Genomic DNA, 121,557 nt, shown 5'->3' with positions numbered 1-121,557 from the left:
CCCCCCCCTCCCCCTTTTCTTCCCCCCCACCCTTTCTGCAAAGAGGGATCACACAGAGGTCCCTTCTCTGCTATTTGATTTGAATCAGTGAGCTTAGTCCCTCCACAGAATGAACAAAATAAGCTTCCAGCTTTGGAAAATAATACCTACCTACCAAAGGAAAGCTGATCCTTTCCCTTCAGGTGTAACTGAAGGGATTTAGTAGCAAGGAGATTATTCCAGACAGAACACACAAATTCCACAGTAGTTCTAAAGGGTAATTATTTTATTATCATCATTCTCTTGTTACTTATTTTTTTATTACGTGTTTATGCAAAATATCACTACAATTAACCAATAGGTCTTCAAATATACTCATATCTACTTGCCAGGCAAACATTTAAAATGTCGCAATGATAATTCCTATCAACCTCATTTCTTTTTTCTTTTCCTAGATGCCGGAAAGAGCTATTTTATGATAAGAAGAAACGGCAGCAAAATGTATGCTGCAATTCTAGTGCAGTCAGCTGCTGGTATACTGAATTGTTCCCCTCAATCTAGTTAAAGAAAGGAAACATTATCTGCAAATTATTCCTGGACTCATTCTCGTCTGTTCATTAAGCCATCTCTAGCTCAATCTCTGCAAGTTTGACACTGAAGCACATACGAATCTCCAGTAATGGCTGCTGTTTTTGCAGTTATTGTGTAACACACCTCTGAGAAATAAATCAATGGTGTTAAAAATGGTAACTCTAATATATTGCTATTATTCAGCAGTGAGTGCTCAATGCTGAATTTTTTTGCTTTGCCCAAAGACATGCAAAAGAAAACTGTCAGGGAAATGATTAGGACTATGTCAGTGACAACTGAGATTACATTTTTATAGGAGAGGCAAGTTAACAGCTATTTTCACTATTTTCAGAAGATAAAAAGATCTTCCACAAATCTTCTTGATTTGTAGACTGATCTCCTCGGGTGAGGACTGTACATGAAAGATCCCCTGCTTGACACAGAAGCTGGTAGGGAAGCTTTTGAAGACAGTTTTACTGTTAGCAGATGTGAAATCCACACAGAAGTGATGGGGAACAGCAGCGGCAATCCTCCCTGGTTAAAAGCTTTCACAGCAGCAGCATGGGGCTCAAGGCAATGCCAGAGACCATACAGAGTAGAGTTTTGATAAATATGCAGAGTGCAGTCTCTTGTGTGTAAGTGATCAGGATCTTCCTGTGGAACGGTTGGGTGCAATCTGGAAAGGAGCAATAGAGGTGAAACAAAGGGACAAGAGAGAGGATGAACACGGAGGAGGATATGGCAGAAAAGAGAGAAGAATGAGGTCAGCTGGAGGTGAAGAAGGAAGGCATGACAGGAAGAAGAAGTGTGACTATACATTTTGAGAAGACCACATATAAAGTACTAGCAAACATGGACTTAGTACCATGTAACAAGGACGAGTTTCCATCTGGAACTGGGACTCTGAGGGAGGCACTGACATCATCACTTTATGAGAAAGATTTGGGAAACTGGCTTCTTGCACGTTTTTCTACTGAAGCAGCACATCCCAGGACTGACATAGATTTCAGCAGTGTGCAAGGGGGGGAACAGGAAAGACCGCAACTGATAGACTCTCCTTTAAGAAAGCAAATCCTCTCATGCTGGCATTGCTCTGTGCCACACACCCCATTCTATACAAACAGTTTTGTTTTGAAGTTTTATTTCTGATCTGAGACACAAGATCTCATAGCTGATAATTGAACACTTCTCTGTGAGAAGGTGGAAAAAACATGCTATTTCATGTCCTTCACAGTTACTTGACTAGCTACAGCTTATCACCTATCATTTTAACCTTTTTTCATCACACAAATTCAAAGGGAAATATAAATAAATAAATAAATTAATGTTAAACAGATGAATGGTAGTTAACACAGTTAGGCTAAGCAGTGGAATGCTAACGAATACCCTTGGAAGCCAATTTTAAGAGGAGCAAGGTCTTTGAAAGATAGTGATAGAATCCCCACTAACACAACAGGAGAGCCAAATTCCACAGAATAAACCAAACAAGAAACAGATGATTATAAGAACAACTTTGCTTGAGATGAGCCTAACAACTCACTAAACAGTTTATCCCAGATTTTCCTAACATATGGATATAATGAGTAGCTTCGTATTTTCAAGAGAACAATCAAGGACTGGAAACACATTTTCATGGGGAATCCCAATTAAAAACATCTTTTTTTTTTTTTTTTTTTTTTTTGTGCAAGGGTCCATTACTCAGGATCCTTACACTCAGACTTAAAAATAACTAATTTAGAATCCTTAACAATGTTTCAGAATTCTCAAATTTTACTTTAGAAAATGACTGCTTCAAAACAGCTTTGTTGAAAAGTAACAGTATTCCCAACATATTATTTCCAACCCTATTGTAGATTCAGATATTTCTGGGACTGCTGCATGGAAAAATGTCCACAGAAAGGTACTGAAAAAATGCTGATGCAAAATGCAGTCCAGAAATCTGCCTGCAGTACAACAGACTGTTAAAAGGAGTCTCACACAGGTATACTTCTCTTTCTTCTTCTCATTGTCTAAACACCAGTTACTGTCTATGCCTGGAAAAGTGGTAATGATTATGAGACTTTTTGGCTTACATTGTGTTTTTGTCTGAGATTTTGTATGTCATCTTTTGCTCTAGAAAAATGTAAAAAGGAAAGCCTGTCAACAATATTCATTAAAAGCTATGACTGATGATTTGAAAACAAAACAGTATTTCGGGATTATGCTAGCTCACATTAACTCATCATTAATTTGCTAGTAATTAAAATATGGATAATATGTGCTTATAATATGTTCTAGTTTTACTGATACCATGAACAGTCAGAGCAATTAGGTTGACTTTTATGAGGAAACTGAGTGAGGGGAGAAGTTTTCAGCCTATCTATCTCTGCCCAGGGGTGGAGGTGCTGCAGGGGTAGCCCAAGTCCTGCAGGTGGGAGTTGGCTGGGCAGCCTGACCTGGCCTCTTTCTCAGAGAGACCATGGCTGTTCTGAGGTCATCAACCATGGTTGTATCAATATAACTTAAAAAAAACCAAATGAAAATAGAGAAGTATACATGGCATTTTATCTAATCTGCTCCTCTTGATTCTGGAGGAGAGGAGAGCACCTTACCTTAGATGTTGGTAAATTTTTATTGCAAGCAGTGTGCAAATGAGACACATGCCTTTGTGTAATGTGGTGTGCTGAGGGTCATCTTCTCACTGCACCACTCTTTGAACTCGGCTTCTGGGCTGGTCTTGCCTACTTAGATTCCCTTAAACCTTGATTGTCTCCACCACTTCTCTGGGCAACCTGTTCCAGTGTCTCACTATCTTTATTGCAAAAAAACTTTTTCCTTACACCCAATCTAAACCAAACTTCTTTTAGTTTGAAACCATTTCCCCTTGTCCTGTCACAACAGACCCTGCTAAAGAGTCCCTTTTCTTATATCCCCCTATTAGATACTGAAAGGCTGCTATCAGGTCTCCCTGGAGATGGCAGATGCAGTGTCATCCAAATGAAAAGAGATTGAGGTTGCTGTGGGCAGGAAAGAAAAGAATGTATTTTATGGATTTCTATGTTTCTAAATTCCCTGAACTATACTGCCACAAGGCATTCCATGGATCTTCTTTCACACTGGATCCATAACTCAGAGCCCCTTTGCAAAGAAGAGCTCCTGTTGTTTTTTGTTTGTTTGTTTGCTTGTTTGTTTTTGGAAAAAAACTCTTTGCTTCAGTCTGTTTTAACCTCTGATCATTTTCAGTGGGTCATCTTCAGCTTACTTCTCAAATCAGACTCTCTCCACTCCATATCCTGTTTATGAACTCCTTGCTTTTCTTTCCACGTGTCAGAGTATTCCTCTGAAGACATCCATTCTTCCTACAATTGAAATTACATGCCAAGTCCCTTTCTTACTAAAACAGTACTCTCAAAGCACAAGTGAGCCAGGCTGAAGTAAGCAGAGGTTTCAGAAGTGTACAGTCTTCCCAAATCAGATGATGATCTAGTAATAATTTTTGTATTTTATTTTTCAAAACACAGTTGAGAACTGTAAAAAGCTTTTTGCCTCAAAGCAGACTTCTCTGTAATCACTTACTCTAATGCAAAAAGGCATTTCCCTCATCCTGTGAAGGATCAGGGGGCACCTCAGGCTCCTTTGTTTATGATATGTGACAAAATGATTAGCACAGCAATTAAGGCATTGCTCTTGCTTTGAGTGCTAATAGCATCTACTGATGGCATTGCTGCAGTCTCATGGCATTTCACCCAGTGCACGGCTGGGGCCTCAACTTCTCTACTCTGGTGATGCCAAAGATGTTCAGCTATGATCTATCACAGTTTTTTAGCACTGTGAACACCTCCTTAATCACAGGCCATATTCTTCATCCCCCTCTCATCATATCCTACTGACTTGTCTAGAAAGCAAGAAAAGCCTATAGATTGATGTGAAATTAATTCAGTGCCACATGATGATAGTAACTGTACACAGAGTTGTACTCCACAACAACTAGCTGTAGCATTTGCTGTTAATATAGCTGTAATGACACTGTGTTTGTATTAGTAGTTCATGCTTAAACAAAACACATGAGGAAAAGAGATAACAAAATTCATGGCTGGCAGTAAAACCTGACTATTATTGCTGTCACTCAGAAGGCATTTTTCATACCTCACAAAGGAAACAGCTCAGTGTCGGTAACATGGGGTTCAGCTTCACATACTGTAGATATAATGCGTTGTAAATATTAATTCAAGGAAGAAATAATTCAGCTGAATAGAAACCATTTGGGAGAATGAGGAGGGTGGTTGAGATTGCATGATAATGTACAGGTATACAAAGCCCATGACATTATATATTGATAATGACAGTTCCACATCTGGCAAGCAACTGCACTGCTCTGGCTCCAGGCCCACAGATCTGCTTCACATGGAGGAGACGGGACAACTGGATGGGGCTTTAAGGTCATCTGCTTATAAAAATAACTTAATAGCTATTCCACAAAATGTTTCCAAAGAAGCTGAGCACAATGTATTAGCATGCAGCACTCCAAACTTTCACTGGACTCTAAGAGGTGAGTAGGGACAGTTTCAAACATCTGAGCATCTCCCCCCAAGCTTCTGGCATTTTCAAAGTAAACAAGCTGCCAATATCACTTTCAATTTTTCTTTCTTGTAGTATTAATTCATCTCAAAATTAACACAAACATCAGAACTTCCTTTTTCTTGAGCAGTCACTGTATGAAAAGTAGATAAAGATAGGGAGATTTATAGTACGTCAAATTAGAACCAAGGAAAGGTTTGCCTCCTATCTTTAGTGGGACCTAAGGTTTCATGAATATGAGCACATAAGCTCACTGTTCCATATACGCATGTAATATAATATGGGAATACTCTCATGTCAGTATAGCCTGCAACAGGAAAAAACTCAGAGTTCCTTACAGGTGCCCAAGTATACCAAACCTATATAGAAGCACAGAAAGGAAAGGCATTGTTGTGATGCTTAAACTGCAGATTCTATTCAACCATAATAAACAAGCTTTTTTTCATCCTAAATCAGGAAATATGAATAGGATATTGAGAAGGAAATTTGTCATATGGAAAGCTTCTTGCTGTGAAAGCATAGGAGACCTGGGTTCAGTCCTATCTCTGTTGCAGAATTCCAGAGTGGTTTTAAGGAGGTAATTTAACTGATTTATGTCTTCCTCTGTAAAATTAAAACATATTTTTTTTTGCCTTTTATTGCTTCTGGCTTTTGTGTTAAGGTTTAATCTCTGGGAAAGATGGTCTCAAGATAGAAAGCTGAATGCAGGTGCCTCATTTAATTTGGCTTTGTGGTGTAAGCGTAATTGAATTAATTAATATAAGAAATATGAACCCAGAACAGGTTATGGCTGGTATAAATATACAATTCCATGGAAGACTTCTAACATACACACTGCTGACAACCACCCTGGCTCTGTTACACTGTGCATCTGCTTCTTCTCCCAAAGGAAGGCGTTCACTACTTGCTCAGACCATTGCAGTCATGTTCCTGTTCAGGAGCACTTCTCACATAGACAGCTTGGATTTCACCTTGACCAAATTCTCATGGCACAAAGAATCTTCCCTGTTCTGCCTCTAAAGTATGGCTAAAAGCAGTAGGATTCTTAACTGTAATAGTCTGAACCGTTGGTGTGTGTAAGTCATGTTCCCAATAGGTTTATGAGTTGTACGGGCTTTGCAGACACATCTCCAGCAGCTGCTGTTATGTTGTACACCAAAAGAATCACTGGAGCATCACCCTGGCTTGTTACAGCTACCACTGAGCCCCACGCAGTGTCTGCACAGAGGGACAGAGGCTGCCCGGGGTAACTGCAAGACCTGCGGCAAGGAGGGAGCACTCCCCCGGGGCACTCCCTGCAGAAGCGCGGTTCGGAAAGGCCAGCTGCCCGGGGGAAGGCGGTGCCGCGCCAGCCCCGACCCGGGGCATTCGAGGGCAGCTTCGTCCCGTTCGGCCCCGCCGCCCCCGGGAGGTGGCACTGTTCCTCCACGGAATCCGAACACCCGACCCGGACTCCACCGGAGCCCGTTTCATCTCTCTGCCACCCGCTTGCCGCCGGTTTACGGTTATGAGATTCCTCGTGCGTGAAAGACACATTTGTGAGGGACCTGCGGGTGACAATGCCGCTCACTGCTGCAGCGCAGCTGGGAGCCTGGGGAGCTGCCAGGATCCCCATGCGTACGGGTGGATGTATATACAAGTACACAGACCCAGATGTATACGAGCATAAAACACGCACATCAACACTCGAGGTAAAGATCTATAAATCCAGGTAGAGAGAGAAACATTGAGCTGAGATGCCGTTTATATTTTGCTTTTGTGTTGGCACAGGTTTGGGGACAGATGCGCGCTGAGTGCTGTGCGTATACCCGCACACGCGGTGGCTGCGGTCCCCTTCTACCCTCCCTCAGCAGCGGACAGCTGCGAGTGTCGGGCCCCACGGTCGGAGCGCTGACGGGTGCTGCAGCCCTAGGGGCACGTAGAGTATCTCCGACGGGGCGCTCGGCCCCGCCGCGTTTTCCCTCCACGATCTCTCGCTCCGACGCTTTCTCAAAGCCTCTTCTACTCATCCACCCCGCACCCAGGAGGCAGGAATCCCTCGCATCGCACCGCTCCGCGGAGCCTCCGCAGCCTAACCCCGCCGCCGCCGGAACGCCGTTCCGCAGCCCGACGGCGGCACTCACCTGATGATGACGTACATGACCAAGAAGTTGCCGAAAAGCCCCACGACGCACACTACAGAGTACAGGGCCATGATGGCGATAGCCGTGACCACAGAGGGGCCGCCGCCGCCCGCGGGAGCGCATGGCCCGCCGCCCGCGCTGCCGTTGGCACCGCTGCAAGGCTCGGAGCGGTTCCAGCCCGCCGTACCGTTACCCCATGTGCCCGGAGGCGCGGCCGCGCAAGGAGGCACGGCGGGGCGGCAGGCGGCAGCGGAGGCGTTGGCTCCGAAGGGGACCTCCAGGGCGCCGGCGAAGAGCGGCGCAGAGCCGTTTCCCAAAAGGTAAGCGACGGCCATGGTACGAGGCGGCGTCAGAGCGGCCACCGGTTCCCCGTGCCCGAATGCGAGAGATGCGCGGCGCGGGCGGTGCTAGGGAGGCGGCGGCTCCCGCCCGCCCCGACGGCGCGCCCCACCGCTGGCTGCGGGCACATGTGTGTGACGGGCGGGCCGGGAGGAGGAGCTGCGACGACGGGGAAGATGCGGAACGGGGGGGAGGTGGCGCTTCACTCCCCTGTGAGGTCTTCGTGAGGCGTCAAGCGAAGCGCTTTTTGGGGTTAAGAGTGTGCTGCTGTAATAGAGTCTGCCCTGCTGTGCATATGAGGATGGGGAGCCCTTAAAGCGTTCCCTTCCCCTGGGTAAGCAGCTGGAAGAAATGTCTGGCGATGCTGCCCGAGCTGAGCAGGGGTCAGCGTGCAGCTGATTAATGCAGTGAATCAAGAATATCGACCAGACTGTGCCCTCCCTGATTCTGTGGCTTGGAGAAAGAGTAGCTGACACTGGAAGTAAAACGTGGGGAGCTGTGTGGTACCACACTGGACAGAAATGTGCTTTGGAAATTATTAGGAACTCCTATATTCACATAGTTTTTGGAGATATTTCCACTCTAGACCTGTAAGAGCCATCTCCCCTAGAAATTGGTTTCATTGTTGTCAGATGTGATAACATTCAAAAGAAAAGATATGGAGACCGTTCTCTTTACTGGAAGGCAATGTCCATACACTGAAACAGGTGTTTGACTTGGCCACTGCTTATTTGCACATTTCTGTGTACAGACAGACATTGCCAGCAGTGCCAGCAGGGTGGCTGATTGCTAATTACCAGGACCTGTTTCTTTTACTGCTTCATCAATGAAATCAGAAGGGTTCCTTGGTAAAGCAGAAGAAATACTGGTGATCAGGAAGCAGATGGAGTGGCAGTGATTGCCCCTGCTGCCTCATCACAGACTTGTCCTCAGTGTCTGTGCTTACCACAGGCAAAGCATGTCCTGCTGTTTCAGGAGTGATAATGGCAGAAGAAGAAGAGATGAGTTGCAGCCTGCCAGAAAGATGCAAAAATATAGGCAATTTAGATCAATGATTTCCTGAGCTTTTGTGTCAGAAGTAATGGCAGCTACTGCTGGTTAGGGTGGGTAGCAGTAGAAGACCACACACTCTTCTAAAGTATCTCTGACCTTTAGCAGTGAGGAGGAAAAACAGTGAAAACTAAAATGGAGTGTTACTGGACTTTGAGAGGGATACAGATATGAGTAATAGATACCCATTTTTTTTTAAAGTGATATAGTTTCAAATCTCACTAAGATACAACAGAGTGGAGGAAGAAAATCGAGCAGGCTGTTAACAGGTTCTTTGTGTAGATAGCACTTATTACCCAGTGGCCAGAGAGAGTATTTTCAGCATTTATTGATGAGAGAGCCATTTAGCATCATATTCAGAATAAGAAGAAAGGTTCAGAATTGAAAACATTTGTGGACATGCAGTAATGAAAGTAAATACTCAGAGACTTCTCATGGTGAAATTCACTGCTTCTTGAAGTGCAGCATATTTAGTTGTACACAGAACAGGAGGAGCAGGGCTTTAAAACTGAGCTGTTCCCAAAGACTTTTATCTCTGTGCATAGTGCACTATGTGCATAGCGTAGGAGCCTCTCTCACTGCTTCCCCTTTGTTCCACCAACTCCATCAAAATAGTTTAATGCAAGCCTAGGCAGTCAGTGTTTGGCCTTTTGGATACACCTCTGTATAGCTGTGAAAGGAGTAGGGCAGATGGGAAACAAAAATCAAGGCTGCTACAGCTTTTTTGTTGTTGTTGTATTCTGTGTTAAAGTCAGCTTTGTATCATTCTAGCTATCAGAAGGACCTTTGATGGATTAAAAATGAGTGTCTTCCAAAAGTTTTAAAAATGGATGCCCAGGTAAATCTGGTGTTATATACAAGGCTTTATTGTTAAAGACAGAAGAATTGTTATTCCTATTAAATCAACCTTCTGGCAGGTACAGATGAAAACGCAGACCTCAGAGAGAATTGGCAATAAGCCTTGGGAATTGTGCCTATTTAAGATAGGCCTCATTAAGCGATGTTTCAAAGGTAAGGGGATGATAGTAAATGCACCTCTTTGCAATGCTATTACAGATGTTATTGCTCAAGGACAAAGGCAGCACGCAATAAATCTTTGCAATGATGCTTTCAGATGGTGAAGGACATTTTAAGTATAATAATGTATAATACTTTTCTACAAATAACTTCAGATCATGGAGGGCTGCATAGTTAAGATTCTGCTGAAAATACATTTGTATAGTTCCAGATCAGTAATCCTGTGGGTAGCAGTATGGTGCAGGTAGAAAGGGAAAATGCAGAGCTTTAAGACATGTACGTCTTCAATAGTTGCCTCAACATCAGGTTGGGGTCAGAATCACAGCTTCCAACACAGAACAGATTTTTGTATGTCTCTTTTCTGCCATAGCACTAGGATAAATAAATTCCCAAGGCTGTAACTAAAAATTGATGGGCTCAAGCTTTGAGAAAATCTCAAGAATTGAATTTTAGAGTGAAAACAGTATATCAAAAACAGTCCTAGGAGTAGCAATCAGAGAGATCACTCTGATGCAATTATAGATACATCCACAGCAAAACCAGAGTTTTCATGGAGCGAGGTCACTTCTGCAGTAACTCTGTGGGTCCTAAACTAAATGGAAACAATGTTCCTTGCTTACAATCCAGTTAGCAAACAGAATGGAGAGAATGGCTCTGCCCTTTATAAAGATAGCCTGTATACTGGTAGCATAGCAGTGGGACTTGTTTCTTACAGGATCAGGGCAAGAAGAGGTCTGGAAGTAGGCTGTGCTCTTCTTCAGCCTTGCTAGTGGAAGTATTCTCTCTCCTTGCAGAATGTTAGTCAAGAGCCTGTGCTCATCCATACATCTCAGCCAGATAAGAAGAAGTAGTAGTCAGTTGATCTCTCAGAATGATAGTCTTCATCTGGCTGTGAACTGCATTAAAGATAGATCCTCCTGTCGCCTGGTAAGGACATTCTCTAGGTGATGTAGTCATAGTGTTTTGGTAGCAGTTCTGTGAAGACTGTTTTAAATCATTGTACCATACTAACAGGCTGTGTGACCTGCCTTCAGGTTTGGCTGGTGTTTGAGCAGAGCCTGCTTATGTGTAGAACAGACTAAACGTGGTCCTTATCTCTTAGTTCCTTATTTAAATCACTTTGAACTGAAAAGTATGTGTTGGAATTCTACCATGTGCAAATAATGGCATAATGTGATGGACAAAAGGGAGCCGAGCTCTTACATCTCCTTGCTGTGTCAGACTAGTCAACTCTACTCATCATGTAATGCAAGGAATGTGTAGCATGGAAAATGCAATTTAAAATTTATGGGTAAGCCTGTTAATTAATCTTAGTATTTCAATGGCCTGAAGGGGCTACTACATTAGACATGATTTTATCTAACATAGCTCAGATAACTTGTCTGTGTCTTTCTGGTTCTTTTAAGCTATTTACCCAAAGTCATACTAATTGAGATCAGCATGTCTCCATCTCCTTAGTTTCAGTTGCAATGTTTTGTACAAAACCTTTTTTCTGCCCTGAAGAAATTCAAGCCTCCACTGCTCAGTTCATAAGGATTTTATGTATGATGTTTATATCGATACTGCATATACACTGTAAATACACGATTTAGAATCGCACATTTCAACACTTTTTAATATATCTTAAGGATCTGTAAAAATGTTTTAACAATGGCCTATATTCTCTTGAAAATGCTGCTTCTTATCTTTATAGACAAGAAAAATAAAAAATAAAAAAATAGTTAAATGGATCTTGGCAGCAGGCCCACAAGAGCTATCCAGCAGAAGAGATGAGGACAAATGTAAGGAGGTGATGAGGGCTAAAGCGGGGAGGTGGTAAAGAAGGAAATATCCAGGACATAAGAGACTGGGGTAGGACTGTCATGTGTGTTATTAAAGGCAAGATGAGCTGGCGCTAATGGAGTGAAAGAAAAAAAACAACTTGTTTTAAGTGTTTAGTACAAGCGAATGTCAGAGATGTAAGATGTGAGGTATATCAGTAGTCTGACATAGCAGGACTTTTCCTTTATGCACTGGGGAGATGAGCCTTTGGTGGGCTGGCCTCCTCTTATGGCCATGGGAGTAGCCAGAGCAGGGTATTATTTAGGATCACTCAGCTTCTGTTGTTACTCTGTGCTTCTTGTGAATGTGCAGATGAGCTTTTATCATATAACATAAGAGTTGTTTTTTATAATCTAAATACTAAATATTGCTCTGACATGTAAGAAGGACAGCATTAAGTATGTGTTGAAACAGTAGATTTTTGGTAAAGAAGGAGATTCAGATAGTTTTTAAAGAGTAATACAATTTTAGGAAATCCTCAGAATAGGATAGTAAAGTACTTGTTGTGGGACTCATAGGTTCCACTAAGATTTATGAATTAACCAGAAGACTCTTAAGAACCATAATAAATTGTTCTGTAACATATACAACTCCTGAATCACAGTTCAGTGCCATTTTGGTAGCACTGAAAGTTGAGGTTGTTGTAATACTTAGCAATATCTATGCATTATTTATTTAATGAAATTAAATAATCCCTTACTGTAGAATAAGGAGGTGAATTTGATTATTGATGTGGAAGAACACTAGTGAAATTGCTGTGGAATGGGCATAATGATACCTATATATATATATATATATATATATATATATATAAATTTTTTTTTAAATCACTTTATTTTCAGAAATTAATTTTAGAAATAAAGCAAAGGGAGAGCATTGACTATATATAGACATGCACATATATATATTTGTATGCTTTCACATGTTTGTTAATTTTTAAAACAGTTAAAAGCTACAGAATTCAAAATCTTGCAAACTCTGCTCATTTTCAGATAAGAAAATGGTCTGAACTTGGTCCTGTGTGAAGTGAGCTTATAATTCCATCCGTAAAACCTATTTCTGGTATTTTCTTGCCTGAAATACCAGTCCTATAAATCTTAACATTTAATTGCCTCTACCTGCTTACATTTCTGAAACTTTTTGCCTGAGCAGCCTTTGTGGATCATTTTCAGGACTGCATGACCTATTCCATCCTTCAAGTTCCTGTTCTGTACTCTTTGAAATCCTCTGTTTCTCGTTTATTTGCAGCACTTTAAGAAGTTCTAAGAAAGAGTACATTTAATCTACCATGGGGAGATCTTGTGTTCAGTGTAACTACTGATCAAATTGCTATAATTCCCTTTTCCAATGGGAATAATCTTTATTTAATACTAGTAATAGTAAGGTAGTAATGGTAAGGTAGCTTAAATAAATTTATATCATTTTATTCCTAATAATTCTTTCCTATTAAAAAATATCAGATGTTCCTTGGCTGAAAACAGCTGTCCAAGCACAGTTTAATCCCCATATTTTGTGATTATGGGAGCCTTGTTGCACCAACAGTTCAGACCTGACTGCAGTGTTGATTGGAGGAACATGCAGCTCTGTACTGAATCCCAGAATTGTGATTCTACTATTTCCTTTGCATCCTCCTCTCTGGATCTTGAACTCCAGCATCTCACGGTCACTGCAATCAGTGCAGCCCTCTGCCTTCATATCCTTGACCTGTTCTTGGTTTGTTGGCATGAGGTTCAGTAGACTGCCTGTCTTCACGGAATCCTTGAACACTTCCATAAAGAAATCCTTATGAATTTACTCTAGAAATCTAGGTTTACGGTTACAGATATATATGCACATAAATATATTATAAATTATATATATCACAAAGCATATATTATGTATTATAAAGGTATAAATGTATAATGTATATTGTGTATTATACAATGTATAACATTATTAATTATTATTTTTTAGGAAAAATTACCTGCATAGAAGGATTTAAAACAAGCTATTATAAGGAATACTGAATAAGCTTTTCTAAGTGCCATAGTTTGATCTTAATCTAATAAGAGTGATTTTAAAGTGAAGTCAGTAGAATTTTATTTACCTACAATAGTCTTTGTGTGTGTGTGGGATTCCAGTAAGTATTCACACTTCTATGTGAATGTTTTGTTAATGACCCATTATGCTCAACATGCTGCTGTAATCAACAGGGGACTTTTCGCCTGACCAAATCTTGGTGTGTGGTATGAAATGAGCTCTCTCTAGATTCTGTGGATAAAATCTCCATTGATTATAATGGGGGCTTAGGCAAAGTGCGCATGTAGATAGCTAAGTATGAAAGTCTTAATCTGAATCTGAATTTCCCTTAGTGAGGCTTAAGAACTGCCTAAAGAACTGCAGGTTGAAATTGTGGGTTATTTTTAAATTGTACAGGGGCATTTTTATGTGTGGGAGCAGATGTGCTAGATGGTTATCCACGTTGTTGCTGGAGTTTTGCCCCTCCACAAAACATTTTGCTCCGGTGCTGTATTGAGATAGATGGGACAAATTTCTATGTCAGGTTTACTGTTCTCTTTTGCTTTAGCGTGAAATCTTATGATGTACGGGATCCTCTTTTGCTTTTTTTCTGAGATGCATTCTATGGCTATTGTTTACCTTGAAGAAAGCTTGTTTTATGAACCTCAGGTTTGTGTCTGTAAAGCTCAGTGTACCTAATTTCAGAGGATATGCAGAGGAGCATGTCTTAAATAAGCATTACCAGAAAGCAATGCAGAAAACAATGATCATTTTCCTTCCTTTATAGAGCTTCTTTCTTGTCTGAATCTTGTGGTGCAGGGAACAAAACAATACACCTGAGAACAATATAGTGTGAACTGCATCTACTTGTGTCTCTAAAATTTCTCAACTTAGATGAAGCAAAATAGGATGCCATAAAGGTAATTTCAGATATGAATCTCAGTTTTTTTGAATCTTAGGTATGGCAGATTGGTAGCTTAATCTTGATGCAACTGTCTTCAGCTCTTGGGAAACCCAGTGGTAAGCTTCTAAGGTTGGAAAACTGGAAATATTTGATTCTTGGCTACTGAAGCGATGCAGACAGAAGAAGATAAAAGATTTGATATAATCAGACAATTAACTTACTCTAGGGCAGCTCCCTTTGTATCACTGAGCGCATTTATCTTTGTTGACACCTCTTTTAGTGGGATTTATTCAGATTCTCAGTCTTCTCCTTTGAAATGCACCAGTGAAGTGAAGGGGGTGAAAAGCCCAAAAAGCACAAGCAGTAAGCAATTCAGTCAGTTATTCATACATCTTTCATAGAGGATTTTCAATTTCTACTTCTCAGAATGGGTCCTGCATAATTACTCCTCCCTCCGCTGGCCAAGATTTGTGTATCTGTTACTCTGATCTTAAGTTTATGCAACTGGAGAAAATATATATATATTATAATGCTTTAAAAGCCCCATGGTAAAAGCAGTTTCATTACATAAGCTGGAAAGATCATATTAAAATTCAGTTGGCAAGTTCCCTCTGGTTATCAAAAGTATTATTTTTAGTTTTTGATGAGAGGAACTGTTACCCCTCAAGAGCAATAATTTTTTGAAAGATCCTTTTGCCAAACTTTCTTTCCACTTTTGATACTTCCATCCTGGTGTTAAATATAGGAAAAGTCATACTGCACTAAAAAGGAATGCTGCTTTTTTTTCTGTTATCATGTTTCTACTTTATTGCCTTTTTGCTGCTGTTTACTCACAAGGGGTGAATACTCTGAAACAAGATGAAAGTGCTGAAACAAGTACGCTGCTGAAGCTGACAGATGACGGTGCAGTGTCAGCAGCTTGCCTGCGTCAAAGATGTACAGTTTTTCAGATGAGGCTCATTTGCAAATAAGACAGGCTTTAAGATTAAGTTTGATTTCAGTGTAAGGTGCTCTGATATTTTAGCTGGTTCAGCATCCTACTGGATGATCCTTACAAAAGTGGATCCACTGTTCTTAAATGCTGTAAGACTTCAGTTTTTCTGTAAGAAACTCTGGATGTCTTTTGTGAGCTTAACTGAGGCTAGTGAGTTCAGTCTTTCTTGTTTTCAGTCCCTTTAGGTACTCCTTCAGTTTCAATACATTTAATTTAGGAGTTGTAATTTATCTTAAATAAAAAGCAACGGTATCATGCCATGAACAAAACCTACAAATACCATGAAGATCTCTATCAATGGGATGACAGCATACTTCAAGCTCTAAAGTTCAAAATTATGAACCTAACAGCTACTACTTAATTCTGGAGAAATCTAAGACTGAGGGATACACAGATTTTCACCTTCAATATTGTTCAGAAACCTGTTGCTTGTACTAAGTCACACCTCATTCTGAGAGAGGATTCTTTGGCAAGAGTATTTGCTCTCAGGAGATTTCTGTGCTGTGAGTCCTGCTGCAGAGACTGTTTATGCATTTTGTACAAATTAACAAGTTCCTAGAACACATTTCTTTTTAAGGAGAGGTTTTTCTCTATGATCCGATTATTAGTTTATACTCTTAGGTGCCTACTTTCCTCTTCCTCTGCTGAGACTTCCAATTTTATTCTACAGATCTGAGAATCTTCAAGTAAATAGAAGGCTGCTTTCCATTATTTCACATACTTTGGTGTAATGTTGGGATTAATCCCACAGAGTAAAGGAAAAATTTGTACCCTTGTCTGTTGTCATCCTGAACTGTTATCTGTTGTCTAAAATAAATACCTTCTGCTTTTTTTTAAAGACAAAGCTTATCTTTTCTCAACAGAGATCAGGAGAAGGATTGGTGGAAAGAGATACCTTTTGTTATCTCAGAGGCACTGAGAAGGGCACAGTGTCATATTCACCATCATCTTCACCTTTTCATGTTAGTTAATTTAAGGGGTCATGTTCATGGCAGGTTAGAATTTGGTGGATCTCACTTAGAAGAGCCTAAATCAGCTTATTTGCTGCAGTGGGAACCAAGAGTCCTGGACTCTGTGTTCATGCTTCAACAACTATACCAGGTGGTTAACTTAATACCAGTTAAGTCAGTCTTTTGGAGTTTTATTTACATTTGAATCTTGCCTCTAAAACAGCCTTTTGGATTTGAATAATTAGTAGAGAGAATGTTTTAAATTTAAACCTTACGATCTCTTCTTCTTCGCATTTATAGAAAAGTTTGGAACAAGTTTTCTTTTCAGGTCAAGTTGAATAAAATACATTAAATGGGAATAAAGAGAGAGAACATTTGATGTACCCTTCAAATGCTTATATTGGGAATGTTAAGCACAAGACAGAACCGAGAATCAAAAATTCAGGACACTTCCTCATGACTTTATCTCTCTACCCTTCAGCATACAGAGAGGCACACTTCTCCACCATATTTACAGTGATTTATGGGAGAAAATTTTAGAGACTCAAATCAGTATCCTCAACAGTTCTTGCATAAGAAACCAGTGACGATGATTGCTGAGATAATTCCCTGCGAGCTTTTCACAGTAACTGATATTGTAAGGTGAATTAATCTCTCCAATGTCTTCCAGTAAGCATTAATTGGTGCAAATAGAAGTCAACTGTTTGCCAGTTCAAGACAGTAACTGCTGCTTCCTGCCCAGTTTGTCCTCTATGGTGATGAATACTCAAAATGGTCCTTGAAACATTTGTGTGCTTACTGCAGGAAATATGCCTTGATTCTTTTGAAATTTGCTTGGAAGACTGCCTGTTTTCTGTACTGAAGGACTACGTTTTAAAGCTTGCACTTAAGTGCTATAAACTGAAAGACAGAAGCAGGACTAATAGCTTAGCAAAAATATAAACAACAGAAAAGGGAGACACACACTGGAAAATAAGCTGTCTAGTTTCAGGATTTGGCTTCTTATACACACCAGATGTAGTCATAGGAACCCTAGAGTACTGGAAATGCTAAATCATGGCCTGAAACAGTGATTGAGCACCTGGTGGGAAGGCAGGGCCAACCCAGTGGAACTCAGGGGCAGTCAATGCAATTGGGAGACAAGAAAGGGCGGAGCCAGGATCCATCCCTTCCCAGATCTCATTTAAGGGTTGGCAGTGGTAGGAAGAGTATTTTGCTGGAGATCCCTGCTTATGGGGAGGTCTTCCCAAGGTAAAGAGCTCTTTTCTTTCATTTCTGCATCTATGGCAACTCCTTATGGGCTTGTTTTCATTTGCTGCAGCCAAGGACTTTACTACCTTGTTATTATTGCAGTACTTTCTATCACACTATAGTGTTATACTGTGTTTTGCTGGATACTGAACCTTGGTTTAGGTTACTGGTTGGTGGACACTGGGACCAATTGCCTTGAGTTGTAACTCGGCTCAACTTGAGTCAATAAAGGTCATGTTATCAGTTCAGTCATGACAAGTGTTCTTGGTTTTGAGGATCTGGTAAGGATGTATGAGGGAAGAAGTACTATGCCAGTCAACTGTGGTTTATGAAGTGACATGGAGATAAGCACCATCATAGCTGTGGTTTCAATCTGGAGAGTGATATCTTCCAGAAGTGCAGGGTAAGGAAACTTCTGTCCTGAGCAGAACTGCTGATTTTGGTGCTTGAATTTCCTTTAATTTTTTTTTCTTTTTCTTTTTTTTTTTTCTTCTCCAAATGCTTGCTAAAAGGAAATTTCTGTATTTGAATTCAAACCAGCCAGTTATCTATAGATGAGTGTTGCCAGGTAGTATCACTGTCTAAAGAGAGTACTTTAAGAAGAAGGCTGATATAGTCTCCTGAGCATCAGTTTAGATTTATGACAGAAAACATAACACTTCTGAGCTTACTTACACGTGTTTGTCCTTGACATACCTTTGTTAAAATTTCAGTGTTACAACTTAGAAGGATTGTGTCTGTACACACACACACAAAAGAAAGGTACTTAAGCTTCTTAACTCTTTTATTTGTTGCCTCATAAAGCAGAGTTATTTTAGGATGATTCTTCTTTTAAAAATGGCTTTCCAGCTTATGGGCTGAGGAAAGAGGTTAAGAGTTGTAGCCTTGTTGCCTCACCACTCTGTTTTGAATGACAAACTTAGTGAAATGTTGCTGGAGGATGTCAGAATTTTCCTATTTGTTAGGAAATAGTGGAGAGGCTTTCCTTCTCAACTTCTTTCTTTGAAGGAAGTGCAAGAGAAGAATTATGGACATGTAGTAATCTTTCTTGATGCCATGTGGCTTAGGATTTCAGAGGAACATGAAGATATATTATTGCATTCAGGATTCCATTAGATGGTTGTGTAGTAAATGCACACAAATATGCATAGACTCTGTTCAATGAATTATTAAGCCTCTTTATCAAAGGCATTACAGAGTCAGCTACACAACTTGTCTGAGTCATAGTTTTCAAATTTCTATAAGATAGATAATAGTGCTACTTACAGCAGAATGAAAGGCTGTGTGTCCTGCATTCATGTCTTCTTAAAGTGCCATAAAAACTAAAATTTAAAATAAACATTTATTTTTGATTTTTTTTTCATTCTTTCTTTCTTTTCTATTTCCTGTTAATTTATAAGTAGCCTGCAATTACTAAAAAGAAAGCATAGGAGATGATTCATTTCCAAAACAACACAATAGCTTCAAGTGAGGCTTTCGCACTTGGCTGTTTAATAAGCAATTGTAATTTCTCATCAATTAGTGATTGCTGGAGTGATTTGAAGTAGGAGATGGCATATAGAAAGATGGCCATTAAATTGTCATAAAGATTCTGGATGCTAGCAGCCACTGGCAATAGGAAAGTGAGCTGCTGAGGCAGGTTGGCACTTACAGTGAAAGAAAAAAATACCTTCTTTTTTTGTCCTGAGTGGTAAAAATAATAAGAACTATAGGAAGTACTGTAATTGTTTTAGAAAATGTTTTGATTTCTTTCTCCTATATAACAGCTGTAGTGTATTAAGTTGAGATGTTTTGTGACTTCTTAAGTGTGGCTTTGACATTTTCTTTGCCTGGAATAGTTGAGAGTGAAGAAATGCATGCATTTCTGCCTGAGGTAATGGGAGCACACATGGGGAATGCAATGAAAATTTGCACGACAGATAATTTAAGAACAAACAAGGGAAACTAGAGCAGTTCTTAATTATTTCTCTTGTTTGATGGGCTTAAAATGATAGCATATAATAATATGTGCTACCCTATTCTTGCCTGTTTTAGGTATGCTAATCTTTGCATTGCATTCAGACAGTAAAACTTCCTTTTGTGGATGCTTTTATCTTTATGTAGTATAAATCAGAAAGGAAACTGTGAGTCTGATTTGGCTGTGATATTGCTAGAATAAGAATTCTGCTGGAAACAATGGAGCTGCACTGAGCAACAGAAAATAGAGGAAGGAGTTGTTGTCAACCACCTTTATCAGGGAGGACATACTCTGCCTGGTACAAGCATTTACTCATGCTTCAAGTTTTAGGGCAAAATATCTTTCTTTTGCTGATGACTGTGTGGAGCCACAAGGGCAAAGGGTTGTGGCAAAGTAGGTCACCAGAGCTGTGGTCCCATGGACCTTGGGGCTGTCAGGGAGAAAGGAGGACAGCAACAGAAAGCCCCCCAGCATTGTGTGATGCATGGGGCCACATTGCCTTCTGCTGTGGCTGTATCAGGGCTCACAAATTTGGAAGGTCATACGGGAGCTGTACTTGATAGTATAGGTACCATACGGTGACATCAAGTGCTGCAGGAAGTTGAGGTACTTCAAAAGGATCCTGTGGGCACTTTTGACACCTAAATATCAATTGTCTCAATGTGAGAGGAAAGGGTAGTTTCTAATTTTGTGCTCATTTGTGATTCATTGGATCTAGATGCAAGATAACACCTTAGAATTCCAGATTAAACTTTTCCTGAATCTCTTTTATTTCATTTCATTGCTATGTGCTGCCATTCCTCACTTCTATTTCAGGTGTTTATACACTATCAGATAATGTCTAGGTTCTCTCTCTTGGAAGCTATTGCGTTTTAGTGAGGAGCTGAAGTATCCATTACATCTTTTATGTATCTCAGAAGGGTATTATAAAGTTCAATAGACATTTGAGAAATGTTCTGCAATCTTCAGATGACATGTACAGTGAAAGCACACAAATGGTTATTACCCATTGAATGCATAATTTTTCATGAGTGTATGTCTTTCATCAAGTTACTCTTGGATGAAAGTTTTTTTTTTTTTTTTTGATAAAAGATCACTTGAACTTTTAACTAGTGGTTAAATACAGCTAGTGGTTAAATACAGCTTTAGTATGTGTGATGTTTTTTACTTATTAGAGTAATTCATAATTAAAGGGTAAGTGATACATAGTTGCTCAAGATTGTGTCTATATGAAAATCTTATGAATTCTCAATCCTACAACTCCTAAGAAGCAGGAAGGAAAAAAGTCTAACAAGGCAAGAACTTTGATTCTACTGTTGTGAGCATTTCATCCATCATGTATGACTGTCTTTGCAGCCCATTTACTGTTTCCGAGATCAAGTAGGATAGGCACTGTAATTAGATGAACTTAGTGTTCTGATCATCACTGTAAATTTGTCCGTTGATATGGCACATTGTGAAAGGATAGACTGCCAATACCTTGAAGTTTCATTAGTTCTGGAATTAATAGTTTGAAGAGAAAGGCTGGAGTCAGGCTGCTCTCTTTAAATAAATGCTTTTTAGATATATTTGTGACAAAGTTGGTTTCAGAGCACCCAGTGATCTGTGCTTTTCAATAGCCCACTTGATCAATCTGGTGGCTTTTCTGATTGAGCTCTCAAAACACAAGCACCCAGTACAGCATTGTACCATCAGAAGTGATTTAGGGTTACATCACAAGAGCAAAATTAAAGTAAAGGCATACAGTCTTTCAACTGGAATACAGGAGAGTTAATAGCAGCTGAGGATCTGGCTGTAATAAATAACTCATCAAGCTAGTGAACTTGTTTTTTCCCTTCTAGATCTTGCTACGAAAGTGTTATTTTGGGGTTTGAATATTATAAGAGTGCAGCAATTTATGGAGTTACTTCTCTGTTTGTACCTGCTTTTATCCTAGCCCAGTCACAATGGCACTGAAGAAAATGTCCAAACCCTGCAGAATGAATTCAAAGGACAAAACAAAGCTAAGTGAGGAGAAATGATGGCTAGTGGTGGAGTGGGAAGTATATTGCATTGTGTGCTAGAGGAATTTCTCCCTCTGGCGGAATCTTTTGTCACTCTGTTGACTGTGTCTAAGGTGGACTACACTAGACGTTGAAATCCCTAGCACAAATGCCTCCTGTTACATGCCTAAATGTATGTAAAATGAAAGCAGACTTTGATTTCATTAATTTTTGTGTGACAGAATTGAGTCTGGCCAAGGATATTAGGGGTAACAAGGAAAGCTTCTACAAGTACTTCAATGACAAAAAGGTCTAGGTGAAAAGTGTGCCCTCTCCTGAAGGAAAACAGGAGGCTTGGTTACCTGGAACAGTGAAAAGACAGTACTACTGGCTGACTTCTGTCTCAGTCTTGACCACAAAACTTACCATCAGGAAAATGTTAAAAGCTAAAAGACAATTTGGTTTTAAATTGCCCAGTAGTGCAAATTTCAGTGGTGTACTTCAACTTGCTACTCTTCCTGTCTACTGAAATAACTTGTTCCTGTGTAAATTTTCTAAGCCTGTGCAGAACCCCTTTGAAACACACAACAGAAATTCCTTCTTTTGCAGGAGTTATAAGAATGATTCCTAACAGTGTTGGGAATGCTGAGATTTCTTATTCCTCAAACCATATTTCTTTTCTAGGTGTAAGGGTTATTATTATAAATATGGTAATAATGAACGGTAATAATCCATGAGGAATTGTTATTGGGCCTTCCCTGGCTCGCATTTGTAACTTTACATTTTTTTCCAATGTAACTAAGTATGCTATGTGGTAATGATATTTTCTGCTGTCTGAAACAGCCTACACCCTATTTATTCTTACATATTCATCAGAAATATTTTGTCAGCTGTAAATAACAGAATTGGATTGTGGTCATTTTGTATTTAGCTGTCTCCTATCTGAAACACATTAACACCAGTCTGTATTTAATGCAATATTTCCAGATGTCAATGTCTTTTCTTCTACAAATGCATCACAATTACTAGTCGGCAATGTAATTAAGAATGGAGTTACATGATTTTCAAATATATAATGTTATAATACTGGGTCTGAAGACATTTTCTGAAATTAAAATATCTTTTAATATGTAGCTTTTCTTTTTTTTTTAGGCCAGCTTGCCATCCACTGTATATGCATTCTTAACAGTGACTTGCTGGCCTGTAATTTGTTTTCTGCTTAATCTGATGTCATGCCACTGTCAAATTTGAACTTAATTTATTGACTTTGGAAAGATGCCAGTGTTTGGATTTTCTGGTTTGTGTGTCTTTTCAAGTTTGTAGCAGTTAAGAAGTAGAATAATCCAGCATTTCAAGGCAGCACTACAGGGCATTTGTATTGTAATGAATGAAACAGTGAAGAACCATTCCTTATTCACAGTTTTCAGTGCCAGTTATGAAGTGAGAAACACTGCAGGTGAGAATTAGATGAGAATGCCTATTTCCTTAGGTAGTTTTGGCTTTGAAAATGCTCAGACTAGACTGCTGAGGCTGGAAGATTCTTGCACCATTCAGACTGACTCTCAGGTCTCAGGCTGGAGTGTTTCAGGTGATGTTTGTAGGATGGAGGAGTTTCCTGAGAGATGGTGCACAACCAAACAGCACACCCATCCAATTGGATGCAATTCCTTTGCATACTTTACACAGGCAGCTAGTACGATCATTGTAAAGAGTTCCTGAAGTGGAAATGTGTTTCTCTTGTTCATAATTTATACAGTCAGAGATTTTTGTTATCTTTGTTGCTAAAGCTGTACCAAGTCTTTGCTCGGCATTGTCTTTTGCTATGTCAAACCCGGATGAACTTGATGGTTGTGTGCTTTTCCATTAAGCAAACTAACAAGACAAGGCATGGAGAGGCAATGAGTTTAAGGGCTGTAAAAAAATAATTATTATTATTATTATTATATATATATTATGTAGCCAATGTTCAGACAGGAAAGGCAAGGTCAGTTTTTCTTTGCCCCTCTGTCACAGCTTGAGGGAAGCTGGTTTAGAACTGCAAGTTTTACCTCACTGGGTTTATCCTCAGGAAGAGTGTTGAACAGAAAAGGCAGTGATGGATTAATTTTTAATGTTATTTGAATTGCTCCCATGTTGGAAGAAATAAAATCAAACCTCAAGACATGCTTTATGAAGGTTATGAAAGCTGTGATCTTACTACATGAATTCCTGACTTGTGTTTCAGCCAGAAAATTATCCATGCATTCACTTCCTATTTAAACTACACGATTCAGGTTAATTAAAATCAGGACTAGGTCTAAAAATAAACAAGACACTGTGTTATTTATGCACTTAAAACAATCTTCTACCAGGTTTAACAGTAGCAGCTATTGTCAGATAATATAGGAAATAATATGTACATTTTAACCACTAGGGCATATATAGATGAGCAGCATATATGAGCAACCGTTTCAAGTGGTTTATATCAATGTAGCTTTACTGATGCTGAAAATTAAATGACTGAGAAGCTGTGAGGTGTGAGGAAAAACAAGTGAGTCATGGATTTCTATCAAGAAAAATGTCAGTAGGACTATCTTCTTTGTAAAAGATGCAATAGACACACTTCTAGGTTATTTCGCTTTACACAGATTAAGATGACTTACTTTACATTAGAGATTTAGATTACAAAAGAATAGTCCTCTGGCAAAGTGGTGCTCCTCTAGTAATTGTGTGCATGCTGAGTTTCCCACATATTCCAGAAACCACCTTGAAACTTTCCCCTGATCTTAGGCAATATGTTCTACCTTAAGAAGTTAACTTTAAATATGACTGACTTCTAAATTTAAGCAAAAATAAAGGTAAAAAACAGACTTCAGTTGTTATGTACACACTTACTTACTGGCGTTCATCAGTGGGTGATAAGATGTTGCTTTCTAGTGGGGCACTGATCAGTGAGCACTTTTATTGTTAGAGAGTGACAGGTGGCAAATAATTGCATTGTGATATATACAAGTGTAACTGTATATATAGTTATGATTGGATTTTTATTTCTACTTTCCTGTTCTGTCTTTAGTAAATAACCCAACCCTAAAGCCTCTCAACCCTCAAGTTCTGTTTGGTTTCTAGTTCTCTCTCTCATCATGCTGGGAAGGGTGGAGTGAGTGAACAGCTGTGCAGCACTTAGCTGCCTGCTGTGTTAAACCACAACAAGAGGAAAGGAACACTTTGGTAATTTACCTCTATCACTCAGTCACTTAAGTAGCCTAATCATCAGTATAATTGATATCAATTTATTGCATTCGGTATGGTGAGATTCATGTTTCAGTCTTGCCTAATCTGTAGGCTTGAGTCAAACACAGGGTGCAAAGGTCAAGGGAGAAAAGGTCCAATCTCATATCTGATGGATCTGTGTTATACTGTTATAGCTGATCTCTTTTTAGAGTGCATACTGTATCAAAGTGTAAAGCTGATCTTTGAGGCATACCCTGGAGCAGAAGCAATGTCTGGACCAATACTCTAGCACTGATGTGCAGCAACCCCCTTTCCTAGGGAACTCAGGGGCTCTTCAGTTAGAAGGCAACCCACCATAATTGATCAACAACTAATCCTGATTAGGGAGGCATATATTAGAAGAGCTTCCATTTTTATGGTTGTTTTTGGTTAAATCTTTTTTTCCTCTCCCCTATTCAGTCATTTTGAGGCCTGTTTTCCACAATTTATGGTTTATTGTTGCTCAGAAACAGAGATAAACATAGGGTACATTAAAAGATTTTGCCTTAAACTTCTGATTTTCACATGTAGTGCCTAAAGATTTTGTTATATGAAATACAACATATATCCCCCTTTTTCTTCATCTCATATGTTCCCTGTGTTATAGAACATGGTGGAGCTGAATCTCTACTGCAATTTTCAAGGTTCAGAAGTCATCACCTTGTCTCCTTCCTGAGCTTGATGTTCTCAGTATTCGTCAGCAGTGAGCACTGGGTGGCTCTGCTGTGTGTAGCTACTTCACTGTATTGTCAAGGGAGTTATTTCTTCCTTTGATCTAGCTCAAAAACAGACTGATTAGTAAACCTATTACTTAGAACCAGGTTTAGCCCAAAGAAATGTTGCTTTCTAAACCTATTACTTGGAACCAGATTTGAATCTATCCTTCACCCCGGTAATTAGCTGATGGCAGTGGGTAACATCTAACTAGCAGTATCACTCTCTGCAGAACTTTTGTTCATGGTAATATGGTGCATTTATTATTTCTAGAGAAACACAAAGCCTCAGGCAGTATTGTGGACTTGTCTCAGCTGATTTAAAAGAACTACTTTCCACATACCATCTAAAGTTAATAGGTTTCCTTGGTTTTCTAAGGGAATTAGACTTCATATTTCTTCAGTTGTAGTAATTCATGAACTTGTGAGCCAGGCTGTGCAGAGGGGAAGAGCTCTCAAAGGCATTCTACTGGATGATAAACAGAGACAAACACAAATTTTAGTACTGTAAAGAATGCAGCTTAAATCCGTTATATTAATAAATAGAGAACAGTAGAGATGGATGGGAGATATAATGAAATTAGGATGTTAAGTTTTGTAAATAATTCTTTCATACCTAAAATATTTTTAACAGGGTAGAAATTGAGCTGTTCTGTTTCCCCAAGAATGGCTAAAAGGCTTATTTGTTCATCGCACATTAATTTTATTTACTTTGTATTTCCATAACCTTCCAATCTTTTTCAGGCATATATATATATATATATATATATATATATACCATAGAGAGAGAGCTATAGAAATTGACTTAGTTTTGCCGAATGTTATAAGCAGCTGTACAAGGCACCAGCCATTTCTGAGATGTTCCATATGTCACAAAGAATAAATGTTTTAATAAATTCCTTATAGCTTTTATAAAAATTTTGCCAAATTAGGTCTTTGGTGTGTGTGACAACAAAGGCTAAAGAGTCCTTCTAATGCATCTTCATAAGTAAGATGTGCATTGCTACCCCATTGCATCTAAACCACAAGGAAATATCAAAAGAAAACTGTAAGATGTGCTGTAAAATTTACTCTGTGCACAAAAAAAAAAAAAAAGGCTAGATAAATAATACTGCATACTCATTGCAAGAGAAATTTCTGCGTTTAAAAAAAAAACTGATAACCTTGTAAACTATTTATTTGTCTACATGTCAAACTGCTTAAAATATGTTTTTGTTTTTAAGCTCCTATGATTTTATTCCTAAGTGCGCATAGTTATCTGAAATTGATATTTTTCTACCTTAAGATAAAAACTTACTAGCTTGTTTTAGCTGAGATATTTGTTGGTTTTTTTTATATTTTAATATCAGAGAAAGCTGATGTTTTTGACAGGTAGGAGTGTTCAATGTTTACAGTCTGTTTAATGTAGCAGAAACTAAAAAGGAAAATAATGTTATTTGATTTTTGTAAAACATCTGTAAACTCAGTTTTCTTTGTGGTTGTGACATAATGAAAGTGGGAAAAAGAAGACTTGCTGACCACTATAACTAGGTGTTGTGCTTGATTCAGAGATTATATTGTATGTAGGTATACATATTGCAGTAATGCTAGGTTGCCGTAAGATCTGCAAAAGATTATAGATGTCTAAATCAAGAATTGAGGTTGAGCTTTGAGCTTTGCCACTTACTGGAAATTCCTTGCAGCCACCCCTGCTGACAGCAACCAGAGAACAGTGAATAAAACAACAGGCATCCTACTGCTACTCCTGCTTTAATCTCAGCTGAGGTGTTGCTACGGGCAGGGTGAAATTTCTACTTCACTGTAAAGGAAGTCCATATGAGATGTCATTGTAAGCATTCCTTTACCTGTCTAGACTGAGAGGTCTGATTGTTGTGAGCAATTTCAGAGCATACTGCCTGGGTTGCAGGCAAGTTGCAGTGACCGCTGCTCACTCTCTAAGCAGTTCTTTCGCTGAGTGAGAGCTCCATGGTTACAACACGTATGTGGAGTTCCGCATCACCTGCCATCACTCTTCCTTTTTAAAACAGGCATCAATGCTTTCCTTGTCCAGTGATTCTGCTCTTGTCTTAGGAAAATACTGCCAGGCTCCCAGTTATGGAGCCACTCATAAAAGAGCAGAGGGAACTAGTAAAGGTGAAAGGAATTATCTGATCTTTAGCCACACATTTAGGATGTTTACCTGGGAGATAAAAAGCTTGGAACTCCTGTTTCAGCAGATGCTTGGGTATTTTAAATCAAATACGCACAATTGGTCTCTAAACCAGTGAAGTGAACCTAGGGCTCCTTGCTTTGATCTGAGTACTCAAATTACCAAGCCACGTTCTTGCTAATATTCTATCTTAGATTCTAATTCATCTTTAATATTCTTTTTTCAGAGGTTAAATTCAGTGAGCAATTTACAAACAAATCAGATAAAAAGGCAAGAGCTGATTTCTGCCCTAATAACAGAATGCGGAGTAGAAAAAGCCAGACTTGCCAATAGTATCTAGAGAAGATCTCTTTCAAAGCAAGAACTTATATCATACAATAAGGCTTTTTATTAAACTGCTATGGGAAACATAATTATTATCTGAGTCACTGTAGATAAACTGATATCTGTGACTGATTAAGGTGCATCAAAACTCTAGACTCCCTGAAACAGTATAGTATTGTATGGTGGTTTATGAAAACGCTATTTATCTTCATCTATATTAACTGTACGTTATCTGTAGAAAGTGTATCAGTTATACTGGAGCTGATGAAATGGGGCTTAAGAGCCTTAGATAGATCTGCATGTAAAATACTTTACCAACAATAGGTAAACAAGTTTTGTTGATCATTAGAACTTACAGGTAAATATGATGATAAAGACACGGGTGGAATGAAAATGAGAATACAGAGGATTAGGTTTATTCCACAGATGTTTGAGTCTGGAAGGAACCTTGGGAACATACTAAGTTCAACATCAGACTCCAGACAGAGCTAAACGTACAGAATTCACTTCTGACAGTTTGTTTCTCCTTTTCTGAAATCTCCAGTGATGTCTTGTCTTGCCTGAGGTCACATAGAAGGTCAGTAGTAGAGTGGTGGGTAGACTGAGATGTTTCTGCTATTCAAGTCATCAAGCGAATCTTATTTTTCCAAATGAACAGTACTGTATTTTTAAATAGCTCTACAGAATGGAAGAACTGTTTATAATTTCCATAATCGGCTATTCTGCACTAGCAGCAGAAGAAACACAGAATAAGATTAATTCCAACCTTCTCTAGTTCCAGAGAAGATAAACCGAATCACTATAATTTATCTTACAGAACTTCATTTTGAGTAAGGGCAAATAGTACCTGAGAAGTGGAAGGCTACTGAAAGTATAGGGCTGTGCTTAGCATGGAAACAAAGAGAAAGCACAATTTCATACAGAGGATTTTAGATGAGCCTGAAGAGTATAGTGCTAGAAATACGATGAAATCTAATTATATAAAATTCAGTGTCATGAATATTGGAAATAATAAAAAGAGTTGCTATGACAGGCTTGGAATTCATCACATGGGAATTACAGAGAAAGACCCAGTTATAGCATTTGGTTACAGGGTGACAATGAATTGAAAATGTCCCACAAAGTATGACTGTTCTGTAAAATCTCATATTAAATATTATCAGTAAAGATGGAAAACGTTCTGTCCTTTTAAAAGGCATTGTAGAGTTGTTCTAGAATGATGCATTCTGAAAAGGCCTCATGCAGGGGATGAAAGGGACCGCTATGGTGAGGAGTAGGGTAAGAGAAAACACTTTATGAGAAGGCATGAAAAAACTTGGCTTGGGTAGACAGGAAAAATGAATGCTGTGAGAGAAAATGAAAAATGCATGGAGGGTAGAGAATAGGGAGAAGGCCAAGATAGGGGCAGCTGAACTGCTTCTTTGGAGAGTATGTTCCAATTTGTCCAATTCTTCTCTCCCAGAAGCCATCCTGGCTTTACAGGGCCGCCAACAAGCTTCCTAAGCCTGTCTCTTCTCCACAGGCCATACTTCGTCCTCATGGAACACAGTCACTTCTCAAATGCTGCCAAAATAATGTTAAGTGATGGGGTTGAGTCTCTGAGAATTAATGCCCTTTTCTTCACCTTCATCATTAAGTAGCTTTCAAATGTGAGGAAGTGGCTCTGACACGGCAGGAATCTTCCATTCAGCATATATTTAACCATGTTATGTGCTGGTTCTCACTCAATTTAAAATTCAGTCTAGATTCTCTGATATTCCAAACCTCCAATTTAGGTATAGCTTTACGGTTCTCATGAGTGTAATAAAGATGTTTCATGAATAGAGCTGTCAAAGAAAACAAGCTTTATTAGCAGCAACAAAACTGAAAAGTGAACTGTCTTGTGTGTAAGCAAGACATAAATATCCATAGATACAGGTAAAATGATTTTTTAGGCAGTGGAAGTCCTGGATGAGGAAATGAAACAGGTAAGTGGTAAATGTACAGAAAACAAAGAAATGCACATCAGGTTGCTTGGCAGTAAAGCAACATTAAATTTATCTTCCACAAACTAGCTTGACTGCAGGAAGTAAAACATTCAAGAAGGGCAAATTAATGTTGAAAATAATGTAGAATGGAAACTTATTCTGTGTAGATTTACTTTGTATTCTTCTTTTTCTTATTTTTGTTTTTATTCGGGCCTATCTTCATTCATGTCAATGACATTATTCCATCTCAAAATAAGAATGCTTTGAATAGCTTCAAGCTTTTTTTTGACATCCACAGACAAAAACTTAATTTAAGTGGAACTGAAATTGATAAACATACCTCAGTGGTTTAAGTTAAAATATGTTTAAAAATATATAAAGGCTGATGCAATTAATTAGTCCCAAATCATGAGTAAGAAATTAAGGGAATTTTTTAGTTAGCTGCATGAATCTGAACATTAGACAGAATAGGAACATGAGCAGGGGGATGCTAGTATTCCCTTTTGAAACCTTTCCAAATTTTTGCTTGGTTTGAAGATTTAATCCTGTTCACTATTTAGATTTCAAGTAGTTCAGAGACTGTCTCCACTTTTTCTTCATTCAACACTGAAATTACTACTAGCAGAAATCTTGATTTTATTCATAGTGATACTATGCAAATTCTACAAGATTGTACTTAGGTAATTTTAATGTTTATTGATCTAAATTCATTTGGACTACTAATTTTTAAATCTCATACTGTTTTGACCTCTCTCTCTGTTGATACTGTTTTAAAAGGATAAGAAAACATGTTGGCAGGGATCTGGGTAGCCAAAGGGCTAATATTGTGTTTGCACCTCCAGCCTATTTTGTGAACACCTTCTGCCAGCTCACAAAGAGATATTTTAGCACTGTGTTCCAGATGTGAAAGATGAGAACTGCAAGTTGGAATGGAAAGTCATAGTGTTCTTAAGCCCTGTTGTGGAGTGGCAGCTGAAAGCACTCATCATGTTTGCTTGAAACTAGTTTGCTTGTGATCTGGAGCAGCACTGCAGCTGTGGGAACAGCATAGTGTAACTGCTTTTCTATTCACTTGTTATCTTTTGCATAGGAGGACAACTTTGGGTTCTCCCAACCGTTTTCCTAGTAGTGTTCTTGTGCTCATTTGGGAAGTTTGTTCCAGACCCAGAGGGGCTTTCACATTGTTGATTTATTGTGGAGTGATGTACCTGAAAATCACTGGCACTGACAGAAAGGTAGGAGATCTGAGAGACAAATTGATGCTTTTGCATTTGAATTTCATGTGTAGCTAGTGCTAAGTCACTGAATATAAGCCTTTGCTTTATTCCTTTCATAAAATTAGTGCTTAGTTGCTGCTTCTTCCTGCCTACAATACTGCTAATACTATTATAAAGAGAATTCCAAAGATCATCAAAGTCCATTGCAGGATTCCCAATGACTAGTCTGGATTTTAGACCAGATTCCAGCCCATAAACTTTATTTGCACTACAAATGGTCACCTGTGAGCATAATTTACATAATATCTTAAACTGACCCACTTTTTATTCTGATCAGATTGGCTGAAAGCATATAAATGAAAAAATTTTACTAAGTTACTGAAAAGGTCTAAATGCGTTTGATATTTTAATGCATTTAGTACCACTAAGGGTGATTCTGAGAGTGTTCTGCTTTTATCTTGAATCCTTGCTTCCAGATTTTTAGCAACCTGATTATGCCTGATGTGCTACCTAACCATCATATAACTTATCTCACCAACATTTTCTTCATTGTGAACTGTCTGATACGCAGTGTTAGATTACCAGATCTAACATAAATCTGAATTCTCAGGAGACACTTGTTATAAAAGACAGCCTTTTGCCAACTGTAAAGGAAGTGCCTATGGAAATTGATAAATGTAGCCAAGTAGCCAGGTAGGATCAGCATTGCTGTTACTGGTAACAGAACGCACCTGTGCTAACTTTGAAACTTGGGCAACAGTACTTTCAGGGTTATAAACACTTGAAATGAGAACATGGGTCTGAATTTGATCTACTCTTAATGCATTGGCCTCTTGAGATGAACCACTGAAAAACACTCCAACTTCCAGCGTGGCACTAGAAAACATCTTCAGTGCAACGGCAGATTTATCAAAGTGAGAAAAGCCAGTGGTTATCAGGAGGTAAATTTATTAGCACTGAGGATTCTGGTGAGAGCTCAGACCATGTGTCTCTGACTGGGAGTGTCTGCTGAGCAGAAGTGACTGCAGAAAGCAAGGCAGCAGCTAAACTCTCAACATCAGTAACAGGCCATTAAAATTTTAACAATGTTGTCTCATAAATATGTATTTTTGTTGTTTTTGTGATAAACTCTGTGCCTAAGGTGGCTGTCTAGAAAATGGAGTTATTTAAAGACAAACATCTCATAATCAAGGAGAGCTGTCAGAAGCCACTGGGCAAACAAAGTACTCAGTGCCAGTAATATTTATATGTGATTCCACAGAATAAACAGAAACAATAAATAAAAAACTCACCTATAAACAAACAGAAAACACCATCAACAAATGAAAATGAAACAATCAGTGTATTTAATGATCTAGCACAATTTTTAACACAGCTATTCTGAGACTGAAGGTATGGGATGTAGCTTATTCCTATTTGTGTGGGGTGGGCTGGGGGGGACTCATGTCAGCTTTTACCTTCGTCTTCCTTCTGGTTTTACTCTTCAGCTAAAAAATGTTCAAAATTGAACCCAGGGTGACTAGTTGGACAAGATGGAGATAATGACTGAGCATCTGGATGGGCTGGACTGCAAGTCTCCCAGAAGGAACATCAGGGCAGCTCAGCCAGAAATTTTGTTGGTTATGAGTTCAGGGTTTAGATCTAGCTTACAGTGCTGCCTGCTGCTTCCAGTGTGCTTAAGACACTCACCAGCAAGCCAGGAAGGGTTACTTATGTTTCCCCTTTGTTTCATCTGTTGATGACAGAGCAAGAGGAGAACTAGAAGTGAGGGCCTTCTCCCCTTTGTCTCCGTTGCTGCAAGACTTTCAGTGAACGAGTTTCTTTCTGATTTTTTTCTTTTTCCTCCTTTAAAAAATAGAGAGAAGAAGGAACTGCTCATCTTTTGTCACCTACTACTGATACAATGTTTGTTTGAGTAGCTTGTCAAACAAAAAGTGGCACCTGCCAACCAAACTGAAGCATGAGCTACTCTGAATGCTGGATAAGTGAATGCCCCAGGTGGTTCCTCCCCACCCAGAGAGGAAGCATGCTTGCTGGTGATGCAGAGGGGAGGGATGCTGTGGGGGCAGTCAGCCAGAGCAAAATTGAGCAGGAAAACAGTCAGCTCTGAAACTTTCTGAAAGAAAGTAAGCATGGAAAGTTGCATGGAGGTTTTAATACAGAATCTGTTCAGCCAGTCTGGGGCACCAGCTGCCTTGTGCCTTTTCCTGTCCTGGGTCTGAAATGTAGCGATATAGATCACCCATATTTTTAATAATATTTAACACGTATATTGTTTTATAATAATTATGGTAGCAGTTATTGCCCCCTGCAGACCAGGAGGACACAGATGAATGCATGTGCTCTTGCACTGCTTGGATCTGTGCCGCTCTCCAGGCTCCAGTCCTGCTGCCAGCCCTGCAATTGCAATACCAGACCCAACAGGTGGCAATCACAGCCTGGCCTCTGCCTCAGTGGAGCACCTGCACAAGAGCTTCTGCCTCCGAAACTATTCCAGACCCAGCAAAGCTGGCAGAAGGAGAGTGCCAGCACTTAACATGCTGCTCCATTTCAGCTTTCAGGCCCTTTTCTGAGTGTGATGCAGTGCTCTGCTCCATGCCAGGAATCTGAAATAGAACAAAGCAGTCTCAAACTATGTCTGAGACCATAATCAGTGATATTGTGGGAAGTCAGAAGGAAGTCCTTTGGCTATCCTAGGATTTGGCCATCTTGTTCTGTTTTCAATTCCATATTGGCTCCAGAAGTAAGAAAAATAAACAGGAAGGAGAGAGAATGGGAGGGTGTAACAATGCTGTTAGTGAAGCTGAAGAGTTCACTTATTTCCATGGAAACATTCACATCCTAGCAACAGCATATTGATAACAAGATGACAAGGAAAGACAAGAGCTGATGCCTTTGGCTCATGGGAAAATAAGCCTGGATTTCCAATTTTTTACCTTTTCAAAAATGGATAAGTGTTTAACAAATATCTCCAGTCCATTTTTTTTTTTGTTCTTAATTGCTTGCACTTTTGTGTTGACACATTACCTATTATGGAAAATTGATAGTGTTGAGGTATTATTGGCATTGTCTGTCGGGCCACATAAATCGTTAATCGGCAACAAAGAAACCCAGAGGTATTGAACATCTTTTGTCTATTTATTTATTTATTTCACCATTTATTTAATTATTTCGTCATTTCTTTTGTTGCGCCTTGAGGCATTTAGCAAGATATTTTTGGATTAGTTGAAAACAGGTAGAAGCCAATACAACATTTTGCGCCCATCTTCTAACTTTCCAGCATGTGGATGGTACAACATTGATCGCTGGTGTATTGTTCAATGGAATTTGTGGTAGGTTGAGTTGTGGTATTGTTTGCACTCCATGTGATGTCCAGGGAGTGTGTGTGTGTGCATGTGCTGGGCAGCAAAACAAAGCTTTCTGTCTTTGTGTGGCTTTGGATTAGGGCTGGCTGAGCTGCCCTCACATGTGCTTGCTGAGAAAATTCATTTCATAACCTTTCCTGATGTATGATGGTACAAGAAGTTCCTCCTACATGAAGGCAGGGTACAGCTGTCAGGGTGTGTGAAAGGAGATATCTTTGAGTGAGAGTGAGGCTCAGACCATTGTTAGTATTACTATTATTATTGGTAATAATTGCTGTAGCATTGTACAGCTCCTCTCTTATGTGACTTGTTCTATACAGATACAGGAGTGCAGAATAAAAGCACAATCAATTTGTTTGCCAATATGATTTTTCATCATCAGGAAAAGAAAAACAGTAATTTCTCTCCAGCCCCCTCGCTGTTTTTTTTGTTTTAGTAATGCATATTTTTTTCTTGGAAATGTTCTTGTTTAAGTGGATATTTCAATAATCACTTCAGAAATATATGAAATATATGTTGTTGTTTTGTACATAGCATCACCACAGTGTAAATATTTGTTCAAGAGCTTTGTTGAACTGGATCCACTTAAAGGACTGTCCGTGCATTATTTTTACTGTGAAAAGAGCATTGAATCACTGTATTTCCATAAGTAATAGAAACCACTATAGAAATGTGACCCTTTATCTCTACTTGAATTAAAAACTGAGCTAATCAAATATCCCAAGAGTAATCAGTGATGTTTACAGAGTTAATGAACTCTCCCTATTTACCTGCCTTTTGATAACAAAAATAGTTCATATTATCTGAATTTTTTGTTCCATTAGCATAATTTTTGCCCTTGGAGATGAGGACTGCTTGGTTGATAAGCAAGCCAGGTTGATGTTCTCATACTGCACTTTCATTAGGTTTACAATAAATTAACTAACTTTGGAGTCATTGAAGGAGCAGTTAGAAATGTCTAGTGGAGGGGAAGACTACCACAAGGAAAACATCAAAATAACTGGAGATTTCTTTTCATGCTGCTCAGATGGAAGATTTCTATTGGGAGGGAGTAGTTGCATCAAGAATAGGGTTATGAATGACATTTAATGCAGGACTTAAAGTTTAAACTCCCATATTGTGATTATTTATTTATATATTTATTTCATCCTAATGCTGATAGATTTATCTGATTTGGTACCTTTTTTTCTGGCCTTCAGTGCCTCTGCTGTCGTGTTACTGCATTTTCAGGGCTGGATCTATACGAGTTATGTAGATCCTACACAAATCTTACTGGCTTCCCAATAGTAAGCAAAATAGACCAGAAGTAATCCTGAGAGTGGGAACTAGACTTGTCAAGGCTTTTCCCAATTGGCATGTGTTTTATGTGTCTGTCTAGGTCTCCTAGCTATGATCAGCTTCAGGTTCAAGAAGAGTGGAGGGCAGAGATAAAAGGAAAGCAGAGTATTTTCCTGAAGGATTGTGGAGGAGCCTCCTCCAACAGTGTAAAGCAACATGCACAATTAATAGTGAGCTTGGTGTCTGCTATGATTTTCACTTACTCATTTGTTCTTTAGAAGCTCTTTTTTTTCTGATTCCACCTTCTTAGATGCATTTCATTTGGAGTATGGGGTAAAAGAGGCAGTGGTAAAACAAATTCTTCTGCCAGTGTTGAGAAGGAGAGATCAAATTGAGTGGCAATATATCTTCAGGTAGCTTGGGGGAAAGGGCATATTCTGTTCACTGAATCTTTTGGAGTCTTCACAGGTTTGAAAAGCTACGTTTTGGAAAGGAGCAGATTGGTGAGGAACAGCTGCAAATGTTGCCACTGCCTCTCCGAAGAAGAATCAAGAAACAGGTATGTGTGTTAAGGCTTGTAATTTCTCCCTCTACTGAGGAATGATATAAAAAACAATATGACACAGGCTTTTCAAGAAATGTACTCAAAAGTTTTATCTTTCTAGAGATGGAGGTATATTAACCTTTTCAGATATATTTATGTTTTTAATTCTAGTAATTCACGTTAATTCAGGGTCTGTGGTACACATCTAATACTTTTGTGATCCTGATTTCTCGTGACTGATGCACTGACAGGCGCACTGTCTGATCTGGGAAAATGACTTTTTCTTTCTAATCAAGGTACATTCCTGTTAGGGGCAGATAGATTAGACAACATTAGCAATTGGGAATGTCTTTATTTTTATCACTTCAAGCAAATATCTCTAGAGCTAGAGTCATAATTATATGCATTACATAAATACATTTTTTGCTATACTTTAATTATATTTTGACAGAAAAGAAATGTCAAGGAAGTAGCATTTGCTTTTTAGCTCTGAAACATTTACATCTGCTGTACATGTTTGCCTATGCTTTGTCACGCACTCCTTTCAGATGTTACTCTTGCTGCCTTGTAGTTAGTGTCTTGCCATTGTTTTATGATTTAATATTAAGTTTTTATACAAAGATTTCATAAATAACAGCTACAGATTGTCTTCTCTGAAGCTGAAGGCCTTTTTCACTCAGCTGCAAAAGTATTATGTACAGTGGAGCTTTGATGATTATTCTGATTACAAAACTGACTGATCTCTTACTCCTGGCACATGATCCTGTGAAATGCCAGTAGAATATATATTCTGTGTGACAGAAGTAGGAGACATTAGTAAGGTCTGCACACAATTTCTTCAGGATTAATGCATTTAAGTTATGTTTTTGTTGTGCTTACTCTTGTGTGCATTGAACAACTGGTAAGAAAAGATAAAAACTGAAAATACCAAAAATGAATTGTCTTTCTGCTGTGATCATTAGAGGTAAAATTTCTGCCTGTTTGTGTCGTGTCTCCATGTAACAGCCAAAGACCAGTCTCATCTGCAGGCACTTGTACACAGATGAAATACAGAGTAAATTTAGTCTGGATTTGTACCAGTGTTAATGAAAGTAGAGTTAGTCTCACAATTAGTAATTATTTCTATGTTGAAAGACTGATTTCTAAGAGAAATGCTCACTGTTATAAAACATCCAAAGCCAATTAAGAGAGAACCCAGCTGCAAGGAAATATGGGCCAGATGATCCCTTAGTGAAGTCGCTGAACTTAGGACAATAGACACAAGCTAGGGAGCTGTCACTGCGATGCAGTACTAAGTATTTACTTACTGATCTTTTAAACAATGTGTAGCCTTTCTGTCTCTAAGCAGTACTGAGGAGCTGATGAGAAGGACACCATATACCATACTGTTTTCTTCAGATCTTGTAATTAGGAAATGCCCTAAGGGAATGATAGAGAGTTCATTTATTTCCCATAGAGTTATTACTGAGCCAGAGCTCTGATATAATGTCTCTTACCATCCCTAGCCCTACAGGGACTTAAGATTATGAAAACTGTAAGACAGAAAAGATGCAGAAAAAACCCACTTGAAGGAAGACATGACAGACACACTGACAGCAGTTACCCTCCCCACCTACCTCAAATTCCCGTGATATTACTACCTCAGGTGAGCATGGCTTAATGTTGTCTGAAAGTTGATTACTCCAGCCTCTCTCTTCCTCTCTTCTTCCCAGGGAAGGTGTGCAGGGACAGATAGAGGAGAAATTTTTTGTCTATCTAGGAGATCTGTAAAAATAACGATGTGAACGAAAGGTTGTGCGGAAGTCCTAGCATGTGACATGGGCAGTGGTAAAGAGAAATGGCGAATGAAGACCTTGTTTTTGGCAGAGTGGAAAATGGGAGTGGGATGACACAAATGAAGGTAAGTTGATATGGAGGAGGATGAGTAAAAGCTTCACAGAACCCCTTGAGTGAATTAGGGGCAGCAAGAAGGTGATGGATGGTATGCAGGGAGTTGAGGGGATAAAAAGAGAGGAAAGAATGAGCTCATGGTCATATAACACTTCCTCAGCTTTCAGAAAGAGGAGAGTGTCATTCTCTAGGGACTGGGTCACAAGTGATATCTCACCATTGCAGTGCCAGGATGGCATAAAGCTAGCTGACTGTAATTAGGATTCCAAGTGAGTCCTGAACACTGAGTTCTAAATCCACTTACCTCAGGTATTCAAGGATGCATATGTAAATTTGCTTTCTACAATCAAGTCATTCTATTCAAAGTCAGTTGCATTTCATCTTAAGAGAACATGCAAGGAATGGGAAAACACAGGAAGTAGTTAAGATAAAAATCAGAACAAAACTTGGTGAATATATGACATTTTCTGTACTTGTGGTTCTTAAATAAAGCCTTTTCTGTGTTTGAAAGGGGCTAATACAATATTAGGAAGATTTATTTTTCAGGTCTTGGGGACATCTGGGAAAATGCAGTAGACTGGTTCACTGGCATTTCATACCTAGATGTTTAACATGATAATGATGCATTTCAATTCAAATAGGTGAGAAACAGATTTTCTGATGTGGAATTCTTTATGATTTAGGTTGTTGTAATATTTTTATTCATGGATTGAGAACTGTCTGACTGTCAGAGCTCAGAAGGTTGTCATCAACAGCACAGAGTCTGGCCTGTAACTAACAGTGTTACCCAGGGGTTGATGCTGGGTCTGAACATATGCAACTTCTTTGTCGGTGACCTGGGTAAAGGGATGGAGTCCACCCTCAGGAAGTTTATGATACAAAACTGGGAGAAGTGGCAGTCATACCAGAAAGCTGTACTGCCATTCAGTGAGACAGGGGCAGGATGGAGAATTGGGTGGAGAGGAACTTGATTTAGTTTAACATAGTCAAGAATAGAGTCCTTTAGGTTTGGGAGTGACCCAAAAGAGGGGGTCTCTACAGAGGAGCTCAGCAGAGAACGTATATATCTTAATGGACAGCAGGTTGGCCATGGGCCAGCAGTGTGCCTTTGTGGCCAAGAAGGCCAGTGGTATCCTGGAGTGCATTAAAAAGAGCCAAAGGGAGGTGATTTTCCCACTCTACTCTGTCCTAGTGAGGCCACATTTGGAATAATGTGCCCACATCTGGAATCCTCAGTTCAAAAAAGATGGGGATCATTTAAAGAGAGCTCAGTAGATGCCCATAAAGATGATAAATGGCCTGGAGCACTTCCTTTATGAGGAAAGGCTGGGAGACCTGAGTCTCTTCAGCTTGGAGAACACTGAGTGGAAATCTTATAAATGCCTGTAAATATCTTAAGGGTGAGAGTGACATGGATGGGGCCAGGCTGTTTTCAACAGGGCCCATCAATGTCTGAAGAAGGGGCAATGGGCACAAATTGGAACACAGGAATTTCTATGCAAATGTGAGGAAGACTAGGGGAGACTTTTTTTTTTTTTTTTTTTTAACTCAGATGCTTAAGCTCAAATCCTTTATTTTCCTCTGTAATAATGTGTCTTTAGATCTGTGGTTTCAGTTTGGCTTATTGTGGTAAGGAATCATGCAGGAAATATGGGTTCAAATTTCAGTGACAATTTCTTCCTTACAGCTTCTCCATGTCTAGTCTGTAATACTGTATCTATTAAGTAATGAGATTAATCTAAAGGTAGAAAGCGTTGCCATCCTCCAAAAGGAACATAGTGTAAAAAAAAAAACAGTATTTTAGTACTTTTCTTTAATAAAAGAGAAACAAACTTATAAACTGGGAAGTTTAATGCATCACACAGAATTTTATAAAAATGTTTTTTAGCTAATTAAATCAGATTTCTTTTTTTTTTTTTTTTTTTTTCTTTTTCATTTCTGGAGGCTCCTCATGTTCCAAGAGAATGCCTATAAATCTTCGTGACAACTTAATCTTTCCTAAATCCTGTGAATTTCATTCTGGGCATTTTCATTTATTTGAATTTAAGCTTGTACTTTATGCATCTGGCCAGAGATGGTGCTGAATGCTCAGGTACTGCAGAGAGAACTGCACTGGGAACTTGAACAGAATTGGTTTAGGACATTAATCAGAACTGTAGTCAGTTGCTATGGCTTATGACTTAAAGTAAATGTAAAATTACAGTACTTGTAATACTTAGTCAGCAACAGCAAATAAAATTATTATAAAAAATGAGAAAAGCATTGGGAAGTTATAATACTGGAAGATGATTTATTTGTTTGGCATATTTGTTGATATTTTCCTGCTCAGGGAAATAAAAATGATCTTTTGGGATTGAATTCCTCTAGTCATCATCAGATAGGTAGTGGCAATGGAAATAAGGTTTATTTGCTAGTAGAATCTGTGGGTTGCATATTTTACTGTCATTTTTTAATTGCTCTATGATTTCATAAATGTATTTTATTCCAGCATGGAAGTCTGTGTAATATCATGGAACTTTGGATGTATGAGGAGTTGCATTACCTAAAATCATCTTTATTTTACCCAGCGCCACACCTCATTGGAGTGAGGATACATGAGGCTTTCTGAGATCAGTCTGGTAAGTTAGTATGCTTTGCATTGTACACTGGTCTTTGCCAGTTCCTTCTTTCCATTTGCTTTGTTGCCCTGCTGTATTTTCTGATTCTTATAAATATTGCCAAAATATCAACATAAGAACAAAAAAATACCAGTAAAAAGTCCCTTTCACAACTTCTTTACTTCTTTTATTTTCTTCTTCTTTTTTTTCTTCTCCTGTGATACTGCTCTCATTTGTTAGTAACAGGAGCATGTAACGTGTGTGCAGCTTAAGGGCATTCCAAATAGACTGAGAAAGTCTCATCCCCTCCTAGGCTATTTGTCAATACTTCTCAATGGCTTCAGGGCTCAGGGAAAATAAACCTGGAGAACCACAGGCACTGGTTTGCTAACTGTCCAGTTGTAGAATATGAATGGGCCAGGGTGTATTCTGGCCTGTGTCTGAGTACACTTCCCATGGAAACCAAAGAAAGAATTGTATGCATACGAGTTTAACCCTGGTAGAGCCTTGGTGTGCAGTTCAGTCCCATGGGGAAGACATGGCCTAAGCAGAACCTTGTGCCTCTCCACATCCTCACTTTTGCTTTACATAATATCTCTTGTTAGTTTACTGGAGTATGAACTCCTTTTGAAATTATTTACTAGGCTTCAGAATTTTGTTTTTCTGCTATGATCCTAAATTAGGTTCTGTATGTCTCTCTGGAGCCATGATTGTTTTTTTCCTCAGTTTACCTTTTCCTGTAAGGAAGAGGACTTCAACTAAAGGTTGTTCTAGCAAGTGTATACTGTTTCCTTCTCATTTATTATAAAAGTTCATTCATTTTCATCTCCTGCCATTCCATGGCCAGATCTAGTGGACTTCTGCAAGGAACATTCAATGCTTTGACTCTTGAACCACAATGGTAATTTTTTTTTCTATCTAAAGGATGTGGATTTCCATTGAATCAGAAATTTAACTAGTAATGTCAAGAGACTGAGGAAATATTGCAGTCAGAAACTGAAGAATTTTTTTTTTTCTCTCTGTCTTCCAGGATATTTTTTTTTAACTTGAGGAATTTTAGCAGTTTTCTGTGATTCATTGAAGCCATTATAAAATGAGATAGGTATCTGGGAGCAGAATTTCTTAGGAGGTCATTGTCTACGCAGGTTATGGCCATATCAGTAGTGAATTGTGTTGACCTCAACTATTGAGGCTGTTATGGTAATGATCAAAACTGCTGGGAGCTTGTTTACAGAGACAGTCATTGACATCTCCTGTGGTATACTATTTCCTATGCTGTTTGAGTGGGATATTCTGAACCTGGTAATAATTGTACGTGTAATGTGGAAGAGAAGAGGTGGAACTGATTCAGAAAATCTTAGTACAATATGCTTTTTATGAGCTCAGTATACAAGTAGTATTATCATTAACACATGATCCCTTGGGTTTACTTCATGAGCAAGCAAAAAAGAAAAGATAGAAAGTGGGGGAAAAGATGCTCAACTGAGCTACCCATTCTTAACTGCTGACAAAGTATTGGCCAATATTTGAAACAATATTAGTCAAAATGAGCAAAATGTAAAAAGTTAGTAACTGTTTAGTTGTTCAAAGTATTTGTTTTTCTTAAAAGTAGGTTTTGCCAGTGAAAATTATTTGTAAATCATTTTCCTAATTAATGGAGCAGGCTTGATATGATCAAATTGTGTAACTAATTTCTACATTTTGTATCCATCTTTTTCTTTTGGAAAATGGACAAATTTAAACTGATAAAAGGAAAGACTCCTTCCACTACTACCACCCTACCCATATACGTTACTTCATGAAACTGCAGAACTTGAAGAAAAATAAGTTCCATCCTAATTCAAAGATCCCCCTCAGGGAGCTCATTACATGGAAAATGTTGGATCATTCATCTGTTGAAGATAAACAGGGAACAAAGATCTTCATGTATTTTATTTTCTGAATCATATACTTCGTTTTCACAAAGTGAATCAAATCTGGGGCAGAAGAGTGAACAGCTTGATAATAAAGTGTTGGATCTGATGACTCTCTTTGTTGTGTGCTTTGTCCTGCACACCATGTACACACAAATAATGAGTTAGCAGGGGATAATATGAGCTAGAGAGTCCTGTTTTGTGGGCACAACATGGAAGGCTCTTTGATGCTAGTGAGTAATCCAAATCATTTCCTACTTTGCCAGATATGTCTTGACACATTTTAAATTCCAGTTTGCATTCCTTGACAGGCGAAGTCCCAGGCACCAGATAAATAATGCATGAATCAGTCATGTTATTTAGACACTTGTGAGATAGATGAGGATACAGATGGAATATAACTATGAATTAATATGTTCAGTGCTCCACTGCATTCAGATAATAGTTAGAAAGACCTTCCAGCTGTCTTTAGAATTTGAATTACAAGCTTGTTTTAAGAGCTTCCAGAGTAGGAGTCCTTGTAATTCACTGTTTTCAGTGTTTGAGAGATGCCGGGGAAATGCTGCAGACAGTATAATAGTGGCCTGTTTCACCTGCCTTTCTGAAGCATTGTAAAAATTTAATTACTCCACTGAAATTCTTTATGATGAGCAGGGCAGACTTACTGTTAGTTTGTTGGTAACAACATATCCTGGTAGATCTTTTCTGATGTGTTTTCTGTGTCACTATCCTTTATCAGCACAGGGAATTTTCCTCAGCAATCTCTGACATGTGCAGTACTTTCCCATACAGCAGTAATCAGCCTTATTAACATGCCATTTTTTTCTTCTTTTTCTTTACTTTTTTTTTTTATGTTTTTTCACTTAAAAAAAAAAAAAGCGGTTTTCTTTAAGTATGAGAATGAGAAGGAAAGTGTGGGGATTAGATTTCTACTTTGAGCCTGGTATTTTGCCCTGCCCTCTCTGTATTTTGGATATTACTTATGAACCCTCTTCTAGCTGTACACAGTGCAAGGAAAGCCGAGTCCTCAGTACAGGAGAGATATGGACCTGTTGGAGCGCGTCCAGAAAGGGTGACAAAAGTGATCCAAAGTTTGGAACACCTCTCCTACAAGAGAGCTGGGGTTGTTCACCGTAAGGAAGAGAAGGCTCTGGGGAGACCAGAGAGCAGCCTTTCAGTATCTAATGGGGTCTGTAAGAAGGAAGGGAATGGATTCTTTAGCAGGGTCTCTTGTGTTGCAGCAAGAGGAAATGGTTTCAAACTGAAAGAAGGTAGATTTAGGTTCAGTGTAAAGAATACTTTTTCTACAGTAAGGTTGATGAGTCACTGGAACAGGTTGCCAAGAGGCAGTGAATGTCCCGTCCTTTGAGATTTTCAAGGCCAGGCTGTACAGGGCTCTGAGCAACATGATCAGGCTGTCTCTGTTCATTGCGGGGAAGTTGGACAAGATAGCATTTAAGGGTCCCTTCAACTCAAATGATTCTATGAAACCCGGTAGGACCAATTCCAGCTTATCAGCATGCACTGGATCAGCATGCTGGCTAGCATCCTTTTCTCTCTGCATAGTCTGCTAGCAAAACTGTGACACACTTGTATTTATGAGAGCCTGTAGTGTACCTATAGGAGCTCTCTTGTTCACACAAATATTTCCAAAATGTGCTGAAAGTACAATAGAAAAAATCTTTTTCTCACTCTGATGACAGGTGAGATGTAGATGTGCTAGACTGCCTGCTTTTTTCATTGCTGCTAAAAGAATTCAGAACTGAGGTGGCTGGATAAATTTTTAGGAAGTTTTTTTTTTTTTTCCTTTTTTTTTCTTTGGCTTTTGCTTGATTTAATAGGGAAAGCCAATACAGTTTCAACTCTCGTTACCAAGGAGTGATTTAGCCCTATGCGCTGTGAGAGAACAGCATGTTTCTGTGAAGAGGTTTCAGGAAGCAGGGCAGGGTGCTAATGCACAGCCATGCTGATTGTGATGAGAAACTGCCTTGTTCGTGCTTCCAGCTGCTGCTAGTTAGCCACATCCAGGAGGACCACTAACTCGGGTTTACCACCGTGCCAGCGCAGACACAGGAGCAGTTAAGCTGTAGTAGTCATGCTGTAATTTCAGGCCCTTGTTTATACTTGACAATTTGTCTGTGCGTGCCTGAGGGCACCTGTAATAGATCTGAATTTGATCGTTTCCAGAAAAAATAGATGCAAACAGTTTTATGTGCACAGAAATGAAGCAATAGGGTTTGTTTGTTTGGATTAAACATCTTTTTTTCCTTTACTTAGGTAACTGTCTGTAACAAAAATATTATTAAACCCCATTACTGTGTAATCTCAGGATATGAAGTCCAAGCAGCATTGGCCTCCACAGGTTTTGCTATCCTGCTTCCAAAACAAAACAGTAATAATTCCACACATGGCTTCCAGGACATTTTTCTCAATAAGATTTCTTTTCATAGCTTTTAAATAGCTTTTGAGCAAAATTGATTGGAAAACAGCATTTCAGTCTGGAGGAGAAATAATGGCATTTCATGCAGAGCAGCATCATTTTTTAAAAGCTGTATTAGCCACACAGAAGCTGGAAGAAAAAAATGTTTTCTAGTTAAATTAAAAAAAAATAAAAATGTTTATCAGTAGAATTAAAATATAATTATTTGGGAAATAAGGAAGGAATTAGAAAGCTGTTTTATTTTCTTCTGCCCATGAGCCAGTTCTCAAAAAGCTCATGTTATGTTACACTGTGCAGTTAAAAAATTAAAACAAGAAATGCAAGGAAAAGCTGGGTCATTACAGACAAGTTAAGACACCTGTGTTCCTCTGTTTCCTATTGGAACTAGTGACTACCCAGCACCTCCTATTACTCTAAAAGTACCAGCCACGTTTTGTCCAAGATTGTCCAGATGATTACATTTTTCATTTGAAATATAGAGAATTTTTTCTTAACTAACATTTATATTTGAAAGTTTCTGGTTTGATTCTGAAGTAGAGCTTGCCTGGCTGACAGCTTAGCTGTTTTTCTCCAGCAACAACAGCTGGTCTAAGAAAGGGTGTTAATGCTTTGCACCAACTTTTTCACACTTGAAATAAGTAGATTTGGGTGGAAAACTATTTTTTCTTTCTTTGATGCTCTGTATAATAGACCAAATTCCTGCCTGAATATTCAAAACTAATCCGAACCCTTTCTTTTCCCTCTTGGAAAAATATATTTTGTTATTAACATACCAGTGTTTGCTGCACTATACATGTTTAGTCTTTGAGAACAGAATCTTAAGAAGGAAAGCTTGGAATTACAATGTATTCAATATGATTTTCTAAAATAAGAAGGGTGAGGTGAACAAGGTGACCCAGTATCTGCATTCTGAGGTCAACTCTAAAACTTGTTTTTGCAGTTATAACCAGCTGACATTTATTTCTCAAGAGCTCTTTATCTGGACAATAGTATTTCTTTCCTCAGCTGTCTGGAGCTTCGCAGCCTTGGCTGTGCTTGGCACCACCTTCACCCTATGCAAGCAATAGTGCTGTCCCTGCAGGATGTTGTCCTGCCATGTGAAACCTCCTGGGAGGAAGAAACTTGCCTCTTTCCAGTCCTGCCAGCAAGAGCACATGAGCTGGGAGGACACAAATACATGAGCCACACTGCCTGAGGTTTATCTTCATATTGTGCATGTCTTTGTGAGTTAAATTATGTGGCTTTCTCTCCAGAGAAAGATGTAGCCAGGGAAGGTGCAAGATCTCAGGCTGCAGTTGCTATGGCAATACACCCATATTTCCCTTGTCCAACTTCCATTCCTGTTTTCAGAAAAAAAGATAGTTGCATTTTAAGAGTTTAAAGGAAGGTAGAAGTTTGGCTAGCAGGGATCATTTCTTTGTGGCATGGGACGGAAAGGAGCAGCATGCCAAACACCTCACAGGTTCAATCCAGAGTCTGAGCAGAAAACACACCCTGATTAAATTCAGTAATTTTTCTGAAACAAAGGCTAATATATGTAAGCTCAGCAAAGCACACATTTCCAGCTTCCCAGAGATTTGTTATCTCTCAGAGAGTCGGTCTTCAGCATTATTTTTTGTTGTGGTTGCTGATGACTTCTACAAAATCAGTGACCTCTTTTTTACAAAAAGTTTTTCGTGCTCCTTGGAAAAGACTTTTTATAAATTCTGTGTTTCATCATTTTCAGGTACATTTTTTTTGCTGCATGAACAATAACTACAGGCATACTTTCTTCCCATTTTTGCATCCTTAACATTCCACTTTTTTTTTTTTTTTTTTTTTTTTCCGGTTCTTTGCAAACTCAGCTAGTTTTGCTGCATATTAAGAAATTCTGCTGTGTCCTCAGTAAAGCTGTTTCAGCAGTGTAACTTGCCTAAGACTACTTCACTGACATATGTACTGTAGGAGTTTTTGATGAACTGCTCAGACATTTCTTTAGGAAAGAAAAAGTGAAACAAACAAAAAAGGAGATGGTAATTTTAAGGCCATGTCTTGCACTGTGTAGTGAAACAATTGGCAACTAATGTGAACCAAAAAGATAAAATCCAAATGTAAACATCATCCATTTTTCAACATTTTTTATGTTTCAACATTTTTATGGCATCTACAATTTTGCATGTCCTAAGCTGCTATAAGGAGTACCCAAAAACAGACCTTGTCAGCTATGAAGACTAGGCAGAGGATCTGGAGGAGGCAGAGCAAAGACAGAGAAGGAGGTGCCCAGAAGCCATTTGCAAGAACTGAATTGGTGAAAACCTGCTGTAAGGGATTTTGGTGCCAGGAGAAGGGCACTGCCACCAGAGGCAATGGGGAGTGCCTGAAGGTTGTTTCCTCATGTGCCTATTGAGCATAGTCACTAAAACCTAATTTTGAAATGTGTGGAACAACAAATATTATTTGCATTGGCTGTATGAGGTAATCTGGGGTGTTTTTTTCTCTGCTGTGAGAGACAGAAGATCTTTACACGCTACAGTACCTTGCAAAAACTTTGTCCTTGTAAGTCTGATAATAGATTCTGATAACATAGGCTGAGCTTTCAGGGATTAGCTCTGTCTTTGTCTGTTTCAGTTTTTCTTCAACTGGTGGGTGCTGAGGCATCCATTAGGGCAGAATTACTTCAGGAAGTAGGGAGCTGTGGCAAAAGTTAATGACCAAGTCCTGGAGGCTGGGCAGTGCAGCCAGTGATTTACTGAAATGCTGATTACTGCAGGGCCATTCAGGATGAAGAGAGGAATGATGCAATGAACTAGCGTGTCCCACAGTGAGTCTGCTTAAGGCTGCTGAAAGAGAAATGGAATTACCAGGCATCAGATACAATAAGCACAATGATGCAGTTTGCATGTATAAGCTCATTTTTCAGGATTCTTTCTGCAGCACACGCGATTGGGATCTCTGCAGGTAGAATGAAATTGCATTTACATGTAAATCACTGCTTACATTGCTGGAAAGATGAATGAATTCTTATTGCTTATGAAATGTTTCTCTTCAAGTCTTCAACCTCAATAGAATCATAAAATTTGTTATGTGAATGAAATTAACATGAAAATCTCAATACTTTATTAATGTTTATAATAATCTAATGGGTGGGAGTTGAGAGGATGGGGCCAGACTCTATTCAGTGGTGCTCAGCAACAGAACAAATTTCAGTGGGCACAATCTGGAACACAGGAAGTTCCACATGAAAAAGAACTTGTTTACTTTGAAGGTGGTGCAGCATTCAAACAGTTTGCCCAGAGAGGCTGTGGATACTCCTCTGGAGATATTCAAATCCCATCTGGACACCTTCCTGTGTGACCTGCTACAGGGAGCCTGCTTTAGCAGGGGGTTGGACTTGATGATCTCCAGAGGTCCCTTCCAACCCCTAGGATTCTGTGATTCTGTAATGCTGTCATCACTTGGGTCAAGAAATAATTACTAGGAGTAACTCCATATCATCACTTACGCATGAATGCCCAGAAAGAAGGAGCAGAGAGAGTCTGAATCACAAGTGGCTGTAATTGTGCTAGCTACTTTCATATGAACTTTCAATAAGTATTCTAAGTTAATAAGACTTTTCAAAAAATCCTACTGGTGATGAAATGCTCTGTTGCAGCAATAGACCTTAGGCTCCGGACTGGAATTTTCTGAGTTTTTCTTCAGTTCTGTCCTTAGAATGACTACTGCTAAATCTTTTCTTTCTCAAAAAAATATCATGGTTATTTAAAAGAAAATAAGCAAGTCTTGAACAAACATCTAGAGAGCCAAATGCATGGGGGAAATGTTCTTGCCAAAGCATGGCAATCCTATTTTTAAGCTATTAGGCTTTCAAGTTTTATGATTTCAAGTTTTTCTTCTTTGGTTTTAATGTGACTCTGAGGTAGAGAGCCTACAGTTACAAACCAAATTTGGCAGAATATAATACATATATGTTGCACTCCTGCTGATGAAAGCTTTCTGCAAAAACTGGTGAAACACTGCAGCAGATAAAGCTGAGCAGAATGCAGCACTAAGCTTTGGCCTCTGCTGCTCAATTATTGTGGTGGAGCACAGAGGCTGTTCAAAACTGCAACAAGACTGTAAGCATATGCTCATGCTGGTTGGATTTGCTTGCTAGAGGGGATATGGTTATTTTCAGTACAGCTGTTAAAAGGGAGGACGTAACAACTTGTGGTTACAAAACCCCTAGAAATGTTCTGTAGGAAAGAAAGGAGTGTTATACCAAATGATTGGTCCAAATTTTAACATACAGCATTCTTGTATTTATGGCTTACCCATCATATCAACTATTTCCTGACAATGTTTTATGAATAGGTAGGTTGCACATGTGGTACTTCTTTGTTTATTGAAGAGAACTCAGGACATATCGGGTCTGGTTCATTGGCTTCTTTGTTTATGGACTTCACTGGTAGCTGTGCTCACAGAACAGAACATAGAAAATAGTATGTACATCTCCCATAGAACTGATGGGCAAATAGGCAGTATGCAAATGTAAGATCAATGCAGATGTTTTCTATATTTGAAACTTGATCAAACCCCTGACAGACACAAAGATAGGACCATGGAACTTAATACCTCTAAATCTAAGCTATTTAACTAAGTTAACACCTGTTCTGATAGATCTGAAAGGCCAAAACCTTTTTAGAAGTCTAGTGGGTAATTTATTTCACAAATTCAATACCTTGTCTGCAGTCTCTTGAAAATAATGACTAAGTGAAAATTATTTTCTAGATTTTTGTCATCACGTCATTCTCAATATATTTTGAATACTTGATATTTATAATCTTATCTGTGCTAAGTAATTCATTGTGTTACTAATTAAGGTAATAAAGAATATTTTCAATAATTCAGCTTTTTCAAAGACATAAATAACACTGACACATATATTAAAATCTCAGAGCTTTCTTTCATGTAATACTCTCTCATCCTTCTTTCATAGTCATCAGCTGGAAAGTCCGTGATTTCACTAACCAGTGTTTGCATGGAAGGCTATCAGAAGACCAGCTCAAGTCATGCAGCCTCAGGCAAGTTGAGCAACAGTTCATTTATCCATTTTAGAGTCACCAGCAAATACTAGACCTTGTATTCTGTTAGATATTTTTACTGCAGTATCACACTATAGTAGACAATACTAAAATAAGTTTGAAAACTTTTCTTCTAGAGATTCTTAAACCTGAAAAAGATGAGAGACCATGACTATTCATTGATAAATTATCTACATTGTACGTGTAGAGACAAAGATATTTACATTGTACGTGTAGAGGCAAAAGTATTTAAGGGGAATTAACAGAAAATGTTTCTACAAACTTTACAAATGATAATTTGAGGCCCTCTCTAACCTCTCAGAAATTCCCTATCTTCCATTTCCATTCAGAAAGTTCCCTCAAAAGCTCACAGTCTGGATTTAGAAAAGAAAATCCAGTCTCTGAAAAGTTCTTCAGCCTTGGAAAGACTAGCAACTTGACACTAACAGTCACTGCAGTCTGTAATACAAATTCTAATGTGATCCTAGGATGTCTAAATAGATGAGCAGTGAGGTTATTTTTATGTTGACATAGAGCAGTGCTGAAACTGAAATACTGAGTTCAACCCCCTTGCCACTGCTGCGAAAACACTGAAAATTTTGAGGTAAAGCAAAGAGCTGTGTTGTTCTGAGAACCAGGGAAAATGCCTCTTGCAGGAGAGAGCTCTCAGTCAATTCAGGACAAGGGATTGCAATGCCTTGGGGTGAATAAATGTTTTTGCTAAGGGTAAATGAGCAGACTTAGAAGGCTATTCACTATGGCCTGCAAAGGCACACTATGAAATCGTGGCTAGAGTTGACAGCCCAAGCAACTCAAAAGCAGAAAGGATAAAATCTTTTTTTTTTGACTGTGACAATCTTCAGTAGCTAAAGCAAACTACCAAGGAAAATGCTGAAGACATGTTGGTATGCAATACAATTTCTGAGGAAAGCTATTAGATAGCTGGAGAACAATGTCAAGCACAATACTTAAGGTAAGTAAAAGGAGAATGACTCTAGAGAAATTTAGGATCCCAGACCATACTGACTTTGAAATAAAAACTTCTGTCTCTAAATTGCTCTTAGGAATATTGTCCTTAAAGCAAATTGATTCATTGGTCATTAAAATTTGATCACCCTATTGTCTTAACAAACCAAATGTTAGTTACTACTATGTATATTATTACAAGCAATCTGTAACCTATAAAACGTTTTCTCATTGTAGAGCATCAATCAGAATTTTACGGAATTCGAAAGGAAAAAACTGTTAGGATTTAAGTATTAACTTCTGTTACGCTAAGTTTGTATCAGAGACAGTTTGATAGCAACAGAAGCTCATCTAGCAATGATGAAAGAACATTAACTAGATGGAAAACTGCTGCAGCTCAGAGCAGATTCATATGGCAGTGAACAATAAATTACTTTCCCCTCTGTTAACATTACAAAAAGCAATATACTTGGACCAAATTAAAAGTCATTCAAGTGTCCATGAGTGGAAAAGATGGAAGAACTGCTACTTGTCATTGTGCATTTGTAGTGAGAAGCTGTAATTTGGCTGCTGTGCAGTGCTGCAAAGAACTGCAAACAGCCTAAGCATCTCCATGAAGGACTATAAAAACTGAAGAGACTATGCTGGAATTCCTGACAGTAAAGTGGTCGTACTGGGAAAGTGCTCACACATTCCCATGGACCTACAAGGGAACGCCTCCCAGCACTGCTGGCCATCCTCTGCATTGCTGTTGACTCCCCTGTTGACTCTCCAGGCAGACTCTCAAATCTTACTTAGTGCTGGAGGTCAAGTGTAGTTGAACATGGGCTCAGTTTCCTAAGTAGAATTAATTACCTGACAGGAAGGCTGTAAAATGGCCCACAGAGTGCATAGACCTAAAAAATATACAGTTGATGTCACAAGGCTGGTTTCAGTCCTTTGTTTTCCTGCTCTGAGAGTCTACCAAATAAGAGTGGTTTATAAAGGTATTTTATGCCTTTATCTTAACATTTAAGAGTGTTTCAAGAACTCTTTAGATTCTGCACCTTACAGTAGCTTTTTTTTTCTTCTTTTTTTTCTTTTCTTTCCTTTTATTATTATTATTATTTTTTTTGTGTGTGTGTGTGAATAATTCTCTGCAAGTGCTGACCTCTTCTTTTCTTCGTCTGGAGCAAAGACCTTGGATCCTTTGTTCCTTCATCTTATGAAAGGTTTTCACTTAGTCATTCTCAGCACATCTGTTTATTATGCAGCATGTAGATAATGTCTGTGAGTATTTTCATGATTGGCTTTGAAAATACCCATTATAAAGTAATCTGAGCTAATACCTCTTAAGGCAATAAGTGCTCAAGAAATCACTTATTCCTGGAAACTAGATCTGAAGGGTTTTCAGTTTTCCAGGAGGTTTTCTCCTATTTGATAAAATCATTTTATTAGAATATCAGTTCAGTAATTATGAACCATGTCCAGTCATTATACTTTCAAGTTTGAAAGTCTGATGACCACTATTACACAATGTCAATGGAATTACACGGACCACTACAATGATAGGCACCAAATTCAATACAATCTGAGTTTCATTATATAATATTATTAGGTAAATAAGTACCTGTATAGTGTATTTCAAAAGCACTTTAAAGGAAGCTGGAGGAAATCTTAGAAGTTGAAAGACTTGAGAGGAAAGTAAACAATAGTAACATGTAGAAGTTTGAAATATGTTGCTCTCAGATATACAACTATGTCAGCATCTCAGAAAGACACTCTTTGGTTGTCTAGGTGATGTTCTGCAGAAAAAGACCAGGGAGGGTGAAGTTCTATATCTCACATCAAGCTTGATTATTTTTAAAGAGACTACTGACTGATTCAAAGAGGATGTTAAGAGAAAATTTACTGAAGAATTTCAAAAGAGAACTCTCCACAAAGTATTCCTGTAAATACTGCAAGGAGCAGAACATCTTCAAGTGCTAATTTATAAAGCAGACATGTCCAACCCAGAACAGCTTGCACTGTGGCCACCCCCTGACCTGTGCTGTCATTACTCTGCCCTGAGTGTGCACCCGTTACTTGGCAATAATCAGACCATCGTTGTTCAATAAGCACTGGCTGGGCTAGAAGCAGGGAAAGAGGAGGGCACAGTACAGTGCTGACTCTGCCTCTCATACCTTTCATACATACTCCGTTGCACTGAACCTCATGTGTATTACACGTGGCATGTGCTTGTGCCACCTGGTTAGAAAACCAGAGATTGCAGATACTAATATTTCAATCTATGTTATGGTGTCTCAGAAGAAAAAAGAACCCAGGAAAATAAAAATCACGGGTAAAAGAAGAATATTCAATGAAAAATGGATAGATGAGTACTTTGTTGTCAAGACAAATAATATGGCACTAATAATATGGATTGAATCATTAACAGTTCCAGGAGTTTTCTTTAAGTGTGGATGTTGATTGTAGGGACATCATTTTCTTTTCTGAAGGCAGGTGGCTAAGTTGGGGTAAAACGCTAAAAAGATGCTGTGATTAGAGAAATGAAATCAAGTCATTTATGGAAACAAATAGAAAATTTGTGACAGAGCTTGAAGAAAAATAGCACACAGAGGTAACATTTTTGGTGAATTTGACCGCTCATTTAAATAAGTTAAACATGCATCTCCAAGGTGAAGTTCAACTTACCTGTGCTATGTTTCAAACAATAATAGCATTCAAAATGAAATTTAAATTGTGGCGAGCTCAAGTTATGGCAAATAACTTCATGCATTTTGATGCATTGGCTATATTCAGTCCTGTAAATAGGTGTAAAATATGCAGCCTTACTTTCAGTTTTGATAAAGAAATATACATTAACTATATTATCTATTTTATATGCAGCCCATAAAATTTCTCTTCATTCATTGTGGCCCCAGCAAGCCAAAAAATCCCTAAAGGATTTTGTCTTCCAAGTGGAATATAACTGATGTAGTGTGACGTTTCAGATTGTTTCCATCTGAAACTAACTAGTGCAATATAGTGTTTTGACAGCATATGTTAGGCCTTGAATATTCAGAAATTGTTTTTACCAAGCCCTAGACTCACTGAATACAAATGTGGAAAAAACATAATTATATTTAAGTAACATATAACTGCTTTCACTCGCTTACTTATGTCAGTGCATGGGAGATAAACTAATCATGTGCGGTGTTTGCACATGGTGGTGATTTAGGAGAAAATCTTGAAATACTAAATCTCAGAAGAGTTGAGGAAAATTTAACCTAGTTATAAATACTGAGGAATGACTTCAAGAATTAAAACAACTGGATATATGTTCCACTGGTTTTCCATAAGGTGGCAGATAATTGCATATTCTATTGTTTCTTCAGTATCTACCTGCTGGGGAAGTACAACAGCTACTACTACTTCTACTACTTCTGCTACTACTACTACTAACACTACAAACAACTGTTGTTTTTAAAGATGCTTTTCCATCATTACAATTTCAATTTTAATTTTAAATAAAAATGTTAATATTAATGACATAAATAGTTAGGCAACACCCATAACGTCAGTCATTCTGTACATTCATCATCCCTCCAACTCTTCTCAAATTCCAAACAATAAACAATAAGATATGAAATGTTCATAATTTTTTGGAGAATGTTGCGTGACCCTTAGAATAATGAATCATAGATCATGGAAGCATAGAATTGCTCAGTTTGGAAAAGACCTTAACGATCATCAAGTCCAACTGCAACCTAACTGTACTACCCTGACAACCCTCTGCTAAATCATGTCCCTGAGCACCACATCCAAACGGTTTTTAAACACATCCCGGGATGGTTACTCAACCACCTCCCTGGGGAACTTATTGCAGTGCTTAACAACCCTTTATGTAAAGATGTTTTTCCTGATATCCAACCTAAACTATGTATTTTAACTTAGTGGAAGTGCTCTCTCTTAGCTACCATTTTAGTGCTGAGATATTCCCACTGTGATACTTCAGTGTTCTTGTTTGTTAAGATCTGTAGTTTTCTTTAAATGGATTATCTTTTACTTCAGCAAAAGAGTGTATTTGAGACAGAGACATGCGACAGTTTATACTTAATATTGTCTTCTGATTCCTTTCAAATGCATGACATATGTCATCAGTCCTGTTTTTCTTTGTAAAGCACTGTATTTGAAGGAATGGAGATTGACTGAGTTATGATGACAAACCCTGTGTGCAGTGCTATTTTTCATTATCTGTTACACAGGTCAGCAATAGAATTAACCAGCAGAGAGCTGCTCTTTTTTGTTAACACTCTTTTTTTAAAATTTATTTTAGATTACAGAAACAACAACAACAACAAAAAGAACCCAACAACTTTGGCAGTATTTTCATAAAAGGAAACTGACAACATGCCAGATTTTATATTGAAAGGGTCAGACTTCTGCTTTTACATCATTCTCACATAAGAAATAGCCAGAAACTCCTTTACCTCCAAATCTTCCCTGTAATCTTTACAGCAGTATTTGACTCAAGCAAAAAATAAATGTTTTCCTTCTTTTTTAAATGTCATAGTCTAAATTTTGAAGATTTTCCTATTTGAAAATCAAAAAACACTTCAGTTTCATCAGTGGACCTATCAAAATATTCTTTTTACATACCTTGCTTCTCCTACGTCATTATTTTTATACTTCCAAGAACAAAGGAACTAAGTTAAAATAAGGACCTGTCATCTTGCAAGCATAACCATGACCTCACTGCATTCTGCACTGGTACACACTCTCGTGCTTTCCTACTGCATACATGAAACAATTCTAACCCGCTGGTAAAAGGGCTGTAGTGCTGGATTTGTGATTTGTCTACAGAGGCGCATAATGAAAATGAGCAAAAAATATTGAGAAACCTTATGTTGTTTCCAACATAAGGAGGCCTGTTTGATTAGACATTTGCAGGAATAGGTGGTATTAATGTTTCTCCAATTAAGTTTAACAAAATAACTTCCATCTTTGTCTCCATCTTTCAATGAAATCCTCATTCCCACAGAGAAACTTCAAGCTAGCTGCAGATTTCACAGAGAATGATGCAGAGCATCAGATTAAAACCATTAAAACCATTAAAACCAAAGCATTGTGATAGTTACAAAATCCTAGAGTCGTCAAGACTTTCATTTATCACTGAAACTGTTAAATCTAAACACAGTTGCTCTAAGGGTCAAAGTTCTCCTTTCAGACAAAACAAAACAAAGCCAAACAAAACCGAGTATGAAGGAGAGCTAACTTATGTGTCTAAAGCTGTCACATCATTCTCTGCGACTGCTGGCAAGTTCAGTATGAATGGAAAGGACAAGGTCCTGGTCTGACAAGAGTCATCAAGACTTCATCTGAGGGTACAGTGATGCATTGCAATAGTTAAGCAAGCTGACTGAGAAGCATTTGAATATTGATTTGGGTTCTTTGAGGGTGCTCAGTGTACCTTTTTCTGTAGTGACATGGTTTGGTGGAACTCACCGTCTCTGCTCATGCAGACAGACTGCCATGTCCTTTTCTTCAGCTCAGAGTGCCCTGACTGCTCAGTGTGCTGCATCACAGCCACCCAGAAGCATTCACTACTCTGCAAATGGCCACTGAGCACCTCCTCACATCTCCCACCACAGCCTGGGTCATTTCCTGCACCCTGGTCTGTACTACAGACAGCCTGTGACAGAGTGAAGTAGGCAGCCCAGTGTGATGGCCACCTATGAGAATCAGATAATGACTTGGCTCCAGGTACTAGCACAGATCTTGAGACCTTTTATAGGAGAGCCTGGTTTAGACTGACACCACAAGTATCCACCAGTATTTGCTTCTGTCCTTGGGATGTGTTTTTTCCACTCTTCCACTCCCACCAAGAAAACTACAAAACTTCTTTATTCTCACAGTTGTTGAAGCAGTAGCACCTTGCCTGAGAAGTTATGACCATTATAAAAAGTTTTCTAACTTTTCTGCCTCCTAGGCTAAAACATGACACTCTTTCTTACATTTTGAGTACTTCCAAATGTCTTTTAACAAGATGTTTTACCAGTTGTGTCCTGCTTTCCTTTGCAGTGTACAATATAATGCACAGCAACATCTGAAAAGAGAGCAAGTTTCATAACCGCTGCCAGTTCAGCAGTTCACAGTACTTCACTGCAAATCATGTTTTTCTTGTTGACCACTTTCTGTCTCTGGACTTATGTATTGGAAGCAATGTAACAACTGGTGCATCTCCAGCATGACTGAGAATAGGAAGCATTCATCAATACATCCGTTATGTTTTCTTTCTCTGAAGTGATTTCAGCATCATAAATAGGTCATGGCATAAAGTAATTTATGGTGCATGAGCCTTAACAAGATGGAATTTCAGTTTTTCAGGTTTCTAAGTTTGACAGATAGTATTAGCTGTTTAGAAAATGTTTTTGAATTCACTCAAATTTTACTTAAAAAAAAAAAAAATAGAGTAGGAAGAACAGCTGCATGTTTCCAGATTTGTGCCCTGTTGTGTGCTCCATCCTTAAGGGTGTTCAGGGTTAGGTTGGATGGTGCTCTGGGCAGCCTGAGCTGCTGGTGGGCAGCCCTGCCTGTGGCAAAGGGGGTTGGGGCTGGGTGGGCTTTAAGCTCCCTTTCAGCCCATGCCATTCTGTGATTCTGTGATTTGTTTGCTGTGTTTTGAATTTTAGTGACCCTGCAAATGAGTTGAAATAGTACAGTTTCTGGTAACTTGTCTGGATTCACAGCAATAACACTTTGGTAGAGCTCTTATATTCCAGACTGGATTTATAGCCATCGAGAGTAGCCAAGGGTACACATAAAACAGTAAATTAAATGAGTCTGGGATTAGTCTCAGCATGGAGGTGAATTACATAGAATGGCCTGTGCCCATGTCTTTAAACTCTCATATCTCCAAAACTGAGAGATCACATCAAAATTTCCTCTGGGACTTTCGCCTTGGCCAGTGTTTGTGCCCCAAAGCAGAATCTTGTCAGCAGACTGTTCTCTTACCCAAGAATCATTTGGATAAGTTTTATTTATTTGAAGCTGAAAATTAGCTATAGCTAAAATCACATAAGGGACTAACAATTTAACAACAGAAGTAATTGGAGTAATCTTTGGTTCTTGCTCAAGATGCTGGTTTAGGTGTGTGTATGAGTTTCCTTTCTAAAGCACACCTGGGTGGCCAAATGCCATCCACTCCATTAGAAGTATAAGATTACACTGCTGCAAGTAGATGCTATTCACAACAGGAGGAGGAGGTACTCAGCCTCACTACTGCCTGTACCCAGGCAATACTCATACAGGGGTTGGGACCCTCAGTAGCCTCACTGTTGTGGGACTGGAACAGGAGGAAACCCCCAGCTCCTAGGGTCAGGTGCAGCTACTTTAAATACATACAGAATATGTGAAAAACAGTAATTTTTATTTTGTTTTTTGAACTCCTTATCAGCTGATAAATTAACTTTTGTCTCCCCTTGCATGTTTCTACCTTAAATATGGGCGAGGATCTCGGTGATTTATAATCTTATTGCCCTGTCTGTGATCACTAATACAGTTTTTCAAATTTTCATCTAAATAGTTTACGTTTCCATCTGCAATTTCTGCCTTAAATCTCCTCATCTCTTAAAATAATAATAATAGTATGTAAGTAAGAAAATAAATACATTCACTAAGAAAAATAAAAGGAAGAAGAATCAAGGCTTCTAAGCTATACTTGGTACATACAATATTTTTCTAGGACAAACTTGCTATTCATTAATATTTTATTCATTTCCAATTATCATTAGAATTCAAGTTTCTTAGCATCTCTTAGGGGCCATTGGGCTTTTGAACTGAACACTGCAACACACAGGAAGAATGTGCTTTTTTGTAGACCATTACTTAACTTCTGAGCAGCTGCTTAAAAGCCAAATTCTCTCTCTTCAGGAGCAGTTACGTGTAAGTTTCATTGAAAATCAGAATAGATTGCCTTTCACGGGAAAGCAGTATCTGAAGTGGTAAGTTAACTTCTAACAAGTTGAATCCTGGACACTGATCAGCCTTGGTGAATGCATTTATTAACAGGAATGGCATGGCCATAGTAATAATAATAAAAAAAAATAACAACCTGCAGGACTGGAGTGAAAAGGAAGTGTTCGGGACAGGTTCAGGAGAAATCTGGCTGTGGTGAGAACTTCCTTGGTTCTTGATTATTTAACTCAGATACCAGTTTTACATGGTATATGTATGGGAAATCACAGCCTGAACCTCTGATTAATCAGCTGAGGTAAGTGTTGGGTCAGCTGTGGGAGCACAGGGTGAGAGTAATTCAGATGTGCTCCCGGAAGGGGTGGAGCTTGACTCCACCTCCTCTATGACCTCATTTAAGAGCTGACCACCACCAAGACAGCATCTCTTGGAGATTGCTCCTTGGTGGAGATTGCCTTAGTTTTTCCAGCCAAGGCATTGACATTGGTGAGTTTTCCTTTATGAATAACCTTTTGAATATTTGCCATCTTCATATTATTTGACCTTACAGTTTATAAGATATTTTGGGGAATTCACAGGGATATATTTGGGAGAATGTCAAGTGAATTAATTGTGCCAGACTTCTGCTTAAAGTTCTCAATCAGAAATAAAAAAAACTTTTTCTGCCTGGAACTAATCTGCTAAAGAGGGATTAGTTCTAGTCACTGGATGCAAAGTTAGTTTTACCAAGCTTGGACTATAAGATCCTGAAGGAATGAGACAGAAGGGTTGGAAACTCTGCTGGATCTCTGGGAGAATAAATAATTGTTATAATCTGGGGCTGTACATCAGGAATTTAATTAAACAGGTCAACTTATCTCAGTAATAATGTTAGGAGCCCATAAGAAGGTAATGCCTTTCAGGTACACCTCTCAGAATTTCTAAAGCACTAAGACCTCCTAGCTTTATGGAGGTAGGTATACATACATTTTCGGCAGCCTCTTTAAATCGGTTTCAATGTTTCTGCTTTTATACCTCAAAAAATTCCTTATCAGAGAAGATATCAAAGTCAGAATCAACAGCAATTAGCTGAAATACTGCTTTCAGCATGGTTGTAACTCATCTCCATATGCCTTGCAGGATGTTGGTGTTGTGACCCATTTTTTGAAAAACATCTTGGCTTCATGTAACACAAATTTTGTTTATTATCTGTGAGCTGTTCATAATTTTTATATTTCTATAAAAACTTGTTCCGTATATGGTCACACTAAATATGATTGGAACAATAGAAAGGATAAAGAAGAGGAAGGTTGAGAATACGAAGGCAATGCAAATGAGGGAATGTAAAGGGGAGAAGAAGAATGAAAGGGGTGAAGGTAATCTAAAACTGAAGAAGAGGACAAGAAGAAAAAGTAGGACAAGATCTGGTTCTTTAGCAAGAGAAGTAAGAAATGGTGAAAGCAGAGTCAGTGGGCTGAAATCAAGTCCAGGGAAAGTAAATAGGAAAAGTCCAGAAAGCAACAAAGGAAGAGGAAATTACCAAATATCTTATCTTAAACAACTTTTATATGGAAGCTGTAAGTGTAACATCTTGCAGGTGTCCAGCTGAGTGACTGTAACACCAAGAGATACAGTTTAGTAATGTGATATACCCTCCTTACAATATACTGCATTATCCTAAATTAATTCCTTGTTGAATACTCTTATAAGAAAAATTCTTTATCTCTGTTTTAAAAGTTTGTAGTAGAAGTGGCAATGAAACTCTTTGTATTTTTTTCAGAGGTTTATTACCCTCAATTTTACATCTTTTTCAGTCTAAATTGGTATAACTTTAAACTTAGCTCGAAGCTCTTACCAGCAGATTGAAGAGCGCTCTGTCAAATTTCTGTCTCTGAGGTACTTAGGCTTAGATCAAATAATTTCTGTAATAAGAAAAATAGTTGAAGCTTTCAAAGTGTTGTTATAAGGCAAGATTTTAAAACTATTTCATGATTCCCTTCTTAGTCTCTCTTTCAGTCTGCCCCAGTTTTTGTTAATTCTCTTCTTCAAATGGGCATGATAAGCTGGTAATGGACAGAGATGACAATCTCATGAAGTTTCTATTCAGCGTTCCCCAATTTCTATACATGCAGACAGAGCTAACCTTCTTTCTGAGGATTTAGATGCAAGCTAAATTGTATTGGAGATGGTATTGGGTCTAGGATTTGGGTTATAGCCAGGATGCCTGCAGCAGTGACTGCAAGTATTGCAACTCCCTGAGGAAAACCAAGGGACAGGTTGTTCATTTATGTGTATGCGTGTATATGATCCTACCTTCTCAAATCCTTTATCTAGACCTCTTCTTTCAAGTAGCAATGCCTATTTTGAATGTGCAACATCTATTCACATATGTGCATTTTCACTGTGGTGATCCATTTTCTTTGGCATCAGTCTACCAAGTAGTCTACAGGACTACATGGCATTGACACACTATTCCCTTTGCCAAGAAACTCTTGATTTTGGAACTGATTAGTTAAATTAGTTTGATTACAATCTTTCTCAGCTGGTGCAAGTCTTCAACTGTTACCTTTCTTTGAATTCATCTGGCACAGTTTGAGGAGTTACGTTTGGTCTGATCAGACTTGATAGAAGGCATCTGAAAGATTTAGAGTCCCCTACACAGCCTAGCAGCCTTTAAAATGGATACCCCAAATGTCACGACTCCAGTCCCTGGGTTTTTCTTGAAAATTCAGAGACCTACTGAAAGTTCCTGTCCCAGAAACCTCACTGACTATTAGTTCAAAGCTGCTTATATGGGCTTTCCTCCCAGTTTAGTCATCATTACATTTTTGTCTTAACTGAGTTACTATTAAATGGATGTCACTGTATTCTAAGATTTTTGTCAAATGCAAAACAAAAATACAAAAGATTTCTTTCATTAACCTGGCAATCTTAAAATTTCTATCTCAGCTATTAACATTGAGGGATTCTTTTGTTTTTCTGAAGCATAAGTGTTTTTCTAGTCTCCTTAGCCTATTTGCCCTAGGTGTGTGTGTGTGACTACAGCTGCTAGGCTAATTCTTATTCCTAGTCAAGTGGATTAGCCAAATTATTATACTGCAAAGTCTGCATGCATTCACATGCTGATAGCCACCATTATCCTTTTTCTTCATTCTGAAATGTATTTGCAGAGAACTAGGTTTTTGTAGCAAGGTTATCTTTAAAACTCCCTTGTTATGCATATTTGTAGAAGAACCAGAGCTTTCAGCTCTGTTTCCTAAGACTGAGGATGAGAAATAGCTCAGATTTGTGAGCTGAACAGTAAAATAAAAACTTGTGGAAATGAAACTATATCCTTTTGCAAAGCAGCATAACATGGGACAACTTTCAGGAATAAGTTTTCAATAGTAAACTTCTCTGACACAGAATCCCACATCCTAGGAGGGGAGCAAATGCTTTATTTCTTGGACTTGCACAACAGAAGTCTTTCAGCTTGTGCAGTTCCCAGGTAAATATGGAAGCTGTCCTTGTTCTTAGGAACAGTGAACTATCAAGCTCAGTGAAGCGGGTGTTTCGAGTCTAGCATGGGAAGAGTGGTAGAAGGTGGATCAAGCTACACTGCACTTTTAGCTGCCAACTTTCCACCTGCAGGAGGGAAAATTAACTGTTGGTTGATTTTTGGCTACAACTGGGGTTTAAATTGTTTGGAGCACAAACGTCTGCTTATTTCCAGACAGCAAAATAGATAAAATTATTCTTACTGAAATAAGAAGGGCAAACTTGAGGCTTTTAAATTCTGTTGCTAAATGAATAGGATACACAAGAGTACATAAATGTTGAGCTTTATTTTCTTTCCTCCATCAGTGTTAATATTCTGAAATTTTTTTAGGGAGAAATTATTGGTGCTTCTACTAATTTTCTTGCAATTTTTTTATTGTGTTTTTTTGACAACAGCAAATTAAGAAGTCAGTTGTAAATGTAAGGCTCCTGCCAACTGATATAGCTTACTACACAGTAAGGTTCCCTTTAATGACTCTCACAGGCATTAATAGAACGTAGTTGTATACAGATACATAATAGATGTAGATCTACATAATAGATGGAGAAATTAAGTACCAGATACATAAAGAAGGAGTGAAAAGTACTGTGCCCTGCAATCAAGCACTACCAGAGCTTAATTGGTTTAAAGTGCTCTTTTATATCAAAATATCATAAAAAAGTAATTAGCAATTTTTTTTTTCAAAATAGAAAGTCCTGTGTGACATTTTACAGCCTAGTCAAACAAACCCTCTATCTGACTTGAGAACTGAAACAGGCTTTTCTTTAGCACTGTATGTTTAATATGTAGAACAACAAAAAAAAAAAACAAAACAAAAAAACAACTGGCTGTAGCCCGCATCTGATACCTAATTTTTGGATGACACCTTAAGTCATTCTGCTTTGATAACTAAGTAGAGCAAAGAAAATTATTCACCAGTGTTAACAGTCAATCAGGATCTGATGGCTAGAAGCATAGCTATCTTTTGCTTAGCAAGTAGCCCTAGATAGCTTGATGAAGCTGATTAACAAACCATCTGGTGAGGTTATAATAAGCTCCACCCTCCCTTAAGGAAGGCTGTGCTCTGGGATACTTAGAGGAAAGAAGCAGAGACTGGAGAGAAGCTGTAGGTGGTCTTTGTCTGGAAAATATGCAAGCAGAAGAGACAAACGCGTGTTTATAATCTACTTCACAATTAACTTTTAAATGTCTCTCCTGAGAACAACTGTTCTCAGAAATTCTATGCGAAACATGTGTGATGTTCTTTATATCATGTCATGCGCTCCACTCATATAAATTTGTATACTTGTTTTAAGGCTGAAATCTCTACTGATTAGTGGAAGTAGGAGGTGAGGAAATGGCAGCAAGATCTTTTTTTGTTTGTTTGTTTTTTTTTGTTAAGGCTTGTAGTCTTTAAAAACTTTCCATATTTTTGTATTAACTTCTGGCTGGCATTTGCCTACAGTCTGACTCTCACTGGTGTCTTCTGTCTCATTAGACAAGGAGGATCCAAAAAGATCTCTGGCTTGAAGCTTAACCTTATTTGACTTCACCAGGAGGATGCCTTTACTATTTAATTGGAAAGAATGCTTGGTTTGGTTCTACTTCGGACAAATGATGTGTAAAGGGCCTCTTTCAGCTGGAGCTATTTTCCTAAAATGAAGGTAGCTCTGTCAGTTTAAATCCTTATGTGGAAGCTGAATTAATTCAGCTTGGATTCAACTTAAAGTGAAAAACACTGAGAGCAAAAATAAAGTTTAGTTTAGATCACTGTAAAAGAAACACTTGAACTTAGCCCTGAATAAAACACTAGGTATAAACTGTACCAGCCTCAAGAGATCAAAGCCAAAAATACTGTGGTATTTGTCCAGTTGATCAATTTGTTCTTATTCAAAACTGCCTTGATCTGACACTAGAGTGCAGAAATAACCATTTCCCAGTTCATTCATTCACAGTTACTTGGAGTTAAGTAAACTTTGCAATGTGTACTTGTAAACAACTCCCTTATGTCTAGAGCAATGCATTCTAAATAAGTAATTAATTGAAGACTGTTCCATATTTTGAAAATATTACAGTTTTGCAGGAGCTGATCATCATTAATATTGTGATTTACTTTTTATGTTTGTCTCATTTTCTAAACCAATGACCATTTTTGATCCAGATTGTGTTATTTCTGCTTACTTTGCCTCTTTTGGAGGTCTATTTAAAAATAATTCTGAACACAACTGTTTTGTTACCTATCAGGTTGTAGTATGTGTTGCTCTGTTTCTGTTCTGTGTTTCTTGAATCATGACAATGTATTTTTAAAAGGGGAAGGTGGGACTGTCCTGTACAGTAGTGGTTTTCCTTTCATTTTTATTTTTGTGTCAGAATTTCATCCTCATCATTACTACCTTCCCTAAATGGATAGGTTTCTACATGAAAAGGAAGATGTGAGTTGGTACCCCTTGTCCTCCAAGAGCTGATCAGGAATGCACTTCACAGATGCTGAAGAAATAGCCTTTTCACTATCCAAAATGAGAATAGGGGTTAAAAGTGCACAATGTTTAGAAATAGGCATGAATCTGGTACAACTAAAGTACAAGTTATGTGTTTGTGTGAGTAACGGATGGATCTCATAGAATAATAGAATGGCCTGGGTTGAAAAGGACCAGAATGATCATTGAGTTTCAACCCCCCTACCATATGCAGGGCTGCCCAGAGCCACATCCAGCCTGACCTTGAATGCCTCCAGGGATGGGGCATCCATGACCTTCCATGGGCAACCTGTTCCAGTGTGCCACCACCCTCTGTGTGAAAAACTTTCTCCTAATCTCAAACCTAAACCTCCCCTGTCTTAGTTTTAAATCATTCCCCCCTGTCCTATCGCTATCCACCCTTGTAAACAGCCATTCCCCCTCCTGTTTAAATGCGCCCTTCAAGTACTGGAAGACCACAATGAGGTCTCCCTGGAGCCTTCTCTAAGCTAAACAAGCCCAGTTCCCTCAACCTTTGCTCATGGGAGAGGTGCTCCAGCCCTCTGATCATCCTAGTGGCCCTCCTCTGGACCCACTCTAAGAGCTCCATATCATTCCTTTGCATGGAAGTCTGTAGAGGCTATTGCATCCAGTATCTCAGTTTTCATACAGAAAATATTATAAATAACATAGTGTTATATCCATGTGTTCAGACTCCACACATATGCAAAAAATGTTTTATTGTTTTAATTCCAACAGCACCTGCTTATATAGTGAAGACCCTCCAAAACACAGGCCTCAATTATATTAAGAACTGATGAAAACAATTTCGATTAAGAAGGATAAGTGATGGATGGAGTACCATTTAATCAATGTTTATTCTGTTGGATTCTTGTACCGTAATCAGAATTAATCAAAGTTGATGTTAAAACTATATATATATATATATATATATATATATATATATATATATATATATGTATGTATTAGCTTTTATCTGGAAGATGAACTTTCTTGGAAAGGGTTTCAAAGACAGGTATGTATGTTACAGGGAGGATAGCCATACAGTGAAAGAGAGTGCAGTTAAATAACAGAACAATTACTAAACAATTAGAAGGCCTGTTCTCTTATCTGAAGAATTTATTTTGTGGAAAGCCACTTTGTTGACCTATCTCATTCAGTCTTGCAGACTGAATTGTGTTAGGTACATATTTCTGCTTCTCAAAGTCATTCAAACCAACTTTATTTTCCCCCTGTGATATTCCTATCTTATCCTGAGTTGCCTCTTCATCTTGTTGATGGCTTTCAGATATTTCTTGCTTTGCATTTTTCATCTATCACTAAAATCCATTTTCTTCTGTTTGTGGTTATAAATAGCTCTCTTTCATGCTGTTTCTTCAGCATTTTTGCCTTACTTCCACTCTTTTTTTTTTCTTTTTTTTTTTTTCCCTATTATCTGGTGGCTTGTGGCCTATCTTGAATTAAAAAATGAAGGACTATTTTCATATCTATTAAGGCTTTTTTGTTTGGAATTTCTTGAATATCTGAAAAGGAATTGAAGAATACATAGATGTAAATGTACCTGAGATCTCCTTCAGCTTCAGTTCAGCTGAGGCCTTCTGCAGCACTGCAGAGCCTGTATGCTGAGATACAGAATGTGAAGTTGGGCAATCCAGACAAACTCACTACTTTACAGCACTGGTGCATATCTTGATTCCTTGCTCTAAGTCTCTATGGTCATCCATGCACTGCCATGTTCACTTTTGTTGTAGAAATATGGAATAACTGTGTGATAGAAGGATGATCCATCTGTTTGTGTTGAGTGTGCATGGGAGAGTTCCCTTGTGTGTTCCTACAATCTGCATATATATACCTATATATCTATATATAACTATATATATATATAATAGAGAGAGAGAGAGCACCTGGGTAAACCTCCAAATGCAGCCTTCCTTTAAAGTATGACATTATAATTCCTATACCTGTTTCCTAGACTGCTTAGAAACATCTCCCATGAGGCAGAAGATGATGCTAAATGTCGTCGTCTGAACGAGTCAAACTCTTTTCTCTTACACACAGGAGAGTAGCCTTTCTGTTGGCATCAATGAGGACAGAATTTCATTTTCCTTTCAGAGTTTTTCTGGGAGCATGATATTGTTGGGGCCTGAGGGATCACTGAAAGCTACCTACATAGTTTTAAATGTTGAACATTTTTAGCTACCTACATAGTTTTGAATCAGTCAACATTTTGGCATTCAGAGAGGGAAAACATAAGTACATTAATCCAATCTGTGAGTGCTTGTGGCAGAGTGATTGCCCTAACCTAGCATGCAGACTAAGCAGCAAACTGGTGAGATTCAGCATTAATACAGCAAAGGCATAGGCAGTTCTGAGCATTGATGGTTGCCAAAAAGTGAGTCTGACTTTCATAGATAGTTTGGTTATAGTCCTCAGTGTACAGACTGCAGAGCTGTGGTACCATGGTTTAGCTTTCTTCTCTCTCCGTTCTGTGGATAGTAGGGTGCTGAAGAAAACTGTTATCTATGTAGTGGGTGAAAATGCAGCCAGGGCTGAAGTTGGAGGGTGCCCAATTGTAACAGCTGGAAACAAAGGAGGAGGTCAGAGGGCTTTAGCTGTGACACTTTGCAGTCAATTTTAAAACCTTAATTTTTAACAGAATGTAAATCCCAACACACTTAAGTACTCAACTTATCTAATGACAGCTGTCTGAAGTGACAGCTTGTTTTGATCTGTTGTGACCCACAGGCTCCATGTATATTTTCATGTAGGTGATCAAAGCTGCTGTTCTGTGCCTGTGATGATGCAGTGCTCCTTGCCTGTTCAGTTTCCCTTTTATAGTCTGTGCTGCAGATAAGCATACAGTTGAGTGCTTGGTGGGAGCCTTCAGTTTCAGGACTTTCATATGCTTGCACTGTAGGCAGTCAAGTAGTTGAAGTCTGATAATGTTGGCAGAGATTTTCCCTCCTCTTATACCAGGTCAGTGGAGAGTTCAAAAGCTGAGCCCCAGGCTCTGTTGAGTAAAAGGGCTCATTTATTCTACAGCTGATCTTTCTTCTGTAGCACTGTCTGGTGTTGTTATTGGTGAAGTCTGTCACTTCCCATTGTCTGAGTGTGACTGTGGGAAACACGAAGGCTGAGGAATATTTTCAGAGGTCGGTAGCAGTGAACTTTCTGTAAACCTGTGCTATGTCTAAAGGAGCTATTCATGCTTCTAAGCCACTGAAAAGCCACATGCTTGTTTTCCCTGTGGTTGATGAAAACGTTGCTCTGACTCTTCTGTGCAGTTTTAGCTTATCTTCCTCTAAATACTAGTACATGCCTAAGTTTGCTCATTATAAAGCTTGTTCTTGGCAACTTACTGTTACCTCTTTTTTCCCGTGAAAAATGAAAACTTAAATATATGCAGTTTTGCACTATGCTATATTCAGCAGCCCAGAATGCTCACTGTCTGTTAAGTTTCCTCACTGTGTTTTATTTGTCAGGAAATACATACATGGTTTTAGGAGTAGGAAGAAACTGTAAACGAAGGAAATCAAACTGAACTGCCAAAGCTGTTTTTACTGTTAACATAAGTTTATGGGAATGAGATGGTTGGCAGAGCATAACAGGCTTGTTTCCAATGTCCATTCATACTCTTTCAAAAAAAAAAAAAAAGGAAAAAAAAAAAGTCAGTAATCTTTCCTGTCCTTGAGTTGCAGCAGTAATCACAGTGATATATATAGCTAATTAACATTCACTTCAAAGAGAATCTAACATTTTCAGACAAGAAGGAAAATTCCCATTTGCAATTTTACCTTGTTTGGGAGCGAAACTAGTATACTAGCAAGAAGTATATAACAGTACTTCTTCCTGATCTGAAAATGTCTGGATTCATGGTGATGCTGAGCACCCCCTCTCATCTATCCTCCCCCCTTAAAAAAAATGTTTTCACAAACAAGATAAATCAAAGGAATGCTTTCTCACTAAGACCTTCAAGTGTCTCCATGTGAAGGTAGATGTTCCTAAAGCAAGATTCTGTACCAAGAACAGGAAGAAATTAAGAGACATCAAGCAAGCAGTTGCTCAGTAACATCAAAACTAAGGTAAATCTGAGTAGCAGCTTCTAAATCAAGTCAGAAAAGAGCTCATGGCAGGATTGCCATCAATACTGGTTAGAAAATTTTGGGGGTTATCTTAAAGATCCTATCTTACATTAAAAGAAGAGGAAATGATGGTGGAGTGGTCCCTTACTTACTGGGGGATAAGAGGGGAGGGGAAGACAGCAGGAGTGAGAAGATTAGTTGTCTGCAGTTTAGAAGGAGAAACATTGTACTACAATTAATAGAAAAAAAATCTTCATTTTTAAGAGAAAACTATTACAGACATGCATTGCTTGAATGCAAAAAATTCAGATGGGAAGTAGGGTGCATGTTTTTGAAAGAGAGGCGTTAACTCCTATCAAAGAGTTGTGTAAGTCCTCTTTCACTAAAAATCTTCAAATAAAAATTAAATATAAAGGAGCATAATATAACCATTCCTAGGAATTCCTTAAATTATGATGTTTTTTTTCCTGGCACAAAGGTGGGGCTGATTAGTTGGTAGTTCCCTGGGTCATCCTTTCTATCCTCCTTAAAAAAAAAATTATCAGTGACGCTGTCTTTTTTCCAGTCATATGGACTTCACCTGATCTTTCAAATATCATTGGGAGTGGCTTGGTGACTACTTTGCTTACAGCAGAAGGGACATTGCTCCCTTCATCTCCATCTTCCTACTCTCTGACCCATCTTTGCAAGGAATACATGGAGTAGATTCCAGTGAAGACTGAGGCAAAATTTGCTGAATACCTCAACCTTCTCCTTGTAGGTTTATTGGAATCAACTGGTGGAGCTGCCTCTTTACTCTGAGTGTCACCTTTACATTAAACTTTCCTTTAGAAGTATTAAGTCATTAATTGCTTTATTGTGTAACTTTCCTGTGTCACAGAGGACACTGTGACAGTTCCCTGTGACAAGGAACAGAACTTACAATATTTGTTCTTCTATCTGAAGAATTTGAGAATCACTGTAATGACTCTGACAGTTGACACTGTCATGCTAAACATGATAAATAACAAAATATGAGAAGAGCAAAAGTGCTTGCTGGAGGCTGGGAGAGTATCATTGGTTTACAGTTCAGACAATTCAAAAGCATTGCCTGAGGAGTTCTTTCTTACATGCATTCAGTTACTTTTTGAACCCAAGAAAGATTTTAACATTGACTGTTTCCTAGAGTGAGATGTTTACAGCCTATTGCAAAATCGCTTCTTCTTGTCTTTTTGGATGTGATTTGAGATTTCACTTAATGGCCTCTAGTTCTGGTGCAACCGATGGAGTCAGGGAACTATTTACCTTTCCTTTGCGTGTCAGTGTGAAGTTCTCAGTTTTGCCTTCCCTCTTAGTAGTCTTTATTCCAGACTAAGTTGTTTTAAATTATTCTTTGTGATATCTTGGGGAAGGTGATGAACAAGCTGTGGGGTGGTATTGCTGTCTATTCAGCAACTGATGTAAGACATTCCCAAGTGGTCATCAACTGCCAATACTAGAACAGCTGTATTTTTCTGAAGCTTGATTTAAGGTTTTCCCCAAGCCTATGAACTTCCTAGATATCTCACTGAGAGAGTTCCTCAGTGTTGTTATTAAAATCTGAGTCATCTCTGAGTAATTGCTGTATCCTGTTTGCCATTTTCACAGTGGTGATCTTTGCTCTGCAGCACCAGACTTCTCTATAGACAAAATGAATGTTTGGTCATGATAAATTAAATCATCAGAGCTAGAATTCTACCTTGAGATAGAATGAAAAGCCAAAAGTAAACATTATGCTTTATTCTGTGCTTAGAAGCAAGATGCCTTTTTGAATGTCCTAGTCAAAGTCTACATCTCCTTTTTTCCCTCTTTCCTCCTCCTTAGATGTTAGCTTGTCTATTCCTTCATTCTATCCAGTCTATAGACAGTGATCATATCTGGACTAAATCTTAAATTTCTTATACTCTAGTACATTACTTGCTACAACAGAGATGATTTTTTTTTTCCCTAAACTTCTTTATTTTTTTTTTGTAGCGGCCATAGTAAAATAATGGGGCTTCAGTTTGAATTTTTCTCTTCCAGTCCCTGCATAATGAATGTGAGCAGCTAAAACTGATGGTGAGTTCTGTAAACAAAGGGCATGCCAAGTTTCTTGATCCATTACAAGTTAAGCTGCAGTAAGTGAAAAATGTGAACTAAGACTGCTGAAATAAACAGGAGTCTTCTGATAATCCTTTCACTTACAGCAACATAGAATTAGTTCTGTAATAGTGCAATACACACAAGTGTGATCTTGCTGTCTCCTTTTTTGATTGGATGTTTGATTAAAAAGCATGTATCACAGGAAATAAAGAAGTTTACCCTCGTACTTTTTTTCATTCTGCAAATGCATGTGATTTTCTTCAGAGGAAAGGAGATGTAATTACTCTTGTTGGCACAAGCTCTACTAGGAATTACCATAAGACTAAATGGATGAGGGCAGCAGTAGTGAGAGTCAGTTGCTTGCTTCTAGGTCACTAATTTAAATGTGACATGGGTCAATACTTCCTGAAATTTCTTTCACATTGGTAGGTGTTTAATGGTTACTCATGACATGAGTTGACATTGCTTCTATTACATTAGGATTTCATTATCTTTAATTTTTGAAACTAAAGTGACAGACATTGCAGAAATACAAGCAACTGCTGGTATAGTTTCTACTACTTTTGGATGGGTGCTGACATTATCAAAGAAGCCATTTGCTCAAGCAAGCGCTATCTGCAAAGCTTGATCGTGCAGCCGAGTCCTAATAATCTTATAGAGATGGGAATTTTTCCTAACTGTTTGGAAAAATCAACTCCCAGTTGCAAGAAGAAGTATCAGTAGACAGGGAATTCATTTCTGGAAATTGTGTAGATAAGTTTGCTAGTTGCTGCCAGTGTTTTGTTAGGGTAGGTGCCTTCCGGACCACCATTCCATGTCATTCCATATCAACCCTCATAAGGACACAGTACTTGTGAGTTCAGAGATCTGGATGATGTTTTCATAGTTGCAGCATAGTTATTCTCAGGGCCCTCACTCCACACAGTGTTTTCAAGACTTTAAAGTATCTGTCTGCAGGGCATTTCTGCAATTTCTTTCAAATTGTTTGTGTTTGTCAAAGGCTGTTAAGGTGATGATGTTTAAAATAAAATTGTTTTGCTGGAAATTTTCAGTCCAGCTGTTCTTCTAGCATTATCTGTTTCTAATGATGTCTGTATGAAGCTCTAATCTCTCAGAAACTGAAGAACCCAGGTGATGAATGAATACATACTGGTGGAACTGGTATGGTGCATGCTAATCTTCTTGGCTCAAGTACTTCAATTTTTTTTTTTTAATGTATTGCATCCTCTGGTCATTATCTGTTAACTGTCTCTTTCTGCTAGCTATTTCAATTGTGAATTCTTCCAGGCATGAATGACTGCCTCATTTTTTCATGCTCAGCACTTTTAAAAGCATCTATAAAACAATAATTGTCCTTGTGACTCTATTTCAGGGAAGTCTTGTGACAAAAGAGTAAGGAGGTTCTGCTCTAGCTTTGTGCTCCAGCATAGAAAAGCTCCCAACCCTTGCAGATCTTGTCATCCTGGCATATTCCATTTATTCAGTTCTTAAGTAGATCAAATGACCTTTATCTAGCATGAACAAAGTAATTAAAATGTGTAATGCAATCACTTTCTGCAATAAAAGCATATAAAAAAAGACAGAAGAGCAATAGATGTAAGAGAATCTTCTTTAACAACAAAGAATTAATGTCTAACATGGAATTTACTTGTTTCCAATCTGATTTAGTGAATGTTTTCTTTCAGGCTTTATTCAAATACAATCTAGATTTATGGAAGTCTTAAGAGTTACTGTTAGTTCCTGCTGGGGTAACAGTGACTTACTGATATCTTTCTGATAGAGTTTTTTGGTATTAAATAAAGGATTATCTCTTTAAAAATGTTCCACTCAGGCAGTGTTGACAGAATAGTGCTGATCTCTAAAATTTACCTCAAATAAAGGTCCAGACAGCAGCCCAAGCATATTGATTTTTCTTTTCACTCACAAGTTGACAAATATTTGTCCCTCTATAGGGTTGACTGCACAAGCAAGCTCAGTTACTAGCTTTGTGCTCTTGCTTCTCAGTTCACAGGCATAGAACTAAATCACAGTGAATTCCCCAAAAGGAATTTAGGATAACTTTAATGTTATTAGTACCAAGTTAATAGTGATAATAGACATTAAGTTCTTATATCTCTGTGTATGCATGCACTGGGAGGAATATGTCTTGTTTTCCAGTTTAATTTTATTTAAGATCAGAAAAACTCTGAACTATTTTATTTAATCAGCATGAATATGACAGAACCCTTCATTATGAGAGGAGTGTAATACATGGCAAATGCTTTCAATTCAAAAAGATTGTTTATTTTGAAAAACTATATAACAACTTCAGAATCTGTGTAGCCCAGGCCCAGTGGTACAGGCTTTCAGTGGCTAGAGGAATGTACTTGTATTGGGGAACATCATTAGGTATGTATGCTTATGTTATGGTTTTGTAATTTTTACTATGGGTATTCCACATCATAACATCACGTGGAGCACAGAGAAGAAGAACTACACATCCCAGAGGACCTCATGGTCAAAGAGGAAAATACATCACAGAAGTGATGCTTGCTCTCTCTCTCACTGCCTGGCAGCGGGTGTGGGTGTGCTTCCAAGCCATGGCACCTTCAATTGCAAAGCAGGCTTCTTCATCTTCGGAAAACTCTCTCTCTTTTATTTTGCTTATTAGCCTCAATTTCAACCAGATTGTATTATATTGTGTTATCTTACGTTCTGATATCATAGTTAGTAAAATAAATTTTTCTCCTTAGCTCCCATCTCCCTACCCCTTTCCCTTTTCCCTTCCCATTCTTGGGGCTGCAGGGGGCATGAGAGGAGAGGGGGGCATAGGCCTACTCCCCCCTGTCACAGACATAGATTGATCTGGATAACTGTGACAGCTTATAAAATGGTTCATATTTCCCAAGACAGTGACAGAGTCTTTTGATTTCAGATCTCTAAAGCAAAACCAAGTTAGAGACCTTAGTGTGAACTATTAAGGAAACAACAATGTTAATTGCTTATAATCTAACAGTATTACAGTGTTGGAGACTAAAGAAATCAGAGCAATTTACGATGTTCTGTAAGTCCCTTCTTTTTGTAATTAAATGAATCAGACTATAGTGTGCGGGAGAAATAGGAGGAATATGTACATCCTGGTGAGCACTCAACACAGCTCTGGAAGAGATCGGATCCAAACTTGACTTTTCCCACTCACAGTGAACCCTTTGACTAGGAATTTTCACGCTTAAAAATCCAGCACTGCCAGAGATCAGAGCTGCTGCAGAGTCATTTATTTTGTGAAGAGCTTTGCTGTTAATGAGAACCCACAGTCTTTGACAGGGAACACCTGATTTACCTTCAACAGCACAGCTCAGATTTACTTTATTCGTGCTTCCAGGCTATTAGATCAAGTTTGGATAAGTGAAAGGAGAAATGAGGGTGATGTGGTAAAGAACTCATGGCACCTTTTCAAGATCCTAGTGTCTTTTTTGGAGGGTAAAAGCTAGATTTGAAAAATGGGGCTGGTCTGTTTTGCCTGTGAAGTATCCTACAATACTGTGTGTCCAGTGTTCCCAAGTACTGCAGAGATGCTGAAGAGGATGGGTCAGTGCTACTCAGTGTGCCCAGAAGATCAGTTTTGTTGCTGTTCTGTGCTCTAGCTGTGGCAAGCAGCCTGGGCCATTTGACAGAGCTGCCCTCCTCCGTGCCTTTCCCTCACCAGGGCAGCATGTGCGATGACCAGTAACCTGTTATGGCACAGCTTCATCTCAGGAGTTGTCTGTTCTGTCCTCACACAAATGGTGGCTAAGTTACATACAAAGATGTCAAAGTTGATCAAAGATCAGGAGTTAAGATTTCATCACTACTCTGGAATGACTTTCATATTTTCCTTGAAAGATAGAGCATCAATAAATAAATTATCGGGGGGGGGGGGGGGGGGGGAAGGAAAGTCAGAAGGTAGAAAAGTGGATGTTGTCTATTGTCTGTTTTTCTTGAGACTTTAAAATGTGTTTTGTTTTTTTTTTTCCCCTAAATTTATATGCTCGTTAATATCTGAATATTGTCTTGCAGTGTTCCAGACTGATTGAAATGTTTGAAAATTTAATCATTGGCTCTCTTCCACCCTGTATAGGTAATGCAGTGTATTTATTTATTTATTTAATTTGATGCAAGTCTCAATCTGCATGCACATCCAAGCATTTATTGAAAACACTAAATTCTGATTTTATTGGTAAGCTCTGATTAATAGGCCTACTGAAGGGCTTAAGAGCTGTTAGCACAGTATTTCTGAGTGATTTCAATAAAATACAAGTCAATTCAGGGGAAATATATAGGCACATTAATAAGAAATTAAGCCTTAAATTCATAACCATTTTCTCATTTGCAACTGATGATAACGTCATATGTTGTCATTTTCCAGGATAATATCCTAAACGATAAAGTAGGGGAATTAATAAGTTTTGCAGGGGTATCTTGCTGAAGTCAAATGCTTCAAATTATGAAGCCTCAATTCAGTCAATCTTTTGAGTAAATGTTAGAAAGTAATACATCAATCTGTTGGAAATCACATCCTTGAGAACTAAAAGAAATGATGCTGCCATGCAATAGGCACTGCTCTTTGATTATGTGTTGTGTTAATTGAACAAACAATCAAACGGAATGGGAAAGATGCAATTCTTATATTCGTGATGAGTGGAGTGTAGGTCGTGAATACTTTTCAGTAAAAGAAATGCAGTGTTTCTTTGAGCAGTCTGAAAAACATATTAATTATGTAGCAGTGCTGTGTATTGTTACTGAATCTGATGCACCTCTGTTCTGAGGCATTCGCCTTCACAAGAAGGCAGTATTGGAAATTAAAACAGACATTTCATTGTCTTTTTCATAACTCTTCTTCATAAGAAATGGTTCCCTACTCTACAGATGAAATGCTGGAGAATACAGCAGGGAGCTGATGAGTACAGGGGCCCACTGGTGGATTACACAGATGCTCAGGGTGGTAAGCAAACACCATGTCTCGCTCCAATTTGTAGGAGGGAGGCAAGGTTCTTTGATATGTGTATACCCGGCGTGAGATTAAGAAGCAACGGTTCAAATGTTGGTCCAACCAGTTTATTAAAGACCTAGGTGTTTTTTTTAGGGAGACGGGGAAGGGAAGGTAGGCGATAGGGAAAGTAGGAAATGTAAGCAAGGAGTCTTTGCAGATAGCAAAAGAGACATAGTCACCACCGTGGATCCAGCGAGGTACACAGCAGTTAATCTCAGGAACTCGTCTGATCACGCGCGGGGATGGGAGACAGCCAGGGAGCTTCGCAGCAAGCCGGTCCCGGGGGTTTCTTCCGACGAGGTTTTTCCCTCAGGGAATTCTCCGGCAAAGGTGTCTCTGGGAGTTTGTCTCCAAAGTCCCCAGTTTAGCGAGGGCCTTTTATCCCCCATTTTGGTGGGAATTTTCCTCTTCGAAGTCTGAGAATTGCAGCTCAGCATTTTTGGGGAAAATACCAAACTTCCAAACAAACAGGCAAACACTTCTCGAAGATGATTTACAACCAGCTTTTTGTGACATTCCTGGCCACAGATGAGCCAGCAAGGAAGGAAGAGGGGGTCTCTGTTGCCGGACACAAGCGTTATCGCCTTCTGGCAGTGGTCCGCTCCTTCGAGCAGCACCCCTGAGAAAGACTGCTCTTCCCATTTCTGCTTATCTTTGCGGTCGTAAGCAGAAACACTATGGCACAATGACACCCACCATCCGTCCTCCAGCATACTTAACAGTTGTCAGTCAGAGTCTTATCATCAGGAAGGCCTCATGAAGCAAGCTTTGAGACAATAAAAGAAAACCAGTTCTGTCTTTCACACACCAGGGAGCTGGAAAGTGATGAGATGGAATAAGAGGTGTTCTCTGAGAATAAAAGAGAAAGGAGTTACTGTGAGGAGAGGAGAGCAAATTTGATCTTTTTTTTTTTTTTTTTTTTTAAATGTAGTGAAATTTCACATATTTTTCCTTTGAAATGAAAGAGTAAAAACTGTTCTAGTCACGATTCACAGCACATTAAAAAGAAAAAAAAAAAAAAGATTACGTATCTCAAAGATAGTGAGCAGCTGTGCTCCTGGGTTTATCTAAAATGCTGAAAGTTACATTGAAATGGTCCTCTGTGGTCAAGTAGTAGTGCTATTTGTATTTAACATAATGTTCCATTGATAGATGAAGAGCCTAGGCATTCTTCTAAAGAGAAAAGAAAGATAAAAAGACAATTCTAACAATGTGCACATTACAGTTCTAAGAATAATTCATTACTCCCTTGCTGACAAAATAGAGAAAACTTAAAATACTTTCTTATTATAGATGAAAATATTCAGTCTAATCCTAGGAACAGTGGGATATGGAAAGAAAACTTCACGAAGATATTCTCAGAGAAATCTCAAGCAGTTGGATTTTCTTCTTGTCATTACTTTTTCTTAGTAGATTCTTGCCTTTCCTTGGTACCTACTTGACCTTACCCCATGTAAAAAGATCAATATAGCTTTTTTGAACATCTGCTCTTTGGTGAACAAAGTAGGCAAGGCTGCCCCCTTTTGAGGGAGAGAATCACAATACTGGTGCCTTAGGGGTGAGTTATGCTCTGGGACCTGACTTAGCTCATGAGGCTGCCCTAGTGCCTTGAATGCAAAGCTATCTCTGAGTCAATTGAATTTTCACTTTAAAAAAAAAAAATTAAAATAGTTGTAGTATTCGTTGTCTATACCATACATTGATTGCAAATGGGTGCTTTGTTTAGGCTGCTGAACTTGACTTTTTGGTTTGGTTATTTGTGCTCTGTCGGGTTCTCAAGGTACAGACAGATCAACTTGGTTTCTAGAGATAAGATGCTATTCACTATTCCACCCCCACTTTATCATCTTCCATCTCTAATTCAGTTTTTTTTTTTATATTGACTTTTGTTCCTGTTGCTTATCTGCTGTTTACTTTTAGTTTAACAAATGAATATAATATTGCTAATTTGGAACCTCTACTTTTTTCACATGTTTGCAAAGATGAAAATTTAAGTTTCCAGTTACCACTCTCTTGAACTGCCAACTTTTATAGCCTTAAAAGTGAGAACCTGTGAGACTAAATCTCCCTCGATAAGGACATGAAAGTTGAGTAGAGTGCTTTTTTCCCATTTTCCACTTTTGTGTCTTGTGTCCCAGTACTATAGCTTGCTTAAACAACTGTTGTTTTCTTATTTTTCTGGCTATACTGCTGAAAATGTAAACAGTCTAACAGCGACTGAGATCAGCAAGGGCATAGCTCTGCTGACTTCTGAGCTAGGATTTCACCCTCAGAGACTATAAGAATTACAAGTCTTGCTGTTTTTCTTGCAGGACATAATGCTTGCTTCAATCTGTTTTGAGCAACAGGTCAACTAAAATGGTTTTCTACTGTGGAGATGGAAAAAGAGAGGGAGGTAAACAAATTTGGTGAGCATTGGCGAAGGTCTTTACAGCAGGCATAAGCTATGTGAACAGGAGGCAGACAATGATACTGGTTTAGGAAATGCCACAAATTCATTGTTATAGTCTTGAAATAAACAGTACTTGCCCCATTCCACTGTAAGAATAGAGTGAAGTTCCTGCTGTTAAATACAGCTCATCTGCAAAGAAAGATGGTTAGGTGCACCCTGGGGAGAGATCTGAGTTACCATTTAAGAAAATGGCTAACCAAATAAAGTTTGACAAATATTATTGGATAAAGTAGCTTTGTAAAAAGTTTAAATTCTAACTTGAAGACTGAGATTTTCACTCTATCATAAAGATCAACAACAACAATAAACTTACATAAATTACCAATAAATGATATTGCAGAACTGAATGCAGATTGAAAACTTCATTGCATAAGCCACAGATGTACAAGGAGCATCAACATATTCTTATGCCAACAATGTGGAGCATTAGACCTATATATAATTTAAATGTAGTGAATCTCTGATTTTCTTGTGTGCCTCAGGATTCTACTGCAATATGAGTAATAAAGCAAGGTAAATGTAGTCATCTCCTCCCAGTTTATGCTACTCGCATCACTAACTTACCTTTCTTACTCAGCTCAATGCAAGAATGATAACAATGTGAAGGAAAAGTCACTAAATCCATACAAAGTAATTTTAAAGGTGTTTTAATATTATATATAGATTATATAAATAATAAAAATAACTGGTGATTAAATCAAATTACATTCTTATGCTGAAAAGGTCTATGAATTTTTAACGATTTTATGAATTCTTTTTTCTTTGATTAAAGACAATCATTATGTAGTGAGAATTTTGTGTTATTTCCTTTACGCATTAATAATTATTATATGAATTTTTAAGGTCATGATAATTATATTTTTAAGAGAAGATGTATTGCCTTGTTTATCTTTTTTATGGCTTAAGAATTTTGTAACAAAGCTTTAAATATTTTCATTTTTGTAGCTGAATTTATTCATTAAACAAGTTATAGAGGCAGCAAGGAGGCTGCTAATTAGAAAATACCTGGAAGTGCTCTTCTACAGCTTAGCTATTTGTGGCTCTTTAATTACAAAAAAATATTGAACATGTACACAGAGAAATAACTTTCTTGCTGTGGGGTACAAATTTTATATTGTTATCAGTAGCTTGAGTTTCATAGTAATTTTCCATAGCTTACAATGTTTGGATATCTTCCATCTTAGAGGGAAAACTAATTCATAAATACACAGATTTAGATGAGCTTGGCAGATCCAGAATCATGAGGTATGTTTTCAAGTGTGATTATTTTTTTCCAGTGGGAATAACTTTAATAAGTTCGTAGACCTATGCACATTAATTCTACCATCTTTTCCTTTGGGAGAAAGGCAGCATCACTGTACTTGTGGGAAAATCATTAATTACTTTCAGAAATTTCTGAAGAAAATTCCATGTTACTTCAGTTTACTTATAGAAATTTCCTATATTTTAGCACGATTTGTGCTGTGTATTTGTGATGTAAGTGTAAGATAGCATGCAAATATTATGTTCAGCAAACTGTAACTTGTGTGCATGAGTGCTGAAGTCAATTCATGAACCTTGTACTTGAAACTGGTCTGCAGTTTGCACTATGACTGTTTCAAGGAGTGACTGCTGTTTTAATATGCAGTTACATTTAAAAGCATGAGAATGTGAAGTCATAATTAACTGAAAAGCAGAAAGGTGTGATAGTTGGAATTTGTTTAAGTGATTTTTGGGTTGTTTGATCAAAATTTGAAAAATTTGAAAAGAGTTAAAATTCAGGTACAGAAGTTCAAGTATAGGAGTTAATGGTGAATGTGTTCATGGTACACAATGCGGATAGATGTCATATCTGTTAGAGTAAATTAGATAAAACCGATAAAGAAAACAATACTTTTTGGCTATTCATGGAGAATTCCTTGATTTGCAGTAAAATCACAATTGCACTTCTGTACAATCAGACATGATGATCTATAACTTCCATACTTATTTTTCTTTTTAGGCACTGTATTTCACCTTCATGGTGAGAAAGCTTCCAGGGGCAAAAGAAAATGTCTTCATTTCTTCTTAAGCTGTTAGTGTATTGATCCTTCCTGAAAGCCATCATGGAGTGCTAGGAAGGTGCTCTCTTATTACTTTATTACTCCATCCTGATCTTCAGCCTGTCCTAATTGAATTACAACAGACACTTCTTCACTGACTATTTTACCAAATAACAGCAAATAATTACAGGTTTTCCTGCAGAATTTACTCTTTAAGAAAATTACTGTTAAGCCCTTGGCTTGAGGCTAGGTAAATCGACATAATGAGCTTTATACACTGCTCTTTTCAGTAATCTTCCTTAGTTTGGCAGTCAACGGCTTTAAATCTGAGTGTCATGAATTGTAGATTAGGTAGACTACCTTCACCTTTACTAAATGGATATGGTATGAAGAGGGCCTGTGATACAAGAAGTAATCCAGTTCCACTCTGGGGGGAAAAAAAACACAAACAAGTAGAAGGAAGCAATTTGGCATATAAATGCTTGGTAAGTATGTGAGTTCAAACATGGAAACTTTTGGTAAAACTTCAACATTGCCTGCATTCTTGGGTGTAATCATAGCTTTGCCATTTGCTATTTTATTCTCTCAGGCACATAAACCCAGGAGACACTGCTAACTCGATTTAATACAGCACAGTATTTCTGGCTGTAAGAAGCACTAACTGGTCATATCAGCAGATCTGTGGGGGAAGAGAGAGAGAGAGACTGGAGCTCAAGTTCAGCTGTGTTTGACTTCATTTGGTTTTGCTCTGACCAGGAAGACTGACAGACTACAGGGAGATGTGTAACTCCCTCTAGAGTGTTTCATTTACAGCCCTGTCCTTTGCAAGGGGGGGACCAAAGTGCAAATAACTCTGAGAGCATAAGTGCATGTATAGAGCATGCCACAATGCTGTATGAAAACATAGATATGTCCCAAAAGCATGACTGTGTACTCAGCGATGGAAGGAGATGAAGCAGAGAGGAGTCACTCTCTCCAGAGTATTCCAGAGCTATCATGGCTCATGCTGGGCAAAGCATTTCTGTACCTCACTAAGCTTTCAAATGATAGGTTATAAATGGAGGCAGTTTCGAAAGGAAGAGTAACACTGGGATGACAGAGGTTTGCAAAGTTGTTAATATTGCACTCCTCTACAAACTTAAGGTGGGTTGTATATATAACTGAACAAAACTTGGTAGATCCTCTGCAGCTAATGAGAAGACTTCTTCAGACTCTTTCTTATCTCCAGGGTCTGGGAAGCCTAATCAGCAGTTCCTGCAGTAAAAACTGAATCAGAAAAGGCAAACTCCTCCTTCTCAGTGTTCTCCGTTACCACCTAACTCAGCAGCAGGCGCACGTTTTCCCTAATTTTCTTTCTTTTGCTATACATCATTATGTTAAATTTACTTTCCCAAAGTATTTAAGTAGATTTAGTCACTCATGATACATGGTTGTTGTATATGGATCCATTATGTGAGACATGAAAAACCTTTAACTGAACAATAGCCTATGACGTGAATATTTATATACATGTATATTTGATGGTTAAGTTCAGGCATAGTAGTCTGTATGGGAAACTGTTGATCACAGCCTGAACCTCTGATTAACCATCTGAGGCAAGCGACAGCTGCGGGAGCACAGGTGAAGGTAATTCAGCTGTGCTCCCAGAAGGGGGTGGAGCTTGGCTCCACCTCTCCTAGATCTCATTTAAGGGCTGACCACCACTAAAGCAGGATCTCTTTCTGGAGATTGCTCCTGTGTGGAGTTTTGCAGCGAGCCTTGACGTTGGCAAGCATCTGTCTTTACCGAGAGCCTCAACATTGGTGAGCATTTGTTGTTTATCTTCTTTTCTGCATATTATCTGTTAACTTTACATTTGTTCAATTATAACTGTACGTGGTCTAATCTCAGGTAAAATGAGACTGGAGAGAATAGTTACTGAATAAGTGCACAGTGGCGGATACTTTGCCTGAGAGGTCTGTAGTTTCCCAAATAACATGTGCTGAGTTATCATGAAAATTAATTTCTAATACAAATATTTGAAGTACCATTTCTTCTACTATCTCACTGTGGGATTTTACAGACTCTTCATAATCAATGATTTGATTATGAAGCCTTTACTACCTTCTGGTATTTGATGTTGAATCTGAAGCTGGTTATGCCTGCTCTGCAGGTCAATTGCATTAGTTTATATACTGAAACAAAACCAAGACTACACCAATTTGGATGCATTATGGTATGCAGACAAACTGTTTGCAGACAAACTGTTGCTGTTTAGACCTGAAAATCACTAAGCCACTTTTGCTATTTGATGCAAAATTAATATGTAATTTTTGAGAGGCTAAACATGCATTTAGACACTGTCTGTTCTTTTGCAGAACTGACTGGAATTACACAAACCTTGATATGCATCTTTACCTGGACAACAGATCATAGTTTTTTCATTAAACTGTCCATTTGTTTTTGAAAACGTGACCACGTTATGCCCAATTATGTTTGTAGAATGTTGTGTTAGCAACTTTTAACAACATCTGGATGTAAACAGCTAAATGGATGGGAGATTTGAGGGGTGAATTTCATTTCAGATGTGTGCATTCTTCCATTCATCATTTTCTATCTATTAATAGAGGCATCCAACAATTCAGTATTCTGGAGTTCAGAACCACATCCAGTTTCCTACCTTTTGATTTATGGAGAGTTTAAGCATTTACTGCAGCTTTGTGAATTTGATTTATGGAGTTGTGTATCTTTTTCTCATTGTGTTTAATATCAGAATGTATGAAACCATGTTTGGATCTCACCTTAGTGTGTGAGGGCCCATGCTAGGTTACTTAATCCATCTTTAGTCCAGGCCAGTGCTATATACTTCATGTTGTCTTTTTATTTTGTTTTTATTTAATCCTCTCCTTCCCATCTACTTGGCATAACTGTTGATCAACACGGTATATTAGTTGTAAAGACTTCTGTTTCTCTTTTGTTTCTTGAAGTGTTTCCTCCAATTAGTTCAATTTGTAGCCTTGCTTAAAGAAAGAAAGTGGAAAGTGACAAAAAAAAAATTGAGCAGAGTCAAGGAGGTTAAGCATTTTGGATTTTATTATTTGATTATGTGCCCTTGCACTCATTGCTGTGCTTCACAAGAAAAATGTCTCTCTCCAAACCAATGACAGTGTATTTGGGAATGGGGCGATCATGAAATTAAATTAATTACTTTTCAAAAACTAGCCAAGACCTTTTCACGTGCAAAAGACTGTTTAAAATTACCAAGTTCTATTCCTATAGGATATTTACATCTAAACTTCATTATTCTTGTAACAGATTTGTTCATCTACTTGTTGTCATCTTTTCTGAAAGCATTCTGTGCCTTGCTTATGATGAAATTGCAATGGGATTTGTGTGGTTAATCCTTTTTAAAACACCCAGCCTTTCTACCATGCCAGAATGTATTTCAGCAGTCTCCTGGAAGACTGCCACTCCTAATTATGCAGTGTTCATAATGCCATGATTCAACAAATAAAAGTTAAAACATAAAGAAGCTAATTCTAGAGCTTCTGAAGTTTCTCCTTCTTATTTAATATGTTTTTAATGTGGATTGAGGTGACGTAGATTTAAAAAAAAAAAAGGGGGGGGGGGGTAGATTTAAAAAAAAAAAGGGGGGGGGGGGGGGGTACATGTCTGTTCAGTGCCAAGTACTTTATGCTAAGTAGAAATGTATGTGTTGTCTAAAAGGCATTGCAATGGAAGATAGACTCTTTTTTGATTGTATGCCTTTTTGCCTTGGAGCATGAAAGTCTGAATAACCTGGGCTTATTTATGCTTTAACTCCATGTAATCCATATTTTTATAGCTGTCTGCCAAGCTCTTCAGCAGTTTTCTCAATTCTGTATGTTATGGAAGCTGCTTCAATTCCTAAACTTCTGAGTAATACCTCTGTTGTTTTTCCTGATATGCAAAAAATGCTGTGTTATAATCTTTAAAGTTGATAACCACAGTTAATCTTTCTTCCTTTCCTAATAAATTAGATAAGGGCTGCTTAGAAGTTAGTGCCTGCTATTTTATGATGTTGGCCCGCTACATCAGAGGTGGATATTGGTGGTGTGGCAGGAGAGGTTGAACCTTCCTAACAGTGCTGTTACACTTTGCTGTGTAACAGGGGGCAGCAGAGAGGCAGATACCACAATGGCATCTATTGTGGTAGAGTGAATGAAGAAAAGTGTGTCACTAAATGCCTCAGTGTAGAGAAAATTGCACCCTTTGGTATTCATTGGTGCTTTCTTAATGTTGATGGTTACCAAACAGTGGATGTGAGTGCACTGAGGCGGTGGGTGGTGTATTTGAGCAGTGGGTCTGCTCCGCTGGTGCAGATGTATATGATCATGGCATACAGGCTTTTGTTTGTAGCAGGAAACATATGTAGTTAATAGTGGCGACTAAGCTGAAAAATATAGTGCTTTGTAGCTGAGAATTTGCTCTATCAAATGATGCTGTTGTACTCTTTATCTATTTTAGTTTCCATGGAAATAAATAGGAGGCATTATTTTCAGAGCAATCTACAAGGTTGTTTGTTGGTCTAGTAAAAATCTGCTTAATGCTAGCAAATGCTCGGGAGCTACGAGATATGGTTTAGTGGTTTTCTGTAGGTATGGTAAAGGGAGGACGGTTGAACTAGATGATCTTGTAGGTCCTTTCCAACCTTGTGATTCTATGCTGACACTTTCAGAAAACAGCCCTAATCATGCAAGATGTCTTTCTATAAGTTGTGGCTAATACAGAGCTCATTGCTACTTAGGTTCACATTAAGTTATTTTTTCATGGTTGTTTGTCATTGCAACACTCAAATCATAAGATCCTTTGAATCTTTGCAGTCAGGTTTTGTTGTCACTATTCTGCAGAGTTTTGGTCCCATTAGTAAGCTGCGCCAACTCACTGATCACATATTTGAATGCATTGGGTGGTGTCAATGGTACACTGGTCTTCTTCCACTGTAGTAACTGCTGAAGTGCCTGCTTTTGAACTTCTTTTCATTGGAAGTGCAACTCTCTTGACTGTGGCCTGCTGGAGCTGCTGCCAGCATCCAGAACAGCAAATACAGCTTGCAGATGCAGGTGAAGATGGAAATGGCAGTGTTGCAAAAAAAAAAAAAAAAAAAAAAAAAAAAAAAAAAAAAAAAAAAGCCAGTGTTGTATGAGAAGCTTGATTGTGGTCATTTTGCAGCAAGACCATTAGGGAGATGCTAATATGAGCATGGGAAATGTGGCAGTGATGGTGAGCGCCTGAGGTTCCTTGTGGTCTAAATCATCCTATAATCTTGAAAGCAGTGATTTGTTATATAGCTTTGCACATCCATCTAAATGCTGATTCTTTCTGTAAGTTAATGTCATGAAGCAAGAAATTCCCAGTGCTACAGAGGATGGGATAACAGCATGTTAAAAAACAACAAAAAAAAATTCATCTCTTGGCTAAGAATGCTAAGAATGTTTAAACATCTTCATGCTTGGTGTTTCAAGATCTCCATTTGGATCTTCATACGAAGATCAATTCATAATCTATTAATATTAACGTCACTTTATTTTATATATTTAAGACTTAAATGACTTGACCTTTTCAGCATAGTTGGTCTTTTAGTCAAAGTTGTATTCATCTCCTCACATTCAGCATTTCCATATTATTAATCTTTTCTGCTGCTTCTGGAACCTGCAGTGAGTTCGTTATGCATTTGAGAGCACAGAGTACTTGACATGAACACAGTAGTGCTCTGGTGGAAATAAGCTATTTTAAAAATCACCTCTTAGCATAACTTAATTTCATGCTTCTTTAACTCCCTACTCTCAAACCTGGTTAATATCTGTATTTTAAGCTTGCTCACATTTTTCTCCCAAATACATTTCTGCCAAATAGTACTCATTCCATTAAAATAATAACATATGATATAATCATTGCTTCTGAGAAGCAGCAGGAAAGATTGGCTTCCTGAAAGTGGCTATTACTACCTTAAGATTTGGATAAATTAACATACATGGCTCACACAAATTTCAAAGATCCAGGAAATGTCAGTCAAATCAGATGGATTTTTTCCTGTCTTATTTAGTGAACCACAGCCAGTCCTCACAGAGGAGTGAAAGACTTGGGCAAGCATTTCACTAGTGAACTTCATGTTAAAAGAGATCTGCAGTTTGTCTTTAAGAATTTTTGTTTGTTTGAACCTAAGCTGGTATCTATGCATTTAATTGGGCATACATCTAATTGGTCATGCATTTTTTTCGGTCATATCCTCATTGCTTTTAAGACATGAACTTCCTCATATCTGTTCAGCCTATGGCAATCTGTTACAAAGTTTGCTATCCCATAGTGTGGAAAAGAAATAAATTCCTCTTGCTTTTTTTTTTTTTTTTTACTGATTGTTGATCACTGAAGGCTCCTAATGTCTGTGCTTGGAAGCCACAGATGCATTTTCTATTCACCTTCTCCAAACTGCCTCTGATTTCATGAGCTCCTGTCACAGATTACTTTCATTGCTCTTTTCAGAGACTTGGAACTGTTCTGAGATCACTAACTTAAATGGAAAATGTTATAATTTATATTGTAGGACTACAAGGGTGTGGCAGACTTTAGCTGTAAATTTTGCCTTGAAGCTATCATATAAGACAAGTCATTTGGGTTTAGACAAATATTTTATGAATAACAATATGAACCTGTTCTAGCACTTTGAGTTTCATACACAGAATGTGTACTTCAGTAGATACAGGGTGATTATCCAGAAAATCCAAATGTACTTCTAGATCTTAACATATGCCTAAAATTGGCCTGATTAGAAGTGTTGTAATTAGAGGTTGATGGGGTGCAGTTAATTCATTACTTGGCTTTAGCTCATCATAGAGAACTGTTAGAAAACTAGCTTTTATAATTTGTTCTTTTTGGATAGGGAAAGTGTTTCACACATTCTTGATATATTTCTGTTCCTAAATTATTTCATATTTATTGCAACAAATGTTGCTATAGTCAAGCAGCTGTTGAAACTGTAATTGACCATACAGTTCAGAAGCATTTAAAATTGCTTATATTAACAGATTTCTATGTGTATGCTCTCTATTTTAATAAATAGGAAAACAGTGTGATAGTTCTAGTATTTTTATTATATTATTTTTCAATGTAGTGAATTTGAAATTGTTATATTTGAAATTGTGATATATACAGACAAAAACACAGATGGTATTTAAGCCATGAGACCATGCTTGATTCTTTCATAGGTATAACCACTGGGATTCTCTCTCATTTCTCTCTGATTTCAAACAGAGCCTTGAGTGAAGGATATATCCCTGTAGGTATCTGCAGCCCGTGATATCCGGCATCTGTTCAGTGTATTCCATTAGTATCTCTCTTCCCTGAAGACTCTTATCTTTGAAGATTAATGCTGACACCTGTGGGTTTTTGTTTCTTTTTTTCCCCCAGTAAGTTCAACTCTTTGTTCTGTATTACAGAGTGAACTGTACCCCTACAGGGTATTTTATGTCCCCTATGTCCAAACTAAAACTTCCATAATCCTTCATGTTTAACTCAGAGTAGTTTTTGGCTTTTAGTTTTTGTTTCTTTATTTGCTTAATTTTATCTAAGCACAGTCAATGAGATCTGATCTGGGGAGTATCTGACCTGTTATGAATTTAGTTATTAGTTGATAATGCTTTAACCTCTTTCTGGGTACAATTTGAGAGGGATTTTAAATCTTCTAACAGATGTTCCTTAAGGCATGTCTTTATGAAAGATAGATACAATTCTTTTATTCCATTTTCTTTAGTAACATATCTCCAAATTAATGAATTACATCAAATTCAGAGTATTTTGATTTTATTTTATTTTTTTCATTTGTATTATGAGTCCTACTTCATTGTTTTTCACTGCTGGTCCAAAAACTGGGTGCTCTTTCAGCACAGATTTCTGAAACGTTTTAATTATTCATTTGGTTAATTTGCTTACTACATTGATATCCATGCTAGTTGTATATTCTCTGAATCGCAGTATCGGTTCCTACACTGCTACAGCTTTGAGGTAGTACTGCAGTGATGGATGGAATTTTGTTTTTCTGTTATTTCAATAATTTACTTAGTGTGAACATTCTCAACTTCTATTGGTTGAACTCCCAAGGTTGTCAGTCTTTTCTAAGTTAGTTGCATGTTATACTATAGAACATTTAGGTACCTGTCTTTTTTTTGCTGTTAATTTGGCAAAACCTTATTGAATCTAGTGGGATTTTAAAAGGAGAGGCAAACTTGAATAGAAGTTGATTATAGTTGTTCTAATCTTTCTCCGAAAGGGGTTTTTTTATACTTTAAATCCCCCCTCAGTCTGTCATCCTTAGGCTTTTAACTTGTTTAAAAATCACATGGAAAAAGACGTGTTATTTTAATGTTTTGAAGAATTATAATATGAGAGAATATCTTAATTTTACACCAATCTTAAATGTATTAGTGCCTTTTTTTTTTCTTCTGATCCAGTCATATATCTTCATGATGACTTTCATTATGTGTGTTGAGATAACCTGTGCTGCTGTGCACTACTTCTAACCAGTAATCCAAAGCCGTGAGCTTTGAAACAGTTTGCAGCATAGTTCAAATAAAGATTTAGGATTCCTTTATAATATTTCTGATAGTCCTGCACCTGCTGAGTTGCAGTAAAGCAAGCATATTTTACAAAATTCTATTTATATTCCATTTGTGATTCAGAATTTTCCACCTAGTATGACGTATTATTGAAACAAAGATGCAGGTCTACATTGTGTATGCCTCTGGTAATTTCCAGATTACTGAGATTTCAAATTGTAATTGTTTCTAAGGAAGAGAGTGAAAAAACTAAACAAAAGAGAAAGGTATGTTTGGGTTTGATTGCTGGTTCAGATCCTCCAGAATGGTTTTAATTATTTTGTGTCTGAAGTGAACACTTGTAGTGTACATATATTATTTGTCTTCCAGTAAAAATTTTCAACATTTTTAGTTTTTGATAGAAAATGGAAACGTTTTCATTAAACAGTGTCAAAAAATAAATTATAAATACATCTTTAATAGATGCAAACCTAGATGCCTCTATTATAATAAATCTCCAGACATATTCTTTGCTATTTGTTGGAACTTAAGGTCATCTTAATGAATTTGTTCTTCATTAGGAAAGAAAAGACAGCCAAAGCAAAGGCATTCTGGAGCAAAGATAAGATGCTTTTATTTTACTGATGCACATGGTGAGCAACTCTTCAATTATGACTAAGCCCACCATTGCCATTTCTGGGTGACTATATGCTATCACACCCTGAGAAGGCTTGTCATTTCACAGAGATGTTTGTTATGCAAAGGTGTTTTTCCATGTCTCACGTGGAATGAACTCATCAAACACTCCTGCTAAAGGTGAGCTGTGTCAGCACAGCTTAAGGTATCTGTGGCTTCTGGAAATTATATCTGCTGATAGATAATATGATTATAGACCAGAAATCCCTGAACTATAAAATTAAGTCATTTATTCTTGGAGAAACTTAGTCTTGTACAGCTACAGCATCTCACTGAGAATTCATATCCAAATAATATATCTGGCCATTGTTTCAGAATTCTGTAATTAAATATTTTCCAAAGAATTTGATTCTTTAAGATGTTCCTTCAAATTCCTATATATATTTATATATAGATTTAAAAACACTCTTGGCTTCATCTCTTTTGCGTTCTATACGATATCTGTATGAGAGCAGAACCATGCAGATGTTACTTGCTATTCAACTAAGAGGTATTTAATTACTTGAGACTTCTAAATGCTTGATACATGTATTAAAATGCCAAATCTTGAAGACCTTAAAAGAATAACATTTTCTCTACTGTAAATGACTACTGTCACACCCATTTTTTTTATTCCATGTAATTTATCTCCTCTAAAGAAATGTCCTATCAAATTTTGTCTTTTTTCTTAAAAAAAAAAAAAAAAAAAGCAACCTACATCAATAATCTGTATGTTGAAGAAGTGAAACAAATAAGCCACTTGAAAAAATTATCAATTTCCTCTTCAGCCTTACAGCTTCAAACACTAGGGTCAAAATTATATCATTATCAGACTGTAATCCAGATTTGGTGGAACAGTGTGGTCACTGCATTAATCCTGTATATACTTCATATTCTAGTAGATATTGTTTCTTAAATGTTAATGTATGGTAAGAACTTCACGTAAAAACGTTTACCCAGTTTTAAAAAGTAGTTCCCTTAGTAGATTGGATTTTGTTTCCCATGTCAGATTCTGAAATGCTCTTTTTAAGGTACCGTAATCCAATAGCATAATCACTACTAGCATCTTGTTTGGCTTTCTGAAGTTAACAGCTTTCATTCATTGTACTCAGGTAGGATTTTATTAGATGCTTATAGAGGGGCTGTTAAGATCTTCTACACAGTAATCTTATGATCCTTTATAAAAACTTTTTTCAACCACCATGCCATCTAAAATACACATTTTGCACTTTTCCAAGTTTAGGTTGGTGTATGAATTCTTTCTCATTTAATAAAATACGGGAATTTCTTTTGCACACCCTAAAGGGGAAGATAATGAAAATTATTCTGAAGATCTTGTTTGGTTGTTAAATTTCCACAAACTTCAAAGCCAAGACATGTAATTCATGTGAATTGTAATAGTCATAACAATAAGAAGATACTGGTATGAAAATAAAGATTAGATTTACAAGAAGCCTATTAAATGACTGGCTCAAAACTTCATCACATGGAATGTTTCCAAAAAGTTTTCAGTCTTCACATGGACTTCTGAAAACTGTGAATGCATATATTAGAATAGATAATATTAATTAAATACTCAGTGGAAGATGTAATTTGTAAATGTCAACTGAGTACTTCAACACCTTTGAATTTCATTTTACTTTATGGCAAGTACATTAGAAGAAATGAAAACTTTTACTTACTTGTTTTTACTTACTGTGGTTTTTTTTTATGTATGCTAACTTAGCATGGCTTTCAGCAAGACTGTCCTGTAGAGGATGACTTTCAGAACTGAGCCAAAATATGATTGATTTTAGGAAAGAATGTAAAAGAGGAGCCTCTTTTCAGTTTTGGCATTAACTAAAAATAAATGATAACTCTGTTAGAAATGACACATTCCTTCTTTAACCTTTTGACTCTTGAAGTAGACCTAAACCCCCAAGTCACTGTATCCTATACAATTGCCTAATTCTGTGGTCTCAGACTATCTGTGAACTTGATGTCAAGCAGGATCTGTGCACAGTCAATAAGCTTTCTACCAATTTTACTGAACTACTATCAAGAAAATGTGACAACATTTCAGATTGGAATATAATTGTTTTTATTTTGGTCCCATTTATGCAATTCTACCACAAAATGTGTATCATAATACACAGAGAAAATGACATAATTTAAAGTCAGTAGATTAGATCTAGAAATCATTGTGTGTATGTCTGCCAAATTAGAAAATACCCTGGTATTACCTGCTTTATGATTTTTTGGTTCCTCAAATGATATAAATTTGTCAGATTAACTCCAACTACTTATTTTTGAGCATCTTGGAGTGTGTGTATCTTGAAAAAGTAGGAGTCTGTAGTCAAGATACCCTTGTGAGAATACATTTAACCTATTATCCTCCTCATACTGTGTTTCTGTCAGGACTAGCAGTATCCTAAGCCCATTAATATATTAGGTATTTTTTACAACAGATGGTCACTTACAGATATTAAATCAAGAATTGGAGCACCAGTAGATGGAGGAAAAATAATTATATAGTTATCAAAGTCAGAACAGCATGACAATTCAGCTTCAGTATCTGTGTGTTATAAGTTGACATATGGAGCATTTTCTCTTCCATGAGAAAAAACATTTGGGCACTGCATGAATGCAGTGCTCCCCAGACCTACCATTAATCTTCTGCATTCTTACACCTCCAAAGGATGATGGCAGCTTCATTTTCTGAATCAAAATTTGATGAAATACAGCAAATGCAATGCTCTTATACTGAGGCAGCATTTTAAGGTATGCATTTTACTTACTGTATGTGAATTTCAGTAAAATTGCACAGCATACTGCAATAAAAAAATAAACAAACAAAACCCACCACCTTTTTAATCTCTTCATTGGTCATACTGTAGTATTTACTGAAGAGAAAAAAGTTTGTGGATTGTAATTGGTAGGTTAAAATATTTTATAAACATTTTTAAAATTATAAGCAATTGATTATCCACCAGTTTCTTCATACATCCTTCTCTTGAGTTTGTTTTTTCTTCACAGCTCACCTTTCTTCTTCTAATAAGACTGGGTTTTGTTCTAAAGTAAACTGAATTTTATTTATTATTTTATTCTTTCTACTGCTTTTAAAAAGATAGATTGTCTCACCCTTCTTCCTACCTTCAAGAAATGTGCCTCTACCTTTGACCTCTATTTAAAAAAATTGTTTTTTATAAAACTTTGATTTCACTTCTCCTTCAGACAAATCCTATTTTTATTCATTCCATCTGCTAAACCCAGTAGGGATATCCACAAAATAAAAGCCTTGGAAATAATACCATTATCTTCTGAGAGGGGTTAAATAAATGGTGTTTTAGATTAAAATAAAACAAAACAGCCACCCCCCCCACCCCCCCCCCCCCCAAAAAAAAAAAAACAACCCACCACCACCACCAACCAACAAACAAAAAGCTCTTTAAAATTTCCTTATTATTGGAAGTGAGTTGTGATTTATCTGATCACATCAGGGGTAGACCTGACAGTATTATTAAATTTCATTAATGCCACTCTTTGTATGAAAATCTCTCAGCAGGTATTAAAAGGCTGTTGTCAACAGCTCTAAAAAAGAGCCTGAAATGCAAATGTGGATGTTAAAATGAGACTGGCAGCAGTGAAAAATTCCATGGACTAGGTGTTGTTTTAACAAATCACACAAACCTGATCTGTGTGTGATTTAGTACACAAGAGCTGGTCTGTATATGCTGACTGAGGTAAAATGAGTAATGTTGAGAATGTATATTAAAATCACAGTGACATATTATTACATTGCCTTTAAGTTTTTAACAGTGTAAGTTCAGGGAGAGAATATTCATTTTTGTGTGTACTGTTTGGAAAGCGTGTTCATTCAAGCAGAGAATGTATTGTGAATGCAGTGATCAAGGAAGTGAAGTTTTGTTTTTTTTTTAATTATAATAGTGATTCAGGAAAAAACGTTGGGAAAGATTACCGATTACTCACTTCTAAATGAGAAAATTTCAGCTGTAAGAGAAATCAAATTTACAGTGTACATACTTAGTAGTGCCTGGATATACAGTAGACAGAAAAATGCCAAGGATTTAAAAATGAAATAAACTTAGAGTCCTTAAAAACAGTTCTGGGATGACTCAGTGTCTTGTTTTTCTCAAGAACATTTAAAAATATTTTCCCTAAAGCATCTAGCCTTGTTGCTTTATAACCCTGCTCTTGCGCTAATAAATTTGACTGACAGATATAGAGAGATAATGATAGGATGGCTTGTTTTCAACAGCAAGTTGGTGCTGGACCTGTCCCTGAAAGACATAGCATCCATGGACATGTACATCAGGGTGCTCTCAAAAATGTTTTTATAGGGACCAGATTTGATTTGGCTTTCATAGGAATGCTGGTAATTGCAATTTAAATCGTGAGTTTAAATCTGGGAAATACCCAAGTGAGAAGACAGTAGCTGTGAAGTGAAAATCAGCTAAGGGCTGGGGGATGCATCTCTACTGTTATTTGCCCAGGTATAGTAACCACCCCAACCATTCACTGATAACACTAAAATGGGAACAGAAGTACTGTTACAAAACATTGATTTCTAATTTTATTTTGCTGCTTTTCTACCATGAATTGAGTAAAATATTTGTGTTGTCCAGCAGATTTCTCCAGCTATTTGTGAACCAGTAGGGTGAGGTGAATCTAAAAGCAAAATAAGAATTTCTAACTGTTTGATACTTGGTTGTTACTGCTTGTTTGGTTTTCATCATCTGGATGTTATATACATAAGAATCATGGGAAATGTTAAAAATAAGAGTAAAAAGCTGGAGTAGTGTTTTTTCTTTTGCTTATAGAAAGGAGTAACTGATACAAATGAAGAAGAAGGGAAGCTGGTGAGAACTCGAGAAAGAAAAGAAGTCAAACTGAAAGAAAGGAGAAGAAAATAATCTGAGTTGTGTTCAATGTGGTCTAGGTTGTAAGACTGCCAGCATGTATTTGAGATGCATGAAAAAAATTAGTATCTCATTGGTGAGATAGTCATGAAGTAGCTGCTTTAAACCTGTGTATTTCCCCAGGCACTGATGGAGGAATGATGGAGAACATCTGAAGGGCAGATCTGTTAATAAGGATGTCTGGATGTTCCATGTGGATGTTTGTTGCTCTATCTGGCAGAGTTATGTAAGCACCTGTATAGCTCTAAATACCTCAATTGCTTGCTTCAGGATTTTAATTCTTTCATTTTCTGCAACTATTGATCTGGAAAATGCTGCAAGATGTTACCACCTTTTCAAATAACTTTAAATTGGAGACAAAGAGGTGGTAATCAAGAATTTAAACTAGATATCTGCACACGTGGGGGATTTTGGCAAAATAGAGGGAAATTCAGAAATATATGTAATTTTGGGGAGAAAAAACAAAACAAAAAAACAAGAGGTTACCCTACAGGCCTAGTGACTCTGTGTAGGAATCAAGAATGTTTTATAAACATGAGGGAACTTTCTCTAATCTAGTTTTAGCTGCAGCCACTGACGGAACCTTCACAACCTCCCACGTGATCAATTCTGATGCTTCTCAAATCTTTATAAAAAAATCTCAGTAATATTCTTAACTGCAATTCATTCTTGTTATCTCATTTAGAACAGATTATTCTCTCTTTCTTTTTGACAGCCTTTTATGTTTTAGAATACCATTTTTATGTCATTTTATGCTTCTAAAATGTTCTTCTTTAGGCTAAATGACCTTAACTGATCCATATTCTTCTTGATGTGCACCTCTTTTTCTATTGCTTTCCTCTCTGCTGCCTCAGTTGTCTTATATTTTTACTAAAGAATCCAGTAATTTAACTACATAGTGAAATTGCAGCTGAGGCTTTCCAGTGTTATGAATCAGTAGAATTACTTCATTTGACTCGAGTGTATTTTTTCTTTTTCTTCCTGGATTTTCACCTTTATATATTTATATAATTATATTCTTTACTTCTATAGAATTTAAAATTCTCCTCAGTTATCTTATATTTTTTAAACTGCTTAATTTTCATTATTCCTGTATTTGGATAATTTAATCATGTCCAATTTCTAAATTAAATCAATGATAATAACTTTCCTAAGCTTCTACTGAATTGCATATTTTTTTTTCATTACATTCTTCAGCAAATTCACTGTACTCTTTAGTTTCTTGTAATCTGCGATCTATGTATATGTGGTCTATTTCTTCATCTTGATTTTAATGAAATACTGAAAAACACCTGCATCCAGAATAGACTCAGAAAAACATCATCCTTTTAGTAGTATGATTGACTAATATTTTCTTTAGTAAGAATAGTCAGCCACTCACCTTATAGATAGGCTGTATTTCACTGTACTGATTGTCATTTAGAATTGCATTAAAACTTGTGATAAATGGCAGTTACTGTTTCTTTTCTATTCGCAAGTCATGCTGCCCCACAATAGAACTAAATCAGTCATTTAAGACAATTTATTTTTTCACAGATTCTTACTACTTATTACCTTTTTCTTTCTCCTTTTCTTTTTCAGAAATTTTTATAGCCTCAGCAATTTAATATAAATTATATTGTTTTTCAAATTGCCTTTGACTTGATCTTTTCCAATTGTACTATCAGATTTTATGCCTTTGCTCATACTAGATTGTTCTATTCCACTAAACTGTGCTACTGTTTCCTTGCTAGGTCCTAGTGTATTCACTCTCATCAGCCAGAAACAACAAATACAGAACAATACCTGTGAAGCATGAGTACTTCACTTAATTGTATGTACTAATTTCTCTATGCATTTCATTTTTTCTAGTTAAGTGCTGCTGAATGCCTACTGTTTTATATAGTCATAGACCCCAAATCACCAGAACAGTCAACTGCACATGTCCCTAAAAACTTTGTGGTCTGAGTATTTATGTTCTGGGGGTACAGGTAATTGAAGCTGATTTGCTCAGGTGATGGTTAAGCCACAAAGAATTTGTGTTGCTTGGAAATAAAAAGAAGTGTACTTCGTCTGAGATTTCTCTCCGTAGTAATCCGTTTCCATAGCATACAGGAAATGTAGATTAGGAAATTAGAAGTATATTTTTATTTAACTTCCAAATTTACCAAATCCCATAAGGCAAGAATTTTAGTTAGAGTGGTAAGTCAGTATAGTTATTTTCCAACTTTAATCTCCAAGGCATGGTAGATATGCAAAATGAAGTAACTTTTTCCAAACTCTGCCCCTTGGCAGTTTTGGAATGATACTTTTAAGATAGTCAAGATAATGTAAATTAAAAAAAAAATTAAAATATGTTGTAATGAAACTGTATACTCATTTGTCTTAAGAACTTCAAAAATTCAGCCTGGCTGTGTACTGTACAGCTTGAGGCACAATTAGGAAGTCAAAAGAAGTAAAGAAACCAAAAATTATATCCTCAGAACACAGATTTCTTATTTATTTACTTAAAGTTTAGCATATCGTACTAGACAATACAGAACTAAAATTCAGCCATATTTGTATATGTGGAGGATAGTGAATTATAACAAATGCATGAAAACAAATCCTTAGATACCTGAAAAACGTAAAACATGTGATTTGAGAATGGCTTTGAATGAGTTTTCATTGAGGATCCTCAGTGTTATTATTTCAGACAGCCAGGCTATGAAATAACCTGAAAATATATTGCATTCACATACGTGGCCTATTTTGTACATTGCAAGAAGTTAAGTATTTCAGTGAGAGCTTTCAACTTTCTCCCAAGTTGACTTTAAATCCATAAGAAATATGAAAGAATATACTTCTAATTTCTATTATTCCCATTATAGGATATTTTCAATGCTGATAATTAAGTGAAATGCTGCATTGAACAAAGATGACACAATTACAATCATGTTATGAATTCTTGATGCAAAACATGATACAACTACGTAGTAAGCAAACATTTTCTGTATTATTCTTGTTTAAATAAAGACAAAATAAAAATACTCAGAACTATGACAATAAATAGAAAAAAAACATTTTCCTTATCTATATTAAAGAGAAGTATCAAGTGAAGAATAGAAGTACTGAAGTTAATTTATTTCTTTTCTTCCCTGTTCCAGGTTTGGTTGGAAAAATGTACTTCATTTTTCTGGAAGTTATGATATTTATGTCTGGTAAATGTTGTGGCATGTGAAGGAAAGAAAAGTTGAGGATGACTGATTTCACTATGTAATAATTCTTCCCTAAGGCTAAAAAATATTTTTGTAGAGCTGTCCAAATTTGTGACAAATTCTACTCATGCACACAAAAAAATGCACACAAGAAAACATCTCTTATAAAAATATGACATCCTCTTTCCCTTGACTATGCCTGCAGTAGCACAAATTTTCACTTGTGTCCTTTCTTTCTCTGCCTCTGCTGTTTGTCTTCCATGGTGTTCATGACTTCAGTCTGTATTCTGTCAAATTGCTGCATACGCTTCCTCAGTGAACCTGCTTAGTTTTTTTTCTCCCAAATCAGTTTATCATCCCTTTGTCTGCAGTTAACTCCTTTCAATTGTGTTTTTGTTCCACAGATTCACAGGTGTCATCGTTTTATGATTTTTGGTTTCTGGTATTCCACAGCATAACATCATGCAGTGTGCTGGGAGTTAAAGTGTTAGTGCTCCAGTTCTGGGTACCTGTTCGGAAGAGAAGAATTACACTGCACAGGGGGCTTTGTGGTCAGTGAGGAGGTAAAACTCCTGTCAAGATCACCTGATTGGGCTTTTCTCTTTGGTACTCTTTTCTTTTGCCTCTCCTCACCGCTGCCTGTCCTGGCTGTGCGCAATGCTTCAGTGTCAGTGTAAGGACTTCAGTTTTTCAGACAGTCTCACTCACTCACATCATATATTTGATTTATTAGCTTCAATTCTAATTATTTTGTATTATAGTGTGTTATCTTACATTCTGATACCATATTTAGTAAATTAGTTTGTTTCTCCTCAGACCATTGCCACTGTTTTTAATTATTTTGGGGTCCCCTGTTTCCCTTTTCCAGAGGTGCGGATTTTGTAAAATACCTCTGCCCTACTAGTAACAGAACTGGGCTGAACCAGCCCATAAACTGTTGGCAGCAGGTAGAGTGTGATAATTTAAGGGAACAATTTAATTAAAGGTTTTATAATCTGTCTAAAAGCAATTTGGAGACTGTTTAAAATCTACAAGACCTGCTCTGAAAGTAATGCCTCCTATTTTATTAGGTTGGTCCCCAGTGTCAGAGGTAGATGTTTGTGGTGTGATGGTGGAGTCTAAACCTTTCCACCAATATTGTTACATTTTTTTGCTGTGTGACATGTGGCAGCAGAAGAGGAGTCTCAGTCTGAGAGAATGGCCTGTCTGAAGGAAAGGTGTGTTGCTGAATTCCACTGCAAAACAAAACAATAACAAAAAAAAGGCACCTGGAGATATTAATTCATACTTGTAGAATGTTGATGGAAACCAAACTGTGTATGTGAGCACAGTGAGGCAGTGGGTGGTGCATCTTGGCAGTGGTATCATATCATCATAGTATCATAGTCTCGTGTGGGTTGGAAGGGACCTTAGAGATCATCGAGTCCAACCCCCAGGATTCGAGCCTCTGTGTAGCAGAGTGGCACTTCTACCACTTGCGCCATGGGGGGATTTGAACCTGGGCCCCAGTGTTGCAAGGCGGCATTCCTACCACTGTGCCACCGGGGCACACATGGTGATGATGGCATGAAAGACAAACCATGTTTTAAGTGGTCATGAAGATTTTGCAATTACAGCATGCAAGTACTTGTTCACTGGTATTGAAAATGCATGGATAATGGTGGTGTCTGGGTTAAAAAATAGCGTTTTGTAGCTGAGAGTTTTTTCTATCAGTGTTTTTGTGCTCTTTATATCTATTGTGATTTCTATGGAAATAAATGGTAATTATTACTTTCAGACTGTCATATGTATTTGTTGGCCAGCATAGTGTTTTGAGTGGCGTTCCAATAACAAGACCTTATCTTTCCATTTGAAGAAGTCATCTCTTCTTTATGTTTCTTGCTGGTGGAGGTTTTTTGTTCTGCATTGTCATTTGGATTCAGATTATGTAACTGATTTAATTCATTTAAACACATTTAGGCAGATTACTTCCCATAGGAGTATCTGGATCAGAATGGTTTCTGACTATTTGAATAAAAATTTAAACACTTATTCCATGAGCCCTTACTTAAAGGAAGCTGTCACTGTTCTTCAATTTAGTAGGAAATTCATGAGCCCTCTAGCTTAATGTGCCCTCTGCAATGCTATCTGGCTGCTCTTAGACGTAGAAGAAAGAAAGATTCTGATGAGTATAATATACCTCTTCTAATACATACATTGCTGTTTGGTAATACATCTGGACAGTCGTATTTCCAATGCATCGTTACATGTTTACCTATCTCAAAAGACATAAAATCACTGTTTGCATATGCTTCTGGTAAATTGCATTCATTGTGAAAAGCAAGTAAAAGACAGTTAATGTTTATTTTCCTGACATAGGCAGTCCTCTTTCATCTGCAGTATAATTATTTACTCTTCTGATGTCCTTATCTTAAATTTTAAAGAGCATAGAACAATTTTGGTGCAGTTGTAAAGTGATATAATTCAGAGACTGTAAGGTTGTTTACAGAGATCTGCTGTATTAAAACCTGTTCAGGAAGAATACCCTGACTTTTAGCGCCTAAGAGAGAGCAGTGTGGGAGTTAGGGAAAAAAAAGGTGCTTCTCATTAGCTTTGTGAATTCAAAAAGAATTGGACGATGATTCTTTGCTCTATCAATGATTGCTTGGCATGATGTGGATTTCATCATCTTTACTCTGTAGTTCATGTCATATTGTTAGGTAGTTATTGCAGATACTTACTAGAGAGTAGTCTCAACAATGTTTCTCAAATGCTTCATTTTCTAAATTGCAATTGACCACTATAATCTCACTTTAAAATGTTAAAAGGTCTCTGTAAAGTTATTCAGCATGGAAGGGTACTGTCTACAAAAACCTTGGATATGGCTTTAAAATTCACAGAAAACTTTCTCTGACTAGTAAAATGCTGTGGATAGCATTGTAAAAAATCAGAAACTGGTTCTTTCATCTCTTTCATGTGTTGCTTTCTGTGAGGTTACAAATACAGCTCACTTAAATTGTTTTGGTAGAATACAATTATAATTTTCTACCCTATCCTGTGTGTAATGCTGTATATTATGCATGCAAATAACGTCTTAGTAATAGACACTACTCAAAATCTCAGTTGTTTATGTTTCAACAAAAGGTAATTAAACTTTACATAATGTCTAATTTTTTTATTATTATTATTATTATTTTTTTTGCTAATATAATCTAAGGAAAATATCCACAAAAGGGAATTAGTTTAATAACAAATAATAATTTGTTACTCTTATTTACTATGAATTAAGAAATCCTTGATGTCAATTTCCATACTTGCCACAGTGACGAGGATAGGAGAGATGCTTTGCATAGATTCTTTAGCATAAGCTTTTGCTTGTCTCTGCTTTTGCAATAGGTCGTGGTGCTCTTTTTAAAAAAGAAATCTAAAACAGAGCTGTCTTGATTTCATAGGGGATATAGCTTCCTTTCTTCCTATTTTCCTTGAAGCGGCTTAACATCTACCCACTGATGGAAGGCAGTGAATGAATTACTTTCTGGTTTATGTTGCTTTTGTTCTCATTCTTCTGCCTTTCCAGCCTCATCCAATCTGGGGAGAGTGAATGAGCGGCTATGTGATGCTGAGCTGCTTGCTGGAGTAAACCAATATATTCTCACAACTCCAAGTATAATCTTGTGTTGGATGGAAAATAATACTATGCACTATGGTAAGACTCTCCAGAAGTTTCAGATAGAATTGGGTACCTGAAAAACTAAGCCAGCAAAGCTCACTGGTCATATTTTAAATTTCCGAGCGTATCTGTTATTTCCAGCAAGCTTTGCTTCCTTCTTGAAAGCTGTCAGAGTCATGTAATCTGTTTTGACTTCAAAGGATGTACAGCATAACACACAACATTGAGCTGTTTCTGTAATAGCTCAACAAGCATGCAAGTTATTTATGTCTGTAAAATCCATTCTTAGCATTGCTTTTATGCTTTTACAGTCTAAAACTTCCACTCATCCTACAGTTTTTTATATCCTTGTGATATCATAAACACCACAGGTTCATTTTTTTTCATCAGTAACTTAGCTCAACAGGTATCAAAATGTTTCACTTAATGACAGTGGTAGTTCATCTTCTCTGAGTAATGTTACTGTCACACCCTCAGTTTATTTTAAAGGCTGGAAAAATTGGTTTGAATATTACATGCTTGGGTGAACACAGAAGCAATTTTTCATCTAGAGATGTGATATATAGAGATACAGAAGTGAAACATTTGGCTGAAGGTTTAAATGTAGACACTTAAGACTGAGTCAGTATTGTAGTTGTTAAGAATCATCTAAGTTCCACTTGATATGAAAAAAAAAAGAACAATAGAAATCCTTACTTTTAGCCATAAATTCACAGTATTTTGATATATTGGATAGGTCAAGAGAATCAAGACATGAATAATAAAAAATCAATTCAATATCTGCCATGTGAGAGAGGTTAGATCTCTACATAGTGTTACATTTCTATTATGTATTAAAGAAATCATACAATGGGAAGGAAAATTAGTGATTTCTCCAATGCATTTTTCCAGTTACAGCACCATTATTAATGCAAGCTACTTGTCTAAGCCGCTTTTAAATTTTTTTAGTGCTTACAGTTCTACATCAACCATATCTTATTTACTGAAATGCTCTGTCCCTGACACTATTAGAAAGGGTCTCTGATGTTTCTTTCTGCCATTTAAGGCTATTATTTCTATCTATAATCACACTGGAAAGTGAGAACAGAATTTTCTTCCTGTATAAAGTGTGTTTTGTTTTTTTGGTTTGTTTGTTTGTTTGTTTGTGTTTTTTTGTTTTTTTGGGGTTTTTTTGCCTTTTTAAGACTTGCATTTTGTGTTCATTTAAAAGACTACAATTGCTTAGATTTGCCTACTCCTTGGTTGCAGTCTTTTCCCAGAAGACATGGTTTTTAAGCTTCTGATCACTCTATTTGCTCTCTTCTGGACCGTTTCCAGTTAGTAACTGTTCCTCTGAAAGAGCAACAGCGAAACTAATCACTTTTCTCAAGTGGAGACCTTGCTGATACTACGCCTAGTGAATGGGTATTACTTCATGTAATGTAAATTACACTTCTGTTTGCACTCTGGAATGATATTTGCCTTTTCTACTGTGTCGTTACTGATATATTTAATGTGTGGTCTGATACTACAAACAATCCTTTCTTCTGAATGGCTTGTTTCATGATTTCTTTTTTCATCTTTTATTGATGTGGCTGACTATAACTCAAAAACACTTCGTGTGCCTGTTGAACTGCATTTTACTTTGGTTATATTTCCAATTTATTATGAATAACTTATCTTCTAGTACAGATGTAGTGTTCTAGAAACAGGCGATCTTCCAACTCAGTAAACTCTGTTTATCTATCTTTTGCAGTAGTAATGAAAATCTTGAAGATTCTGGAGGTCATGGAACCCGATACACACTGGCTTGATCTGACCTTCCATTTTGGTATAGAACTATGTATGGCAATTTTTCCAACTTGTTTATCAAGCTTGCTGTTTTTATGTAAGTTAGTGCAAATTAACTTGCTATAAGAAAGTTAAGAAAAACTACTTCAGAGGTATGAAAGACAAAATACACATTTTTTCCCATAGTTCTCTCATAAGAGCTGTTTTCGAATTGATTTTTTTTTTAATAAAAAAGAAATAAATCAGATTTGTCTGAAAAGATTTGCTTTTCAGTTTTACCTTGATTAATAGCTTCCAAGTTTTCTTCTTGTTAGTCACGGTCCATCTATTTTGTTATTTTAATATCTCCATGTATTTAAATGTATTGACTAATCTGTAATTCTCCAGCTCCCCTCACCATAAGTTAAGGATACTTTCTAAAGAATTGTCTAAAAAATACTCCAATTTGCATCAAATTATTTTTGGTAGCTTTTCTTCTGTGTTGGATAACCTTTAATTTATGTAACTACTTATTGATATCTTAGATGTCACCTGTGATATGTCCTTCAGTTTGTATCCCGATCTGATTTCTATGTACATACAGCATTTATCTATAGTTCTTATGTGATGTTCTCTACTTCCCACATTTTGTATGCTCTCTTGAGTTAAAAACATGGAGTAGGATATTCGGGTCTAAATCTGGATGCACATCACAATTCTTCTCTAAGGTTCTCTCTAATTTCTGCCTAGTTATCCTAGGACTTTGAGGGACATATTACATCTGGCTCTGCAGGTAGTTAAAAATCTTTCATTGATATATTTCCTTTGTGGAATGATTCTTCTGATTACTATATATATATATATATATATATATATATATGAAACTTTTATGAGCAATATAAAATCTCTCTCTTACAATGATCTGTTAGATCAATATCAATAGTAATGCCTTTGGGAAGTTTGGCACGTTGGTTGTGAATTTGTGCTTTTTAGCACGGTCAACATAATAAAATTACTATCATACTGTCATGGATTCCGTAGCATAATTTGGAGTCGAAATAAGAAGAAAGCCCCAAATACAGTTTATTGTTGGGTATGGGTTTGAACCATTTTAATTCTAGAATCAGCCTAGAAGTCAGTAGACAGGATAATAAACACCATTTTTAACTTCTTAACACTTCTAAGTGAAACTAAGGAGATAATTTTTTTAGAAGGTAGTAAATACAGAAGATACATTTGAAAAACATCCTTGAACCAAAAATACCTTAGCTGCCTATGAATTAGAACTGATTATTTCTGCAACAGTCAGTTTAAGAACAGTACTGTGTGCTTTCAAGAGCTTCTGTATGTTTTTTCTTCTTTTTCTCTATGCCTAACAGTGTTAATGTGCTTATTGTTTCTTAATTTTGCTTTTATCTTGTTGACACTGACTAATCATACAAAAACTATTTGCCACTGTCTCAGAGCCAATGCTTGATAAGTGGCTGCCAAATAAAATGCATTTTGGTTCAGGAGAAGCTGTGCCAACAGTAATGCAAAAATAAATGTATCATGAAAGCAAAACATTATAAAAATTACTTCAAGTTTTGTTTCTTGAAAGTACTTATGTTATTTCGGGAGTTAGTGAAGCCTAATTTCCCCTCAATAGGAAGAACTACTAACTAGATGTTGTTTTTCTATATATTAAGCTCTATGCTGGGATCTATAGTAATGAGTCTTCACTGTCTTGTCTGTTTAACTACTTGTAAATGATAAGTTACTAATTGAAGCCCATTTCTCAGTGGAAGAAAACATACATCATTTAACACATTTATATAAAGCTAGTAAAGAATGATATGGAGACTGAATTGCAGTTTTTATGATTACTGTGGTGGCTAATCAGAAAGAACTGTGGTGCAATACGTAGGAAGATTAGCATATATTTATATCTCCTTTAGAGGGAGAAAGGATGCAGAGGGCATCAGTGAATTGGATTCTGTACATATGCAGAAGATAACTGCTGCTATTGAACTTTATTAAGTTTTTTTTGTTTGTTTGTTTGTTTTTCCTGACAGCTTTTTTTAGATTTAATGAGGAATAAGTATCTTAGGAATACTTTCTAATTCAATGTTTTTTTCTTTGTCAGAAAAGATCCACAAGTCTAAGGCACATTATGTCCATAAGAGCCACTTTATTCAGGACATGTGTGCAGGGCAGGTACAAAATGTTTCTTGTATGATATATGAGGAAGTATTCACCACAGATACAGGGTAAACCAATTAAGGGATTATATGATTCTATAATTTACCAAATAGCATGTACATTTAAACCAAAGCAGGTTGTTATGGACCAGCAGAATTGTGCTCAAAAAGCTGGCTTCAGCATTATTTGAGAACAAGTAGCAAAGAAGTTATGTTCGCTGCAGATTCTATGTTACTCTTCAAACATAAATAAAAATGAAGTTTCTGCTAAGAGGTGTTAAAATTTATTCACAGGATGAATCTAATCCCAAGACATTGTTTGCTGTGGGAAGACCATGTGGCCTTTGAGTGACAGCTGGTGTGAAGTCCATCTAGCTTTTAGCTAGACAAAAATATGAAAAGTCATTGTGAAGAAGTATTCTCATCTTTTCTTGCCTGATTTTAAATCAGCAAATGGTGAAGCTGGTGCACTGAGATGGATCAGATCTAAATCTACCTTTTTAAGGGCATGGAGATGTTCCAAAAGCATCATCGGCTTCATCTTTCCCACTGATTTTTGTTCAAAAGGATGATTTTGCCATGATGGGTTACAAACTCATTTCACCTAATCCAAGTTTTCTACAAATTTACCAATTGGATTTGTGAATTAGCAGGTAGCTGGGGTAATGGTTGGGTTGGACAGACCAGTAAAAGGCAGTGAAACACAATAAAAACAAGTATCTGTCATTAGACATTTTTATTACTGTGTTGAAGCATTTGATCTGCTGGTCCGCAAGGACAGAATCTCTTCTAGGTTTGGCAGTGTTGATTTAAGTGCCAGTAAGGTCAAGTTAGTGTAATGATGAAGTTCAGTAGCTCTGTGAAGTCATCTAGTTCTCATCAGTCATTCTGACAGCATGCAACTCCCTCCACTATTACTTTTTCCTTTGTAATTTCTGTGCATATATTATTAAATATCAGTTTTATCTTCCCTTTGTATAAGCATTCATCACACAACATTAATGTTGTGATTTGAACTTTTTATTTGCCATGGTTTGCACTGAGTTCCCCAGAATAAATCCTATCAACAGCTGAGGACAAAGGAGGGGTAACACATCTGTCTGTAACCATTTTTCCTTGAAGATTTTGTTATTCCTTAGTATATAATTATGGAAACTTACATAACTTACTCTCCTAGCACACTGAACCCTTCTCTCAAAGGATGCTGTACATCCTTTGAACAAAGTTGGCTAGCTGAGGATAGCAGAAAGGGGCCAAACAGGAGTACCTTACGTTAGTGAGCTGCTATTGTGTGTGTGTTTCATATTCATGACATAGCCTGGTTCTTTTATGATAGTACAAAAGAGTGTTCAAAACCTTCGTAATTTATGTGAAAACTGAAGTCAACAATGGACTATCTTAGTTCTAGCTACTTCATTATAGACTGTCAGTTTTCACTTCAGTGGGAAGTTACTGGCAGGAAACCTTAAAAATTGCATTGAATATAGTTATAAACATGCTTTTGAATTGTCTTGAAAAATGAAAAAGCAGACAATAAAGAAGCACAAATTACTTTCAAGACTATCTCTGACAAAATGGCTGATGAAGTGCGATGACAAAAAAACACAAATATCACGAAACACTCTACAGTGACCTCTCTTCATACATACGTCTGTTTAACTATTACAAGTACAAAATTATTTTGTATCATCAATTATTTTGATGATGAGAAGGGGCCAACTTTATTCTGGTAAATAAGCAAATGTCTTCTTTTTCTTGTTTGTTTTACAGTAAAAACAGTGCTATGTAATTTATCACTAACCAATGCAGAAATAATGTTATATATCTCTTTATGTTGATTCTTTGTGTTAGTTTTCAGGACTCTGAAAGTTACGTTGCTCCTGATGTTCTATATTCCTAGAGCAAGCTGAAATGTTTTGTTTACATGAAAATCAACAAATATCAGGTAGCTTTCTCCTTGCTGCTTAATTTTTTTTATTTTTATTTTTCCCAATGCTCGAGTACCTTCTGAATTTGAAAACTCACTTGCCTCATGCAAACTTTAATAGCTAGAAGCATCTATATAAACTGGAGATGAGGTTTAACTTCAGATGGTTGACTGCTGCTCTGCTGTCTGCTTATGACCATAATTTTTCTAGGAAATTGTTGATGACATATTATGTAAGAGCTGCTTGAGTAATTGTAGTTGCTTTTCTCTCTCCTAAGAAAAAGGTCCTGTTGCAGTAACCACACAGATGCAACCTGCTTGCTGCAGGGGTAGCACACAGAGAACTGTGCACGAGGAATTTGACATTACGCCTCTGAGATGTGTTCCCACCGGAATCTTTCCCTGTAGCTATTAACATAACAGTTATTTATTACATTTACCAGACAAAGTTACTCTACTGTCGAGTAGATGTATTTCAGTGTTTGTATTTTTGAAGGAAAGCTCTGCTTCTCTTTGTATTAGAGTACATGTGGCAGGGCCTTCAGTCACAGAATCACTAGAGTTGGAAAAGACCTCTGGTGATCATAGAGTCCAACCCTGTGCTAAAGCAGGTTCCCTGCAGTAGGTTGCAGTCGGATACTCTTTTTCCTCTGGGCTGTCATTGGAACCCTCTCACCTGATCTTCCAGCTATACTTTGTAGAGTTTCTGTAAAACTGCAAAAGCACTGAAAGAGGCATCATGAGAAGAAAAGAATTTTAGACTTAAGAAGGATGTATGTGTATGTATGTGAATAGATAGTATCTATCTTCTCAAAATATTTACTTTAGTCATAAAATTGTCTTGTTTGTGAGAGCAGTAAGGGTCTCTTTCTGTGATGGTGTTGTAACTGTTTCTAGCATCTGATGATAATATTGGTTAAGCACCTCTTAAATTACTGTCAGACCATGGTAAGAAAAAGCTGATAATCTTGAATGTAGTGATTAATATAAAATAAGGATATTTTACAATTTTAGTACTTTCTCAGCTCACGTGATCACGATGGCATTTTCTGTGAATACTTCCATCTATTAGTGGTGTTCCAGGCATTACATGGCTTTGCAGAAGAAATTCTGAAATAAGTCTAAACATATCCATCTGAAAACAGGGCAGATGGGTTGGCTTTATTTCAGGTCAGGCCAACCATAATGTCAACCAAGAAGTGATGATCTTACCTGCTTATTGTATTCTGGAAGTATAGTAGCATGAACATAGCCATGTATATGCAATGTAGAATGTGAAAACATGAGAAACAGGAAGTAAAACAGTTTGCTGTAACTGCATAGATATGCATGTTTGCAACTACGTGGTTGCATTCATGCTAAACTTATTAAAAAGAAATACAACTCTACCAGAACAAACACAGATGATTTTATAATTAAAGATGGAAAAGAAAGCACATATTATTTACTAATCTGGATACTTCTATTACTACTTACCTAGAAGCTACAAAAATGTACAGAAGCAGAACACTGAAGAGATAGAATGATGTTAGCAAGACTCACAGTGTATATTACATAAGATTGGCCATGTAAATGAATTTTATGATGTTTTAATCAACTTACTATTTTTTCCCAATGGTGGCTAATGTATGGAAGTATGCTGTTACACTGGCACAACCCACAACCAGCACACATTTCTTTAGTGTTATTCAGAAACTGTGCTTTAGCAAGGTACATACTAAGTCAAGCTACAATCTGAATTTGATGTTAAAATATGATTATTTCCTGAATATAACCAGATGCAACATACAGCTAAATCATGCAGTCAACAATTTTTAGGTAGAAGAGATTATGAATTTTCTGGACAAATAAGATGGACTTTATTGTGAAACAAATTTCCTTTTGTACATTTCTGTCATTTATCAGTCTTACACATGTTCCATGTAAATCTAAGACTGATACCAAATACATTTCAGTATTTGTGTTAGTATATTGTGTGTTCTGTTAAGTACAGATTGAAAGATGTGAACAAAGTGATTTGCTTAACAGTATGAAGTTGTTTGCAAATCAATCCTAAGCTCTTATATTATGGCATTAATATATCTATGTTTTTTGGTCAGCCTAAAAACATCCTAAGAAACACAGAAAATCCTAAGAAAAGCAAGAAAAGAAGTTATCAGATTTGTTCCCATTTAATCATCAGTATATTCTAGAAAATGATGCTGTACATACAAATTTTAACATATAGTACAATAAATGCAAACAAATACATGTATATACAAATGTATGTCTAGATGGTTCTGACTTACACAGATGTTTTATATGAAGTGTTGAAAATGACCATGTATGCAAGGGTTTATCTTTGAATTATTAGTTGATGTAATTTACAGGCAGCATTAAAGGAAAATAATGAGTGCTGTAAAAATGCATAAAATCTGTATGCTAGGCTTGTACTTACAAGTGAAGAACAACCATCTTACAGAGTCTTTCAAAATGCCATTACAAAACAAATACTTCATCGTGATTTGAGCAGAGAGAATCTGGACTTAGGAATCAAAAAGCAGTGGATTAAGATTTGTGATATTCTCTGCAACTGCGTCACCTGATTCTCATTCTTTTCCTCTCATCCCATTGCCCTGTGTCTCCTCATTTTCAGGTCATGAAAGATTTTTACTCTATTCTATGAAATGTCTCTGTCCATTTCCATAAGCAACTGTTTCTTTCTGTCTTCCTTCCTTCTGCACATTGGCAGAAGTACACTTAAGAGTAAGCACAGTGGCTCTGCCAGAAATGAAGGAATAGATCTCAAGTGTGGGAATGTCAGGAAGGAAGAGAGGTAGATCCCAGATGCCATTCAGAAAATATTTTTTGGAGCAACATGCTGATCAGCATGTGTGCAGGAGGTCTGTTGATATAGAGTGGGAGATAATGTGTTGAAAAAATGTAGAGAGAAATAGTAAATGTTTTCATTATCAGGAATCCTGTAAATAAAAGCAGATAGGAAGTTCTCACTTGTGCTAAGCCATAGGAACTGCCTGTTCCCTAAAGTCTGGATGTGGGGCAATGTCTTAACAAGCAGACATGGTGGAGACAGGAAAAAAATGCAACATCATATTGGTGACTGCTGATTTAGCACTGAATGCTATGATTTTGACCACATTACCTGTAGCTGTGTTTGGTAGGGTAGGTTATAGAGTTGTGTAAAGTCCTTATTTGGAGGACATCCACAGGCATCATCAAGTCCAACTCCTGACTCCACACAGTACTACTTGTGTTAGTATTTTCTGAGCTGAAAGATGATCTATGGTTTAATATGGGCTGTAGAGAACACAGAAGGCCTTGGTATCACACTGAGACAGCTTTGGAGACACTGTGGTTTGACTGAGTCAGTCGCACAGTTCTTGATGGGTTGAGGATAGTTACAAGATTTAATGAGCACTGTGTATATGCTGTTGCTCACAGTTCTCCCTGACGCTAATGTCATGCCTTGCATGAAGACATCATGGCTATTCACACGTGTCTTATTATGCAGAAAGTGACAGTGCTGTGTTGTAGGTTGTTAAAAAGACATAACTTTTCCAGCTGGCATAGGCATATGCTGTCTTTCAGATAGAAAGGATATTCCTGTTTCTCCTGAACTCCATGTACTTATGATCTACAGAATCCTAAAAGCATCTTTTCCCACTAAATTCTGTTCCCCGTGACACTGTTTCTTTGTGTTTAAAAAGCAGAATACATCTGCCTGCAAAAATAGAATTCTGGACTGCATCACTAGCTTTGTGCTTCCTGTTGCCCATGTTACAGGTGATAGTTGCTTTGTTGTTATCTTTCAAGTAGAAAATAAAGATTAAGTAGGCTTCAGAAAATATCCTTCCTATATATTAAATTGTAATTATTTCCCTATCTCCTTCAAATATTATGTTACCAATACATAGCATGGTTTGCCATACTGACTTTTGCAGATAATCTAAGATAAAATTTTGACAGTACAAAATCTTTTGTTTCTTTCTGCTGTTACATTTTGTTAATTTATTGTACAGAATTGAATTATTTATTTATTCATTTTTAGTACCTATGGTGTCTGGAGCAAAGCAGCAATTAGTTTCACAGTTAAGTCCACAAATTTGGCTGATATCTGTATGTCAATTAGATAAGCACATGAAATATTTTAGATTTTAGGAATGCCCAGCCACCACTAATTTCACCAATATGAGGGAGGTAAAAAATGATAAAGTTGCAGTTGGGAATCTCCTTCCTAATAGAGGATGTTTTAAGAACTGAAATATTGTAATTCATGAAATGTTTTTCTATTCCGACCTTATTTAGCCAAGATCCAACCCCAATGGCCAGCTGTGCTAACTTACTAACACATCATTTTGTTTATAATGGCTCATTACGCAGTGGCAGCATATGAGCAGTTACTTGTGTCAAAGAAAGTGCTACCCTGTTTGGTTTAATTATGTGAGATTTGATGTAGAATGATTATTGTTGGGGAAAAAGAAAGACACTGGGACAGCAGGAATCTAAGAAAATCAAAGGAATAGATCAAGATCTAAGCATCATGGAAAACTTGCAAATCCTTGCAAATTTTATAAATCAATTTGTTGAATGCTAAGGACATTTACATTTTGTTTTACATATTCATTGCCTACTCTGTGTCATTGGAGCCATTGGAATGTAACGCAGAATATGCACTTCTGTTGCAAACCTGGGTTTAAAAAATATATTAAATTGTGGATTGCCAAGGTAACCACATGAGATGGAGCATTTTCTTTTTCAAGAGATGACTAAGAGCAGGCTAGCTGTGCTTATATTGTCAGTCTAATTATAGGAATACACTACAGATTTTGCCTCACAAGAGTAGAACAATTAAGAATCCCATCAAGCTTTTGGCACCAGGTAATGTTTATGCTCTGATTGGAGACAAAAATCCTACCTGACCAGTTACCTTGAAGCTACCCGTGACCAGGTTACCTTTGATTTCTGGCTAGCTAAGCAGGCCCTTCTAATGGCATGTTGGTGAGATAAGGCAGGGATCTGGCTTGATTTCTTGCTTTCTAGTAATTTGGTGTATTCAAAGATATTGGGGTTATCTTCTCTTTTTACTTTCACTGCGTTACAGCAAGGGACAGTCAGATGATGAAGAACGATGATGTTTGCTTCTAAAATAATGGTTTGTTTCATGGTAAGGAACAGGTAGCTGCTCCAGAGGATTTGTTTGTTCATGAATAAGAGTTCAAATGAAATCTTTCCACTTGAAATAACAAATTAAGATAAAAGGTGTTGTATTTCTATTTTTCTGATTTTTAAAATTGAAGTTCATTACCATCCATATATATGCTTAGATTAATAAAATTATATAGGATGTCTCTAGGCTTCTATCCATTCAAATTCTGAGTTATTTTGAGGAGTGTCTGCTGAGAGGCTGGTATGAGAAAAATGTGCTCTTCAGCATGTTTTTCTCCATACCACAAATCAACTATGTACAGGGAAAGAAGATCAAATATAGAGAATATATTCCCAATGTAAAGAAGTAAACAATGAAAAGCTGAGTAGTGCTTTATAATGAAAATCTTTATGCATGCTTCACATCCCACCCTTTCTTCTTCTTGCTGCGATCTTTTTCCTCTATGTGTCATTCTATTGTTACAATTTATATATTCTGGTTCTAAATTAGTCTTACAAGGCTACATAAGGTCTTTATCCATACCAGTCAATGTGATCAACTAATTGTATCTGGTCCTATGAACACTATGTTTAAAGTAGAACTATTGTGTGTAGGACAGTTCTCTCTTTGTGCCTAAGGAAATCTTTATATTAGATATTACTACTTCTATCTGAACCTCACATCAGTTTTATGAGATAATCCGGTTCAAAGCTTTTGTTCTGTTATACCCTTAAATTCTGCTGTAAGAAAAAGTATGAAACTGTTTTGGCTCAAAATTCAGGAAATGTGTTACTGTGATACTGGAAGCAACCCATATTAAAAGAAGGCTTACGTAAATATTAGGTATAGAAACTGGCCATCTCTTTGTTTAGGGTTGATTAAATCCTATTAAATTGGTAGTAAACCATGTGAAAAATTTTATAAATTCCCTATGCTCCTGCTACAAAATAAACTGCAGCTCTATGACTTTCTGAAAGCATGCCAGTATTAGTGAGCAGGCGAGATGGGTTCAATGGGAATAATATGAGATGTGACAGCATGCCATTAAACACAGCAGCATAATACACTGACATAATATTTAGCAGGCTGTGTAATTCTGATGTTTTTTAACATTATCTTAGAAATTTATCTTTAAGACATGTTGGTTGTTTATTCCTCTAGAACGATGTGTGCCCCGGTGGTGCAAGTGGTAGAAGTGCCGCTCTGCTACACAGGAGGCTCGAATCCCGGGGGGTTGGACTCGATGATCTCTAAGGTCCCTTCCAACCTGCACGAGACTATGAGACTATGATACTATGATATGATGTGTGACGTGGTGTAGGGAACCTGCTTTGGCAGGGGGGGTTGGACTCGATGATCTCTAGAGGTCCCTTCCAACCCCTACAATTCTGTGATTCCATGATCTGTAAGCAGCAGTCTCATTGGGATACCTGTTCCATTTGCAAAACAGAGACATGTACATACATGAGGATAGGGAGGAGTGGGCCCTGGGTCCACCCCTTCTGACCACACAGCTGAATTGCTCCCAACTCTGCTTCCAGATCTGGCTATGCCCCTTCACTTGGTGCTCAATCACTGGTTCAGTCTGTGACCTAACAGTTCCTATACAATTATGTAGGCATAAAACAAGCCAAAACTGGCAGAGGCAGTATGGGATCCAATAAAACAAAACTAAGTTAGAGTGCTAAGTTATTCTGTTAATTAAGGAAAAAAGGTAGCCATTAAAATAAGCATGGGAAAAACAGGTGAACAAACTGAATCTCCACAAGATGTTAGATGAGCCAAAACTGAGCTACTTAGTGTTGCTTTCATAGGATACATGTGATTTCTTGTGAAAATTTCACTCAGCTCAGGTAGAAATGTTGTATCATGTGTTTTCTCACATTTTCTTTCATTACTGATATTTCAGATTTGCTCTCTGAATATATAAGAATGAAAACATGAGGTATTCTCTACCCCTGCGCACCTTTGCTTTTGTCTTTGGTTTATGGTCTTTAAACTTTCTGGTTTCTTACACTGTGTCTGACTTCCATGCTGCTTGGGTGGCTCATGCTATTAAAAATGGCTGTGGAAGTGTGATAACAACTGGGATAAATCTGTGAGCTGTGAAACTGATGAAGCCTATCTTCCTGTGGGTGGACTTCTTGATGTTTGTGAAGCATCTAATTCTGGATGAAGTTTTTCTTGCTGGAGTGCTTATATTAGTTCTCTGTTATGTGGCTCTTCACTGTCTGTAATAAAACTGATACCACACTTTTTCTTGTCAGGGAACTAATAGAGTCATTTATCTAACTTACTTTCATGACCCTTGTAGATACTTAATTCCTCTGAAGTCACTGTTCATCTGTCAGATTAGCTGAAATTGTTCATAAGGTGCTAAATAGAAAACATATATAGACAATGATGTATGTGTTCATATGAAAACACATTGAAAATGTGATTACATGAACTTCATTCCTTTTGATAGCTGATCTGAAAGTGCAATCTAAGTTAAGGCAAAGGGTACATTTTCTAATGGATTCAGCTTTAAGGAAATACTGAAAGATACTCCTTGAGGCAGGGGACGAGAAGGGGATGGGTTGTGGGGGGAAGAGTAGGGTGGATTTTGCTGCCTAAGTAGAAGAACCAGGTGCCAGGTGTTATTTTAGAAACACAAGCATATCCTAACTGGCTTCCACTGCCTCTGCAGGACTTTCTTACAAAACTTCTGTTTATAACAGTAGTTGCAGCTATCTTGAATAGCTAGGTCATCTAAATAACAGTAAATGTTTGTATTTAGGCAGTTGAATCACTCCCTTAGAATTCTGCTTCTTCAGGACATAGAGATAATTGCAAAGTCTTTGAGTAAAAGCTGCTGTTATGTAAATGGTGGTATTACTAGTCAATGTAATTTTGCATCCCGTCATCCCAATACACACTTTGCATCTGAAGCTTCTGAAAGCAAGAATTTATAGATTTTATAATTTCCTTCTATTAAGAGCAAATTTCTGCCCCCCACGCTGTACTTTGAAGGTCTTCCTTTTCTGTGAAGTCTTTCTTCCAGAACTTAAGAGTAAGTGCAGGAAAAAGTGCAGATCCTGTCCCTGGGCTGAAAGGGATGGCATTTTCCTTATGGATGATCCATGGCATGATCCTTATGGATGGATTTTCCTTATATATCATCTCTTCAGGTTTCAGGTAACATGACTGGGAAGAAGAAACAATCAAGATGTCATCCTCTACTTTTCCCTCAGGTCTGTAAATCACAGCATCATTGACTTGATGCATTTTCTTTTTATAGGTTAAAGAATCCCCTAGGAATTTTCTAGGGATGATGGGTCTTAGGTTTTTCTAACTCTCCTATTTATATTTTCTTTTCTATTTATTTATTTATTTATTTATTTTTCTCAGATGAAAATGAAAGCATTTTATTTTCAGGCAAAAAATAAAAACAGAACAAAAATAGAAGCTAACCTTCCTGCAGAGATATTTGTATTTGTATTTCAAAAGATCACTGAGTGGTGGAAAAGAAGAATTAATATGTTGCAACTTTCCAGTCTAGTACTGTTGACTGGACGCTTGTTATTCCAAATATGCATAAATAAAATGCCCTGGATAAAATTTGTAACCTAAAAAAGTTTTTAAAAAAGGTTTAGAATCCAGGGTGTCTTATTAGCCTCCCAGCTGATTTCTTAGCACTCCAAACTTGACTCAATCAATTATTGCTTTAGGCTTGGGGATTCCATAAGAAGAAACAGACTACTTGTTGACTGTTTATGGGTTACTTTGGCCCAGTTCCGTGGCTGTCAGGGCGGAGAGATTTTGCAAAATCTGTGCCTTTGGAAAGGGGAAACAGGGGACCCCAAAACAATTAGAAACAGTGGCAACAATCTGAGGAGAAACAAACTAATTCACTAAATATGATATCGGAATGCAAGATAACACACTATAATACAATATAATTAGAATTGAAGCAGATACATCAGATATAATGACAGAGTATCTGAAAGCTGTAGGCCTTAATAACACTATTATGTGGAATACCAATAACCGAAAATCATAAAACCATGACTCTACTAAAATTACTTCTTGTTGTGCTCATAGTTCTTTAGATAGTTTACTCTTGTATTATCTGAAACCTAAATCTTTAAAATGGTCCCATGAGCAAAATAGTCTCACAAAAAAGAACTGGGGAAGCACTTCCTTCAGACAGGGATAAATCACCTTCCTATTACATGTTTTTGAGAAAATACAGTTTATGTCTATAATACAGTTTATGTCTATAAATCCTGCTGACTACATAGAACCTGCTGCCTGCTCTCCTTTCAGTTATGGAATAGAGACATTTTGATAAATCAGCTTTACAGATGCAAGAACATGCTAATATACTCACAATTATAAAATGTTAAAATGAGAATGGGGCAAATATAATTCCTTTTAAGTCAGTCAGTGAAAAGTGTGTTATCTGTGTAGGCTACTGATGAATGATACAGCCTTTTCCCCTTTCTCTTTAGGGGTACATATGCATGTATCCTTTAGCATGAAAGTTTAACCCCCAGTTTATGCATACATACATACATAGAAGGCCACAGTGGGTCAGGGAGAAGGAAGTTATCGTACAGACTTTCTTGAAGCAAACTCAGATTCACAACTTTTAACTGCATTTGAATTTTATTTATTTATTTATTGTGGCAGTGATAGGCGGTAATGCTCTTGGTGCACCTGAGCCCATTTCTATTTGATGTGTTTACATTTGAGCATTTTCCTTTGTATAAACCACACCAGTTATAAATATGCAAGCCGTAATCTTCATGAGCATTTTATCACGCTCAAGTGCTTTCATACAATTTTTTAGGTTTGTACATTGAATGTAGTTAGGCCATTTACTTTCCTTTCTCCTTTCAGCAATTCCGTTGTCCTTTACAGTCATAGTATCTCAGCTACTTTTGAAAGATTTTCATTCTCTGTTGCACTATGATCTTCTGTGAGGCTTGTTCTGTTCCTTTAAAATTTGTTCTGCTGACAGGTGACAGTATTACATTATTATTTGCTTCTGCTTAAAGCAAATTCTACTTCAGTTTATCACATATTCGCTCTTAAAGAGTGAGACTTAAAGAGTTTTATTGTAGGGCCAGAGTAAACTTAAAAATATTTCACAGAATCACAGAATTTTACAGATTTGAAGGGAATTCTGGAGACCATCTAGTCCAACCACTATGCTAAAGCAGGTTCCCTAAAGTAGGTTGCATAGGAAAGCATCCAGGAAGGTTTTGAGTATCTCCAGAAAAAGAGACTCCACAGCCTCACCAGGTAGCTTGTTTCAGTGCAGAATGGTGTAAGAAGGGCATAGGCCACAAACTGCAAGTTTAGAGTTTGTATATCCTCTGTATTTGAAATATTTCAAGATTTGGCAAGACAAAACCTGGGCTGACTGGGCGGCATTGGAAATACTTCTGTTTTGAGTTTGAAACAAGCCTAGGTGGCCTTCATCATTCTCTTTCAGCAAGCATTTCCACGTACTCTATTGCTGTATGTTATTTTTCTTCATAGATTGCTGAGCCAAAGTTATAGATTTTCATGTATTTTGTCCCGTGTTTTTATTGAATTGCCCTTTTCATTGGCTGACAAAATGCTGCTTAATGAGAGGAATACACTGTTCTACACAATTCAAGGATTCTTTATTTTGGTTAATTATGTATGTAACAAAACCAATGCTATCAGGCTATGTGTTACTGTCCAACACATGATATTAAATAGACTGTCACCTTAAGTGTGGTTACCTGATGTGTTTGTCAAGACTTGTCAGGTAGCTTCTCAGTAGTGGAAATATAATTGCAAATGTTATCAAGCTGGGACAAATAAGACATTCACATAGTAATATTTTCTGGGATATTGGCACAATTGAGTGCCTCTGAAGTGTCTGTCCACTAATGCACACAAACAGTTACAGCCCTCTGATCTTGCTGGCATTATAGAGTGTGGTGGGATGCAATGTTTGGGTACTAACTGTTTAGGAAATACCATCTGGAGTGGCAAGGAACAGAGCCACTCTTATTGTGTGAAAGAAGTGTGAATGCACAGAGCAGCGTCTTGGGACAGATAAGACAGCTGAGAACTTATGGATCAGAATTAGGGTGTGCTTCAATTTAAGTGATATTGTGGTGGGTATCTGCTACAAATTGGATAGTGAGGAAGAAGAATCAAATGACAAATTGACTGGAAAGCAGCTTGGCAGAGATGGCCCTTGGGATCCTGCAAACATGAAGTTGATCACAAACCAATGAGGTGTCTTTGTAGTAAAGAAGGCCAACAGTAGTCTATTCTGTGTTAAGAAAGGTTTGCCATCAGCAAGGGAGGTGACCCTTTTTCTCTGATCAACACTAGCATGCCTACTTTGCTGGGTTCAGTTCAGAGTTCCTCATTATGAGGGTGATATGGACATGTTGGAGTCCAGAAAAGGACCACTAGGAGTGTTCAGCCTGTAGGGGATAGGGAAGTAGAGCAGACTCAGGAGGATCTTTTCAATGAATACCTTTCCTGAAACACAAGGTATTGTGTTTAAACATAAATAAATATTTATGTACTGGGATTGTAGTTGAATAGTGGAACGTTATCCAGAGAAGGTGTGGAGTTTCCATCTGTGGAGATGTTCATTACTGAATTGAATATCCTGCTGTAGGTGACCGCGGTTTGTGTAGAGGGAGTGAAATGAATGATCTCTAGGGGTCCTGTCCTTCCCAATGATTCTATCATATTTGTGATTGTAGGAAGTAAGAATCTCTCAGGGAAAACATAAAAAGATTATTAGTAAGCTTACATTGATTAAAACCTAGTGCAGACTACTGTTGCTGCACAGTCTCATTTTGGACAGTCACAAAACTCTGTGTATCAGCACCATAGTTTCTAAAAGGAAATGAAAAAGGGAAATGAAGCCATTGGTTTCTGAAGTATTAATTAACTTAAGTGCAAATTAGTGTCTGAATAATTCCAAACTCAAAAATAGGCTGTCTGAAGAATGGATTAAAAGCAGCCCTGAGGAGAAAGTCTTAGTTATGCTGACTGACAAAAACTCAACAGGAGTTGGCAATGTGTACTTGCAGCCCAGAAAATGAAGCTTACCCTGGGCTGCATCAAAACTCTGACCAGCAGGTTAAGGAATGTGTTTCTCCCTCTTTATTCCTTACTTATGAGACCCTGCTTGCTGTATTGCATTCAGCTCTCGGGCCCTTAACACAGTGGAGATGCAAATCTATTGGAGAAAGTCCAGAGGTGGGCCACAAGGGTGATGAGCTGACTGAACAACCTCTTCTATGAAGACAAGCTCAGAGAGTTGGGTTGTTCAGTGTGGAGAAGAAAATGTTCTAGACAGACATCAGTGCAGCATTCCAGTAAATAGTAAGTTTAGTGATAGCAAAAAGGGATAATAATTTAAACTAAAAGGAAGTAGGTTTAGTTTAGGTATTAGAAAGAAATTCTTCGCTATGGGGGTGGTGAGACACAGGAACAGAAAGCACTGAGAAGCTGTGTATGCCCTGTCCCCAGACGTGTTCAATGGATGTCAGACTGGATGGGGCTTTGGACAACTGGATTTAGTGGAAGTTGTTCTTGCCCACAGGAGGTGGGTTGGAACTAGAAGACCTTTAAGATCCCTTATACCCCATGCCTTTCTATGATTCTATTATTCTAGCAGCAACTACAGTCTCTGCAGTAGCAGATGGTGTATTTCCTCTGCAGTAAACATGAGGTTGGTTGCACATTTATAATAATGGGAATGTGTATAAACAAAGAAAAAACAACTAAGTCCAAACATTTACTCACCTTATGGTCACTTAATTGAGAAGTCAGAGAATAATTTCAGCTTTACATCAGTGTTGTCAATTTGAGCTCTTGAGTTAGCACTGAGATGACATGAAGATAGCATCGCATTCCATAATAGGTGCATATAATTGCTACAGCGTCAGTTTGTGCTAAATGTTGGACTGTATAAGATTAAATGTGAATATTTTTTGAGTAATTTGCACATATTTGACTACATCAAAAATGGTTTTTAAAACTGGAGTTCGCTGGTTGTTTAAACCAATTTTCTGAATGCCTCTTGATAGTGCTCCTGGGGAGAGGACAGGGAAAATACATTTTAGAGCCAATCAGAACTTCATCAATAGCTGCACACATGCTGGGTGTCAGCCCTTTATTCAAACAGTAGTACTTGCATTTTCACTAAACGTAGAAGAGGAAAATAGAAATTAGTTTTTTATGAGAAAAACTGATTTTCATTTGCAGTTTAGATAGTCCTGCTGTTTCCAAATAATCATTTTAACTAAGTAGTTGTTTTGCACTAGGAGATGGTTTCTGTTATGATCTTAGTAAAAAGGGCATTTGGGCTCTTTGAAGTACCCTTTAAAATACTATTTTTGTGTGGCTTAGAATGAGCCTCAGATCACATGCAGCAAGCCATGTAAACCCTGGCCTTGGAAAGGGTGACCCAATTTTTGTCATTTGAGCTTCCTGAGAATTTTCTTATGGGAGAACAAACCTGTTCATCATTTCCACTGTCCCATAAAATGGATGTTCACATGAGAAATTCTTGCTGCGTCTTTAGTTGGAAGCAAGAAGAAATAGATGTTGCGTTTGCCAATACTCAGCTGGCTGCAGGCTCTGCTACTGCACTGTGGCAATGAACCTGATCATGCAACCAAGAGATAGGTGCACAGTCATTCAGGGTGAAAGCCACGTTGCATGTGCAGCACAGCACAGTTCTGAGTGCCCTCAAGTTAACTGCTGAGTGTATCAACAGCTCTTCCATGTATGGTGGTTTCCAGGCAGGATCAAAGCAGCAATAGCTTTTAAATATTCACCACAAATTGTTTACAAAACATTTTTATAAAACCATTTTG

General features: G+C 37.4%; 1 protein-coding gene and 2 long non-coding RNA genes across 6 annotated transcripts in view; 2 read left to right on the top strand and 1 right to left on the bottom strand.

Moving 5' to 3' along the window:
- Positions 1-7,684, bottom strand: part of OPRM1 (opioid receptor mu 1) — a 23,490-nt gene extending 15,806 nt beyond the window's left edge. Inside the window, exon 1 of one of the 2 annotated variants that reach the window (XM_032443645.1) lies at positions 7,230-7,684. In XM_032443645.1, the coding sequence (XP_032299536.1) occupies positions 7,230-7,564 (335 nt within the window). In that variant the 5' untranslated portion in view covers positions 7,565-7,684. The remainder of the gene's footprint in view (positions 1-7,229) is intronic. The other variant, XM_015858239.2, reaches the window with a different exon arrangement.
- A 25,717-nt stretch (positions 7,685-33,401) lies between these two features.
- LOC107311586 lies at positions 33,402-42,662 on the top strand. 2 transcript variants are annotated; one of them, XR_004306636.1, is made up of 5 exons: positions 33,402-34,227; positions 36,223-36,313; positions 37,804-37,943; positions 40,677-40,806; positions 42,538-42,662. It is a non-coding gene; the product is annotated as an uncharacterized LOC107311586 (long non-coding RNA). The 2 variants fall into 2 exon arrangements; XR_001554154.2 differs by lacking the exon at positions 33,402-34,227 and adding an exon at positions 34,249-34,443.
- A 16,822-nt stretch (positions 42,663-59,484) lies between these two features.
- LOC107311584 lies at positions 59,485-99,419 on the top strand. 2 transcript variants are annotated; one of them, XR_004306757.1, is made up of 4 exons: positions 59,491-59,564; positions 94,981-95,083; positions 96,591-96,670; positions 97,983-99,419. It is a non-coding gene; the product is annotated as an uncharacterized LOC107311584 (long non-coding RNA). The 2 variants fall into 2 exon arrangements; XR_001554153.2 differs by lacking the exons at positions 94,981-95,083; positions 96,591-96,670; positions 97,983-99,419 and adding exons at positions 78,554-78,649; positions 79,034-79,310 and having other exon boundaries at positions 59,485-59,564.
- Positions 99,420-121,557: the final 22,138 nt, after the last annotated feature.

The sequence above is a fragment of the Coturnix japonica genome, chromosome 3 (assembly GCF_001577835.2).
Source record: "Coturnix japonica isolate 7356 chromosome 3, Coturnix japonica 2.1, whole genome shotgun sequence".
NCBI classification, from domain to species: domain Eukaryota; kingdom Metazoa; phylum Chordata; class Aves; order Galliformes; family Phasianidae; genus Coturnix; species Coturnix japonica.
The sequence above is the reverse complement of the archived record's forward strand: the minus strand, read 5'-3'. Positions and strand labels throughout refer to the sequence as shown.